This window comes from Lacerta agilis, chromosome 17 (assembly GCF_009819535.1).
Source record: "Lacerta agilis isolate rLacAgi1 chromosome 17, rLacAgi1.pri, whole genome shotgun sequence".
NCBI classification, from domain to species: Eukaryota; Metazoa; Chordata; class Lepidosauria; order Squamata; family Lacertidae; genus Lacerta; species Lacerta agilis.
Window position 1 is genome coordinate 37549838 of NC_046328.1, and position 104062 is coordinate 37653899.

General features: G+C 49.5%; 5 protein-coding genes across 5 annotated transcripts; 1 reads left to right on the top strand and 4 right to left on the bottom strand.

Annotated features, from left to right (window-relative positions):
- Positions 1-3333: 3333 nt before the first annotated feature.
- On the bottom strand, positions 3334-13615 carry MRPL9 (mitochondrial ribosomal protein L9). The gene is made up of 7 exons (XM_033136105.1): positions 13506-13615; positions 11028-11187; positions 8741-8865; positions 8071-8121; positions 5620-5721; positions 5041-5124; positions 3334-3772 (listed from the first exon to the last, which is right to left on the bottom strand). Exons 1-7 carry the CDS (start codon positions 13596-13598, stop codon positions 3659-3661), a joined length of 729 nt encoding a protein of 242 aa, XP_032991996.1. The 5' UTR covers positions 13599-13615; the 3' UTR covers positions 3334-3658.
- A 763-nt stretch (positions 13616-14378) lies between these two features.
- On the top strand, positions 14379-20575 carry OAZ3 (ornithine decarboxylase antizyme 3). The gene is given in 6 exon segments (XM_033174288.1): positions 14379-14399; positions 16513-16635; positions 16637-16711; positions 18195-18370; positions 19337-19422; positions 20309-20575. Coding segments are annotated over 6 exon segments (729 nt in total). The 3' UTR covers positions 20557-20575.
- A 3784-nt stretch (positions 20576-24359) lies between these two features.
- On the bottom strand, positions 24360-44714 carry TDRKH (tudor and KH domain containing). Its single transcript, XM_033135918.1, has 13 exons — positions 44507-44714; positions 42535-42641; positions 41208-41397; positions 33535-33668; positions 32111-32423; positions 30551-30714; positions 30238-30419; positions 29163-29227; positions 27900-28051; positions 27565-27687; positions 27046-27142; positions 25655-26203; positions 24360-24441 (listed from the first exon to the last, which is right to left on the bottom strand). The coding sequence occupies exons 1-13, from the start codon at positions 44712-44714 to the stop codon at positions 24377-24379; spliced, it is 2349 nt and encodes a 782-aa protein (XP_032991809.1). The 3' UTR covers positions 24360-24376.
- Positions 44715-50637: 5923 nt separating this feature from the next.
- LOC117038927 (semaphorin-7A-like) lies at positions 50638-74203 on the bottom strand. The gene is made up of 14 exons (XM_033135915.1): positions 74022-74203; positions 64590-64729; positions 64046-64108; positions 62839-62934; positions 62468-62576; positions 61171-61269; positions 59750-59889; positions 58764-58942; positions 56643-56751; positions 55534-55738; positions 53703-53818; positions 53251-53423; positions 52227-52282; positions 50638-51175 (listed from the first exon to the last, which is right to left on the bottom strand). Exons 1-14 carry the CDS (start codon positions 74104-74106, stop codon positions 50838-50840), a joined length of 1908 nt encoding a protein of 635 aa, XP_032991806.1. The 5' UTR covers positions 74107-74203; the 3' UTR covers positions 50638-50837.
- A 12708-nt stretch (positions 74204-86911) lies between these two features.
- On the bottom strand, positions 86912-88732 carry LINGO4 (leucine rich repeat and Ig domain containing 4). The gene has a single exon (XM_033174289.1). The coding sequence runs from the start codon at positions 88730-88732 to the stop codon at positions 86939-86941; it is 1794 nt and encodes a 597-aa protein (XP_033030180.1). The 3' UTR covers positions 86912-86938.
- Between the last annotated feature and the right edge of the window lie 15330 nt (positions 88733-104062).

Sequence of the window (104062 nt, forward strand, 5' to 3'; positions counted from 1 at the left end):
TCGTCCGCGATTGGACCTAACGGTCAGGGCTCCCTTTACCTTTACCAATAATAATAATAATAATTTTATTACTTATACCCCATTAGGCTCTTGTGTCCAGGCCCTGAGCTCTCACTAGATGGCATTTCGTTTTATTATTTATATCCTGCTTTCCTGTTGGAACAAAGCTGCTCAGAATTTAAGAAAGGGGAGAGGGCAATGATGACCGAGAACTGGCAGCCACCCCTCTGGTTCCATTGGTCTACCTTTGGAGGAGCCGGTGTGGCAGCGTAGCAATGCCAGGCCAGGACTCTGGAGGGACAAGGGTTCAAATCTGCACTTGGCCATGAAGTTCACTGGGTGCAATCCTTTGGCCCTTTCACTGCCTCTCAACCTACCTTGCAGGGTTGTTGGGGGCACTACAGAGAGGGGGAGGGAGCCCTGTATATGCTGCCTCGAGCTCCGTGGGGAATAAATTCAATAAATAAATAAATGCTAAATGGCTGTGGAGCATCTACGAGGGATGGGGAAGAGGCAGTAGGAAGATTAATACCGAAAGGCCACACAATGGCAGGAGAACACTGCAGGGATAGCTAGACTGGCTTCTTCCAGGTATTGTTGCCAATGGCCAGGGATGCTGCTAGCCACAATGGCTGTGCCCTTTCTCCACAGTCGGAGGCAGCGATGCTTCTGAAAATTGGTTGCTTTGAAACCACAGGAGGGGAAGACAGTGCTCTTGGGCTCGGGTCCCGATTGCAGGCTTCCCTCTGGGGCGACAGGTTGGCCACTGTGAGAACAGGAGGCTGGACCAGATGGGCCACTGGCCTGATCCATGAGGGCTCCTCCTGTGTTCCTACGCTGGTGGGAGTCCGCCAAGATCTGGATGGGAGTCCATGACCTCACCTGGAATACTGTGTCCAGTTCTGGGCACCACAGTTCAAGAAGGATACTGACAAGCTGGAACGTGTCCAGAGGAGGGCAACCAAAATGGTCCAAGGCCTGGAAACAATGCCTTATGAGGAACGGCTTAGGGAGCTGGGTATGTTTAGCCTGGAGAAGAGAAGGTGAAGGGGTGATATGATAGTCATGTTCAAATATATAAAAGGATGTCATATAGAGGAGGGTGAAAGGTTGTTTTCTGCTGCTCCAGAGAAGAGGACATGGGGCAATGGATTCAAACTACAAGAAAGAAGATTCCACCTAAACATTAGGAAGAACTTCCTGACAGTGAGAGCTGTCCAACAGTGGAATTTGCTGCCAAGGAGTGTGGTGGAGTCTCCTTCTTTGGAGGTCTTTAAGCGGAGGCTTGACAGCCGTCTGTCAGGAATGCTTTGATGGTGTTTCCTGCTTGGCAGGGGGTTGGACCGGATGGCCCTTGGGGTCTCTTCCAACTCCATGATTCTATGGAGGACCAAGGGTTAAGACACCCCTGAGCTAGCTGAGGGCGGGTGTCTAGACAGTGGAGCGGACTCCCTCGGAAGGCAGCAGACTCCCCTTCGCTGGAGGTTTTTCAGCAGAGGCTGGATAGCCGTCTGTCAGGGATTCTTGGGCTGCAAGGGGGTTGGACTGGGTGACCCCTGGGGGTCCCTCCCAACTCTACCGTTCTATGACCTTCCAGGTGCTGTTGGGGTTCCCAACTCCCAGCAAGAGTGACGGAGCTGGGGGTCCAACCACATCTGGATGGCACCACGCTGGCCGACTGCGCCTCGCAGCAAAACCGCTGTGTGTGTGTGTGTCTTTACGGACTCGATAGCGGGTGGCCAGATCTTTGCATCCCAGCTGGGAGACCAACTTCCCACATCCGTCCCGTTAAAGGAAGAGACGGGGGCTCTGCGCCACACCCTCTCCCTGCATCAGCCCCCGTGTCCTCTGAGCCGCCGTCCCCCCCCCTTGCTTAGCAGGATCATCCTCCGATATTATCTCAGGAGTCACCTTGACGAGTCGGAACGTCAGCCTCGCCGTAACTGATGGGCCTTCTGCGGCAAAGGGCCGAGCGCGCCCGTGAATATTCATGGCCGTGTTCCGTCTCCCGCCGGCAGAAGAGAGCCCCTCCGCCGGCCCACGTCAGGGGCTTAATGACACTTTTGGCAGCTTCGCCTGCTTTGCTTTTAAAAGCGGGGAGGGGAGAAGGAAATAAGAAGCTTTCCCGGCTGTCTTCCCCGCGGGGAGGGTGCAGCACGCCCACACTTCCTTCCTTCCCTCCCGGGCCGCTCCAAGCGCTTCGCAGATAAAGTGAACGAAAGCTCGTGCTTCCCCTCTCGGGAGGGAGGGTGGTGTTTTTTTTTTTTTAAAGGAGGAGGCAGAAGGCCCCATCAATCACCTGAAGGGCTGGCTCCGGAGGCACACCGCCCGAGGCGTGAATTATTCCAGGGCGCGCTTCAAATGCCATTGTTCATGCTGGAGGTGCGCACCGCCGTAATTAATGGCTGTGGAGGAGGAGAGACGCAGGGCCGAACGGGCGAAAGTCCACAGGCTGGGCCGCCAGGTGTCGTCCAGGATGGAGCCGCCGGCGCTGTCTCCTTTTGCGTGACCCGGGGAAGGGGTTGCCGCAGCGGTGGCGGGACACACCGCAGAGGGAAATGGGTCGCTGCGTGCTGCACATGGGAAATGGGTCGCTGTGCCCTTCCCAGACCTCTGTTCTCGAAAGGTTCGAAACTTCAGCTGGGACACAGCTCAACCCACGCCGACTGCCAGCAGCTCTCCAGGGTCCCAGACGAGGATCCCAGCCCTATCGGGAGGTATCATTACACAACGACCCTGGCACCTTCCGTATGCACTGAGCTACGGTGCTTCCTTTAAAAATAAAGCAAGATCCCAGTGCTCACAACTCTGGAAACATGATTCAGATGCTGCATGGTTTTCCCTGACCCACAAGCGGCTCTCCTTTAGCCTGTTCCTTTCCCTGGTTTTCTGCCCTCGCGACTCCTCCTCCTCCTCCTGACCGTCTCCCTGTTTTCCCTGGGACCTCTCCCTCTTCAAAGCTTCCCGTTCAAGGCTTCTTCCACCTCTTTCCCGGGATATTCTGCCAGCCCCGCCCCTCTAGAGGAAACCGGGGGCAACTCAGCCAATGGCGACTGACAACTGCCGCAGCGTCAGGGCAAGCTCGGCCAATGGCAAATCCGTAACCTTTAGGGTCAGAGCAAGACTCGGCCAGCGGCAGATCAGCGGCCCTCTTCCGTCTCCGCACCCTGTGACCAACTCCTCCATCGCCATCACAGAACCCTTTCTGTGCTTAACTATCCAGATGCCCTCGGACATTAAGAGAGGAGAGACGCAGAGTGCCTCAGCGGCCGATCTCCCTCCGACTCTCCTTCAGGGATCTTGGCCGAGCTTACTCACTGCAACCAGGAAGAGTTTCTGATTTTGAAATGTTTTTATTCGTAAGAGACTCGACATTCTGTTGTTCCTCAGGAGAGGAGAGAAATCATGGAATGCTAGTTGGCGTGATCCTCTTACTCGAGAGAAACCTGTCCGTCAGAGATGCCTTTGAACGTTTAGGACAGGAGTACCCCCCCAAAAAAACCACCAATCTGATGAAGATTTTGTCCAAACCCGATCTGAAGAAGGTCCCTGGATCTCCTGAGCTGCACAGGCAAGCTGGTTGCCCCCCAGTTTTCATCGCTTGTTTTGAGAGCACCCCCTGCTCCCTTCTCCTCCTGGGGTGGGGCGGACTTTGGTGCTAATGCTGAGGGGCGTCTTCCGGCTGAGCCAGCCAGACCCTGTAGCTTTCGGGCTTGGGTTCTGCAGAGCGCACCACGGAAAGAGGGACTCGGACGGTGTCGAGGTCGTTCACCTGCAAAAGGAGGGCAGAAGTGGGCCAGGGGGTCCAGGGGGTGGGTGTGTCCCCCGGAGCCAAGACGACAGTGGTCAACCGAAAGAGGAGATGGGGAGGACGTTTAAGCTCCCCTGCTGAGACTAGGACGGCCTTCCCCCATCCCTGGCAAGCTGGCCGGCTACGGTCCCCTTCAGGCAGGCGGCTCGGCCATGGGACTCTAACGTCCAGGCTGGATTATCGCCCCCGCAGGAGGCAGTGATGGCCTGATCCAGCAGGCTCTTAAGCTTTCACTGCCATGCGCTCTACGTGGGGCTGCCCCTGGAGATAATTCAGAAACTTCAACAGGTCCCAAACACAATGCCCGCATTACTGGCTGGGGTTCCATTTAGATCTTATATGACGCCACCGTTTTAAAACATCTGCCTGGGCTGCCAGTTTGTTTCCAGGCCCAAATCAAGGTGCTCACTTTAGAGTTTTAAAGCCCTAAATAACTTGGGCCCCAAATATTTGAAATATCATTTCCCTGTACCCCGCAGACACTCTCGGGTGCTAGGATCAGTCGAGGGGTCCCTCTTGGCAGTTACAACACCCTCAGAAATTTTGGGGCGTGTGCCTCGGCCTGGGGAGGGGGGTCTCCTCTGTGGCAACCCCCTAACCTGTGAAATTTTCTCTCCTGGCACCTTCATTATAGAGCTTCAATTGTATGCAGAAGACATGTCTCTCTCCTCTGAAACTCGAAAAATTAGAATATCGTGGAAAGGTTCATTTCTTTCAGTAATTCAATTAAAAGATGAAACTAATATATTAGATAGACTCATGACATGCAAAGCGAGACATGTCAAGCCTTTATTTGTTATAATTGTGATGATTATGGCGTACAGCTGATGAGAACCCCAAATTAACAATTTCAACTTTGGGGTTTTCATCAGCTGTACGCCATAATCATCACAATTATAACAAGCCAAGGCTTGACGTATCTCGCTTTGCATGTCATGAGTCTATCTCATATATTAAACTCCAGTAGCTAATGAAAACGATTGCTTACATAAATGGACTTTTCCACAATATTCTAATTTTTCGAGTTGCACCTGTATATATATATATTTTAAGACCCGCCCTAATCTTGCTCCTATAACTTGTTTTGAACTGGCTATAACTTGTTTTGAAACAAACGTATCTTATACAATACACCTTGGCATTTTGGTTTGGAGAAAAAGAGGGCACAATTTTCCTATTATAAATCTCCCACACGTTGACCTGCGTCAACGTACAGGGGGCGAACTTACCGTAACTTCGCACCAATATTCCCCCAATTCCGTGATGGGCTCGTCCGGAAGCTTCAAGGTATGCGGCAGAACCATGACCCCGAGCTGGAAGGACCAGGGCACAGCGTTATCCGAGCAACCCACTTCAAGCGGGGCAGGGGGACGTTGTCTTGAGACCCCCACATCCCCTATGAAAACACCTCCTCTCCCCTCAACCCTCCTCCCAAGGACATATCCCGCCGAGAGCCCACCCTAATCAGGAAGAGATCAACTCAACGAAATGCTCTTAAAACCCTCCGTTGCCATACCCCACCACCCCGTAACTCATTAGGGCTCTCACCCAAACATCCTAGCCTTTTCTTTCTTTTTTTTGCAAATGGAAAAACGCTGTCACAAATCTAATGGGCAGCATGGCCATTTTGGACTACGATTCCCATCAGCCCCTGCCAGGAGGAGAGCCATATTTTTTTTCTTTACTACGGCTCCCATTAGCCAGCCCAGGACTGTGTAGGCTGGGACTGAGAGGAGCCGGCCAGGTCCCCTCCCCTCCCCTTCCTGCCAGGAAGGCAGGACACCAACGGCCACGCAGGCAGGTCTCACGTTTCGCAGGAAGTGCCGTGCCACGATCTGGTGGGTCAGCTCAAACTGCTCGCAGTCGTTCACTCCGACTTCCAGGGTGCACTTGCGCAGAAACCGGACAGTCTGAAAAACGGGGTGGGGGCGGAGGAACAGTAACGGAAAGCCTTAAGAAAAGAAGCCCTCCAAAAAACTACACTTAGACCCACCCGGGAGATCTTCGTTCGCCCATTGCAGAACATCTGCTTTGCATGCAGAAGTTTCCCAGGTTCAATCTCAGCATCTGGGGCTGGGGGAAACCCTCCCCCCCTAAAATAAAACCCCTGGAGAGCTTCTGCCCATCAGTGTAAATGCCAGTGGTCTGGCTGGTGTAAGGCAACTTCCTCTGTTCCTATTTATCAGCCCTTCATTCAGAACAATGAGGACTAGACTCTTGCTTTTCTTTCAGGCAAAAGGCTTAGCTCGGCAGACGGAGCAGAAGGTGCCAGGTTCAATCCCCAGCAACTCCAGGAAGGCTAGAGGAGACTCCCCACTGTCTGAACCCCTGGGAGAGCAGTCTGACTCTGTAATAAGCCGCTCCCCCTGTTCCTCATAGCGCTGGGTCCTCCTGCTTGTAGCTGAAGGTGCCATTTGACGGGGCTTTTGCATATTTAAATGCGGGGTGGGGTTTCCTGGCCAGGGAGGGGAGAGGGAGAGACAGCCTGCCGCCTCCCCCTGCACCCCACCCCCAGCCAAAGAGAGAACTGCAAGGGAGAATATACAACGCTACCTAAATACTGATAAAAAAATAAAATAATTTCTTCCAGTAGCATCTTAGAAACCAACTACAGTACCAGTAAGTTTGTTCTTGGTATGAGCTTTCGTGTGCATGCACACTTCTTCCCCCAGATGCTTTTGGGTTGTTGTTGTTCAGTCGTGTCCGACTCTTCGTGACCCCATGGACCAGAGCATGCCAGGCACGCCTATCCTTCACTGCCTCTCACAGTTTGGCCAAACTCATGTTAGTAGCTTCGAGAACACTGTCCAACCATCTCGTCCTCTGTCGTCCTCTTCTCCTTGTGCCCTCCATCTTTCCCAACATCAGGGTCTTTTCTAGGGAGTCTTCTCTTCTCATGAGGTGGCCAAAGTACTGGAGCCTCAACTTCAGGATCTGTCCTTCTAGTGAGCACTCAGGGCCGATTTCCTTGAGAATGGATAGGTTTGATCTTCTTGCAGTCCATGGGACTCTCAAGAGTCTCCTCCAGCACCAGAATTCAAAAGCATCAATTCTTCGGCGATCAGCCTTCTTGATGGTCCAGCTCTCACTTCCGTACATTACTACTGGGAAAACCATAGCTTTAACTATACGGACCTTTGTCGGCAAGGTGATGTCTTTGCTTTTTAAGATGCTGTCTAGGTTTGTCATTGCTTTCCTCCCGAGAAGCAGGCGTCTTCTAATTTCGTGACTGCTGTCACCATCTGCAGTGATCATGGAGCCCAAGAAACTGAAATCTCTAACTGCCTCTATTTCTTCGCCTTCTATTTGCCAGGAGGTGATGGGACCAGTGGCCATGATCTTAGTTTTTTTGATGTTGAGCTTCAGACCATATTTTGCGCTTTCCTCTTTCACCCTCATTAAAAGGTTCTTCAATCCCCATTCTGAGTAATACCCCTCTCCACTCCCTCACTATATTTAAGGGTCTGGTGACTTCTGTTTCAGTGTGACTTCTGAAGAAGTGTGCATGCACACAAAAGCTCACACCAAGAACAAACTTAGTTGGTCTCTAAGGTGCTACTGGAAGGAATTTTTTTTAAAAAAATTATTTTGTTTCGACTATGGCAGACCAACACGGCTACCTACCTGTAACTAGATCTAAATACTGAGTTATGAGAGTTCCTAAATCACCTCTGCACAGCGCCCCATGCCCCTCCTTCCCTGACCTCCCATCTGGGCATGTTCAGAGTCCAAGGACACAATCCACCCTGGCTGAAAAACACCCAGGGAGCTCCTGATTGTTCCTCTGCAGGCTCCGCAGGCATTGACCACACTAACAAGCGGTCGCTGTTTTTATTTCCTATGAGATGCATTGCTCACCCTACGCCACAAGGCCTCGGGGTGGGTCACAACAATGTACAAACGCAGTACAAATTCACTGTTGTGTTCAACGTACAAGGGGAGGTTAAGGATCCAGCCTGCTGGCTATCTCCAGCTTCCCCACTCCCGCCCGGGAATCCATGATTTAGGAACTCTCACAAGATTTGCAACGGTCACGAAAGCGGAAAGCGCTCGGCCACACGTGTCGCCGTTGACCCGGTACGTGGCCCGCCAGGTTCTCCCTGTTGTGTCAGGCAGGGAACTTAAAAGGGTTTTAGTAAACTTCACTTCCCAGCATTAGATTTTTGTGCTCTCAAGCCCTGCTTTCAGGTTTCCCATTAGGGCATTGTCGTACCGGAAAACTGTATTTACACACACGCCGTAGACCTGCATCCGTTTACCTTTTCGCCTGTGTGGGTCTGGAGCCTCGGCAGTTTCCCTTCCTGGCGTAACTAAGGGGCGAGAAAACAGAAGAGAGGTCAAGGGCGAGCGAGACAGCTCCCATAGTGTCCCACTCAGCCCAGCAGCACAGGTGGACCGAGGCTACACAGGTATACACATATCAATATTGAGGAGGGGCCATGCAATGAAGCAAGATATCAGAAGATTCAGGACTGAACAAAGCACTTTTTCATACAGCAAATAATTAAACGATTCTGCCACAGAAAATATGTTGATGTCCACTGATTTTGGTATCTTTGCAGGCATGCATCATCCGCAAATCCACCTTTTTGTACACAATTCTGGCCAATATGCATTTTTGTTTTTGTTTTTGCAAGCTGTAGAGACATAGAGGTTTCTCTCGCTGTCTCATTATACCAGAAGTCGGGGACATCTGGTTGGCTGCTTTGAGAACAGGAGGCTGGACTAAATGAGCCCCCTTTGGCCTGATCCAGCAACCAGGCTCTTCTGAGGTTCTTATGGAACCTCCAAGTCCAGAGGCAGTCTATCTAGATTTGTAGGTTATATGGGGCATTTGGCTGCTGTGAGAACAGGATAATGGAATACGATGAGCCCCCCTTTGGCCTGATCCAGCAGCCAAGGTCTTCCGGCTGTTCTTACGGCACTCACCCGGTTTTCCTCCTCAAATATCTTCTTGTTTTCTGGAGAGGCGTAGACGGCTTTGTTCTGGTTGAGGAGACGGCTGCGGCCAAAAGATTTGGGCACCAGGACTGTGTCGCCTCGGCTTCCCACATCTGCGGACGAGAAAAAATCCCAGCTCAATTTTAAAATAAAAATTAAGGCAGGAGAGAAATTTCCAGCCTGTATCACAACTGTTCCCAACCTTGTGCTCTCCAGATGGTTTCAGACTGCCCCCTACGAAAGATACTTGCATACATATTTAACTGAGCTATCCTAGTATCTATGTTTGGATGAAGATGTGATTTAGAAAACATGCACAAATAAATATATGGGAGCTATTTTTGTTTTAATATAAAGCACAAAGTCCACACAGAAAGCCCTGGACCCTAATGAAAGAAAGCCAAATTAGAAACGTATTTATTTACACTGGGTGCTTAGCAAGGAATGAGAGGGCAAGTCCTTGCCTCTTGGGAGGAGAGCGACAATCTAGAAATCGGCACAAGGAAGTCAGCAGGGAGGAGAGGGAGGCAGGAGGAGAACACACTGTGGTTTTATGTATACGGTCAAAACTGCAACGTAGCCCGGTGGCCGAGTGCGAACCGCAAAGCGCCCACCCCCAAATCCCCGTGTTCCCTCAGGTGTGGACACCTGAGTCCCCATGTGCCTGCCCCATACCACTCAGGGACATCCAAGGAAGTTGAGTGCTGGAAGATTCAGACCAAAAAAAGAGGGACAGGCTACTTTTATGCAGTGCATAAAAAATAAATTATGAAACCTGCTGCTACAGGAGGTAGCGATGGCCACCAATTTGGGTGGCTTTTAAAGAAGACGGGGCAAATTCGTGGAATATAAGGCTATCCATTGCTACTAGCCAGCATGGCTCTGCCTCCAGTCTGAGGCAGCACCGCTTCTGAATACAGTGGTACCTCGGGTTATGGACCCAATCTGTTCCAGGGTGCTGTTTGCACCCCGAAAAGACCGTAACCCGAGTGGGGATGTCGCGCATGCGCAAAATCGTGCTTCTGCGCATGCGCGAACTGCACAGAACGCTTCTGCGCATGCTCACCGGGCGAAACCCGGAAGTAAACACTTCCGGGTTTGCCGGGTTTGGAACCCTAAAAAACGCAACCTGAAGCACACGTAACCCGAGGTATGACTGTACCAGTTCCTGGAAACTGCAGCAGGGCAGGCGGCACTGTTGTGCTTGGGTCAACCCATCATTTTATCTGTACGCTTTCTAAAGTTAAAACCGTGCTCAAGGCGGTTTGCAACGTGTAAAAAATTACAGATTCACAAACATAACAAAAGCAGTAATAAATACTATTTAAAAAAAATCAAAAAGTACACATAGAACAACTGCCACAGAAATCGTAAGATCTAAAACAAAGGTAAAATAAAAATAAAATTTAATATCCATAAAAAGCCACACACCCCCTACCTCTCTTAAACAACACCCCAGCCCAAGGGTCAGTTCAGCAGTCTCAGGTTTTGTAGCTGGAGTCAGTCCAGGCCTCACCATCCGAGGCCAGGTGGGGAAAGGCCAGCAAGGCAGGGAGCAGGACTCCCAGCCAAGATGGGCCCTGCTTGCAGATTTCCCAGAGGCATCTGTTTGGCCACTGCCAGGACAGGACGCGGAGCTAGATGGGCCACTGGCCTGATCCAGCAGGCTTTTCTTTTCTTCTTTAAAGGGAAAAAAAGCATGCAGCCTAGCCCTCCTAAAAAGAAAGTTTCGGGGCCACATGGGAAAGTAGCTTCTAAGTGATTTCTGTGAAATGACCGCAAGTGCGATGAGGCCTCCGTGTCTATTTTCCCTGGCGCTGAGGAATGCTATTGGACAGACAGCAACAAGGTCTGCTCTTGTGTGTGTGCGCGCGCATGCAAAATCATTATTGTGCGATTGCCATGATCAGGAGTAGCAGGACAACAGCTGACTTCCCATCGTGAGCGCAAGGTTTTCGGGAGCGGCCGTCTAAGTGGAAGCCATTGTGTGTTATGCCACGTTCCCCCAAACAGCCATTCTGTGACTGGCGCCTCCAGCACCCTCTCTCCAACTTCAGCATGTTCCCACTGGTGCAAAAAAAAAAAAAAAGGCCGGCCACCCCTGCGCTAATTCCTTACTCCTTAAAAATGAACCAGGAGCTAAGGCACACGATAATTCGACTTAAGCGTTCACACAGGAGGAGGCCTGGCCCGAGCTTAATTCGGATTTAGCACGTGCCTTCGCATCTTCCGCAGAACGGCACCGGATGCGGCAGAAAGATGGGGAGCAACGTACCGTCTACGGTTTGGGTGAGGATGAGCTCCAGGGGTTCTTTGGGCTTGTGTTTGGTGTCCTCCAACAAGCGGTAGACCTTATACCGGCGGTGCTTGATCCGAGGCTCCCTGCCCACCTTGCTCAAAGGTATCTTCCACCAACGCTCCACGATGCACGTTTCCTGAGCAGCGGAGACAGAGAACTTGGGAGAAGCCACCAACACCTCCGCTCTGACACAGCCTCTCGGCCTGGCCCCTCGCCACTCCCTGTTAGGAGGCCCCGTCTCTAAAAACAAAGGTTCTAGTCCTCATGGTTCAAAGACAAGCACAGGAAGCTGCCTTGGGCCGAAAGCCAGTTCCTTTTTTGTTTTGTTTTTTTGCTATATACTTATTACATACATACAAAAAGGAATACAATTATATACAAGAAAAAAGGAAAGGAAAGAAAAAAGGTTGACTTCCTTCGACCACTATTGTATACCGGTTCCCTAATCTCATATTTTGGTTGTCTGTAATCATTTTTTACTTTGCGAAGAGGCGATTTGTTCACCTGTGAAATTTTTAGTCTAGGCTAAGCCAATCATAATTTTTTTAAAAAAATCATTTTTATTAAATTTTTCACTTTTAACAAACCAATCAAATCACATTAAATGTTCCAAATTATACATAAACATATCAAATAATCCGAATATTCTGCCAAGCCAATCATAATTTTGGGAACCAACTTTCTTCATATAGTTTGTAAAGACCTCCAATTCTCTCCTGATTTTTTTTTGAAAGCCAGATCCTTTGGACCATCTAGCTCAGGATTGCCTACACTGACTGGCAGCAGCTCTCCAGGGTTTCAGGCAAGGGACTCTCCCAGGAGTACCTGGAGATGTCAGCGATTGAACCCGGAACTTCCCGCATGGCATGCAAAGCACATGCTCTGTCATTGAGCAAATTTTTTTTGGGGGGGGGGGAGGTAGAGAAGGGGCCCATCTCAATGGGACAGGATCTGAATTGCTTGTGGAAGATTCCAGCTTCAATCGTCGGCATCTCCAGGTACATCTGGGAATGTCCCCCTGCCTGGAACCCTGGACAGCCGCTGCCAGCCAGTGTAGACGCCACTGAGATTACACTGACCAAAGGCTCAGAGGAAGTATATGGCAGCTTCCCATGTTCCTCTTTGAACCAGCCCTTTACCCAGAACAATGAGGACTGGAAAACTTGCTTTATTTTCAAAGGGCCGCAGCTCTATTCTTAAAGGTAGCATGGACATACAGGTGAAACTCAAAAAATTAGAATATCGTGGAAAAGTCCATTTATGTAAGCAATTGTTTTCATTAGCTACTGGAGTTTAATATTGAAATACTGAAATTGTTAATTTGGGGTTCTGATCAGCTGTACACCATAATCATCACAATTATAACAAATAAAGGCTTGACATATCTCGCTTTGCATGTCATGAGTCTATCTCATATACTAGTTTCACCTTTGAATTATTGAAAGAAATGAACCTTTCCACGATATTCTAATTTTTCGAGTTTCACCTGTATACTGTATTTAAATACATACAGTGCTTTTTTCGGGGGGGCGGTAGGCATACCCCTAAACATTTTGTGAACCTTTGTACTTTTGTCCATTTACTGTATTCATTTCCCCCGATTCGAACTATAAAAGGGTGATTTTCTTGAGTCAAAATGAGAGGTCACCCCACTCCAGAGCAACCCCAGAGGGCCCCCCTCCAATCTGCATTCTCCTTTCTGCATTTTGTCTGAATCGCATCTCCTTACCGGAAAAGAGTCTACTCTTAGAGGCAGGATGCACCTAGATTTAAATACAATGCAAAACACAGCCATGTGCTTGCCCCCCTTGCAGTCTCTCTGAGCTTCTTGTACTCCAGCCCCCCACTCCACCCCCCAAAAAATATCCGCTCTCCTCAATCTCCTTTGTCTAAAAACTTACACCCCCCCCCCCGGGGAATCAGAAAGCATCAGTGACATACCTGCGCTGTAAGGACATAAATGCACAGAGTCCACTGGATACCTCCTTTCACAGTCTCTCTGAGCTCCCACCCCCCAAAAGAAGAAATCCCAGGGCCCCCCATCTGCACTGCCCCCCCAAAAGAAGCCAATTGATATAGGCAGCAAAGGCATAGATTTAAATGCAGATTAATGCACCCACCCACACGTGCCCGTGGATGTGCTCCGGGACACCCCTCCCCAAAAAGCAACCCCCAGAGACACCCATTGCCCTGCAATTTCTATGAAATGACCCCCCACCTCCCTCCCACCCCCCCAAAAAAGAGCCTCCATTTAGATAGGCATCAAACGCACTCCTGCCCCCTTAGCAGTCTCCTCAAAGCGACCCCACCTGCACCCCCCAAATTAGATATTCCTCCCCAAATCTGATATTTTAAAATATTCCTCTCTCTCTCGGATGGGCCCCCAAAGCAACCCCCGGGGCCACCCCCTCCGTCTCTCCCCATGCATTTTACGTCCCCCTCCCGCTTCCTCACCAGGGGGGCCGAGAGGCGGAGCCCCCTGCGCACGAGAGGGACCCCCAGGGAGGCCCCTGCCAGGATCAGGCCCCTCGCCGCCGCCGCCAGCATGGCCGTAACTTCCCCGCGCAGGCCCCGGAGAAGCCTCGGCCTCGCCTGGCTCCGCCCGCCGGGGTGGGTCGACCGCGGGGCGGGCAGCGCGGGAGGGAGGAGCCGGCGGGGACACCCAGCACGCTTTCTCCCCCGGGATTTATTTGCTCCTTTCTCTCTTTCTCTTGCCTACCGTGACACTATAGCAAAAACCCGCCCCCCCCCCACACCACCAAAAAATAAACGCATGTCAAGAGTGCCACTGAGCATATGCAGAGTGCAAAAATTCTTTCCGCAGTCCTTTGCTGTAACCCGCCTAGGGTGGCGGCTGAGTAATCCATTTATATGATATCCACTGGTTATTATTCATATTACTATTGCCACCATGATCATCATTCAATTTATTTACTGACGCCCCTGCGGTTGGGCTACGTGGTGCGGTGCCCGCAGGGTGGGTAAAGGGGGCAGCAACCGGGGCCCAGCACAGAAGCCTGGTGTGTAATGGGGTCAGTTCATCTGCCCTCCCTCGCTTCGAATAGGTTGGACCAGTGGCTGTGCGCTGTAGGCCGGCTCCAAATGCTGGCAAACAAGATCCTAGTCCTCATGATTGCAGCCGAAAGCTTTGCTGTTGGGCTCTGGGCTCCAGGCAGGCTACCAAGTGATAAGACCACAAGATTCTAGTCCTTAGGATAGCAGCTGAAACTCTTGCTTGAAACGGGGAGTGCGGGGTGGGGGGCAGGATGTTAGGGGGGGGGTGAGTGCCTTTGCTGCTTCCCAAAGTCTTGGCTGCATCCATCCACGATGGCTATGCTCTGCCTCTACGTTGGTGGAGCAGGAAGAGTCACAAAAGTCACAAATTAACAGGATGCTCTCAAGTGACTCTGAGCATGCACTGAGCGTGTTTCTCCTTTCCTTTCTGCAAGTACAGCATAAAGGGGGTTTAAAAAATTATTTTAAAAGTCGTAAGGACAAAGTGCCTCAGAAGAAGCACCCCAACAGAACTGAGGCTCTTCGAAAAGGAAGGAAGGGCAGTGTGCCTCTGAGCATGTGCAGAGTGCACCCCCGAATATAATTCAGTGGGTTTTTTTTTTTTTTAAAGACATGCAGATGGTCCCAGGCTCGGTCTCCAGCATCTCTTAGACCCCTGCCTGAAACCCTGGAGAGCAGCTGCCAGTCAGTGTGGACAATACTGAGGGCAGAACCGAACCAGAGATTGAAAGCACACTCATGCACATTTCAAACACACGACTTCCCCCAAGGAATGCTGGGAACGGTAGTTTGTTAAGGATTCTGCGAGGGAGGGAAACCACAGCTCCCATGATCCTCCTGGGGAAGCTGTGTGCTGGATGTGTGTGTGTTGGATGTGCTTCAAATGCATCCCATCCGGTGCGGACCTAGAGCCAGGTGTCCTTATGAGGGAGAGGATGCCGTGGTACCCAGGAGTGGGAGGAGCTTCACCTGGGTGTGGCCAGGAGGGGGCGTGGCCTCTCACAATGATGCTTGTGACACAGCCAAGTTGCCATGGGGCAGAAACTCACACAGGTCACAATTGGGGTCCCTCGGGTACTTAAGGCTGGGGCCATGCCACCTAGCACCCACTTTGCCTGGGGCCGGGAGGCACTGCCCAGCAAAACGCGGCGGAACCGGGCACCCACAAACACCCTTTCTTGGACCAAGAAGGGGGGGCATACGGAACAGCCTTCATCCGCTATCATTCTCCAGCCCCTCTTTCTGCCCCATCAGCAAGCGCCGCCTTAGATATCGGCGGAAAATGACTCCCAGCGGCAAGAGGTAAGAGGGGGGCTACTTTGGGCGCATGGGTGTCACCTTGGAGGATGTGCCCCCCCCCCGCCATCCATATATTACTAGGCACATATAGCGAGCACAGCCAAGGGTCAGTGACTATGGGAGTGGGTGCATGTCCCCCATCCCTGTATCAGGACTGGGAATTTTTGGCCTTCCAGATTTTGTTGGGATAGCTGCCTGGAGATGAATAAGCACCATAGTTCAGGGGTGGCGCATCTGCTTGTCATGCAGAAGGCCCCGGGTTCAAGGCCCGGCATCTCCAGGCAGAGCTGTGTCAGAGACATGTTTTCAGAACAATGAGGACTGGGATCTTGCTTCGTTTTTTAAAAGGACAAATCTCAGTGGTAGAGCATCTGCCTTGCAAGCAGAAGGTCCCAGGTTCAGTGCCTCCAGGCAGGACTGGAGGAGACCCCTCTCTGAAATCCTGTTATGCTTCCGCCGGCCTGTGTAGACAATATTGAGCAAGATGGACCAATGGTCTGACTCCGCTGAAATCCGCTTGCTTCTTATTTCCCTATTTTAAGTCAGCCTATTATATAGCAGATATTAATATTGCACAGCTTGAAGCAACTGGAAGCATACAAACTGACTCCTTTGTTGCCCAGACCCATAGGTTTGATTTGAGCTTTACTTGCAGAACTTTCTTCAAAACAGAACAAAATCATCAGAGATACATCCAGATAATTCCATGCACTTATTTTGTGTGTGTGTCTAGCACAGGCTCGGTATCTTAAAAATAACTTTGAACAGGACTGAGATCAAAACTCTTCTCTGTCCCCCATTCCAGCCTGAGACTGCATGCTCCTGGAGAGCTTCCTTATCGCGTCTTGCTCCCACTCCGGCTGGGAACAAAAGACATCTCCCTTTCAAAATGAGGGTTTGCAACCCAATACCTCCCATGTGATCTAAAGTTAAACACATTGTCAGAACCAGCAGATAACAGTAACAGTTACCGGTAGTTCCTAACCCATGGAGGAGCTCAGAGGAAAATCTCCCATGTTAAAGCCTTCAGGCATTCTCCATTTCGGTGCGAATTGAGCCATTATACTCTACACATTATTATTCAGAACTATGGGGGCCTGATGCCAAGTTTCCAGCCCCTTGTGTTCAAGGCACCTGCTGACTTCAGAAGCACCTGCTTCCTGGGTTTATCCACGCTGTCTCTTTTCTCGCTTCCGTTCTGCGGCACAGCTCAACCCTTACCCAACGTGAGAGCTTGAGTATCCGGCCCCGTTACTGCCCGCAGTGCTCCTGAGTTCGTGGGCGGCTGCCCAGACAGGAGAAGGAGCCTCGAAGGAGACCAGGCAAACCTTAAAGAGGTATATAAGGTAGGCTCCTTCTGCCTTGGGCCTTTCCGGCCTTGCAACTGACCAGTATTCCATTATTATTGTTAGAATAGACCACCATTCTGCTTGCACGATGCTGTACAGAAGGGGTCCCAGCCCCAATGAGCTTACAATCTGAAAATTGACAACAGGGCTCTCCCCGCCCCCCATTATATATCTACCCCACCTTTTTTCTCCAAGGAGCTGAAGGTAGCATACACAGCTCACCCCTACCCCCACCCCCCCAACCTCAGGGAAATATCCTGTGCCTGGAGTCCTGAAGAGCTGCTGCCAGCTCGTGCAGACAACACTAGGTTTGATGGACTCAGGGTCCGACTCAGTACAAGGCAGACTTCTCCAGGGAGAATATTCATCCAGCCTTTATTGACACAATTTAGACAAGAAAAATCACAGAGAGAGGTGTGGGTGGGAACATAAAATATTTCCAGTACAGACCTATTGAACACATATAAAAAACCCAGTAGCCACCATTAAGTAGTTTTAAATTAGACTTTGGAAAAAATCTCAGCTAAATAGTCTGAAACCATCTCAGTAGTTAGGGGGGAATATCATCCTTCAGTGGATATTGGATTGCAGATTCTTTGCAAATAGATACTTTAAGTTTCAAAGGAGTCGCCAGCAGGTCTCTCCGAAGAGTGTCGATTTCCCAAACTGAGTTATGGGTAAAAATCATTGTGGATTCTCACTCACTGTTTTGCTAGTTTCCTTCCTTTTGCTGTATTTCCTGCATCAACTAAGGAAATTTAAATTGTCCCAGGAAGTGTTGATCCAATTCTACAGAGGCATCATTGAAACTGTTCTCTGTAATTCTATAACAGCATGGTACGGTACAGCCTCCAAGAGAGACAAGAAAAGGCTCCAACGAGCTGTAAGAATTGCAGAAAGGGTAATTGGTGTTAGCTTGCCTTCAATAGAGACAATTTATGCTACCCGAGTTAGGAAGAGAGCAGAGAGAATTGTAGCAGATCCTTTGCATCCCGGTCATCATCTGCTTGATTTACTTCCATCTGGACGTCGCTACAGGACTTCATATACAAAATTGGCCAGGCACAAGAATAGTTTTTTTTCCCTTGTGCCATTAAATTGTTAAATTCGTAGTTGTATAGCTTAAGGGGAGGTAAAATATGGGTGGGGTTTCTTTGCTTCTTTGTATTGTGAGAGGAACAGTGTCTGTATGTTTACATTGCAATGTAGCCGAAACAAATTCCAAGTATGTTGGAAAATGTACTTGGCCAATAATAAATTATTCCTATTCCTATAACTGGTTTAAATATATTGCATGGGAGTGCGCTATATATGACCCTGTGGGGTCCCCTTACAAACTCTACAATTTTCTAACGAAATGTTGCAATCAATCAATCAATCAATCACCGGCACTCACCACCTGAAGGTTGGAAAGAAGGGGGATTTTGCTAAGGTGTTTTCTAACCAGTAGTTGCAAACGTTTCCCCCAATAACGCCACAGGCTGGGAATCTCGCTGTTTTCGCCGGCGAGCGCCAACGTCCCGACCAGCCGGTTCAGTTGGACTTCCATTTTGCCCACGGCAGCCAAGGGGTCAGCCACTGGCACGGCCTCCTCCAGGCACGCACGGTTTTCCTCGACACGCCTCGTCTTGCCCTGGACTGCAACAGCCGCGAGAGGTGAGAGCAATTCTGTGCTGCAACTGGGTGTCAGAAGTGGGTGGGCTCTGTCATCCAGCTAAATTGCACGCTGAGTAGACCCACTGAACGTCCCTACATCGGCTGTGCCTGTTCTTTTCAAGACGTCTGCTCCGAGCAGGACTAATGTTGGAAACAGCCCAGCGTTTTTTCAGCAATTTAATTGAGAGACCACCACCCACCCCAAAGCTCTCGTGGTGGGAAATATTAGAAACACTAGTTCAAAACCAATGGAACCCAAACCCAAAGCGCTGAGGATTTATTTATGGGCAGAGATGCTGCTTGGTGCTGTCGCCTGCACCTGACCGTGGGAACCTAAGATTTATAGAAGCAGAAAAAAAAGTTGACCCCCCCCCCCATGCACAAGGTTGGGGTTGAACTTCTGAAACAGCCCAGAGTGTTCTGAGCATGCTCAGTGATAACGGGGTGCTACGTTTTGCATGTGTAATGGAAGAGCCAGAGGGAGGGAGGAAATGGAATAGAGTATCTTCAACAAGAGCTCCTTGCACTGCAATCTTTTTGCTGCAGCTAACATCAATAGATTTCCACCTCCCAAAATGGTCAATTTGAACCGCTAGCAAACTTGGCACTATGCTTTGGCTCCGTATATAATTGTGGGGTGCGTTCAAAGGGAGTGGGGTCAGACAGGGGCACTTATGACTGGACCTCCGATTTAAAATGGAAAAACAACCACCTTTCTCTGTACGTAGAAATCTAGCATGTCAGGGAGAAGTGTAGCCTTTTCTGTGACAAGTCTGGTTTTCTAGGTCCAGGGAATTCTTTGGATGGATTCACTCATGGGAGCTCTCACCCACAATTCAGTGGTACAGGTCAGGTTGAACACCTTACTGAGGACTAGTCCCTTTGCAAGCCCTGCTTGCAAGAGAAGAGCACCCTTAAATAATATTAAACGCATAATACGGACCCTGTGGCTGTTTCTGCTCCTAGCCTGACTGCAACGCTGGAATATGTGGAAGAAAACACAGAGGCGGACCAGGTGCTTGTTAACTTCCACAAGTCTCGGCGGGACAGGGGTAAGGGAAAAAAGAGATGCCCCTTGCTAACAGAATCTGGGTTTTGGGTCCTGAATTCCACATGGAAATGATATAGAAAAGGGCAAAAGGGGGGAGGGATCCCAATTCCAAATTTGGGCTTTTATTAGGCCAGAAAAACCATCATAAAAAGCATGCAAGGGCCAGAGCATTTTGGTCGTGTGTCATTCCAAGTTCAGTCACCAGGTAGGCCCAGGAGAGAACCTGCCTGAAACCGCAAAGCTGCTGCCGGTCAGTGCAGACAGTCCTGACCTAGCTGGACTAATGGTCTGACTTGCTCTAAGGCAGCTTCGTATGTTCCGATTTAAAGCCCCGCTTTTTTCAGAACCACGAGGACTGGAATCTTACATTTATTCCAAGGGGGTCCCAGGTTCAATGCCCAACGGCATCTCCAGGTAGGGCCAGAATCTACCTGTGTGAGGTGGAAGGCAGAGTGAAAACCAGTTTGCTACTGGGCCAATCTCAAGACTCTCATGTTCATTCACAAAGCCCTGCAACAGCTTGGTGTCCAAATACTGCCTATCCTTAGGCTCCACCACAATCCTCTGGCGGGATCAGCTCTGTGGCCCTGCGGAACTCCTTGCCACTAGAGGTTGGCCAGGAATAATCCCTGCCTTGCTTTAGATGTCTCCCGGGAACTGTTAATCTGACAGCCCTCTGCCATGCGGTTTTCTTTTTACCAGCCAGCACTGATTGATGTTTCTACTGCTCTTAATGGAAGCGTGTATTATACACTGCATTTTTATGAAAGAGTGGCTTGACAAACATGTGAATAAATGGGATAAAGCAGAGGAAAGGCTCTGGGGGTGTGGGGAAAGATCTTGCCCTTGGTTTCCTAATCCTCTTCTCTTTCTCCCCTTTCTTGAAGGAGACCTGCTACGAGCCTTTGGCTTCTTGGGTTTCAAGCTCATGCGGCCGGATCACCCTTCCCTTCCTCCCTGGGAGGACGTCATCTTCATGGCTTACCCCATGGAACGAGACCTTTGCCAAGCGGAGGAGAATGAGAAGTGGAGGACCCTGAAACCAGACATGTTGGGGAGGCAGGATGGGGGCTGTTCTTGGCAAACAGGCTCCCTGAATGAGCAGGTCACCGATTCCCCCAGGGAGTGGCATTAAACTGGCACCACAGCTCACAGCATCATGTTTGTCTGTCTGTCTACAGGGCAATAAAAGGCAGTTTTCGGGATGTAGGCATCCTCCTGAGTCCCTGGGTCCCTGAGCCTTTCCATAATGACCTTTTGCGAAAATCCTGAGCTGCCTAGAATACTCTGAACATTATAATTACATACAGTGGTGCCTCGCAAGACGAAATTAATTCATTCTGCAAGACTCTTCGTCTTGCGGAAATTTCGTCTTGCGAGGCACCTTTTCCCATAGGAACGCATTAAAATTTAATTAATGCGTTCCTATGGGGGGGAAAGTCCGGGGGCCCCTCCCGACCGGCACCGGAGCCAAGCCAAGCCGCGTTTTAAGACTGCAGTGAGCGAACAGCTGCGCTGCTGTTTGCTCGCTTCAGTCTTAAAACACGGCGCCGCGGCTCCGGGAGGGAGGGAGGGGGCCGTGGGATTATGCCCCTCCCGACCGGCAACGCGGCGCCGCGCGGCTCCAGGAGGGCTTACCTTTTCGCTGCGGTCGGGAGGGATGTTGTCCACGTCTGCCATTTTGGATCGACTGCGCATGTCTGGACATGCGCAGACATGCACAGTCGATCCAAAATGGCGGACGCGGACAACACCCCTCCCGGCCGCAGCGAAAAGGTAAGCCGGCTTACAGTGGTACCTCGCCAGACGAATTCGTCTTGCGAAAAACAGGCATAGACGAATTCGTCTCGCGAGTCAACTAAAAATTCGCAAAACCCTTTCATTTTGCGAGTTTTTCGTTGTGAGAGGCATTTGTCTTGCGGGGTACCACTGTATTCCCACCTGACCAAGGTCACAGGGTGGGTTACATTAAAACACAACTGTTTTTGGGCCATGTAGAGTCCTAAAAAAATACAGGGGTTTTAAAGCAGAGGTTGGATTGCCCACCTGCCTTGCACAAGAGTACCCTTCTCACCCCCGGGGCTCACCTGACCCTCCTCATACAGATGTGATGCCGTGAACAGAGGAACACAGGACACCCGTTCCATCTTAACTGCCCTCCGTCACGTAGCGGGGATTTACAAGTGATGGGGAGGTGGAAGAGGGAGACCCAAACCACGCTTGCCACCAGCTGACTTAGGAACTAGTCGCTGGTTGGGGGCCCAGCATTTTCGGGAGCGAGCAGAAAGATGGAGAGGCCCAGCAGTGACTGGGCCTGGGTCGATGACGGCTTTTTAGCCAGCAATCCAAAAAGGACGGGGCGGATCAGACAAGTGAGCTGCTGTAGCCATTGCAGTGGAGCCCCCTCAAAGAACACAACTCCATGACCCTAGCCCCCCCCAGCCAAGGATCGTAAGAGCTGTGCTGGATGAGGGCAAAGGGTCCAGCATCCTGACAGGGGCAACATGCCCCTAAGAGCCCAGATAGACTGCCTCTGGACCTGGAGGCTCCACACGGACATCAGAATTGCCCTGTGGCTGGATCGGGCCAAAGGGGGCCCATGTAGCATCCTTGTTCTCAACTAGATGCCCCAATGGGGAGCCCCCCAAGCAGGATCTGAGCAGCAGAGCAACTCTCCCTGCTTGCCATTCCCAGTAACTGGCATTCAGAAACCTCCGACCGCGGAGGCAGGATGTTGTCCTATCCTCCACTCGTTTGTCTAAACCTCTTTTCAAGACATCCATACGCCCTGCTCGTGAGGCAACCCCATGGTTTACCCGTGTGCTGTGCTCAGCACTGGTTTCCTCCTGACAAGAACTCGAGAACAATCCAAAAAACCGAGCCTTTATTTAAAGAGGAAAACAAGAATCAATGTAATAATGCAACGCACATTTGAGTTCAAACACCGCATCTCGTTTGTGGAGGGACGAGGCGGACACAGCGCCAAAGGGGCTTCCAACTTTTACATACGACGCCCAGTCTTGTCTGTCCCCCACCTCCCCAGACACAGACATGAGAACTCCAAAACTAGGATGCTTTTTAAAAATAATTATGGGCAAACCACCTTCACCTATTGGGAGCAGGAGGCAATGTGGTCTCTCTTGGACAACATAATGGGCTCGCTTCTGAGAAACAGCCAACCTTTTTTTAAGAACAAAAGAATGAATGGGGCTCAACGTAAGGTTTTTAAGACTTGGGTCACAGTAGGGCTAGGCACTGCTGGCTCCCCTGCTCTCACGAGTCCTCGCCAAAATGGCCAGAGGCAGGTTGCCACTCCTAACAACCCCCTTGATCAGGCATGGGGGACCTCTTGCGCCTCTAGATGTTGTCGGACTACAACTCGCATCATCCACGCCAGTGGCCGTGGATGATGGGTGCTGTAGTCCAGCAACACCTGGAGGCACAAAGGTTTTCCCCGCCCTGCTCTAAACTGGACTCAGCCTCCCTCCCTGACCCCTTTCCATATCTGAAACGTCAACTTGCCCATCGCCACTGCCTTTTACAACCACCCCGGCGGCTCACCCTTGTGCGAGGGCGGCTGTCGTTCAGCCTGTAATCTTAACGATGTTTTGCCTCCTTTGAGCTTGGCCTAACCGATGGTCTCGCAGCCCATCAACACACGCAACAAAAGTCACCCGATGCAATCCTGCCGGACTGTACTATTTAAGGATACGGCTAGAGGACAGGAGTGCCCTTTGGGGACAATCCCCTCCGTTTCAAATGCACCAACGACGCTAGGATAGATAACTCCGATACGCCCTCCCCACAGCTCCGCAATTTGATGAGGCATTGAATTTTGACTGGGTGTGGTGGAAGCATTCGCACCGTTCCCCCCATCCCCGGCAAGCCAAAACGTCGTACGGCCCTGGAAACACGGGACCCACAGAGACCGGATTAACGAAAGTCGCTGCAGTTGGTTCCCTGCCCACCCTGTGACAGAGGAAAGAGGCGCAGCTGGCGAAGCCAACAGAACTTAGAATAAGGTTTGCAACGTCTCTCCGCCGAGGCCAGCTGAACTGCACCTTCGGCAGCAGAAAAAAAAAGACGATGACTCTAGTAGCTGTGCGCGTCTGCCAGTTGCTAGTACCAGCAGAGGATCAAAAGGACAGTCTCAACCCACAGCTGGGCATCTGTGCGCCGGCAACATCCCCAACGAAACGCTTGACCCTTCACCGCAACGGCGCTAACAAAACTTTGCAAATAAACAACAGCAGCACATGCGCATCCTTCTCGGAAATCCCTTTGGGAAAGCCGTGACAACGCGGAACAGAACACAGCTCTGGGCCTGCTGAAGTCTTACAATTTTGCAAGCTTTGAGGAGCAGCAAAAGCCTTTTTTAAAAAATAAAAAATAAAAATAAGGCTCTTCGCGGCTACAGCCAACAGGTGTCCCCTCCCCTCGGACGTGGCGACGCGCCGAAAGCGTCAATTTCCCCCAGTCGGTCAAGAAGTCGGGTTGTTCCCGAGTCACTGAGCAAAGCTGGAGGAACAGGTGAATTCCCTGTGCTGCTGCTCGCTCAATTCCAGGCAGAAAATCTGGAAGCAAAAATGGGGAGAAGAGAAGGTGGTCAAATTCCCAGTGATTTACAAACAGCTGCCACCCATTCCTTCTAATACCCAAATCGGCTGCCTCGTGCCAAACGTTTCCCCAGCACAGCAACTGCCCATTTCTCCCCGAATGGTTTTTGCACGTTTGGGAGACTTGCCAGGTATGTAGAAATGTTAAATGTGCAAATTTAAAGCCTCTCAAAAGTGAGCAGGCAAGAACTTGAGGAGAACCTGCTGGATCAGGCCAATTGACTCAGCACCGAGGTTCCTGCTCACTCACGATCCTTCCTCTCTCGGGTAGGGCCCCCCAGAGACTCAGCACCCCGAGGAACTCACCAGCTTCACAGCGGGGCTCCCCACCTGCGCAACTCAAGGGGTCAAGGAGCCACTGTCCAATGGGAGGAGGTCACCGCCCTCCGAGATGGAGGCAACTTCTGCAGAGGGGTTGGGGAAAAGGGAGTGTTAGGACAAGGTTTGCAGGGGGATTTCCAGCTTCCGTTAACAGCGACAGTGTGCCACAGGGAGTGTAGATATGCTCAGAAAGCACCCCAGGAGTGCAAGCCCCTTCGAGCGAGTGTGTTAAATCCCACTGGAAGCACAGGATGAAACCCAGAATTTGAGCCTGACAACCACTGACTTGGAGACCCATGCTGTTAAGTCTTATTGCACCCGGTGCTATCAGAGGGTGGGAGATCTTTCAGTGAAGCAGCCCCCAAAGGACTGAGTAGGTGCTGATGCAATGGGCAAGAAATAGGGCAGGCAGCCACGGTTGTCATTTTCAGCTGATCATAGATAAAACGGTCGGCTTTTCCAAGATGCTGAGGACAAGGCAACAGCTTAGCAAGTCATGAACGAAAGCTACAGCCTGCGGAAAGGTTCCTTTCACGGAGTACAGCAGATCCAGGAAAATCTGAAGGAGGTCGTGTGTCAACTTTGTCTTGCTGGCTACAATTAGTCTCCATGCATTAATCAACTTAAATGAAAGTTGATTAATCTACCCATAAAAAGTAGCGGCTTTCCAACATTTAGGAAAGCTGTTCCACACCGATTCATCCGCAAAGGGAAATCTTGACCTCGGAACTGGAAGGGGCCTGCCCTGGGACATAATTCAGGCTCCCCGTGGTTCTGCTGCTGTGTGTGTGGTAGCTACTCTCTGCTTGCACCCAACTCTCTCGCAGCAACGCAGGAAGCTGCCTTAAACCGAGTCAGCCCCCTGGGTCCATCTAGCTCAGTACTGTCTACACTGACCGGCAGAGAAAGACCAGGAGGCCTTCCCAGCGGGACCTGGAGATGCCGCCGGGGATTGAACCCAGGGCCCTCTTAGTACAAAGCTATACAGGCGTTTCTCTGAAAACAAAGCAAAACGCCCCACCAAAAACCTAAGGTCCCTGTCCTCATGGTTCTGAATAAAAGGGCTGATGCTTAAAGTCTGGTGGGGCCAACGCGGTCTCCTAGCTAGGGATGATTCCTCCTCCACCCCCAGAGCTCTGCAGAGCACAACCGCTGCCCCAAAGCGGAGGTGATGAAGGCAACCGAAGCTGGCGTCCCGTGTGTGGCAGGCAGCGTGCCCAGTGGCACCCGGCTCAAGCGCAGTGCTCCCCCTTCGACACCTCCACGGAGTGCGGCTTCAGGCGGAGAGGACCATACCTTCCCTCCCGCTGCCTTCAGAAACGGGGCTGGAGGGGCTGCAGGACGTGCCACTAGACCCGTCGTCGAGAGAGGGGGACCCTTTGCAGAAGAAGACGGAGGAATCGGAAGTGTCCCCGGACGAGGAGAGGTAGTAGAAGTAGCCCCGGGGAGAGTAGGTGCTGCTGTCCGGCTGGCTGAGGGACAGGTCCTCCTCGCCGGGGGAACCTTCGCTCGAGAGCCAGGGGGACGAGGCCCTCTCTCCGGGTCGGCCAAGACCGCTGGGGGTGGACGCCTGTTCCGCTTTGGCCGCCCACAGCTCAATGTCCTGCAGAGGGGCCAACTCCGTCGCCGCCTCTGCCTGAGTGGGTGTTTCTGGAGGCGGGTTCGAATCGGAGCGCCCACTACCGCCCCCCGTTTCACAGCGAGGTGTGGAGGGGAAACCCTCTGAGGGGGTGGCAAAGGGGAGGGAGAGCTGCAGGGACTCCAGCGAGGGCGGGAGACCTTCCACGGTCGATGCCAAGCAGTGGGGGGGCTCCTTCTCACTCCGTGGTCGTTCGACAGGCTCACCTGATGCAAGTCAAAGGGCTGAGTTCATTTCACACACAAAAAAGACATACACTGCCTGGTTGCAAAAAAGCTCAATGCGATTTACAAAAAAAAAAAGATTACTAGTATGAAACAATAATTTTAAAATTCCGAAAAGCTTTTTTAAAAATAGACTTAAAGACAGAGATTAAAACTCGCATAAACTTCCCAGTAGGCTTATTATTTTTAATATTCATAAAATTGCGGACTTTTCAGGGTGCAAACAGCACCCTGGAACGGATCGTGGCCGCAACCCGAGGTCCCACTGTACATAATGGAAGTGTGGCTTAACGGTTAGTGGGTTAGGCCGGGGCTCAAATCCCCACTAAGGATAGGAAGCTGGCTGGGTGCCACTGTCTCTCGGACAAACCTACCCCAAAGGCTTGTTGTGGGGATAAAAAGGATGGGGTGGTGGTAGAGGAAGAACGCTGAATGTCATTTGAGAAACTTGGATATAAATGTCAGTAGCGAATACACCGGTTGCCGATTTGCTACCTGGCCAGGTTCAAGGTGCTATTTTTAGTCAATAAAATGAACCCACCGCTCTACGTTTGTAAGAATCCATCGTGGGAACTCCCTGCCTACTGAGGCGCCTTCGCTGTGCTCTTTTACGCACCTGCTGAAAACGTTTTTGTTTGGAAACTGAGGAGGCTCACGTGCGAAAGCAGGGACTGGCAGAGCTGTGAAAAGCCCCTCTCCATTTGGAGAGCCTCTATGGGGCTCACAGACCAAGCGCCCAGAAGTCAGCTTTGGGCGGCTTCCGGTGTTCCCGTTTTTGGAAGTGACCAGGGCACACTGGCGCACAAACCCAGTAAGGAGCTTACCGGAAAGGCTGAGGCAAGACAAAGTGAGGGGCATCTCGTCGGGGGTCTTCTGTGTGTCTGAGAGAAGGCTCTCCAGTGACACCCCCGTAGTGTCTCCCTAGGGGCAGAAACAAGGGCTGTCAAGGCACATGCAGAATGAGAGAACGTTTGGCCCTGGCAGCTTCTTCCTCCCTCCCTCCCCTCCCCCCCCGGTCAGGAAATATGGCTTACAGAGTTTGGTGCTTTTTCCAGATTCATAAAGCCATATAGAACTGTAGAGTTGGAAGGGACCCAGATGGTCATTTAGAATCATAGAATCCTAGAGTTGGAAGAGACCCCAAGGGCCATCCAGTCCAACCCCCTGCCAAGCAGGAAACACCATCAAAGCGTTCCTGACAGATGGCTGTCAAGCCTCCGCTTAAAGACCTCCAAAGGAGGAGACTCCACCACACTCCTTGGTAGCAAATCCCACTGTCGAACAGCCACTGGTCCAAACTATTCAAAGCGAGGGAGGGCAGATGAACCGACCTCATTACTCACCAGGCTTCTATGCTGGGCACCTTTGTCCAATGGATCGGGCCCATCTCCAGCCCCGCCGTCTTCATCCTGCAGGCACTGCACCGCGTAGCCCAACCGCACCAGCTCTGCACCGACGTCGATGTCCTGAAATCGGAAGGGGAAAGGGGGGCTCATGGTTGGTGTGAAGGACCCAGTCCCCCCCCCAAAAAAAACAAATTCGATCCTCCTTGCCCGTTAAAATAGGGTGCTAGCGAACCTGGGCTGTACATCCATATTGGGCCGAGATTTTTAGTTGTTGTTGTTGTAAGATCTTAACGCTCAAACCACAGAACGGCGCCACACAAACCGTGCCCTACCTGCCCGCTGGTGGTATTGTACAATCTGACGTGAGGCCAGGTGCTGCTCCCAGCAGGCAGGTAGCTGGAGATCTCCGCCAGCACCGGTTTCCACTTGGCGCAGTGTGTGAGGCGGTCAAACTCGTCCAACGCGGCTTCCGACCAGGACTCTCCTGTTCCAAGAAAACGGAAGCAAAAAGACATTAAGGTCAAGCAGCCCGATCCTGAGTGCGTCTCCCCCGGAAGGTGGATCCCTGCCAGATTAAAACTGGGTGCCCCCAAACCAAGCGGTGCGTGGAGGTTGGCAACACGAGAACGGGACATTATCGGTGGTGGACCCTCACGCCCTGGGAATGCCCTCCTCGGAGAGATGTGCCTGGCACCATCCTTGCCAGTCTGCGGCCTTTTAACTCAGACCTTTGGCAATCAAATTTCCTTCTCCCGTGCTGCTCAGCTCTTAGTGTTTTTTTATCGATTTTAAAAAGTGTATAGCCGGAGGCCTTTACAATGAACGGCAGAAAGCAAGAGCAAAGCTTTCCTCTGAAATCACACAGCGTAGCCTATGAAATTTTGCCGCATTAAAAATTCGCAGCATCAAGTTTTAAAATTAGAAAGCACCAACAGAATGGTTGAAAGCATCAACATAGCCGGAACGGAGCTTCTTAGCTGCCAGAGCAAATTTGACTACCAGGCATGTAATTTGTAGATCTTTATCAGCTAAAAGTCTGACTGTCACTTCCTAGGGGGAGCGACACCTTTTAGTAGGGTGGGGTGGACTTGTCTTTATCAACAGCATGTCGCTACACGAGCGCTTCATTCATTTTTACTATTTCAAAGCGCTTTCATGTGGTTGTATTTCATCTTGCCAAATGGCATTGAGGAGGTCTCTTATTGCATGAAGAGGCCCATAAATGCCGCAATAATTAATAGTAACGAACAGGGCTTGCTCCAAAGCGACCACCCCCAGAACTATATCCACGTCCTGCTCCGCGGGGCTACTTGGTTAAGAACTTAAGAGCATCTGAGCTGGATCAGGCCCACCCGATCCAGCGCCCTGTTCTTACAGCAGCCAAACCGATGCCGCTTCTGGGGAGCCCGCGAGCAGGACCCAAGCTTGGCAGCGACGCTCCCCACTTGCGGTTCCCGGCACCTGGTCTTCAGAAGCGATTCGCCTCCGAGAGTGGAGGGAGGGCACTGCGGTTGTGGCTAGCAGGCTCTGGTGGCCTTTATCCTCCGTGGATGTGTCTAAGAATCAAGCTGGGGGTTCCTGAGCATGCAACTCACCCGCTGGAGCGATGCCGGCAAGGCCACACTCTATCGCTTGGAAGGGGAGGCTGAGGAAATCACTCCTAGGAGAAAAGAAGGAGGAGGAATTGGCCTTAACCACCATGGCCTTAAACATGGGGGCTATGCTTACTTCCAGGGAACAACCACCCTCCCAGACGCCTCGGTGCACGATTTCAAAAGACAGCCAACAGCAGCGGGAAAAGAACTTAACCTTCAGAAGGGGACCGGTTTCTCTTGCTTTGGGGGTGCCGAGAGAGGGGGGGGAAGCTAAACGCACAGGCTGCCGAAAGACTGGCCGCCGCCACAAAAGGCAGCGGTCGAAACTCCCATTGCTCTAGGCGCATTTTGCGACAGGGGATTCCATTTCTGAGCTCCGGGTGCAGTACTGCGGCTAAGATTTCAAATTAAAATGGCCACGGCTGGCACTAGGGGAGGAGAAATTCCTCCCCGCTCAACTCCCAAGAGATGCCAATCTGGCTTTCGACACAGACAGACCGGTCGCCTCGCAGCAGCCATTCCATCAGGCTACCTGGAATTGTTTCCCCTTAAGAACCGGGGTCTGAGCTCGCCTCCTTCCTCTTCCCTCCCCTTCCGTTTCTCCTCCTTTTCAGACTACAGATGTCTGACCGCAGATGCATCCACACCAGATGTTTAAAGCTCTCTGCGGACTGTCCTGGTTCCTCCCGCGAAGGATCCCGGGGACTGCGGTTTGCAAAGGGTGCCCAGTGTTGTTAGGGGGACCCCAACACAGAACAACACCTTTAACAAGCTACCGTCCCCGGGGTCCTTTGGGAGAAAGGCAAAATTCTTAAAAGTGGTGCTAGGGTGCGATAAATGCACGAGGCGGGTGACTCTTGCTGTCGGGTTTTTGCAACTCGCTCTGGGGAGCCTAACAGCAGGATAGTAACACTTTACACAGAAATGAATGCACTTCTTTTAAAAAAAACCAAAACAGATAATATCCAACAGGTCAGTTGATGAAATCCTCTCTTTTTTAAGGAGCATCCGAACACCCAGGAATCGGGACACAGGCTAGAGATGGCAGCCTTTTCCCTCCGCGTGGGGCCCTCACCGTAACGGCTGCAGCTTCTCCAAAGGAGCCTCTCCATTGTCTCCAAAGTCCACATAGTAGAGGTCCATGTTTCCATTGCCCAACGTGCCGAGGACTCTGGCTCTGTACCAGGCGCGGTCTTCGGGGTACGGGGCGGCCACGATGTCCCCCACGTTCACCTTCAGGGGTTCCGGCTGGGGAGCCTGGGGAACAGAGGAACTAGAAGGGGACCCTCGCACACCCACATACGAGCACCGCGGAAGTACCCGGAGTTCAGAGCGGGTGCACCAGGGAACGAAGGGGGTGCCCTCCAACAAACCACACAAAGCCTCACCGAAAGGCCGCTGCCGTAGTACTGCGTCATTTCGCGGGTGAGCTTGTCCAGCTGGAAGGTGCGCGAGCCGATGATCTGGATCCAGAAGTGGTTGGGGGTCTCAGAGGCCGAGACGTAGACCTCCAGGTGCTCATTGGCATGGAAGCTGAAGTCCGGGCTGGGGACTGAAGACCCGGGAGGCGGAAAGTGAGGGGCAGAGGCCGGCCCTCTCCCTAAACCCTCCCGGGCGGATGGCCGGGACGGTCAGGGTCTGACCCGCAGCTTCCACCCCCCCCCCAATCTCTTCCTCCCTAGACAACACCCCAACAATGGCACCTCCTCAGGAGCCCCAGCACCAGATAGATTTCCAACAGCTGCAATCCTATTTCAAGCTACCAAAAAAAAAAAGAGGCACCAGTCCTCATGATTACCCCCATGGAATAGTGAGCACACGGCAGAGAGTCAACTATTTATTGCCAAAGGTAACAGTCGCTTCTACAGCTCTAGCTATCCACGCGCACCAATCTAATGACGAGGCCAGGCATAGGCAAACGCGGCCCTCCAGCTGTTTTGAGACTACAATTCCCATCATCCCTGACCACTGGTCCTGTTAGCTAGGGATGATGGGAGTTTTAGTCCCAAAACAGCTGGAGGGCCAAGCTTGCCTATAGTTATATAAATAAAATCATTATTGTCATTATCATCATCATCATTATTCCCAGGTGGGAAGTCAATACATGAAAAAATGCAGCTGTTTGATTTGTTTTTTAAAAAGTAAATTTATTTGGTTTTTCAGATTAAAATTTTAGTCAAACGTCCAGCATGCAACATAAAAACAAGATTCCAAGGAATCTCCTGGACTGTTCATCATTTCCTCCGCATCTTTTATAATAATACAGTTGTACCTCAGAAGTCGTTCAAATGCCTTGCGACTCAAATGTTTTGGCTCCCGAACGCCGCAGATCCAGTAGTGAGTGTTCCGGTTTGCGAACGTCCTTTGGAACCAGAACTTCCGGCGCAGCTTCTGATTGGCTGCAGGACTCCCAGAACGGATTCCGTTCAACTTCTGAGGTATGACTGTAATCCAAATCTTTTGTCTCTCCATTGTATCCAAAATTCAGCATTAAACTACAAGCGATATTCCAATCCTGCTAACGATTTCAACTGTTTACAATGGACTCTGAGATCAAGTTATAAATTCCCCCCGTTCCTTATTAAAGTTTAGGTCTTCCTGATTTCTGATTCTTTAATTTGAAGCTAATTTGTAAAAAAAATTGCAAATGCAATAAAAAATATATATTGTGTGCAGTAGGGGTGTGGGGAAAGTTTCCAGTCCTCACAACTGAATTTAACTCAGCGCCACCGTCTTAAGACAGCTTCTAAAGCGCCGAGGAAGAGATCAGACAAGCTGACAGAGAAGCCGACCAACAGTTGATGGAACCTCCAGCTCCAGAGGCAGCCTACCTCTGAATGGGCTTGCTGAACAACAGTGCAGGAGGGGAAGGAGATTTATATTTATTATTATTATTATTATTATTATTATTATTATGACAGATATAAAGGCTGCCTCGTTCCGCTTACCTTCGAAAGCATAGCTCAGGCTAGGGGTTTCCGATGAGGACTCCTCGGGGGAGCCGCCTTCGCTCCTCAGCTCCTTCGGTTCCTCGGGGGGATATTCTGGGATCTTCCCAGCGGCTCCTTCCAGGCGTGGGGTCTCCAGTGGCAGTCGGGAAGCTTCTCCGGTGCAAGGAGGACCCCCCCTCTGGTCGCCGCTGCCGCCGGCGTCCTCCTTCCTCGTGCCCAGAGGCTGCTTCCGCTGGGAACGGGCCGAAGCCACGTGCGAGAGCTTCCTGTAAAAGGCCTCGTCCTCCAAAACCTTCTCCGCGATCAGTTTCTGCGGGAGATTTGGAGGAATAAGCAAAGGGTGCTGAAGGGCCGGGTGGGAGTTCCCTTTGTCTAAGGAGGCTGCGGTCGGAACTGGCTCCCGATTTATTTCAGGGGTCCCGATTCAGCTTGCGGCCTGGCTGGCCAAGGAATTGCACCCCTGCGCTTGGACCGCAGTATCTCCTTCAGAGCTCCTTCCCCAGGTCTCACCCACTAGAATGATGGCTACCAGGGAGGGGTACTTCTTAACAGGGTATATTAAATCAAATCGATTTAAATCACTAGTCAGTAAGGCTTGATTTAAATAATCTTTTTTTACAGAAAGTCTCATTCTTGCTGGTATCATCTTAATATTTACAACTAGAGGAAGGTTTCATTTTTTGAATAATAAATTTTCAAAGTGGTTTTTTACAGTTATATCAAAAATCACTGATTTGGTTATACTGTTAGAAATTCATAGACAGATAATTATGAAATTATTGTGAGGTTTAACAAGTTAACTGTTTATATTTGGACACCTCTCCCGCTGCACTTTATTGGAAGGAGAAAAAATAATTTCCTTAAAAATTTATTTAACTAAAACAATAACATTATAGCATATGTATCTATGTTTGTTAACTGATGTGGTTAAACAATTGAAAAACTAATAAAATTGAAAACTAATAGAAATAATTATAAAAAAGGAAATGAGTTTCACCGTTTAATTTCACTGCACACAGGTGGTGTAGTGACAATGAAGGTTTATTATGAATTTATTATTATTATTATTACAGAGGAGCTTCTTGCCCCCACCCCCAATAAAAAATAAAAATCCAACAGCGCCACTTTCTGAAACAGAACTGGCATAGACACCACATATTTACCTCCTCTAGAATCCCGAAACTGTAGTTGAACCCTCAAGGAACTACAACTCCCAGCACCCTTAAACTGCATTTATCAGGATTCTTTGGACAGGGGTTGGGCGCCCTGCTTAGAAAGGAGGTTATGCCTGCAGCTTCAGAGGATGTAAGGCAGGCCTCCTTGGGGACAGGTTCCCAGCGCATGGCGAGATTTAACCGGGGTCGCCCACCACGACCTCACAGAACAACGCCAGCGGCTGGGGAGCAGGGCAGGGGTCTCACCTTAGCTGCTAGCACCTCCTTGCGAGTCCCAGAGAGCGTGATCTGGCGGGTGAGCGAAAAACTCCCTTCGCGGTCGCAATCGATCTTGGCCCCCGTGCTCTGGTGCATGGCTCGCACCGTCTCCCCGCCCCTGCCTAGGGGACGAGAAAAGGCTAGCAGAAACCGCAAGGAACGTGCCCTGTCCCTCCACTGTCCCCTGAGGGCACCTCCATTGCAGCACTGGGAGAGATTGGAAGAGGAAGCCTCCCTCCATCAGCTTCGCCGGAGGCCCATTTGGTCATTTAAGTAGCTGTTTAGAAATCAGTGCCTGAGTGTCGGCTTTCGTTTTCCTCTACCCTCCCAGTTCCTCTTCCCTTGTGTGCTGTTCTTTGTTTGTTTTGTTTTGTTTTTTTTTAAAAAAGTTTGCAAGCTCGGAGGTAGGGATCGTCTTCTTTTGACCAAATGTAAACCACTTCTGGAGCCTTTATGCCTGAAGAAGAGGGCACCAAATGCTCCAAATAAATAATATATAGGCCCAAAGGCAGGTTCCAAAATATATGCCCTGTTAACTTTCTGCTCATTTCCTCCTAGAGTGATGAGTCTGCAAACCCTGATATGAGGGGGACAAAGGCAGAGTCCAGCAAACTGCCAAGCAGACTTCCGGTTAGGTGCCGAGTCAATGGCGGACGGGAGTCCGACGGCTCCGTCCTCCGTTAGGCGATAGGGAACTCCGTGCCTGCGCCACGGGTCCCTTAAAGCCACGGGAAGAGCGTCCCGTGGACCGACGGCTTCGTGGGTCCCAGACGTGCTGTCTCCGCTCCTGATTTACCCTCGTAAGGGGGAGAATCGGGCGAGCGGAGCCCCAGCACAGGACTGAAGAAGCGGCTGCCTGCGGAGGATCAAAGCAGCGATCCCGCCAGACCTGAGCACCCGGCACTTCCTACATAGAAACTTCCAAAGAAACTCTGTAAGTCAAAAATTTGGATTATTTTACAAGTTTAAAGAGCACTGCTTGCAGAGGAAACTCCAAAAGGAAGCCTGTTCCCTTTGAACTGTTTGCGCGAGCTTGGTAGCGTTAAAGGATCAAAGCCGCGGCTAACGGGAAAGTTTTGCGAACTCTGCCAAACTTTTTAAAAGTGATTTAAAAGTTGTTTAAAGTTTGTTTAAAGATCCAAAAACAGTTGATATGGCAAAAGAAGAAGCCCCTCACCCTCTGGATTAGGATTCCGGGTCAGTAGCGGGCTGGGATATATTGTTGCCATTTTTTCTTTGTTGGTGTTCCAGTGTTACAGTGACTGTTTACCAGTGGAGATACTTTGACTCTTTTACAGCCAGATACAAGCTACTTTAAAGACTTGGTGGTTACACTGCAAGTGAGAAAACAGTTACTGGCTTGGGCTATTTAAAATAGACTCTTCTTGGCTTTAAGGAATTTACAATTCTGAAAAATCTGAACTCTTTGCCTAAAAGTTGGATTAATGGACTATTGTGGACTCCTGGCTCAGCAGCCTCTTTGTTCTCAGAAAGTTAGCTGCAGGCCACCTGGTGTTTACTTTTGGGACTGTTGGTCTTCTGCTGTGAATGTCTGAGATTGTTACTATAGCAACTGGAGTGACCTTGAGATTACAGTTACAGAGCCCACAAGGAATGGAACTTAGATCTAAAGGAACTGGCTCTGAAAAAAGGAAAGGCTCTGTTTCCTTAACTCTTCAGGAACAAATGGAGAAATTGGCTGCAAGTGTGGCAGAAATTGCAGAAGGCTTGAAAAGTGTCACCGAAGGGTTGAAGCAAACACAAGAATCGGTGAATGCTATTGGTGCATCAGTGAATACAACAGTTAACTCTGCAATAGAAAAGCTCCAAGTGGATATCAAGGCCGATATTAAAGCCTCCACCCAAACGTTAGAAAAATCGATTGGCCAAATTGAGGAAAACGTAAGAAAGAACAGAGACGAAATTAATAAAATTGGGCAGGAGGTGACCACGTTAAAAAAGGACTCGGAGGAAATTAAAGTGGTCAGAGAAAAAATAAAAAAGGTGGAGGAAAAATTGGACAATTTGGATTTGGAGCAGATCGAAAATATTGGAACACGACAGAGGACTGTGGAAGAGTCTCTTGCTTTTCTGCAACTACATCAGAGAGAAGGAAACCTAAGAATAAGGGGTCTTCCAGAATTGGAGGGGGAAGACCTGAAAGCCTATATTGTGGAACTATTCTCGACTTTTTGGGAGTTAGAAGAGGTAAACGTCTCAGCACGCATAGTGAAGGCCTTCAGATTTGGACCAAGAGGTTCCAGAGGAAAGAAAAGCACTAAAACAGTCAGGGACTGTTTGATTGTGCTACACGATAGACACGACAGAGACTATTTTCTGGATTTACATTACAGAAACAACCTGGTGGTACAGCAGAATAAAGTAATTTTTTACAAGGATATCCCCAGATTCTTTTTAGATAAAAGAGCTCCCTATAACGACCTGGTGACGGAGCTAAGAAGAAGAAAAATCTCCTTCAGTTGGGAATTTCCAGAAGGCCTGGCATTCACGTTTGAAGGGAAAAAGATAAGAATAAGGTCCTTGGCGGATAAACAAAAGTTTTTGGACAAGCATCTGGAACATTTCAAAGGAACTCCATTGGATCCAGCACAGCTTTACAAGTTTCCAGAAGTATTTCCACCACCGCCGGGACCACCAGGACCAAGCCAAGATCCAGAACAAGATAAGAAAGGACAGGCAACTGGAGGAGAGGAATAAACAAAGAAATGGCGCTCAAGTTAATGACTTGGAACGTTCGGGGATTAAATCAGAGACCAAAGAGACGCAGAGTGTTTTACAGCATAGAAAAGAAGAATTTGGATATAATATGTTTACAGGAAACCCACATAGTTCGGCGTCACAGAAGATTGCTACAGAACAAAAAATTAGGCCAAGAGTTCATATCATCGGATAAGGTCAAGAAGAGAGGAGTGGTGATTTATGCAAAGGAGAAATATAGCCCAAGACAGCTATTTAAAGATGAAGAAGGGAGATACATCGCAATTGAAATTAATGTACAAGGCGAAAAATTTTTGATTCTGGGACTTTATGCACCAAATGATGGAAAGTCGATTTTTTACAAAAAAATCCATGATTTGCTGTTGGATTATTTGGACTATAAGGTAGTTTGCCTTGGAGACTTTAATGGGGCAGTTTCCACATTAATGGACAGATCTCAAAGAACAAAATTAACAAATGATGGGAAACTCCCAAAGACTTTTTTTGAAATGGTGGACAATTTGAATTTGGTAGATTCTTGGAGATTAAAAAATCCCACAGAAACAGAGGCAACGTACTTCAGCGAATCTCAGCAGTCATGGTCGAGGATAGATTATATCTGGATCTCGAATGAATTGGCTCCAAAAATACAAAAAGCAGAAATCGGTCCTAAAACGCTTTCAGACCATAATCCGGTACAGGTAAACCTAAAAATGATTTCCAAGGATTCTTTCAGGTGGAGAATGGATGATGCATTGATGAGAGATACCAAGCTAGTAGAAAGAGCGGCGAAAAAGATGAAAGAATATTTTCAAATTAATTGGAATTCAGATGTGGAGAAAAGGATTGCCTGGGATGCAAGTAAGGCGGTAATGAGAGGATTCCTCATTAGTGAAAAGGCAAAAAAGAAGAAACAACAAAGTGCAGAGATGGAGAGACTGTTGAAATTAATCAAAGAAAAGGAAAAAGAACTAAGAGGACATCCCAGATGTGTTAAAATCCAAAAAGAAATCAAATACTTGCAATCCCAATACGCGAATATCATGAATCAAGACATCGAATGGAAAGTGAAAATGATGAAACAAAGAACATTTGAATCTGCAAATAAATGTGGAAAACTACTAGCTTGGCAATTAAAGACAAAAGGCAAATGTCATCAGTAAATTGGTAGTAAACGGAAAAAATGTAGAGAAACCGGAGGAAATCAGATGGTGCTTTCAGAGATTCTATAAACAATTGTACAAGGAGGAGAAGATAGATGAAGTAGAGATAGACCGATTTCTGGAGAAGAACGGATTGCAAAAGGTCCCAGAGGAAAAACTAACAATTCTCAACCACCCAATAACGACACAAGAAATAGAAGATGCAATAAACAACATGCAACTGGGGAAGGCCCCAGGACCGGATGGATTAACAGCAAAATATTACAAGATATTGAAAGATTGGCTATCACAGCCGTTAAGAGAAATCTGCAATAGAATACTAGAAGGAGATAGGGCACCAGAGACGTGGAAAGAAGCCTTTATCACACTGATCTTAAAACCAGATACTGATAAGACTCTAATGAAAAACTATCGTCCAATATCCCTTTTGAATGTGGATTATAAAATCTTTGCAAATGTTTTGGCTACAAGGTTGAAAAGAGTGTTGAAAGATCATATACATAGAGACCAAGCAGGTTTCTTACCAGGAAGACAAATAAGCAATAACACGAGAATTATTGTGGACATTTTAGAAAAACTGGAGAGAGACATAAACACAGATGCAGCATTATTGTTTGTGGACGCAGAGAAAGCTTTTGACAAAGTATCCTGGACATTTATGAAAAAGAATTTGGAAAAGATGGGAGTTGGAGAAAAATTCTTAAATGGCATTAAGGCCATTTACACAGAACAAAGAGCAAAAGTTATTGTAAACAGTGTGATATCGGAGGAGATTGAAGTAGAGAAAGGAACAAGACAAGGGTGCCCTATCTCCCCTTTACTTTTTATTACGGTCCTGGAAGTCCTTCTGAATATGATTCGGAAAGATAAACAGACAAAAGGAATTAAAGTGGGAGAGAAGGAATACAAATTACGTGCCTTCGCGGACGATTTGATGCTATCCCTGCAAGAACCAGAAGGCAGTGTCCCCAGAGCCTTGGAATTAATTGAACAATTCGGACTTGTAGCTGGCTTTAAATTAAATAAGCAGAAAACCAAAGTTTTAGGTAAAAATCTGAGTGCAGAACAGATCCAAAGAATCCAAGAAGCCACAGGCCTCAATTTTGTCAAATCTGTAAAATACCTAGGTATCAATCTCACAAACAAGAACTTGAACCTGTATAAGGATAATTATGAAAAATTGTGGATGGAGATAAAAAAAGATATGGAGATCTGGATAAGACTTAAACTGTCGTTAATGGGAAGAATAGCAGTGGTTAAAATGAATGTCCTACCAAGGATGCTGTTCTTATTCCAAGCCATACCAATTTTGGACAAACTAGACTGTTTTAAAAAATGGCAAAAGGACCTATCGAAATTTATATGGCAGGGCAAAAAGCCAAGAATAAAATTCAAGATTTTAACAGACTCTAAAGACAGAGGAGGCTTTGCCCTGCCGGACTTAAGGCTTTATTTTGAAGCTGCGGCCTTTTGCTGGTTAAAGGATTGGTTTAAACTAGAGAACGTTGATGTGTTGGACTTGGAGGGACATGATAATATGTTTGGTTGGCATGCATACCTTTGGTATGACAAGGTTAAAATCCACAGAACTTTTAAGTCTCATATTGTGAGAAAATCCCTATATCAGGTTTGGACTAGATACAAAGACTTGTTAGAGAGAAAGACTCCTAGATGGATCTCTCCAGTGGAGGCCAAGGCATATAAGAGACCGAATATGTCTGCAAACTGGTTAAGATATATGGACATATTGCAGCAGGAAGGGGACTCCTTTAAGCTAAAAAGTTATGATCAAGTAAAAAGTCAGGTCCCCGACTGGCTGCACTACTATCAGGTCTATGAAACATTTAAAATGGACAAAAAAGTTGGTTTTCAAGTAGAAAAATCAAAACTGGAAACAGAACTGATAGAATCGAACTTCAAAAACCTTTCCAAAATGTATAACCTTCTGCTAGAGTGGCATGCAAAAGATGAACTGGTTAAATCCTCAATGATAGATTGGGCAAAAGATGTAGGACATAATATTATGATGGATGACTGGGAGAGATTGTGGCAAAAAGGTATCAAATTTACTGCTTGTCATGGTTTAAGAGAAAACATAATGAAAATGGTTTATAGATGGTACTTGACACCAGTTAAGATTGCTAAGATGAATACCAAAATGTCAGATGTATGTTGGAAATGTAAACATGCGAAAGGTACCTTTTTTCATATGTGGTGGTTGTGCCCAGCGGTAAGCGCTTTCTGGGATAAGATTTACAATGAGCTTAAGAAGGTAATGAAAGTTACCTTTTGTAAGAAACCAGAGGCATTTCTCCTGAGCATAACCAATGAAGAGATACCCAGTCAGGATAGAGTGTTTTTCATGTATGCCACAACAGCAGCTAGAATTTTATTGGCGAGAACATGGAAAGGTGAAGAGATACCAACGGTGGAGGAATGGCAGATGAAGATGATGGAATACATGGAACTCGCAGAACTGACCGTCAGAGTCCGGGACCAGAGGGAGGGGAAGGCGTCGCAGGAGTGGAAAAAATTTAAAGACTATTTAGTTAAATCAGTTAAACTGAATATTTGAGCAGAATTAAACAGAACATCGGCTTTGATAGATATGTGTTAGATATGAATGGTAAGAGGAACTGTTGTTAGGTGAAAGATGTATGTGTCAAAATATGTCAAGATAGGTTGTTAAGATAAGATACATAGTTATTGAGATATTTGACTAAGTAAAAGCTAAGTATATTAAAATTTGGGTAAAAGTGAATTGAACAATATATAAAGCTACCTTGAAGAAGTATATGTTTTTTGAAGACAGTGGAGGGAACGGGGGAAGTCCCCAAACAGAGAAGTTAGAAACAAGAAATATTCAAAGAAAGATACTGGTTAAGGTTTGTATATGTTATCTTTATGTTTTTATTGTTGTTATTGTTTTGAATGTTGATTATGTTTATTGTTGATTATGTTTAATGTTTAATGTTTATTGTGTTTTTATTGATGCTTATGTTATGTGTTGATGTTGTATTTTGTTCTCTTTTTCTTTTATTGGAAAATAATAAAATCTTATAAAAAAAAAAAAAAAAAAAACAAACTGCCAAGCAGCTGGTCAGAGTTTGCAGAGCCAGGGGCTTTGCAGACACTGCTGACCTGTGCAGGTGATAAAATTTAAAAGCAAAATTTAAATATCGAAAGGGCTGTCAGGTGGAGCAAGCTTGTTTCCTGCTGCCCCAGAGGGCAGGACCCGAAGCAATGGATTCAAGTGACAAGGAAGGAGATTCCGGCTAAAGATCAGGAAGAACTTTCTGGTGGCAAGAGCCATTCAATAGTGGAAGAGATGGCTTTGGAACGTAGAGGATTCTCCTCTAGGGGAGGTTGCTAAACAGTGAGGTGGCCACCTGTCGGGGATACTTCAGCCCGTGCTTCCTGCTTTGCAGGGGGCTGGAATAGATGGCCCCTGGGGTCCCTTTCCAACTCTACAATTCTACGTTTCTATGAAATGATCATATAGATGCAAGGCACATTAGGATGAGGGGCTGTGACTGGCTCAGCGTCACCCCAGTGAGCTTCATGGCTAAGTGGGGACTTGAACCCTTGTCCCCCAGCTCCAAGTCCAAGACTCTAACCACTAGGCCACACCGACTCCCAACAGTAATGGCACCTGAAGTTCCCCTGCTGTTGGTTTATAAGCCCAGGACAGGCGCCAAGCGTACAGGCTTCCCGCCACACAATGAAAACAAAGCGCATTAAAGTTTTGAGGAGTTTTAGAGGGCGCAGAACAGGGATTACCAATGATGCGCCCCACGGCACGCTGGGGCACGAGGATCTTTTCCGTCACGGCAAAGTTCTCCTCCAGGATCTGGTGGATGGCGGCTTTGGCCTTGCACACCTGGACGGCGGAGCCGCAGATGCGGATCAGACGCTCCTCGCCAGACTCCTCCACGTCGACATCAATACGGGCCTGGGTGTCCTTCCGCAGCTGCCGAGAGGGAGGACAGGGGGCTCTTCAGCCTCAGGAATCTCAAGAATAGTGATGGCTAGGCCGGGTCGGAATGCGCCTGGTTCCCAGCAGCCTCTACGGTGGGAGGGTCTCATCCAGTTTAATAGAGGCCCCATTCACACCAGCGTGATGATTAAACAGCCATTGCTTCCCTCAAAGGATTCTGGGAGCTGTTGGTTGTTCAGAGTGATATGGGTTGTTAGGGGACACTCCCCCATTTCCCTCCCAGAGCTACGATTCCCAGAAGACGGACGGGTTGTTAAAGCACTCTGGGAACTGCGGCTCTGTGAAGGTGTCAGAAGGCGCCTCCTGACTACCCTCAGCACCCTGAAACTACAGCTCCCAGAATTCTTTGGGTAACAAATTCTAGCCTTAATAAATAATTATAGCCTGATCCCTACAACCTCTTCCCTGCTGATTTCTGCAAGGTGATGCAGACATGAAGGCTGCATTCACACCAAACATTTAAAGCACCTATGATACCAATTTAAGAAGTCGTGCCTGCCCTCAAAAGAATCCTGGGGGGCAGTTAGTTAAGCGAGCCGTTAGGAGACCCCCGCTGCTCCCCTCATATAGCTACCCATTCCTGCCACTACAGATTTCCCCTTTGTGGGGAACTCTGAGGAATCGTAACCCTGCGAGGGCCGTAACCAGGGGTCGGCAAGGCTTCCCGGGCATGGGCTGGATCACTCCCGCGGAGATCCTCTGTGGGCCAAGCCGGCGCAGTGCGACACCGGAAATCGCGTCTACACATGTTCACGGCGCCAGAAACGGCTTCTGCACATGCCCAGACGCTGAAATCGCGCCTGCGCAGAAGCGATTTTTGGCATGCGCAGAAGCGATTTCCGAAGCTGCGGAAGGGAGTCCCTGTGCCGCGCTAAGCCGGTTTAGGACAGCGCATGGAGACTCGCCGAGCAGGCGGCTCAATTTGGTTCGGGGGCCAGTTAAACAGCCTCCATGGGCCGCTTCCGGCCCATGTACCGCAGGCTGGGGACCCCTGGCCTTAACCCAGAGGTGTGGGGGCCAGGCCCGAGGCGCCTTTTTCTCCCTCCCCATTCAAGCGTTGGGCTGAGGGCAGCGCTGAATTCACACGGCTCCAGGAACCGGCAAACCTACCTGCTTGACGTTGGCTCCGTGGCGCCCGATGAGCAGCTTCACGGCATCCTTTGGGATCTTCATCTCCACCTGGAGCTCCTCCTCGCCCACAAACGTCAGCCGCTCCTCTGGAAGCCCCAGCCAGAGAGAAAGACACACGCAGACACACACACACACAGAGAGAGAGCGATTAGGACCCAATACTCCCCCCCCACACTTTTCAGGCAGCTGTCTCTCCTCAGTAGCCATGAGCCCATCACCCCAGGGAAGAGATGGGGGCCAGCCTCCCTGCCCGCTCCCGAGCTCAGGGATCTGCCCATCTACTAGCCACAAAGCCTCTGTGCCACCTCCGCTGCGGGAGGCAGAATGCCACTGAATGCCCGTTGCCAGGAACAGCAAGCGGGGAGATGTGCTGCTGTGCTGGGGGGTCCCGCTTGTGGGTTATCCTTGGGGGCATCTGGCTGGCCAGTGCAAGAACACCTGATCTTCTTGAGATCTTATAGAATTACAGCAGGCATCCCCAAACTCGGCCCTTCAGCTGTTTTGGGACTACATTTCCCATCATCCCTGACCGCTGGTCCTGTTAGCTAGGGATGATGGGAGTTGTAGTCCCAAAAACAGCTGGAGGGCTGAGTTTGGGGGTGCCTGAATTAGAGGAATTCTCCATCAGTGGCTGCTGGCCATGACTGTTCTCCACAGTTGGAGGCAGCAATGCTCCTGAATACCGACTGACATACAGGTGAAACTGGAAAAATTAGAATATTGTGGAAAGGTTCATTTCTTTCAGTAATTCAACTTAAAAGGTGAGACTCACGACATGCAAGGTGAGACTCACGACTCATGACATACGTCAAGGCTTTATTTGTTATAATTTTGGCGATTATGGCGTATAGCTGATGAGAACCCAAAATTAACAATCTCAACTTTGGGGTTTTCATCAGCTGTGTGCCATAATCATCACAATGATAACAAGCAAAGGCTTGACATATCTCGCTTTGCATGTTGTGAGTCTATCTCATATATTAAACTCCAGTAGCTAATGAAAACAATTGCTTACATAAATGGACTTTTCCTCGATATTCTAATTTTTCGAGTTTCACCTGTAAACCACGGCAGGGTGTGTGTGTGTGGGGGGGTGCTCTTGCTTTTGAGAGCCTGCTTATGAGTTGGACCCTATGATGTGGGCTAGATGGGCCTGATCCAGCTCCAGGGTTCCTGTAATGTTCTTGACCAACAGTGCTACCCCCGCGAAGCAGGCTAGGAAATAAGGACGGGGAACAGTGAACCCAGCCTATTTTTATTAGCACTGTTAATAATTCACACGGCGGCTGCAGTTTCCCTCCAGACTCCTTCATGATGGCGTCTCCTTGAAACAGCAGAGTGCTTTTCGCGAGGGGAAAACAAACTTCCGCATTGCAAGGGGTTGGACTAGATGACTCTTTGGGTTCCTTCCAGCTCCCCAATTCTGTATGAACCTGTCTACAGAGACCCAGCACTATCCTTGCTGGGGTGAGGGAGGAGGAGATCAGCAAGCTGGAAGAGCAGAGAGGAAGCACCAAAGCGGTCCGCGCTCTCGCCGCGATTTCAAAAGGGGGCCCTCGAATTCCTGGTTCTGACCCCAACACGTGCCATGTGGGGAGTCGGGAGGCTCCACCGAACATAGCTGGACTCAACTTCCACGCAAGAACAGGCCGAAAGCACTTAAAAGCTCCGTTTGCCACCCACCGGGTTTCACCAACGACCTCGCCCTCCGCCTGAGCCCGAGGACGCAAAGATGTCGATATGGGATGCGCGTACGAAACGGGACAGCAAGTGTCGGGCGAATGCTGGAGGGCAGGAGCGGATCTGGAAGCTTTCCCAGAACGAGCAGCACACACAGACAGGAGAGGAGTACAGCAGGCAGGCGCGATCGATTGTTCGCAGCCCAGTTCCACCCACGCAGCAGACGCCAGCCGCGCCTCCCGCCTCCCTCCGACCCAGGGCGCACACCCACCTTGGCTCTCCCGGTAACGGCGGTACAGGATGTACAGTATCGCCCCGCTGGCGGGGACACCGAGCGCCAGGGCCACCTTCTGCAGCGTTGTCAGACTGCTCCAGGAGCCTTTCTCCGCTGCCATGGCCCCTGCCGGAGGCACCCTAAACGGGAAGGGGAAAAATTTCCTCAGCTGCATCTCCCCGCGGGAGAGGCCGACCAAGTACATCGCCCCGCAAGGAAGAAGCAGCAGCAGCAGCAGATGGGATCTGCCGGACAGGGACCGCAGCTGCACGGTGGAAGCAACCCGGCGGACGCCTGAGAAATGACTTTGCTTCTCAAGGGTTTGGACGGCTGCCTGGAGCTGCCTCCAGCCAACCTTGCTGTCCCAGGCGGAGGTTTCCCCTCCCCACCTCGGGAGAAGGGAAGAAACAGAGAAGGTGCCAGGTTTTGTGTTTCAAAGAGGACAGGCGAGCCAAGCCAGGGTGTCTGTGAATCAATGTGGTTTCAGAAATGCACTTTCGGGGCTGAGTCCCACCACCCACTCCTGGCAGAACAGGCCAAGAGTCCATTTAAACCAGGCGTGGGGAACTCAATGCGGCCCTCTAGACCCTTGCATCCGGCCCTCATATTTCCCCAAGCCACACCCTTCTGTGGCCCTGTTTTGCACCCGGGGTTTTCTGTTTTTTGGCTGGCTGGAAAGTTCCCTTGAACTCTTGAGCACACCTCTGGATGAAGGATAGGGGGCATCTTGAGTGGGTGCAGAAACCAGTTACAGCAGCTCCTGTACCCAGTTTTGCCCACCACTGGCATGCGGCCCTTGGAAGGTTTCTGAAGGAATAATGTGGCCCTCATGGTGAAACACAAGTTTTCCCCGCCCACATCTGCAGCAGCATGTTCCCATGAAGCTTCACACACACACATGGGTTCAGGATTGCCTTCCTTCTTATGTCCCCAGCATCTAACACTCAAGAGGTATACTGCCTCAGTATCTGGAGGTTCCACCCCTAGCTAGCATGAAGACCAAAAGAGCCCTGCAGGGTTGGAATGAAGGTCTACCTCGGACTGCATTCCGCCTCCCACAATGGCCAGGCCACATAACCCTGGGAACTGCAAAAGCAATGCTTGAAGTACAGCCCTGTTTCTGCCCTTCATTCCAGCAAATGGAATTCACATATCGAGCACTCTGAACGTGGACATTCTGCCTAGCCTTCATGACCAATGTCCTGATTATTACCGGTGTATTTCCCCTCCTTGGTGAATTGGTCTGATGGCCTTTGAAAGCCATTCAAGTCTGTGGCACTCGCCACACCTGGTGGCAGCGAGTTCCACAGCTCAGGGCACACCCTGCACAGCAGCCCGTTTTCTTCTGTACGTTCCGAACCTTCTGCCCACCAGTGTCCCTGAGTCACTACCAACACCCTGAAATGTTTTAGCAAGGTAAGGAAGATTATTATTATTATTATTATTATTATTATTATTATTATTATTATTTTGCGATGCATGGCCCTGCATCACAGATGGGGGCCTTTGGGAGTTCCAGATGCTGCTGACACAATAGCAGCCATTAACCCAGTGTTTTTCAACCTTTTTTGGGCAAAGGCACACTTGTTTCATGAAAAAAATCACGAGGCACACCACCATTAGAAAATGTTAAAAAATTTAACTCTGTGCCTATATTGACTATATATAAAGTAATTTTTCAATTTTCCCCACGGCACACCAGGCAACATCTCGTGGCACACTAGTGTGCCGCGGAACAGTGGTTGAAAAACACTGCATTAACCCAAATGCCTGTTGTTGCTTTTTTATTTAAATGACCCCAGAGCTGAGGGACTGAAAACAACGCAAAAGCCGTGGTCCAACAACTTGGAAAGTTTGTTGAAATCACAAGATATATAACACGCATCTCTATCCTTCTGAAATTTGCTCTTTGCTCAGCAACACACAACTTTCTCTCCAACCCCACACACAGCCCATCTCAGCCACACCCTGTGAGGGCTTTGGCATCCCCCCCTCAATGTAGCTATTTGGGGGGCTTCCTGGAAATGAGTGTTCTGTTGGAGCATAAAACTGTAGGTTCAAGTAATCATTAAAATGTAGGGCTTTCAAGAAGAAAAATGGTGCAATCTTTTTCATAAATTAGAAAATATTTGCGTCCCACTTTATTCAAAATGTCCGATATGTTGCTTGCATCCAGTAACACTTATAAAAAATTATAGCACCTATTAATTACACTCAGCCTAGAGACAGCCATCTCCCAGCAATGAACAGCGAGACTTTCTGTAAAGCATATGGAATAGGCTCTCTTCAGAGAACCAATAGGTATCTGCTGTAATACATATTAACTTGGCAATAAAATTAATTAAAATTATAGACAACATGCATGCACACAGAATATTAGCCTCCCCACATGCAGGGATATCGACACTATACAAAGCACCTGAGTTTCCGCTAGGACTGCTGGGAACCTTAGCTTGTTAAGAGCAGTTTACTATCTCAAGAGAAAACTACGGTTCCCAGGATTCTTAGGAAGAAGTCATGTGCTTTAAATATATGGTGTGTTCCTCTGCTATTCTTAGTGTGATCGGCAATGAAGGAAATACTCAGAGTAGACACACTGAAAATACATGTAAACAAGGCCTTGGTTCTCTCCAGTTCTCTCAGTTTAAAATTTATCAACCTAGTAATAAAATGAATTAAAAATACAAGTAACACCCACACAGAATCCTGGCCTACTTGTTTTTATCTGAGGAAAGCCTATAAACCTGATAAAAAATGAATGAAAAAGTAAATAAAAGCCCACAAAGAGAACCCGGTCATCCTTATTTCTCTCAGTTAAGACACATAAACCTGACAATAAAATAAAATGACTATAAATACTCCCATACAGAATCCCGCTCTCCGGTTTTAATCTGAGATAATAGTCTAAACCTGGTAATAAAACGGATAACGTAAATGAAATTCGAGCGGAATCTTGGTTTGTTCCCATTTCTCCCAGTTGACCTAGTAAGCAAGTAAATAAATAATAAGATATACAGTATATGGAGAACCTTGCCCTTTCAAATTTCTCCAAGCAAAACCTATAAACTTGCTATTAAAAAAAAATCTCATCTACACAGAATCCTAATCTCCCGTTGCTATCTCAGTGGGGTTTTTTTAAGGTAATGAAATACATAAAGCCCACGCAGAATCCTGTGCTCTGAGGCCATCATATAAGCCTGGTAAGAAAAATGAATGAAAATGTAAATTAAAAGCTATACATGCAAAGAATACAATGCAAGTCTTGCCCTCCCCGTTGTCTTTAGTTAAAATACATTAAAGCTGGCAGTGAAATGAGCATAAACAGAAGCCCTGGCCTCCCCCTTCCTCCCAAAGACGACACCCCCCCCCCCAAGAGACCTTCCAGAGCGCCTCCCGGGAGCTCTCCGCTCTCCTCCGCGCCGGAATACAAATGAGAATGACGACGCCCAGCGCAGGCTGCTCCTCCCTCCCGCTTACGTAGCAGCTGCTTAGCCGCGCCCCTTGTCCCTCATTGGCCAAGGGGAGCGGCCACAGCAGAAGGGAGGAGGAACAGTTGTCATGCATGAGGAAGAGAGGAGATTTTCATTGGGCGCCAGGGGCCGGAGGGCGTGTCGACTCGTCAGAATGCCCTCTTCTCCCGCCGCTGCGAGGAGAAGCCCCGCCCACAAGCTTACCAACGAGTCCTCGACCAATAGGCAGAGCGGTGCTAAGTTTCTGAGGCAACTGGAGGCGGGGTCGTAGTTACTATGAGGGCGGAGGGCGAAAAATTGCAGCAGCCAATTAGGAAGAAGCAAAGAGCCCGAGGGGAAGGGGTGTGAGCGAGGGTGGGGATAGGTGCCTGAGGAGGGGGGGGGATATAAAAAAAACGACCAATAGCCGAGGAAGAAGTCCAGACGGCAACCAATCCCGCGGGTGGGGGGGGGGAGAGGGGCGGGAAGAGAGCATGAACCGTCGTCTTCTCGCGCAGGTGTAACTGTTTAGCATCACAGGGGGCTCAGAAGTGGTCCCATGATGCGCTGCGCCCATAGGAGGCTGCCATTGCTGTCTTCCCATAATGCACTGCGGGGTGGGGAATTGGGCCTTCGGGGTTGCTATGGTTACACACGAAGCTAATGAAATTAAAAAATAAAAATTGTCCAGTAGCACCTTAGGGACCAACTCAGGTGCTACTGGACAATTTTTTATTTTATTTTTTATTTCGACTACGTCAAACCAACACGGCCACCTACCTGAATCTACAAACCAAATGGTTTTGCAATTAGGGCGTGTGGGAGAGTGAGCAGGAAATGAGCTCATCAGTATTATTAGGATTGTGCCAGTCGCCCAACACATAAAATCCCCCTTGCAATTAAAGGTCCCATTCATTTCAATAGGTCTATCCTGAGTATATAGTGTGGCTGGATGCCCAGTGCAGAATAGAAAGAGTTAAAACCACAGCAAGCATTCATTGAATTTATTTACTCATCCCATCTGTAGCTCCCTTTTTTCCCTCCCAAGGTGGCGTTTGTGGTTCTCTCACCCTTGCAACGACCCTGTGAGGTGGGCAGCCCATGTGAACTTCATTGGCTGAAGGGGGATTCGAACCTCGGGTCTTTCCTGGCGCTCTAACCACTGCACCACCCTGGGAACATAGGGTGTTCTGTTCAAAAAATTGTTTTCAAACTTTGCACTTTATTGACAATTTTAAACGTTTTATTTTTTTCTGCAAACCGCTTAAGAGCTTCTATTTACAATCAAGCGGCAGATACATTTTGCTAAATAAAACAAATAGCATCGCTGGAGTCTGTCCTAACACCATCGTCCATGCCGTTTTCCCACAGTGAACCGACCAGAAACCTCTGGGGAGCCCAAAAACAGGCCTCTCCTTGCCCATCTTGCCCAGCAACAGGCATTCAGAGGCATGGCGCCTCTCAACCTAAAATATGAACCCCACCATAGGAATTGTCCAGAAATTGCTTAATCACTTGTTAAAAGCCAATTTCCCCAGTAACTTGTGAGCAGAGCAGAGGCGTAGCATGGAGGGTCTGTGGGGTCTGTCGCCGTGGTTGCAATTTTGTGAGGGGGCGCACCCCATGCACCCGCCCCGGGCATCGCGAGCCGAGCATACGCTCCGCCACTGGGGCAGAGGCGCAGTTATTTTAGGAGCTTCCTAGCTCCTCTCTTTCAATTCCCAATTTTTTGGGGAAAGAGCATGCCGTGATCAACACCACCCAAATGTAGACTTCGTCCCTCTTGTCTTGTGTTTGGTTCACAGTTCATTATGCATTATGAAACCCCAAAACCCTTCTCCACTTTCAGCTGCTCATCAACCTACAGTTGTGTTCCTTCATAACTGGATCCTTCCTCTCACTCTTTTACAGAACCCTCCCGCTGATTTATATATAAATATATATATATAATGCACTAACTGCATGCACTGTTAGGATTGTAAACATTATATAGGCTGGGCCTTGCACACTGACAAACTGGAAAAAGAAGCTAGGAATCATAGGCGTGAGAGTACGATGGCAAAAAGCGTCCAACTTTGACCTTTTTGAGATAATCCGCTTCCGGGTGAATTCAAACACACAGGCAGCTGAGTTCTGGCAGATGTTGACAGCTGTTTTGGCATCCAGCTTATGAAGTAAGGCAGAGGTTTGGCCAACATTTGCTCCAAAATGGCAGTCCAGGCCCAGAAGCTGTTTCGCTACATGTAAATCCCAATTCTTAAGAGTTGGGGCAGGCACCAAAATCAATCCCATGCCTTCTAGCAGTAAAGATTTCACAGACTGTGTAGCTCATGCAACAAGACAAAGCCTTGGGTTATTATGTCCAGAATCTAGAATAGAAATGTAACAATAAAGTGTGGAGTGCATTTCTTTTCATTACTGGAAAATGGCTTGCTTAAAAAAGGAAATAAACTCTGGGTAAACTCTACCCAAGTTGGGAAGGGCCACTGGGGGGGGTTGCGGGGTTGGATTGAGCCAGAGTTTAGTCCAGGATGGCTCAAGAAACATTCTTTCGTTGGTAATCGTACTGGAATGGACAAATCAAACAATCAATGACAAGTTTTGCCTTCCTTGATTCTCCTGCAACTCGCAGCATTTCCTAGTGAAAGGCTATTCTGGAATTGGGAGCCGGGGAATTAATTCTTTTTTTGTGTGTGGGATGAAATGGTGGGCTTGGAGAAAGTTGATGGATGATGGATCCATGTTTGCTGAATTGGGTGATATTTGCCCAATGCTCAAGCATGGGAAGGTGGGTCAGGATAATTTGGCGCCCTTTGTTTCGTTTTCAAAGACAAACGGACAATTAGTTGGCAGTGTGTGAAAGAGATCTGCAACCTGGTCTATAGCAAGAGAATAGTTATGGTGAGGAACAAGATGCCCATAGCCATGACAGCCACGGAGACCTCTGGGATCCGGCCGCTGTTGAGGGTGACTTTGAAGGCCGTGATTTCCTCTTGGTAACCTTCTTCTCTGGAGGTGCACTTAAAGACCCCCTGGTCCATCGGGGTGCTCTCCCCGAAGCGGAGGGTGCAGGACTGCTCGTCCATGGAGCATGGGTACGTCTTGTCATCTTTGACCCACGTGTAGATGGCATGGTGAGACCGCAGAGGGCACGGCAGGTAGATGTAGCCAGTGGGATCTACACTCACTTTCTTGAGAGCCTCCTGAGCTAACTTTTCTTCAAAGGTCAACATTGAAAGAGAGAGAAAGAGAGAAAAGAAGAGGAGAAACAATTTTTAAGTTTGTTTGCAGGTTCAACTAAGACTCCTCCTCCAGAAGGGCCTCAGAAAGTTGCTCTGAAAGGAAGGCAGCCTTCAGTTGGATAAAGGTTCCCATCCTCTGTTCTACAGAATTGGCACCCATGGTGAACTTCACTTACCATCAAGACATTTAACAGAAACCAAGCCTCGCATCACTTAAGGCCAGTGGTACTGCATTGAAACAGCAGTTTATTCCATTTCCCCATTACATTTGAGCTTTCATGTGATGTAAAAGCCACTTAGTGGAAACCTAATGGAATATAGCACGTGCTCAGCATTCATCTCCTTGTTTTCTAATTCCAGAAAAAGCTCATTTTGCAGCCCACTGAACCCAGAAGATTGCAGGAGTAAAGTGACCAAATGTGGGGCAGTATGCTAGCACTCAGTTCTTTCCTGAGGTTTCCATGGAGGAACAGAAGCACACATGTGCAGAAAGGGTGCAAGAGTAGTGGTGTTGTTCAGTGTATCACATCACGCCCACTGGTGTGAATGCAATTTAGCATAAAATGCTGGTATATTGGTCAATAAGCCACGGTTCCATAACACAACAGGTACTGTGTAGAATCACGGAACTGCCAAGTTGAAAGAGACCCCAAAGGTCATTTAGTCCAACACCTTGCCTTGAATGCACCATGAAAGGAACATTAGAAAGCCGGACACAAGCACTAGCATTATAATCAGGAAAACTAATGCAATATTTCCCCCCTCTGAATACAGCCTAGGTCTAGTCCTGCCCTTTGGAATCAGCGGCAGACAGAAGTCTTTGGTAGTTAATTGTTTCAGTCCTTGGGCCAGTTAAACCTGTGTTGGAATTATCTGAGGGTTCAGGGAGAAGAGGATTGGAAGAAACCTCAAGTAAAAAGAAACCCAGGCCTTTTCATTTTCCCATCATCTGTGACCCTTAAAGACAACCCAACCCAGCCGTTCGCATCCACAGGCCTAAAAGGTTTCTATGCTGCGTCGTCTTACCTTCAGCGTTTTCACACATGGAAGCGGTGCTCGATGAATCTAGGTTCTGAAGCAAGCTGTTGAAGGAAACATGAAGGTGTTGGACTAGGTCCCAAGGACTCAGCTACGTTAGTCAAAAAACAACGCTTTGAATGCATGATAAACATGCAGCACCAGGGACTCAGCTACATTGGCACAGAAAAAACGCTTTATATGTTTTGTTTATGCATTCTAACACTGCGACGCCAGATGGCGCTGTGGAGTACTGCTTTTGCCAACATGATTTCTCATACAAAGTTTGCAATGTGTTTAACCAAAACCGTTCTTTGATGTGTTTAGATCTAGCCCTGATAGTGCTGGAGAGCAAAAAAGAATTCTATGCAATTTTTACATAGCGTTCCCCCCCTTTTTTTGTTATAATGATTTAATTTCTGACGTGTTTATAGCGGGTTTTTTCCCTGTGTGTAGATCCACCCAACTCTACAATTCTATGATTTCTATTACCTATCCTGTTCCCCACAGTGGCCAAAGAGAGGTTTCTAAGAAGTGTAAAAGCATCGCATGAAGGCGACAGCTCCACCCCTTGTGTTTGGGGGTTTATTTAGTTCCAAGCATCAGGTACTCAGAGCTACAAATGAACCAGCAGTTAGAATGGATAAATATGTCAATTTTGTTTTCATATCTCCCTTTCCCACGCTGAAGTTCAGCTCTCCACATTTCCATATCAGCTTGTGTTTTTCTTAAAACAAGTCCTCATGAAAATTTAGCAGGGTTTCGGTGCAAATTCTTCCTAATGTACACGTTTTTGGATGCAGTTTTGCCAAACACCCTTGCAAACACCTTCCCCGCCTTCCGCTAGTCTGGAGGGGCCATCCGTTTCAATAGATCAACTTTGAGTATCGTTTAATTGGATACAACGTCACAGGAAAATGCAGCAATTAGACTGAAGCAACATGTGGACTATGGGGAGGAGGTGCTTTGGAAAGTCGATTTAACAGGGTCAGCCACCCCAAAATCCCTTTCCCCTTTTGATTCTGGGCCAGACCTGCCAGTGGCGTTACTGTCTTGGGAGACGGCGGAGCAGGTCTTCTGTTCCCCGTCCCACCCACAATATGGGTCACGGGCCAGGATACACTTCCAGCAGTTTTCCTTGTACTGGTCGCAGTCCGCCAGCAGCAGGCGCACCACCTCGAACTCGGTGCTGGCGTACAGGTGGCCCTGCCAGAGAGAAGATGGATTAGAGCCAAGGGCCGGAGAAAGAAAGGGAAAAAAGAGCTGCCTGCAGGGGATCCCACCCATTGCAAGGAAGAGAGGACCGTTAGATGCTCCCCTAGTTTGGGAAGCTTAAGATGGATCACCGAGAAAGGGATTTTTATTTTATTTTTTATTTTTTTGAAAAAAGCAACCCTGCCAGGCTGTTCTTTTAGTTTTGGGGAGTAAGGCGGGGAGAAAACATTCTTGCACTTGCCCAGCTGTGCCGTTTGTCTGCACTCTTACCGAATCGTCGTCCAGGATCATAGAAGAGACAGGGGCTTCCTTCTTGAAGGGACTCAGCTCAGCAACAATCACCGTCTGGTCTTTGCTTCTCAGCACCTTGTGGATCTTCCCTTTTGCTGCGGCACCGAGAGAAGGAGAGGCGGAAGTTGTGTCAGACCAGTGTTCCATCTACCTCAGTCCTGTCTGCATTGACCAGCAGTGGCCCTCTGGGGTTTCCAGGCAGGAATTTCTCCCAGCCTTACCTGGAAATGCCAGGGATTGAATTTGGGACCTTAGTTGTCGGTTTCCTCCTCCTCAGCATCCGACCACATTCACTCTGTGCATTTAAAGCACCACAATACCACCTTAACCAGTTGTGGCTTGCTGCCCCAAAGAAACCTGGGAGCTGTAGTTTGTTAAGGATGCTGAGAGTTGTTAAGAGACCCCTATTCTCCTTGTACTATTGGCAGAGTCATTCACCAATCAATACCTCTTCCCAGGGAACTCTGGGAATTGTTGCTTCATGAGGGGAACATTTGGGGGAGGGGTCTCCTAACAACTCTCAGCACCATTAAGAAACTACAGCTCCCACAATTCTTTGGGGGAAAGCCACAACTGTTTAAAGGTACAGCATAGCGCTTTTAAAGTATGGTGTGAACATGGCCTCAGTTTTACCTTTCTGGAAGTTGGCAGGGAGGAAGATGGAGACAAGATTAGAGTTAGCTGACGCCGCCCGGTCGTTGGCTCTGGCTGCACCCACTGTTTGGGCTCCCTGCAGTACCAATGACCATCAGCCACCGCTGCTACCGTAAGCAAGTTCAAATTCAAATTTGCCTTTCCGCTGAGGTGGAGCTTTGGTGCTGACAATTGTTATAAGAATTCTAAGGTCTCAAATATAAAATAAATGTCCACAAATGTACAAGGCAAACACATACATAAGTATAAAAACCACGTGTCTGAAATAGTACCGGAGAGCAATCCTGAAGCCATTTTGACTCTCCCAGATCGACCTCAAATATTTCTCTGCAAGGAGGAAGGGAACTGGAAAAGCTTTCAAATTGTCTTTTGACTACAAGGGCTTACACCTCCCTTTTCAAATGCAGTCTGGCAAGTATCTGTTAAGCTGAGCACACTATCAATATGCTTAAGAGATTCAGGAACCAAGTATTTTCCATCTCAAAGGAATGGCCAGGCTACCCAGAAAATGGCATTATCAGGTATCCTGGCAGACAAGAGAGAAGCAATGCTCTCAAATTTCTGCTGGAGACTGCCTCCTTTTGTATGATGTGTATGTATGATGTTTTGGGGGGTGTTCTTGGGCTACAGGGTGGGCTATTTCAAAAGTCTATTTAGGGGCTTGCACACCATTCTTCAGGGTTCTCCTCCCTCTTGTGGGGACCCTGCTGCAACAGTTTATTTCCTTTAAAATAGATCAGGCTTACTAGCCGCTTTGCCTCTCTATATACTGTATATTCTGGCGTATAAGACGACTTTTTAATCCGGGAAAATCTTCTCAAAAGTCGGGGGTCGTCTTATACGCCGGGTGGAGAATCTGTGGTCGAGTATATCTCAAACTCTATATTTTAACTGGAAAAGTTGGGGGTCGTCTTATACGCCCAGTCGTCTTATACGTCGGAAAATACGGTACTCTGGTTGGCCTCTGTTCTTTTTCTCCTACCAATAGGGAACCCACTTAAGGACTCTATAGGCGCTTTGGAATACCCCATAAGGGAACAGGAGCAGTTTTTTCTTACAGCACAATGATCTGCACGGACAAGCAGTTTCACAAAGCAAGAGTGCGATGCCAGAAGGGTGGCCTCCCCTCCGTGGCCCCCAGCCACGCCAAGCTCACCTGTTCCCAGGAAGAGGACATCGTGGGAGATGCCGGCAGCATCCTGCACACTATCCACCACCACCTGAGTGTACGTGTCATTGTTCTGGAGGATGTAGAGGGGGTGCTCTTCATCCGGGTAGATGACCGAGTCTATTTCGGGGTGGTCCTTAATGAAGGTTAGGGTAGCTTTGGGCAACGGAGGGTGACCATCTGGTGGCACACACTGAGCAGGAGGAGAGAAAGGTAGACGGGGATAAGTCGGTGCATGTGCAGGAGAAATGAACAGGTAAAGGGACCCCTGACCATTAGGTCCAGTTGCGGACAACTCTGGGGTTGCGGCGTTCATCTCGCTTTACTGGCTGAGGGAGCCGGCGTACAGCTTCCGAGTCATGTGGCCAGCATGACTAAGCCGCTTCTGGCGAACCAGAGCAGCGCACGGAAATGCCGTTTAGCTTCCCGCCGGAGTGGTACCTATTTATCTACTTCCACTGTGTGTGTCAGGGATTGCTCTTCCCTTGGATGTTGCTCATGAGTAATGACAAGCCTTCTGGTAAGCTAAAACTATTTATTGTCCATAATGAAATTACAGAGTCCCTGGAGCACGACTGCTCAGTTAGTTTCAGGTTCTCGGAGTGGCGAGCTTTCGTGCCCGCGCCAACAAAGCCAACGGCTCGGCACTCCAAAATGACGTCTGCGTCTCCTCCTTCCCCCCCTTTTCTCCTCTTCCTGTCTGAGACTGACCGCTCTTGGTCTTTGCCCTGCCACCCCGGAGCCTGACATCTCCGCCTCTTCCGGAGACGTTTCCTGATGGGGGCTTGAGCTGAGAGATGAATCTGTGGAGATTATGGGTGGCTGTTCTCTATAACCCAGTGACTCCCCTTCCCTGGAGGAATCGCTATCTTTTCTCCCAGCTCTAGCTTGCTCCTCTGTCTCTCCCTGCTCCTCCCGAGTAGTCCCTCTATCCCTGACAGTGTGCTTTCGAACTGCTAGGTTGGCAGGAGCAGGGACTGAGCAATGGGAGCTCACCCTGTTGCAGGGATTCGAACCGCCGACCTTCTGATCGGCAAGCCCTAGGCTCTGTGTTCCTGCTTTTTTTAAAAAAACCAGAGGCCCAGGAGTGACCTTACCATGCCGGGTCTGGGCACAGGGATGGGTCCCGTGACCCCTTTGAACTTCGAAGTCTTGAAAATGGAGCTGATCCGGTTCATCGAGTACGAACAGACAGCAGACGAACCCCTAAGGAGGGAAAAAACAAAAAACACTGGTGTGATGTCAGTATTACAGCCGACTGACCGTTCCAGAAAGCACAAAATAACAAATGCAAAATCACAGCCTCAGTTTCTCTCCTCAGTGAATACTCCTGCCATGAAGACATTTTGTCAAAAGCAACTTCTGCCGGCTGTCAGGGTCTGTGAAGCGCAACAGTGGAAATGGCATTAAAAAAATCTGACTAAATTATTGTGGAATTAAAAGAAATCTGGAATTTATTTATTTCAGGAATAAGTAGCACACAAATTATGGGCCTCTAAAGGACAGGAAGATTCAGGCCATTTTTACTCAGTTGTGGTGGTATTTTATTCCATATAGTTTCATTTCAGATTTACAGGTGCATCACCCATGCTGTCTAGAGAAATATGGGTGTCATGATTTTAGATTGGGTGTTATCATTCAATATGTTTAGGCTTTGCATGCCCTTGCCTTTAGTTAGATGTATTATTGATTTTTTATTACCTGTCCTCCTGGCTCTATAATAATTTGAAAATTTTTGTTTTTTTAAAAAAAGAAGAAGAAAGGGTGGCAAGTTAGGAACAATCGTAGCAGGTCTAAGAGTTATTACGACAACGTGTAAATATTGCCACCTCTTCACTCCTCAAGATACTTGGAAGGGCTTCTAAGAATTGATCAGGAAGTTGTCTCACAATAAGGGGATAAATCATGTGTTCTTTAGCCCCCTGATAAAATCTGCCTTTTTAGGAGCCTTTTTCAAGCTCTGTATCATTGGCTCCCAAACATTTTGGGGGCCCCTTGGTTGGATAGACTAGTCCCCAGTGCTCTTTACTCTATAAAAAGCATTACATGTATTCAGAACAGCAGTTTTGCACGACCTACTAAGGAAGATAACACCGTAGCATTTGAAACAGTAACAGTTAAATGCACATTTATTCAAAGCCAAGTCAAAACAATTTAGTTTAATCAATTCAACAAAATCGAGGAACTTGATCTGACGCTCTCAGGTTTTCAAAGCCTGATTGTCACTTGCACCCCCAGCAACCCCCAGCTGCTGCCCCTTGCCCTCCCCCATGGTAAATCCACCCCCCACAGGGGGCGCTACCACCCATTTTGGGAACCACTGCTCTAAATGATGGAAAGGAGACCACCTCTCTGTTGGGATTTTTATTTATCCTCTGCTGCTGCAGCAGGACTGTTCTGATTAGTATAAATCACATGAGTGTCTGAGAGAGTGTGGGAATGGAAGTCTATCTTATCTCTTCCGTCTAAGTATTGTTATTGTGCTTTAGTTTCACTTCTGCCGTGTCGCAGTTCTGTACTCTTGTTTGGAGAACACAGACGCAGAAATGGAGTCTCTGTATATAGACTGTAAATAAAGTAGTTTAGAACTACAGGTGAGTCTTTCTTCTTGCTGCGTGATGCTAGAAGACCTGTGTGCTCTTTTCATAAAGAAAGGGTCACAGATTACTGGCGCTCTGGACTGAAGGGATGTTCCAGCCAGAGAGGGCCACCAGGAGGATGATCCGGAGTCTTGGGAGTTCGTCGTCTGCCCCAGAGCGTTTTTCCAACACTCTCCAGGGCTGTCTTAAGCATATGCGGCACGGGGTGCAAAGAACCACCTGCCCCCGGAGATTGCCCAGTCCCAGGCGTGCAGGAGGGAGGAGGCAGCTGGCCGCCTCAGTGTCTCGCTGGCTCAGTCACCCCCGAACTTGTGGCACAGAGCCACCTGCAGCAGAAGAGCCCACCACAGCGCTCCGACTGATGGGTGGGCTCTTCTCCAAACTCAACTCTTGGGCCCCAGACTCTTGGCCTGACGCCCTTGAGAACCCGGCGCCCAGGTGCCCCGCATCCCTAGCGCCTATGGGTAAGACGGCCTGTAGCTCTCCACGAAGCGAACTTTGCCAAATCTGTTGCACAGGACCTCGGAGGGTAGAAATCTTATAGCACGCTTAATGCTACTTAGGTAGGCTCGCCTTGATACTGGAGCTGGGTTGAATCCTGCCCTGCCCTTAACTCACCACGCACTGGAGAAGACGCCATACAGCACAGTCTCGCCCTGGCCGCCCTCCTTCCTGGAGACGAAGGCGTCCCGGAGGCGGTGGAAGCGCATGGGCTCCGTGGGGTGTCCACACACCAGCCTCGCCTTGAGGAAGGTGCTCCAGGAATCCGTCATGACAGGCCTGCCGCCTTGGTCCACCTGGAAGGACAGAAGACCTGATGTCATAGATGGGCGAGAGGACGAGGGAGGCACCAGCTGGAGAAGAAGACTCAGAGCTCGGGGAGGGGTGGTGGGACAACAACAGGTGGTCACTGGGAGCAGACTGGGAGGAGGTGGACGAGGTAACAGGGTTTGGTGAGCAGGAGGAGGCTGTGTCAGAGAGAAGCCCAAACTTCGAGGCAGAAGCAGAGGCTGGAGGGGAGTGGGGCCAGGAGACAGAGGCCAGCTGGTGAAGAAGCGAGGACAGACCCTCCAAGTGTCTCTATTTTCCAGGGACAGTCCGGGATTTACAGAATCCTGGTTTCTGATTTGATCCTGGAATGTCCCGTTTTTTCTTAGGACATCCCTATTTTCATCAGAGAAATGTTTGGAGGCTATGCCAAGGACTCTCCCCCCTCCTGCTGTCACCAGGTCTCCCAGAAGAGGGCTGAAGAGGGCAGAGCAGAGAGAGACAATGCAAGGGAGTCTCAGAATGCTTGGGAGGGACCCGGGGGGAGGAACAGACCTTCGCAACTGTGGGAATGCGGGGAGCTTCAGTCCCCGTAACTGCCTCATAGAGGCAAGTTCTACTGGGATGAGTTGCTCTGCTCACTAGGCCTGGCCTCCTGCGCTGTCTTGTCTCTTTGAATAAAAAGTTAGCTTCACTGGCACCGTGCGAGTTATTACTGACCTGCTCCTGGCACTTCTCTATGGGGCCTTCCAGGTGCTGGTGGGACTACACCCCCCCCCCGAGCCCCATCCCTCCAGGTGGAAACCTCTTCCCAGACGTCGCTGCCTCGCTCTAACCTTGCAGACACGCCCGAGCCCAGCTTTGTAAGGCTCCTCGTCCAGCCCGGCCGACTGGTTGACCTCATTGTAGAAGAAGAAGATTTCGTCTTTGCTCTGGTCCTTCTCCGCCAGCAGGGCGGCGCCAACAAACTCCGCTCCTGCTGGGGCGGGAAAGAATTGAAACGGTACGGCTGGTATTTAGGACCTGTGCTCGGAAAAACACACACAAGAGGAGCCCTTCTCAAGGGATAGACTGGATCTACATATGGAGGCCCCAAAATATTTTTCTGGTTTTCCTCCTCTAAAAGCCCTGTTTTTTTGAGGATCAGCTAAATGTTTTGCAGCTTTTTTTGCAAAGTGGGAAAAGCAAAGCTCCTTTTGCAAAGGGGGAAAAGCAAAGAGGAAAAGCTCTGTTTTTATGGGGTTCAACTCACATTTCTGCAGCTTCTAAAGGAAAGGGAGCCTTTTCTAAGATTTCCAGACAGATAATCTAATCAGCCAGTCACATGTCGCTGGGGAAACAAACAACCTCCCTCTGCAGCACTTTCAACAATGGAGGGCGGGGCTGAAAGGGAGGAGCAGGGGACTCTGATCTCTCTCCCGATCTCTTGCTGATCAGCTGCTGAGCGGGGACCTTTCAACACCCCCTTTTCTCTTTGTAAAATAAAAAGCATGATCCTCTTTTGGCCCCATGGCAATTCAGCTCCAGGGACCACCATTCGCTCCATAAGACGCACAGATATTTCCCCTTACTTTTTAGGAGGAAAAAAGTGCGTCTTATGGAGCGAAAAATACGGTAGGTACCTTCCCCCCATTGATGGGCGGTTGTTGGGTGCCATTTTGTGGCCCTGCCCCATTTCCTGCCCCCTTAAACAGGGCAGCCGTTTTGTGCTACACCAAGCCTCCACGGCAACCATTTGGTGATTTGCCCAAACACTCGCAGTACTTCCTCAGAATTACAAAAGGCCAGAGACCCCAATGGGGTTATCGTTATCCACTCCCAGCCTTCATTACTTGCAGGCAATGCTCTATTTATTTTAATGTATTTATTTCACAGGGTTTCCATACCGCCCAATGACCCCAAACCTCTGAGCCGTTTATCTAAAATATTCATTAAAATGCCGATAAAAGCAAATGTTCCAAAACGTGCCATTTGACGCACATGGCTTCTCCCCTGCAGAAGTGCCGTGAGAATTGTAGTTTGCCCCTCACAGAGCTATGCTTCCCAGCACCCTTAACATACTATAGCTCCCAGGATTCTTTGGGGGGTAAGTCACATGCTTTAATTGCGTGGTCTGTAAGCTGCCCCTGGTTGATCCAAAAATTAACCAAAATATAAGTAAAAACCAGGAGTTTTAAGACATATACAAAGGGATGGGAGAGAGAGAGAGAGAGAGAGAGAGAGAGAGAGAGAGAGAGAGAGAGAGAGAGAGTCTTACGGGGCAGCCAGCTGTTTTCTGTCTTCAGCCCCCTTTTCCTCCCATAGCTTCTCTGGATACTGCTCTTTTCCCCAGACAATGCAGAATAAAGGGTGTCTTCTGAAATTGGAACATGCCGGGGAAGAAAAAAATGTGAGTCGCTGTATGGGAAACAACCTGGAAGATATTGTCACGAGGAGATAGGGTGGCATGTCTTGGAGTTCTCCCCATATCCTAGCCACGCCCCAAACTTAATTTATTGATGTGTGGGTCTTCACTTTAAGGAAGGAAAGCTTGGCTGTTTGACCACACATGTTGCTAAATAAGACCAAGCTCTCTATAAAAGGCAGGCATTGGGGATGGGAGATGGGAGACAGACCCAGGGTTAGTGTTATGCACTGAGCTGAATCCTAGAACAATAGGATCCAGAATGCAGCAGCCTGATTGGTCCGAGAACAATAGGATCCAGAATGCAGCAGCCTGATTGGTCCTAGAACAATAGGATCCAGAATGAAGCAGCCTGATTGGTCCGAGAACAATAGGATGCAGAATGCAGCAGCCTGATTGGTCCTAGAACAATAGGATCCAGAATGCAGCAGTCTGATTGGTCTGCAGGAGCCACCCAATCCAGCTCCAGGTGGAAGTGAATCAGCGACCTGATTGGCCTGCAAAAGCAGCCAATCAGGCTCCTGGAGGAAGTGAATCCGCAACCTGATTGGCCTACAGGAGTACAGGCACACTTCATGCACACGAAAGTGCATAACAAGAACAAACTTAGTTGGTCTCTAAGGTGCTACTGGAAGGATTTTTTGATTTTATATTTTGTTTTGACTATGGCAGACCAACGCGGCTACCTCCTTTTATTTAAAATGCATCTCTGGGTTATTTGTGAGGCACAGGAATTCATTCATTCCCCCCTCAAAAAATATAGTCCCCCCCCGCAAGGTCTGAGGGACAGTGGACCGGCCCCCTGCCGAAAAAGTTTGCTGACCGCTGGTATATAGGGTGCCTACATTCTGCAAGTGCAAATGGCTTTAGATACCTATTAGGTCCATCAATTACCCTATGGCATACTGGTATATTCAACACAAAAAACAGTGACAATTTGTTGTTGACCAACGACAGCTGGGCATATAAAGGGCCCCATTACCTTCAGTAGCTCAGGGCCTCATCAAACCTAAATCCGGCCCTGCCTTTGTGAACCAGGGCTACCCAAGACATTTCGCCACTTGAGGCAAAGCAGAACATTTGAAACCCAAAATCTGAGCAGAACAAAACCACCCAAGGAGATCCCTCTGCGCCTTTCCTTACTCCGTACCTACAGTGATGACCACGGCGTTTTGGGATGGTGATGCCGGGGAGATGTTTTCCCCTGAGGCGGTGATATTCCGGCCTTGCTTGTCCGTTTGAAAAGTCGTGGTGTTGACCTTGGAGAAAGCGACAAAAAAGGAAAATGAATGCTTTTTGATATATCGACTGAACTCGTGGCCTCTCGATTCTCATGTGACTTCCTGCCACGTTTTAAAAAATTGTTTTAACAGATAATTTCATTGCTTTATTCTTTTGCAAACTGCTCTGAGGGTAGATTTCCCCACCCACCCCCATCAAACAATATATAATTTTTATGAAATGAAAATAGGCAAAACACCTGCAGATTCCACCCACCACTCCGATATTTATCAAGCTCACCAGAAACCAGCACTTGGGAGAAGCAGCGTTGGTTCCACAGACCATCATTTTGTTGTCCAGCTTCTCAATCACTTGGATGAAATTATCGCAGTCCTCCTACGAGGAAAGGTGATGGGGAGGGGAGAGGAAACACACAGAAGCATATTTATTTGTTTTAATATTTGTGACCCACACTTCCATGGCGTCCTCAAGGTAGTTTCAATAAATGGATCCATCAATATTTGTAAAACATAAAACATCAAGAAAGCAGCAATGCACAGTATATTGGTTAGAGCAGGCTACAGCTCTACTCTGTTAAAAAGTGAGCTGTGCTCCACTGTGAATTTAAAAATTGCCGCTGTTTCTCTTGGAGGGAAGTCATAGGGAAATACCTTTGTTCCTCAAGCCCCCCCCCCCCTTGCCATTGATAACCTCATGCTGCTGGAAAACAGGAGTTTGCACACACACACACACACACATGAAATATTTACACTTAACATTTTCAGTGCAATAAATGCAATTTTTAAAAAAAAACCAAGAGAAAAACTTTCTACTAGGAAATAGGGAAGGGGGATACAGAAACAGAGAAGAAATAAAGATATATATATATATATATATATATATATATATATATATACACACACACACACACACACACACACACACACACACACACACATATATATGGGTTAAAATAATATATTACCAATGAGCATGAGTTGATTAACCATGCCCTCCTTGCCACAAGGGGGTGCCAACTATTTAATTCCATGCAGCCTTTCTAGCCCTAAGGGCTGGGTGGGTTATACGGCAAAATGCATATGTATACAACCATCCTACCAAACAGGCGCCCAGAGTGGCTGTGGAGGTGCTGATCCCAGGAGATTTACACAATGCTCTGTGCCTGCTGTTGGCTTAACATTTGTGAAGGGTCCTCAGCAAAGCTGGAGGCCGGGAGTTCTGCCAGGGTGGCATCTAAAAGATGCATTGCGCAGACTGAGAGCTGGGTCAGTGACAGCTTGATAGGGCCAGCTGGGATCCTTTTGGCTCCTTGCATCGTCACATGACTCCTGCTGGCGCTGCAGTACCCCCTCCAGCCACTGATGGCGCTGCAGCACAAGTGGGGCAGGAAGTTGAGACACCCCACCCACCCATAGTCCTGCCCCACTTAGGAAACATTTTGTAGACCACTGATCCAGGTCCCCACAACTCCCTCCTTCCTCCTTACCCACGCTGCTTTGGGCTTGCTTTTACAGTCCTTTTCCGCCTTCTCATCAGCCTTCAGGGGGACCTGGAGCAAGGAGAGAGACCCTGGTGAGGAAACTGGAGGACACCAACCCTATGCCCCCATGAAAACTAGGAGGCTATTTTGCCCGTGCTGGTCCCGGGATGCAGCTCACGAGAAGAGGACATCAGGATAGGAACCCAGGAATTTGACTGAGTCGGAAGTTTGTTTACAATGACTGGGAGTATCTCCAGGGTTTCGGAATAGGGAGATTCCCAGCCCTGCCTGGGGAAGCCAGGGATTGAACCTGCCAAGTTCTGTAACCAAAACAAGAGCTCTACAGCTGAACTACATCCATTCCCTGGTTGTTCGTTTCAGCACCACGGACACCTCCTAGGGAGAAACTTGCTCCAGCAATGGTTGAAAGTAACCCAAGCCCTTCATGAATTTGTGTAGCCCTCTTTTAAAACCATTCAGATTCCTGGCAATCAGTTCCTCCTGTGGAAGCGAGTTCCACAGATTAACAGTGCCGCCTGAAGCTCAATACCTCTTTCGGTGTGACTTCAGAGTCCGTAAACGTCAACAGCAACAGCCTCCCCCGGCCTCCGACGAGGACCTGGTTGGAGCCGGGCTCATGGAACATGGCCGCCGGTCGCTCATGTTCACTGAAATTGAACCTCTGGGCATCTGAAAGGAGAGGGGATCATATTGGTCATTGTCAAACACCCACCATCCGTTTCACTTTTCAGATATTTGTATCCCGCTTTTCAAAACACAGCTTTCTCAAGGCAGCTCACAATGAACGTGGAACCATTTCAAAATACCAAACCTCCATATCTAAAATGTTCAAAATTAACAGAATAGCATGAACTAGACCAGCAAATCAACATAGCATTCATTCATCATGCTATTCTCAGCTACAGCAACAGTAGACTAGCATTCGGATCAAGGGATATCATAGTAATGCTCTGTTCTGCCTTGGTTAGACCCTACCTGGAACACTGTGCTTAGTTCTGGTCGCCCCAATTTAAGAAGGATGTCGACAAGGTGGAACCTGTACAGAGGAGGGTTTGAAAACCAAGCCTTATGAGGAACGGTTGAAGGAGCTGGGTATGTTTAGCCTAGCACAGGTAGGATGGCCACTGTCAGGGATGCTTTAGTTGAGGATTCCTACATTGCAGGGGGTTGGACTAGATGACCCTCGCGGTCCCTTCCAGTTCTACAATTCTATGATCACCATCGACTTTAAAATCGCCTTCTAAACCACCGCCCCAAGGTGATTTGCGCAAATGGTAACTAAAAAACAGTTTAAAACAACCAATACATTTGGAACAGGGCTAAAACCCTAACAAGACACATTTGTCCAGCTAGGAAAGTCTGTTGGAACCAAATTGCCTTCAGATGTTTCTGGAAAGTGCAGATCTAGTGGGCTGCTGTCCTGTCTCGGCAGGAATGCTATTCTGCAGAAACAGGGGCAGCTCCAATGAAGGCCCTGCTCAGAGTTTCTACGGAGCAGGCTTCGGAGATCTTTGCAACTTGCAGGAAAGACTCTTCCATGAACCTCAGCGATCTTCTGGGCATGCAAGGGATAAAGCAGTCTTTCGAAATGTTAACGTCCTGTCCTCACCAGCATGGGGGTTTGGAGCCTGAATGGAACTGGGCTCCTTGGAGGAAGGGGGCGTGCGTGTAGAGGAGCTGTCTGGTTGCATAGAGTGAAGATTTGCATTTGTTGCTCCGCCCCCCTCTGTTCTGCCACCTGGCACGTGGCCCCCAGACAGGCTGCCCGGAAGGGAATGCGGCCCTCAGACAGGAAAAAAGATTCTGCTTTCTCTCTTCAGGGAGAGTAAACGGGAACTGGCTTCCACTTAAGCGCACGTATAATGGAACAAGCTCCATTCTGCTGCCTCATCTGTCCAGGCGAGCTCCTCTTCCAGGGCGGCGATATTAATGGAGTGAATGCATAATACATCAGCTTAAAAAGTAAAACAAAAGGCAGAGGAGATCACTGAAACCAAGAGCGGCAGTGAGCTCTTTACAAAAATATAAAATTAAAAATAAACCCGTCCTGTTTCAATTACACCCCATGAGCAGGGCTGGAGAAGGGGACCTGGGGGGGCACCCTTGGCCCTGAGCCTGAGATTCCCCATCACGGATTGATCTTATATCCTATCCATCCGTCTATGGAGACTGGTGCCCATTGGGGCAGGTTGGGCGGAAGGCAAGGAGCCCGGCAGTAGGTGGCGCCAGAGAGCCAATGGCAGGCAGGAACCCACCAATTCTAAACAAAATAAAAAATAAAAAAATTCCTTCCAGTAGCACCTTTTGTTGTTGTTCAGTCGTTCAGTCGTGTCCGACTCTTCGTGACCCCGTGGACCAGAGCACGCCAAGCACCCCTATCCTTCACTGCCTCCCGCAGTTTGGCCAAACTCATGCCAGTCGCTTCAAGAACACTGTCCAACCATCTCAACCTCTGCCGTCCCCTTCTCCTTGTGCCCTCCATCTTTCCAACATCAGGGAGTTTTCTCTTCTCATGAGGTGGCCAAGTACTGGAGACTCAACTCAGGATCTGCCCTTCCAGTGAGCACTCACGGCTGATTTCTTTAAGGATGGAGAAGTTTGATCTTTTTTGCAGTCCATGGGACTCTCAAGAGTCTCCTCCAGCACCACAATTCAAAACCATCAATTCTTCAGCGATCAGTCTTCTTTATGGTCCAGTTCTCACTTCCATACATCACTACTGGGAAAACCATAGCTTTAACTATACGGACCTTGTCGGCAAGGTGAGTCTCTGCTTTTTAAGATGTAGCACCTTAGAGACCAACTAAGTTTGTTCTTGGTATGAGCTTTCGTGTGCATGCACACTTACCAAGAACAAACTTAGTTGGTCTTTAGGTGCTACTGGAAGGATTTTTTTTTTTAAAAAATTAATTATTATTTTGTTTGACTATGGCAGACCAACACGGCTACTACCTGTAACCACCAATTCTAGTTTTGCATCTTTCTTCCTCCTCCTGAAAAGTGCAAAGCTGGGGGGGGGGGAGGAGGAGGAAGCCCAACCCCCCGGTTGTGAGCAGGCAGGCCATTGGGGAGCTGCCTGGGGGCAGAGTGAGGCCGCTGGGGCCCTGCGCTATTCACCCTGATGGACCAGCCTCTCCACCGGCATACCCAGAACATCCTTTTCAAGTCCCTAGCAAATATGGTCTGAAGCTCAACATCAAAAAAACTAAGATCATGGCCACTGGTCCCATCACCTCCTGGCAAATAGAAGGGGAGAAATGGAGGCAGTGAGAGATTTCACTTTCTTGGGTTCCATGATCACTGCAGATGGTGACAGCAGTCACGAAATTAGAAGACAGCCTGCTTCTTGGGAGAAAAGCAATGACAAACCTAGACAGCATCTTAAAAAGCAGAGACATCACCCTGCCGACAAAAGTCCGTATAGTTAAAGTGATCATTTTCCCAGTAGTGATGTATGGAAGTGAGAGCTGGACCATAAAGAAGGCTGATTGCCGAAGAATTGATGCTTTTGAATTATGGTGCTAGAGGAGACTCTTGAGAGTCCCATGGACTGCAAAAAGATCAAACCAATCCATCCTTAAAGAAATCAGCCGTGAGTGCTCACTGGAAGGACAGATCCAGAAGTTGAGGCTCCAGTACTTTGGCCACCTCATGAGAAGAGAAGACTTCCTGGAAAAGACCCTGATGATGGGAAAGATGGAGGGCAGAAGGAGAAGGGGACGACAGAGGACGAGATGGTTGGACAGTGTTCTCGGAGCGACCAACCTGAGTCTGACCAAACTGTGCAAGGCAGTGGAAGATAGGAGTGACTGGTGTGCTCTGGTCCATGGGGTCACAAAGAGTCGGACATGACTAAATGACTAAACAGTGTGAGAGCCAGTGTGGTGTAGTGGTTAAGAGCGGTAGACTCGTAATCTGGGGAACCGGGTTCGTGTCTCCGCTCCTCCACATGCAGCTGCTGGGTGACCTTGGGCTTGTCACACTTCTCTGAAGTCTCTCAGCCCCACTCACCTCACAGAGTGTTTTTTTTGTGGGGGAGGAAGGGAAAGGAGAATGTTAGCCGCTTTGAGACTCCTTCGGGTAGTGAAAAGTGGGATATCAATCCAAATCCAAACAACAACAACAAAAACAACAACAAGCAAACTGCCCTGCTCAACGTTTAAACCCGGGGTTCCCAAAGTGAGTGGTATTGCCCCTTGGAGGGTGGGTGAAATTACCTAGGGGGCGCTAAGAGGCAAGGGGGAGGTACTGGGGGTGTAAATGACCACCAGATTCCGAAAGTTGGCATCACCGAGGACATTCATTGAATCAATTAATCTGAACAGTATGATTACATTGCAATTGATCGTTACTGTTTCAAATGTGATCGTGTTATTATCGTGCAAACTGCTATTATGAATAGTGCTTTTTTTACAGGGGAAGGGACATTAGGGGTGGGTTTATGGAGCAAAGGTTTGGGGGCCACTGATTCTTGCAATGCCGTGGGTTGGACTAGATCCCTCCTGATCCCTCCCAGCTCTGCGGTTCTATAATCCATGCTTCAGACCTCCCTAGCTCCTTTGCCCTGTGCTAACATTGCAGCGGGGTTGAGGAGCGGGGGAGAGCATTTATGGGGAATTCCCCCAAGGTCACTCTTGGCTGGAAACTGTCCGTCATCCACAAATGGAGGCATTGAACTGGGGAAGCCGGAATGGGCATTCAAAGGGCAGGAAAGCAGAGCATCCCACCTGGTCCCTGAGACTCTCTCTCTCTCTCTCTCTCTCTCTCTCTCTCTCTCTCTCTTGTTGCAGAATGCTGGTCCAACCCACAGCCTGTCCTCTCTGGGGCTTTCCTAACAAATGTGTCGTGATAAGAAGGAGCCTGCAATTTGGGTCTGCGAGGGCGAGCCCTGCGGGTGGTAAGCGCATATCGGAGAATGAATCTGGGGCGTTGTTTTGTGTTCCCTGCTCCTCCTCTCGCAGCTCACATCTCTGTTTTTATCCGCACTGCAGAGAGTGCCAAGTCTAGCCTGACCCAGTCTATAAAATCTCCTCCTCCGCCGTTTCTCTGCAAAAGAAGCCTCCTCCTGTTTTTGGAAGAGAGCGGCTGTCTTGCTGGCACGGGGCCAGGCCCTGCAATCTCAGGTGTGGCACTGCCTCTGGTGCCAAGGAGGGGAGGAGATGCCCAGGTCTCAGGTATGCCTGAAAGCAGCACTATCTGGCCTGGGAAACCTCGGAGTGTGCAGGGATCCCCTGAGGAGGTACAGAGTGCCTCTCCTACCTTCTTCAAAGCGTTGATCTAGAAAAACCTGGCCTGCAGAGAATCTCTGAGGACGTGCAGAGTGCATCCTTCTGCTGTCAAGGGGACAGACACCTGCTTGCCCTCCTCAAAGGCCATTTATTCCTACTTACTAGACATTGCTTAGATTCCAGGAGGCAGGACAGGGGTGGGGGGTGGGTCTAGACCCCCAATTGTGCCAGTTCCTAGATAGCTATGGAATTTGGAGGCATGATTTGGCAAAAGCCAGAAAGCCAGGAAAGCTGGGGGAGAGGGGGCAGCATCGGGGGTTTTAATGGCTGTTAGCCATGAAGACCTCCACGGAGCCTCCAGATGCAGAGGCAGTCTACCTGTAGCAATGCGGCAGGGGAAGGCTGTTGCCATTTTGGCCTACCGGAGGGCTTCACAGGAGCGTCTGAAAGGCCTTCGTGGGGAACTGGTCTAGGCCAGGCCCCCTTAGATGGACCCCCCCACAGGGTTATTCCTGCTAGCCGTGGTCGTTGAGAACGGAACCCCCATTTACAAAGGCAGTCTACCCCTCTTCATTAGGGGACAGGGAGAGCCTCACCATGCATCGGAAAGGAAGAGAGCTGGTGGTTTCAGACCTCATGGGTGGGCTTCCCTTAGTCTGACACATCGGGGCTGTCCTTATGTGTGTCCCCCCCCCCAAATAAAGACCCTGTGTGGTGTAGTCGCTAGAGTGTCAGACTAGGACCTGGGAGAGTCCAGGGTTCAAATCCCCGCTCATCCATGAAGCCCACTGGGAGTGACCTTAGGGGCCAGTCGCTGCCTCTCAGCCTAACCTACCAGATGGGTGGGGTATAAATAATAAATTATTGTTATTATTATTATTACTACCTCGCAGGGCTGCTGTGGGGATTGAATGAGGAGGAGAACCACGTGTGCCGCTTTGAGCTCCGAAAAAGGCGGAACATAAATGCAACAACAAGAAATAAATAAAAGCCAAAGCGTTCGACCACTGTTTGTGCATTCGAGGCCTTAGCCCCAGAGTAAAACAAACAAAGAAACAAAAACATCCCAGCCTGAGTGAAAACGAGAAAGAGCCCTGCTGGGCAGGCCCGACGTCCAGGCTCCTGTTCTCACAGCAGCCAAATGCCACCCCCCGGTTACCTAGAAGTCCAGATAGACTGCCTCTGGACCTGGAGGTTCCACAAGAACCTCAGAAGAGCCTGGGTGCTGGATCAGGCCCAGAGGGGCCCATCTAGTCCAGCATCCTGTTCTCCCAGCAGCCAACCAGGTGCCCCAATGGGAAGGCCCCCGAGCATGACCCGGGCACAAGAACCCCTCTGTCCGTTTGTGGTTCTCAGAGTCCAACAGAGGAGGGCGAACATAGCCATTGTGGCTGGTAGCAAACGACAGGCTTCTCCTCCGTGGATTTGCCTCGTCCCTCTATTAAAGGCCCCCAGGGTTGGGTGGCTGCCACTGCCCCTTGTGCTAAGCCGATTCATTCGCTGCCAAAATGGCCTGTTTAGCTTGCCTTATGCCCTTGGTCTATCTAGCTCAGTATTGTCCACACTGACTTGCAGTGCCTCTCTGGGGTTTCAAACGGAGGGTTTCTCCCGGGCATTGAACCCGGGACCGTCTGCAAGCGAAGCGGATTGCTCTAGCAGCTGAGCTGGGCCACTTCCTTCCCCTAAAACAACAACCACCCAAGGTCCCAGTCCTCATGCTTGTTTAAAGAGGAATGCAGAAAGCCATCTTATTCAAGCCAGGCTCCATCCTGCTCAGTATTGCCTGCACTGACTGGCAGCAGCTCTTTGGGTTTTTAGAGGGAGAGGGGCGGAGATTGAAAGTGGGGCCAAGCAGATGTTCTGCCCCAGAGCCGCTGCTCCGCCCAAACAACATCAAGATGAAACTTCTGGATCTACAGCTGGAAGAGGTTTGTGCTTCTCCAAACCACGCATCTGTGAATCACAAGGGTGAGATAAGCCAAGAGGCCGTTTGCCATCCGCCCCAGATGTCTATGGGTCCAGGGAAAATTGTGGGGGTCTTGGATTAGGGATGTAGGAAACCCAGCTCCTACCAGATCAGACTATTTGTCTGTCTGGAGAAGGTTTGTCGGCTCTGAGTGACGGCATCTTTCCAGGATCTGAGGCAGGGGGAAAACAAAATCCACTTTCATCTGCTAACCTGATTTTATTTTATTTTTTAACTGGAGATGCCGGGGAGTGAACCTGGGGTCTTCTGCAGATGCTCTACCCCTGAACTACGGTTCCCCCAGCAAGTTCTGCTGAAATCATTCAACAGAAGTGGAAGTCAGTCTCACGATGACACAGCCCTCTCTCCCTTCTCTGAAACGAGACTCCTGCCTCTGAAGTTTAAATGATTTTAATTGCAAATATGGATGTTTCAATAATTATAAAATGCACAGTCCATTAGGAAGGTATATATGTATCTTGAAAGGCAACAATGGCACTTCGTAAACAAACAATTAGGCTTCGGACACACCCTATATTTTGAGCCCAATGCTGGGAACTGTAGTTTAAGGGTGCAGGGAACTGCAGCTTGGTGAGCGGTCAGCTACAGTTCCCAGGATTCTCGAGTGGCGGGAAGTCATGTGATTTAAATTCAGGGGGTGGAGGTAGACTTCGTCCCTGCTGTACGCAATGGTGATGCTTAATCCTAGGATCACCCGGAGAAGCTCGCAAACAAGTTTGGTCCCTAATCGTTTGTACTGCAGCATCCCTGATTGTCTATCACCGGCATAGGCAACCTCGGCCCTCCAGATGTTTTGGGACTGCAACTCCCATGATCCCTAGCTAACAAGACCAGTGGTCAGGGATGATGGGAATTGTAGTCTCAAAACATCTGGAGGGCCAAGGTTGCCTATGCCCGGTCTATCACCACCGATTTACAGAGTTCAAAGCACTCGTCACTATGATGTCTCATGTTTAGACTCCTTTAGGCTTTTGCCACTGAGCTCATGGCTCAGTAGAGGGTCAGAGGAAGCATTACTTCACCTAGCTCAGTATTGCCTACACTGACTGGCAGCAGCTCTCCAGGGTTTCAGGTGGGGGTGGGGGTGGGATCTTTCCAAGCCCTACCTAGAGATGCCAGGGCTTGAACCTGGGACCTTCTGCAAGCCAGGCAGATGCCCTACCACTGAGGGATGTGCCTTCCCTGCTCCAGACTAGTAAGGACCACACCTGAAAGCTGGAAAAGTGATTTAAGGAAGGTGTTCATTCCAAATCTTCCAACCAACCCTAGATACGTTTCTAAAAAAACCCAAAAACCTGTCATCATCTTATGTAATATTCGAAGCCTGTCGGGCCTCCCTCTCCGTGCTGCTTTGGAAACCCAGGGTTCTAGCTGCTCAGATAGACTGCGCCTGCTCAGGAAGCTCCGGTGCAAATCGATAAAAGAAACCCCACCCCTCACTGCTGTCTAGTGACACACGCACATCGCCCGCCTTTCATCTCTGCTATGGCAGCAAGATTATCTGCCTGGATGTCAGATCTGTCCCCCTCCCCAGACAGCTGCATCACACGGCAAGCAAGAAAGATGTGCTCCACTCGGTCTGGAAAAAACAAAATGTATTGACCCAAGGAACGGGCAGATGGCATTATAATTGCCTTGGGAGGGGTGCACTTGGAATGCACTTTGCTGTGTCATGCTGTAGCCACCAAAGGGAGGTTAATTAATAATAATAATAATAATAATAATAATAATAATAATAATAATAATAATTGCCTTTGCTGCCCCATCCTGTGACCTGGCTGCTTTCCTTGGAAGTTGCTGACTGGCTTCATCCAAAACAGACTTTTGTCTGGAGTGATCTGGCAACGGGGGTATCGAAGTTCTGAGTTGGCTCATTGGCAGAACACCTGCCTTGCATGCAGAAGGCCCCGGGTTCAATCCCCAGAGAGGCATCACCCCCTGGAAGGGCTGGGAAAGACTTCTGGTCTGGAACCCGGGAGAGCAGCTGCCAGTCAGTGTTGGCAATGCTGAGCTCAAGAGACCAGCTTCTCATGTGTTGCCTCCGGCGCTAAGCGTCCTCAGAGTGGACCCAATGGGTCTACTCTGAGTAGATGGAGCTGCCCACCCTGCCCACAAGTGAAATCCCTCACTGTCAGACTTTGAGATCAAGAGATGAAAACAAGCAGGTTGATCGGCCTCAGAGGGACTGAGCCAGACCCGGTCCTCCCTGACCCTCTCCAAAATGTGCTTAATGATAAACAGGTTTCCTTGGCAACCGCCTCCTCCTCCTCCTCCAACATGCCTCTGTGCAAAAGGAATGCATAACATCTTAGGTTATATATCTGTTTTTCTACCGAGTATCTCAAAGCTGGTTTGGGGGACACACACACCCAGAAATGGACCCTGACCATGAAAGGATCAGCAGACCCCCAATTTTCAGGCTGGTGGGGTGAGCCCCTCCAGCCTCCCCAACAAACGCAGAGCGACCACTTAGGATGTCCTGAACTCCTCTCTGCAAATCTGCAAATAGTTTCTCATGCAGAACAGAAGCAATTCTAACCTGTTCTTGTTTCCAATCTCCCGCAACTACCATGCATTAAATAAATTTAAAATCTATCGTATATGCGCCCCTCCCCCCTTTTTTTGAGGGGAGGGAGTGTTTCTGGCTAGATCATCTAAGATGAATGCAAGATTGGCTTTTAAAAAGAAAGAAAGAAATTACAAGCACTATTATAATAAAAAATTAGTCCTCTCCCAACCAGCTCACCTTGCAGATTCAGCTTGAGCCTGGGCACCTTTTGGGAGGAGGCGAGGCAGAGGATGGAGAGCAGGTAAAAACGGAGGCCTCTCATCTTTTTTGGGGGGGTGGGTGTCTGTGTGGGGAGGAAGAGAGAATGCCTGCTCCCCAAGGATGGATGTCTGCAGCAAGGAAAAACTCCACAGGCGCTGTTTTTCTTTTTCCTCCTGCTTCTGTCAAGAGCCGAGTGCTCTCCTCCGAGCTCTCGCTATCCTGATTTATAGCCCCTTCAAAATAAATAAATAACTAAATCCCCACCAACCCGGCAGAGGAGAAACAAACGTCAGCATGGAGAGGGGGGAAAAAAACATGACCAACCATCTGCCCCCCCCCCTGTTTTAAGTCGCAGGCGAAAGGGAACTGCACAGCAAAGGGATCTGCAAGGTGGCGCGGGGGGGGGGGGGGAAGGAAAATGGGGAGGAGAAATCCAATTTGGTCGCTCAGTGAATGATGGTCCCTGCGGGGGAAGTGGCCAGCCTAGAAAGGGGTGGGGTGCTTTCAGAGCCGGCTCTGTTGTTGAGTGGTGGGCAGAGGTGGCCCCAGAGGCATAGCAAGGGGGGGGCGCGTAGGGGGCGGACCACCCCAGTTTCCATAATGGAGGGGGTGACAAATTATCAAGGAACAATTACTGCCCTACTAGGGCAGTTCATAATTTTTTTTTAATTGCCTGCTCCGAAGGTCTTATCTTACTATACTAGGCATTATATACCTATATATGAAATTTCATGCATATCAGTTAATATCTTGACCCTCCTGCACCAAAATAGCTGTTCACTTGGCTGTTTTCCTATGTCATGAAGGCTGAAATTTCAGTTCAGTGGAGCACTTACTGTTCCCAACCCTAACCCTGTGGAAAGCCATCTAATTAGACTTTAATTTGATTTTGAGATGTTTTTGGAGGTTACTGAATTGGCCAAGCTCACCCCATTGCGGGGATTCGAACCGCCAACCTTCTGATTGGCAAGACCAAGAGGCTCAGTGGTTTAGACCACAACACCACCTATTGGGGAAGACACTCTTTTGGGCACGTCAGTCCCACATCGTTTAGGGCTTTATATGCTAGTAATAGGGACACGGGTGGCACTGTGGTCTAAACCACAGAGCCTAGGGCTTGCCGATCAGAAGGTCTGCGGTTCGAATCCCAGCGATGGGGTGAGCTCCCGTTGCCCAGTCCCAGCTCCTGCCCACCTAGCAGTTCGAAAGCACATCAATGTGCAAGTAGATAAATAGGTCCTGCTCCAGCGGGAAGGTAAACGGCATTTACGTGCGCTGCTCTGGTTCGCCAGAAGCGGCTTAGTTATGCTGGCCACATGACCCGGAAGCTGTACGCCAGCTCCCTCTGCCATTAATGCGAGATGAGCACCGCAACCCCAAAGTCGTCTGCGACTGGACCGAATGGTCAGGGGTCCCTTTACCTTTATGCTAGTAATAGCACCTTGAATTGGACCCATTTGCTCACTGGCAGCCAGTTCAGCACTTTCACGACCGATATCACAGCGCCTGCCCACTTAACAGCCTAGCAGCTGAGTCCCATACTAGCTTCAGCCTCCGGACAGTCTTCAAGGGCAGCCCCACGTATAGCACATTACAGTAGTCTAAGTGGGAGGTCATTGGAGCATGGGCAACTGAAGCCAGGGAGATGTGCCTACCCAGACATTTAGAAAGCTGATGCAGGTCTCCATCTGCTTTTAAATCTATTGTTATTTCCTAAGCAGCTTCAACTGCTGCTGTTAATTTTCCCTAGCGGCAATCTTATTGCTTTGTCTTCTTTTGCAAACTGCATTGAGGTTTATATATATATATATATGTATATATAAACAACCCAGTGGCGTATAAACTTTATGAAATAAATAAATAAAACATGGACACTCTGTTCCGTGAGCACAGGTATAAGTGCTCCCAGGGGACCAATGATCGGCATGTACTGGCTCAGAACAAGACAATGAAAATTTCCCACGCAGGGAAAGTAGGGAGTTTTTTTTTTACAGTAATTGCGTAAGTGAACACAGTGCTTTTTTTTTAATGTTTAGGGGTGCTCTCACTTTCCTACTCATATTGAAATACTGCCCCTCAATGAAGCTAAACTTAGATTTACAAAATGTTTAGGGATATGCATACCCCTGCGCCCACCCAGGAAAAAAAGCACTGAGTGAACATAAGATCAAAGGGTCAGATCAAAGACAGGCTCCTAGACTGCATTGTCCTCTTCTCAAAACAGATTCCTCAACGGGGAGCCTGCAAGCAGCACCAGAGCACAAGAGCTCTCTCTCCCGTCCTGTGGTTTCAGCGACTAAGGTTCAGAAGCATTGCTGTCTGCAGATGCGGAGGCTGAACAGCCACCCAAAGCCCTCTTCTCCAATAATCCTCTTTTAAAGCTACCTGAGCTGGCGGCCATCACCGCCTCATGTGGCAGGGAGTTCCATAGTTCAACCGTGAAGGACTGTGCTGGATCTTCGCTTCGCTGAATGCCCATATTCTCTAGTCTTACAAGAGAGGAGGAAGAGCTTTCCTCCGCCCGCTTCCTCCAGGTCAAGCATAATTTTGTAAACTCCTATGATGCTTTAAAAAAAAAAAAAAAAAAAAAACAATCGCCTTTCCTCTCCAAACTAAAAAAAAATATATCCCAGAGGCTTTTCCTCACAGGGGAGACGCTCCACCCCCTTCATCCTGTGGGTCGAATTCCCAGCCAGAGGCGAAATCAAGCCTTTGGTGAGCTCTCCTTCCAAAGGAATCGCAGGGCTGGAAGGGACCCCCCGGGGTCATCTAGCCCAACCCCGCCTTTGCGAAGCGGGAAGCCGGGCCTGATCTCTCTCTCTCTCTCTCTGCCCGCTGGAATCTCGCCAGAGGAGAGGGAGCATTATCGCAACCAGTTGGGGAACGAAGATGCTCTTTTGGCACAGCTAAAAGGGAAAGCACTTTAAGATCAATTGGGGGGCGGGGGTGGGAAACAGGAGGAGGCAGCGCTGGAGAGGAGGGATCAGGTGGAGCCGGCAGGACATCCATTTATTATTGCCCATCTCAAGCAGAAAGCCTCCGACCTCGGCCTCCTCCTCCCAAATCTTCTCTATTGCTAGTGCCTGAAACCTTAATCGGTTCTGGGAACAGCAGGGCGCGTCCCATTAGCACCACCGTCTCTGATGGGGCGCCCTCTTCTGGTCACGCCTGGGCGCTGCACCCGCCTGGCTCACCCAAAAGGGAGAAATGAAATCCCCACGTTGCTGTGTCACGCATCTTTAAAGGGAGCCGGAGGGGCGGACGCGCTTCTTTTAGTTATTTTCTTAACGTGTGCGTAATACAGGGTTTTGTATCCGAAATCAAACTTCCCATCTTCACCCCCCTCCCCAGCAATTAGGTGGGCAGCGTCCAGGTAAGCGCTACTACTCAGAGTAGACCCATTGAAATGAATGGATCACTGTGTGATTGTGCAAAAATATGCACGTTGTATTCAGAATGAAGCTGCTCCTCTCTCCTCCCTAAACATAGTAGGCTGTGCTCAGGGCAAAAGCTACTCAGAGGAGACCCATTGAAATGGATGGACCAGAGTTAGTTTGCTCCGAGTGGAATTAATGTCGGATAACACAACCCCATAATTTTGCAAAGCGTTTGCTGGAGTGATTTACAGAGATGTCTGAAAATTATTAGCAATGTTACCATCAGCACCGCTTTTCAGTCAACAGGGATCTGCCATTTTTGGCACCCAAAGTTTGATTTCTTCGTTGCTATGGGTACTCGGAATAAATTTCCCCACAAAATGGCAGAGAGAGCAAGGCAGATCTGTTGCTGAGCTTTGTTGCTTCAGCCCAGATGGGTGTTCTTTCTTTGGGAGAACAGCCTAATCACTCTGGGCTTAAGGTGTCCCAAATAGGTGTTCCCTATGACCCATTGCAGTATGTCCCCGAGGAAGTCCTAAAAAGGGACAAATCTACATATACTAATTTATTGCAGCTAGGAACCTTGTGCTTGAGTTTGCTTTCTTTCTCTTCCCTCCAAATCCATTTTCCTTTTGTGCTGTGCCTTTAAAAATAAAAATAAATCAGGGGTGGGGAACTTCTTTTAACCCGAGGGCCAGAGAATGTCATGAAGATGATGTATAGGTGGTATTTAACTCCGGTAAAATTGGCAAAAATGTATCATGGTCAATGTAACAAATGCTGGAAATGTAAACAAATAGAAGGGACATTTTTTCATATGTGGTGGATGTGCCCAAAAGTAAAAGACTTCTGGGAGAAGATATATAATGAATTGAAAAAAGTGTTGAAAAACACATTTAGTAAAAAAACAGAGGCCTTTTTACTGGGTATTGTAAACCACGAAATCCCAAGAGAAGACAGAACAGTCTTTATGTATGCCACAACAGCAGCAAGAATTCTACTCGCAAAGAATTGGAAGACAGAAGAAATACCAACGATTGAAGAATGGCAGATGAAAATGATAGACTATATGGAACTCGCTGAACTGACTGGGAAACTCCGTGACCAGAGGGACGATGCGGTGGAGAAAGAGTGGATTGAATTTAAAGCATATTTGAAGAAAGCTGCTAAAATTACTATTTAAATGCAGACAGGCGGAAATAGTGAGGCTACAGAGATAGAAGTTAGATAATAGAGGAAGCAATGGTAAGGCTATTAAAATAAAGTGAAGATGATTAGAGTTTTAATTTAGTATAGAAAAATGTTATATAAAAGAATGGATAGGTTTAAATAAGTATTTTTGTTTGGTTATATTGTTTTTATTGTATGTAGTTTTTGTGTGCAGTGTTTTGTTTGTGTTATATTAAAATTAATAAAAAACATTTGGTGGAAAAAATAACCCAAGGGCCAGATCCAAAACCAGTCCACCCACTGTGAGTCTTTTTTTAAAAAACAGATGGGCAGTGCCCTTAGGACACCTGGTGACTCAAAGTTCACGCTGGGGGACTGGCAAAGGTATACCTGATCTTAGTGCCTGAGCAGCCTGCCGGCTCTCTCCAAAGGAAGCTTGTGGAAATCCCCTTTATTCCATCACTGTGGGGGTCCCAGCACTCTCTGCATTTCACCATCCTTCACGCAAGGTCTCTGGAACAGCTGGGGAATCCTGGTTCGAGTTCAACCTGCCCCAAAAGGAACTGATCCCAGTTCATGTCTGACCCTTTCTTTACGAAACAGACGAGTTAAGTTCCTAGTTCAATTTGAGCTCATCTCAAAAATGCCTCTCGGCTAAATTTCTTTCCAGCGTTCAGAGCATTGCAAGCTGCTCTGCTGAACTATGAAACAGACTTAAGAAGGCTAAGAAAACATCAAAACACACACAACAGTGGAATGCAAATGACTCAATTTATTTCCTTCCCTACACTTATGATCTTAAAGGCCTAGAGACCAGAAAATACAGAAGAACTCAACGGTGACTGTTATAAGTTTGTGGGGTGGGTGGGCAGACCCCCCTAAATTCATTAATTAGTAAATGTTTTAATTTAGCTAATATTTGGAGTATTAGGGGGAGATGCCAGGCACAGGCAGGTTGTACTAACTAAGGCTTCACAGTTGGGACGTTCAGGGGATGGCAACTGTGAGATATATGTTGCCTTTCCATGTTTTTTTTTATAATTTTAAGGATGCTTTTCCATAAAAGCAGACCTAAAGACCCCAATCCATAGTTCTGCCATTTTAAAGGATGTTTTTAAGCAACAAGGATGTTCTTAAGCAATTGTCTGTAGGACAATAGTGAGTGTGTAGAACTTGACAGGAGTTGCAAAATCCGCTCCCCTTTCTCTCTCTCTGTGTGTGTGTGTGTGTATGTGTTGCAGACCGGCATCTGGGACCCCCAGTGACTCGGATTGGAGGCGGAGGACTGCTGCCCACAGTGGGGGGGGGGAGGCCTCCATTCGCCTCCTCACCAGATCTCCCAGCCCACCCACCCTCTTTTTAAGCTTTGGTATGACTTGACCTATGGGACGCAGGTGGCGCTGTGGGTTAAACCACAGAGCCTAGGGCTTGCCGATCAGAAGGTCGGTGGTTCGAATCCCAGCGACCAGGTGAGCTCCCGTTGCTCAGTCCCAGCTCCTGCCAACCTAGCAGTTCGAAAGCACAAAGTGCAAGTAGATAAATAGGTACCACTCTGGCAGGAAGGTAAGCGGCGAGATGAGCGCCGCAACCCCAGAGTCGTCCGCGACTGACCTAACGGTCAGGGGTTCCTTTACCTTTATGACTTGACCTTGCTATGGACATATGTCGGCCACCACATTGATGGGTCCAGGTAGGAATTTTTCCTAATTGGCAAATTGGCACCAGCCATTTGGTTTTTGCCTACCTTGTAGCAATCGTCACAACTTGGTGTGGTTAGGTAAGCCTTTGTGATGGGAGGGGGGTGGTAGCCTCCACCTGCCTGCCCCTCCTCAATAAGGGCATCCCGTTAAAGGGATCTGGGGTGTGTGGATCCTGTCTGAAGCCTGGTCATGGGCTAGGACCATGTCATGATTCATTGGGGACCCTGGGGGCGCCCCGATTTTATGTATATCATAGGGCTCTCCCTACCAGTGGTTTGCCTTTAGGAGACTCCCTGCAGACAGGCAGGAGTCAGGATATACAGTGGTACCTTGGTTCCCAAACGCCGAAAACCTGGAAGTAAGAGTTCCAGTTTTTGAACGTGTTTCGGAAGCCGAATGTCCGATCCAGCTGTCGGCTATTGTTTCCGGGGCGCCTGCACCAATCAGAAGCTGCGTCTTGGTTTCTGAACATTTCGGAAGTCAAACGCACTTACGGAACAGATTAAGTTTGGCGCTTTTGTTTTTGCTATTTATTTTGCGTTTTTGTTTTTAAGGCTTTTTCGGTTAATTTGTTTTTGTGACTGTGTGGAACCCAGTTCAGCTGCTGATTGATTGATAGTGTGACTGCGGAAATGGATAAAAGCCCCCCATCCGAACAATGACTATCATCAGTGCAGGTAGGAAAAAATAATAATTTAAATTTTTATCATCTACAATACCATCTTATTTACAGTGGACGCTCGGGTTGCAAATGCGATCCCTGCAGGAGGTGCATCCACAACCCACAGCGCTGCATCTGTGCACGTGTGGGTCGCAATTCGGGGCTTGTGCGCATGTGTGAGCACCAAAACCCGGAAGTAACCCGCTCCGGTATTCCCGGGTTCAGCGCGGAGCGCAACCCAAAAACACGTAACCCGCAGTGTTCGCAACATGAGGTATGACTGTATTATATAGTATAGTACATTGATTATTGCTTTCATTTTATGGATCAATGTTAGTAAAATTCATGTTAAATTGCTGTTTTGGGGGTTGTTTTTAAAGGTCGGGAATGGATTAATCCATTTTGCATTACTTTCTATGGGAAAGCGTGCCTTGGTTTTGGAACGCTTTGGTTTTGGAACGGACTTGCGGAACGGATTAAGTTTGAGAACCAAGGTAGAATCTGATAAGAGTTGCAAATGCTGAGAATATATAACTGATAGTTAACCACAAACAGTTTCAAGGGGACAGATATACACATTTAGCAGAACTCATGGTCACAATGCTCGTAAGACACGCAGCTTGCGGTCGGAGACCCAGACATGGAGGCCTCTTGCACCCGGGACTGCATCATTTGGTAGGCAAATTGCGGTTTGCCTTTTAGCTTTATCAGATGCGAAACTAGCTTGTGCCTGCATATGTGGTTAACGCATGTAACTAGGACAAATGGCGGTATATTGCTGACGTCAGATAGAAGCGGACTCGGGGGCTTTGAGCATATTTGCACAATGATTAGCAGGGGAAGTGGGATGGTCATATGTTAATAAGGCGGACGCGATACGCTGTAAACTTTGCACACCCCTTCCTGGTGGGCGTGTAGAGGAGGGACTTTTGCGCTCGGGGAAAGGATATAATGTTTGTGACTTCCTGAACCAGGTGTGCCTGCAACTGTCACCCATCTTGCAATGATGTTTTTTCTTTCAATAAACTTTTGCCAATTTTGCCCAGAACTTATTTAAAGAATCCCGGGACTTTTAAGTCTTAGGAACCGGTGGTTTTTTTTTCTTTTTTGTTTATCTCTTACAACAACCAAGCAGGGATCATTTCTGTCCGGAGATAAAAGGCACCAGAGACGGAGAGTTCCATGTGCAAAAAAATTTAATCATATTTATTTATAAATGTACAGGCTGATTTGAAATCATTGAGCACCAAGCGTAGGCAGAGGGGATCTCAAGGCAGGGTTCAGATCCAAGCAACAACATTATGATGATGATGATGCCTCTTCTTCCTTTGCACCTGTCACGGCAGGGAGTTCAGCTTTCAGAATTCGAACCCAGCGCCGTTGAGATCTTTGCAGCTGATGTTAGTCTGTGAGAAGCGCCCTAAGAAACTTGCTTATGGAATTGAAGTCAACACCGTTGCCATGTACTGTACTGAAGTCGTTTCCCTCGTGGAGCCTGTTCCTCGGCACAGCTCCCAAATCTGACGTCGTCCCTCGCGGTGCCCTTTACGGCATCCCGTCTCACTCCCAGGGAGCTGAAGGCGCCGTGTGTGGCAACAACCAAAGATGACCCCTCAACAAGAAACCGACAAACAGGACCTGAGAGCAACAGCAACTGGGATTCAGAGACATCTCGCCTCCGACAGCTGATAACCTATCCGTTGTGGCTAGAAGCCACTGATGGTCTTCTCATCTGCGAATTTTGTCCATTCCTCTTTTCAGGACACCCAGGCTGGTGGCAGTAACTGCATCCTGTGGGAGGGGGTTCCACAGTTTAACGCTTCACTCTGGGAAGAAGTCCTTCCTTCCTTTTCACCGTCCTGAGTCTTCCAACGTTCAGATCCCAGTATTACGAGAGAAGAACAGAAAGCTCTCTCCGGTTGCCTCCGGACGACTCTTCTACAGAGCATTCGCCCTGAATTGTTTGCAGTGAGGTTAGAGGCTGCCATCGAGCACTTATTCTGAATTTTTGGGTGGGGAGGGCCGAAGCCATTCTGTCAAGCAAGCATCACCTCAGGGCATTTCAGCGTCACTTTCCTCCTTAAAGCGAAAAATGGTGCTGTTCGTGGCGAAACCAGCATTAATCGTGCAACCCTGTTTAGGGAAGCTTTTAATGTTTGATGAATTATTGTATTTTAATATTTTGTTGGAAGCCGCCCAGAGTGACTGGGGAAACCAGATGGGCGGGATATAAATAATAAACTATTATTATTATTATTAACCCTGAATTTGCTGGCACGGAATCGAATCCCACCAGAAAACAGCTTCCTCCAAATTTTCCTGACATACCCAGAATACTGTGGTCGAAGCAGTGTCCGAGCGGAAATTGGCAAGATGTCCGCATTTTCACTTTTTAAAAATATGGCAACCCTCCACCCGCTGTGCCCACAGTCATTGGGGCCCTTCTCCATTTGCCCCTAATAAGCCGGCTTCCAATGGATGTGACTAAAGAGTCCATCTAGTCCGCCATCTTGCTTCTCCCAGCAGCCAACCAGATGCTTGCGACGTGGGAGATGAAGGCGGCAGTCCCTCAGCCGCTAGCATTCACCTCGGAAACAGCCTCTGGGAACAGGGACTTACTCCCAAGGAAACATGCATAGCAGTGCAGAATTTCATCCCACCCAGGCACTCAGGTCCTGGAAGCGACAGAGGACGAGCCCTTTTCTTGTTGTCCATTTGCAGCCTAAGTACTGTATCACTCTACATCCCTGGGGAGGCACCTGGAGAAAACATGGCCTTGTTTGGGGTGGCTCCGTTTCACTTAGAAAAATGAAAGGCACTTGGCCACCCGCATTTGGCATTAGAAGTGAGCAGTGGCTGATTAAGGTACGAGAAGAAGAAGAAGAAGAAGAAGAAGAAGAAGAAGAAGAAGAGGAGGAGGAGGAGGAGGAGGAGGAGGAGTTTGGATTTGATATCCCACTTTATCACTACCCGAAGGAGGCTCACATTCTCCTTTCCCTTCCTTCCCCACAACAAACACTCTGTGAGGTGAGCGAGGCTGAGAGACTTCAGAGAAGTGTGACTAGCCCAAGGTCACCCAGCAGCTGCATGTGGAAGAGCAGAGACGCAAACCCAGTTCACCAGATTACAAGTCCATGCTCTTAACCGCTACACCACACTGGCTCCACACGAGAGGAGAATGAGAGTGGATTTGCTTTCGTGGAACCAGTTGCAGTGTTGATCGGGGTCCTTGGCAATGCCCTCTGAGGGACCCCCCTCTTACACCGGCAGCTCAACTTTCACGGGAGGTAGCAGCAGATAAAAAGCCCTGGGACCCGCAAACGCCCCCACTCCCAGGAGGGACCTTCTGCATGCAAAGCGGATGCTCCACCACTGAGCTATCGGGTTTGGTGACAGATATAGTTTCTGTATACTTTTTATTGGAATATGCAACGTGTAAGGGAAGGGGGGGACCGCTTTTGGCCAGAGGCTTGGGTCAAAAAGGGAGCAACCCCTCCACAACTGGGGCCACTTTGACAGGTGAACGCCCACCTGTCAATCACTGGTCACCCTGTGACGTCAGGCACATCATGCGACCTCAGGTGTTTCCTCTCAGGTGAGGGGAAGTTCAAGGTGCAGGAGGTAGGGGAGAATCGGAAGCCCGCTCTGAGCCTGAGGGTGGGATCCCAATTCTTCATTTTCGCCTGCTGCTTAAACTTCCCTCTTTGAGGTGTCCTATTCTCATTGCTTTCCGGTTCACTCCCAGGCCTAATCCACGACCCTTTAGTTTTTAAAAGCCCTAAACCAGGCATGTCCAACAGGTAGATCCCCTCCCCCTCTTTCCTTTTTCCTTCTGTGATGGAACTCATATTTGGGGACTTCCCTGGCTTTTTTCTGGCCCACGTAGGACCAGTCTGGATAGTTGGCCTTGGTGAAGATTTGACGCTTTCTTCCCCAAACAATTTTTTTATTTGAGTTTCTACTGAAATGAGGCTGCACTTTAATGTTGTATTTTTTAATCTTGTTTTTAAGTTGTATTTTAATCAATTGTTTTGACACCTGGTGTTAGCCGCCCTGAGCCTGGTCTTGGCTGGGGAGGGTGGGGTATAAATAAAATTTATTATTATTATTATTATTATTATTATTATTATTATTATTAACCACTGGACATCTGCGGTAGATCACTGGTAGATCATTGGCTCCCCCCAAAGAAGCTGAACAACTGTGGCTCCCCTAAAAAAGTTCAACATCTCACCTCCTCCCTGAAAAAACTCAGCAACTTTGACCCCCCCCCAAAAATGGGGATAGATGACTGCCAGTTTTTTAACTGTGAGTAGATCAGCCCTGAGTGCTCACTGGAAGGACAGATCCTGAAGTTGAGGCTCCAGTACTTTGGCCACCTCATGAGAAGAGAAGACTCCCTGGAAAAGACCCTGATGTTGGGAAAGATGGAGGGTACAAGGAGAAGGGGACGACAGAGGATGAGATGGTTGGACAGTGTTCTCGAAGCTACTAACATGAGTTTGGCCAAACTGCGGGAGGCAGTGGAGGATAGGCGTGCCTGGCGTGCTCTGGTCCATGGGGTCACGAAGAGTCGGACACGACTGAACAACAACAACAACAACAGATCGCGGTCTCTTGGGAGTTGGCCACCCCTGCCCTAAACGACTTTGGCCCCCAATGCCTGGAAGACCACTGCCTTCCCTCCAAAGCCTCTTGGGTGCCAGCCAGGACCGGTGCTAGGGCTTCTTGCGAGCTAGGCAAACCACCTTCTGGTGCCCCCCCCGCTCCCCGCTAAAGCAGGTGGTGGAGAGGCAAGCAGCAGTTTCTCTGCTGTAGCAGAGAAGCTGCTGCTCGCCCGTCCTGCCGCCAGCCCGCCCCCCGCCAAAGCCTGCTTTAGCGGGAGCCGGGTGGTGGTGTAGGGGGCAAGCAGCACCTCTCCGCTACAGCAGAGAAGCTGCTGCTAGCCCGTCCCGCCCCCCGCCCAAGCCTGGCCAGCGCCCCCTCCATTTTGGCGCCCTAGGCAATTGCCTAGTTCGCCTAAATGGACGCGCCGGCCCTGGTGCCAGCCTGCCAGAGGAGGCCCCTCAGAGGTTTGGGGGGTGGCAGCCTGGGAGAGGGTCTTCTCTGTGGTGGCCCCTCAGCTATGAAACTCCGTCCCCACAGAGATGCGCCCGGCACCTTCACTAGACAGTTTCCGCCGTATGCGGAAAGCGCACCCTCCTTACCTTTGACACCTGATACACCTGTAGATAATATTACGACTCACGCTAGCCTTGTCATTTGTTTTAATTCGTTTCTAATATCGTAGCTCAAATTGCCGTGACCCGCCCTGGGTTCTTATGGACATAGGTGGTTAAGAAAAGTACGGTAATAATAATTCTCATACCGATAATACGGTGTCAGGGGCGTGGTTTTCCCAGATCAGACTCGCTGGCCAAATTGCATAGATGTCAACTTTCCCTTTTTTTGCGGGAAATTCCCTTATTCCCGTGCCGTTTCCGATTGCAAAAAAGGGAAAGCTGACAGCTCTGGTATGTGCACGGGTCAGAGGTTTCCCATCAGAAAGAGTGGTTGTTTTTTGCTTAATAAAAAAGGGACAATTATCTTTAATTTTAGTGTTTTCTAAGGGTAGATAATAACATAATGAGAACCTGCTGGATCAGGCCAATGGCCCATCTAGTCCAGCATCCTATTCTTCCAGGGGCCAACCAGATACCCGGATTCAAACACAAGACCAACTCTCCCCTTCTGTGGTTTCCAGCAGCTGGGATTCAGAATTAGCACTTCCTCTGACTAAAAAGCATCCACCTTGGTTCTAGGATTATCTGGGAGCAGGGGCAGGGAATCTACACCTTTCTTTGGCAGACTTTACACTGCCTGGGCTCAAAGAAGAAAGAGAAATTCCGTGTAAACTGCGAAAATCAAAATGGCTTCCTTTGGTTCGTAAAGCGCTGGCATCCCAAGAGAACGAACATGGCGCCCTTCAGAAGTTGAGTTGGTACCTCATCTGGGTTTCTTGGCCACCCTTTTGTGCCTGTTCGTTACGGCCTTGTAGCCCCGGGAATATCGGGGTACGGCGTTGATGATGTGGTGCTGGGCGTTCCCCCTGCCCTTGTTCCAGAGAGAGATGAAGACGAAGCAGATGGCGACCGAGCACAGGAAGGGCACAATCCCAATGGCCAGGATCCCCGCCAAGGTGCCGACGTCAAGGAGGAACGGGAGGGCAGCAGCGCTCGAGGCGTTGAGGGAGCTGGCGTTCACCCTGACAGAGAAGTTGCTGAAGACGCGGAGGTGGGCCCACATGGTGTCGTTTCCGGCGGCGTTGCGGGCCACGCAGAGGTAGGCCCCGCCATCTTGAGGGAAGGCGTGGTGGATCCTCAGCGTGCCGTCGGGAAGGACGGTGAGACGGCCTTTGCGGCTGGCGTCCAGGGAGACGTTGTGAGGAGACACCCAGGAGATGGCGGGGGGCGGGTCGCCGTCGCCTCTGCAGGTCAGCATTGCCCGGCCGCCCTCTTCCACGCTTAGTCTCTGAGGAGGAGTCTCCTTTTCGATCGTGGGCTTCCTGCAGGTGAAGTGCCCTGGAAGGATGTCGGAGAATTTGCGGAACACCTTCCCCTCGCTCGTCGAGTTGGTGGCGCAGACGGGTTGCCGGGCCTCGAAGTTCAGCCTCCGCTGCCTGCGAATGATCCATAGGAGGCGGCAGTCGCAAGCCAGAGGGTTCCCGTCCAGCCGTAGGACCTCTAGGTTCCCCACCGAGTGGAAGGCACCCTCCTCGAGCGTCCGCAAGCCGTTGCCCGAGAGGTTGAGGACGCGGAAGTGGACGAGGCCGTGGAAGGCGTGGGCCTGCACGGTGGCCAGCCGCCCGCCCGTGAGGTGGAACTCCTGAAGGCGGGAGAGCTCGGCCAGCTTCCTCCCGCGGAGGACCGAGATCGGGTTGTGGGAGAGGTCGAGGAATCGGAGGTGGGCCAAGTGGTGGATGGCTTTGTAAGGCACCTCGCGGAGGCTGCACCTGGTGACGGACAAGGCGGTGAGGTTCAGGCCCGAGAGGCTGTGGGGCCTCAGAGCCGTCAGGGAAGGCCACCGGTGGATCTCGAGGACCTTCAGGTGATGCAGCTTTTGGAAGGAGTGTTCGGGGACGGAGCTGATGCTCAGGACCTTGAGCCGGAGCTCCACAAGATGGCGGAGATGCGAGAGGGCTTCCGTCGGGATCCCGGTCAAGTTGCACTTCTCCAGAGTGAGCTGCCGCAAGCTCTGGAGGCCGCTGAAGGCTTGGGACGAGACGAAGATCACGTGGTTGTCTCCGGCCTCCAGCTTCCGGAGGCTAGAGAGGTCCTTGAAGCTGTGGTCTTGGAAGAGGACGATCTCGTTCTCGCTGATGTCGAGGACGGCGAGGCTGGGAAGCCCCGTGAAGACGCCGGAGGGGACCATCTTCAGCTTGTTGCCCGTCAGCCGGAGGGTCATCAGCCTCTTCAGGCTGTTGAAAGCGCCCGGCTCGATGTTGGAGAGGGCGTTGTAGCTCAGGTCCAGCTCTTTCAGAGCCTGCAGGCGGGAGAACATGCCTTGCTGGAGGGTGCGGAGGACGTTCTGGCTCAGGTCCAGGAGCTCAGAATCCGGAGGGATCCGGCCCGGCACTGCTGTCAGGTTGCGGCCGTTGCAGAAGACAACCTTGTCCTGGGACAAGCACTTGCACCGAGAAGGGCAGGTGTGCCTGGATGCCGTCAAGAAGGTGGCTGGGATGACGGCGAGCAGCAGCAGCAACAACGGGGGCCGCCATTTTGTCCCAGGGGAAGCCACCATCTTTCTTGTTTTCCTGAAGATAATAATGACAGCAAGAGAGCCTTGTGGTTAGAGGGAGGGGGTTGGAAAGAGGGAAAGCACAGCTCCCTGATCGTGTGGAGACATGTCCTCCTTCGAGGGTCGTCTGGCGGTTCCCTCACTGAAAGAAGCAAAGTTAACAGGGAACCAGGCAGAGGGCCTTCTCGGTGGTGGCGCCCTCCCATCAGATGTCATGGAAATAAAGAACTACACAATTTTTAGAAGACATCTAAAGGCAGCCCTGTATTGGGAAGATTTTTTTTAAAAAGAGTTTAATGTAATATTATGTACTTATATATGTTGGAAGCCGCCCAGAGTGGCTCGGGCAACCCAGCCAGATGGGTGAGGCATTATTATTATTATTATTATTATTATTATTATTATTAATTATTATCATTATTAGTGTCTGTGTGAAACAGGGAGAGAAAGAGAGCACATGAGAGATAAAATGTATGTTTATGTGAATGAGGGAGGAGCTCTCTGTTATGTGTGACAGAGAGAAAAAAGAGGGGGGGAAGTTTGTGTGTGTGTGTGAGTGTGTGTGTGTGTGTGTGTGTGATTTTCCTGCATTGGAGGGGGTTGGACTAGATGACTTGGGGTCCCTTGGAGAATTCTATGATTCTCTGAGACAGAGACAGACAGACAGACAGACAGACAGACAGAGAGAATAAAAAGGTAAAGGGAGCCCTGAGCGTTAGGTCCAGTCGCGGACGACTCTGGGGTTGCGGCGCTCATCTTGCTTTACTGGCTGAGGGAACCGGCGTACAGCTTCCGGGTCATGTGGCCAGCATGACTGAGCCACTTCTGGCGAACCAGAGCAGCGCACGGAAACGCCGTTTACCTTCCCGCCGGAGCGGTACCTATTTATCTATTTGCACTTTCGAACTGCTAGGTTGGCAGGAGCAGGGACCGAGCAACGGGAGCTCAACCCGTGGCAGGGATTTGAACCGCCAACCTTCTGATCAGCAAGCCCTAGGCTCTGTGGTGTAACCCACCCGCACCCCTGAGAGAGAATAAACACTGACCACAAAAATCCAAAAACTCCCTCTTGGAGAGCACCGGTGGTGGTGCCATGATTGCAAAGTCAGACTTAAGATTTGTTGTTCAGTCGTTCAGTCGTGTCCGACTCTTCGTGACCCCATGGACCAGAGCACGCCAGGCACCCCGATCTTAAGATTAGGGAAATTTGATTTCAGATCTCCTCTTGGCCTCAAAACTCTCCCTGGCTGACTTTGGTCTCTCAGCCTAACTTTCCTCGCACGGTTGCTGTGAAAACCAGACCAGGACAGGGGAGAGAAAGAGCCGTGCCCTGTGCCACTCCTGGAGCTTTGCACAAAGAGCAGCTTGCAAATGTTGAGTACTTTCAAGTACATCTTGGGTCTCGCGACCAAAGAAAGATATTACATGAATGCGGGGAAATAAATGAAATTGTTTGGTGCCTGGAGCCCTTGGAGGAAAACAGGGGCAAGGACCTCCGCCCTCTCGGCTGGGGGGCAGAGGGAGGGTTTGCCTCCCCTTCTCCTCCACCCTTCAGACCAGGGTTGGACGTCTCATTTTCCCCTGTCTTAACCTCCATTCACCACATTTCCACGTCAGTTTGTGTGCTTAAAATGAACAGCTTAAAACTTAAACAGCGGGCCATATAGTCCACCATCCTGTTCTCACAGTGGCCAACTAGGGAAACCCGCAAACAGGAGAGCCCACCACCCATTTATTCCTGGGGCAACAGAGCGACTTCTTTGGCCATGCTGAATCGTGGCGCTTAACTAGCCAGAGAAAGCCGCTAGGTTGTCAAAGGAACTATTTTGGTTAGCTTCTTCTTACAGATCCTACCTGACACACATAGGATCACAGGTTTGGAAGGGGAACCAGGGGTTCATCCAAACGGACCCCCAAACGCTTAACTATATATATATACAAACATGCATTTTAATGCACACTAACCCTTGAAAAGTGCATTGTTTCACATCTATTTTCACTGAAGAACTGCCCTGGTGTGAGTTTCAAAGGATATCGGTGTGTGGATTATCTCAGGAACGGAGGACGATGGAAGGTTTGCGTTAAAATGCAAACTGCATAGAATTTCCTTCTTTCTTTCTCTCTCTCTCCCCCAACCCTAAACCAGACTCACGACCACTTTGCAATTTCTTTCTATAAAGAATCTATGCTGGGATCGACATGAGGGGGGACGGATGGATGTGATTTTACTTACGTATAGTTGTGCGAAGAAGAACCGTCCTCAAAAATCAACCCGACTCTTTTCTCAAGTTCCTCCAAACGCACCCGATTTCCGTTTATACAGTTTTTATCTGCGCCCGCCCCTTTTGGAAACAAAAAAACAAAAACAAGAAAAAAGTACTGTACTGCAGGCGGAACCTAATTTGAGGTGAATCATCATTTCATATAGTTAGATCCTCATTAAACGTGGCATTTAGCTCAAAGGACTCGCATCAACCCGCCGAGGGAGGCCGAGGCCGAAATTAGCCACGGCCCGCAGTTGCAAATTCCCCTTTGCCTTTAGAAAAAAAGACAACAGATCTTTGAAGCTGGCTATGAGGAACATGTGCCGCCACAGATGTGGAGAAAATGGATAGGGATAAGATCCCTGCCCCCATCTCTCGCTGTAACACTTCAACTCGCTGCTTCTGGAGACGGTTCGGAAACTTCAGCTGGTGCAGAATTCGGGCAGCTGGGTTGCTCAGTGGGGCCAGATGGTTTGAGCATATTACACCGATCCTGGTCCAGCTACATTAGCTGCGAATTAGTTTCCGGGCCCAATTCAAAGTGCTGGTTTTGAAGCCTTAAACGGCCCAGGACCGCAACACCTCAAGGGCAACCTCTCTAACCTTACCCGCACCCTAAGATCATCATCCAAGTCCCTTTTTCATGTGCTTCCTCCAAGAGAGGTTCAGAGGGTGGCAACACGAGAACAGGGCCTATTCTGCACTGGCTCCACGTTTGTGCGATGCTCTCCCCAGGGAGGCTCACCTGGCAACTTCCTTGCATATCTTCAGGCGCCAGGCAAAAACATTCCTCTCTAATAACTATCTGTGGGCTTTTAGACGTGGGTAGGGACGGGGTGGCGCTGTGGGTTAAACCACAGAGCCTAGGGCTTGCCGATCAGAAGGTCAGCAGTTCGAATCCCTGCAACGGGGTGAGCTCCTGTAGCTCGGTCCCAGCTCCTGCCCACCTAGCAGTTCGAAAGCACGTCAAAGTGCAAGTAGATAAATAGGTACCGCTCTGGCGGGAAGGTAAACGGCATTTCCGTGCGCTGCTCTGGTTCGCCAGAAGCGGCTTAGTCATGCTGGCCACATGACCCGGAAGCTGTACGCCGGCTCCCTCGGCCAGTAAAGCGAGATGAGTGCCACAACCCCAGAGTTGGACACGACTGGACCTAATGGTCAGGGATCCCTTTACCTTTACCTAGGAAGTTTTTAACACATTCCCCCCTGGTTTCAATGTATCTATGTGTGGGGTGTTTGTGTTTCTTTGTTTCTTTGGGTTGCCTTGGGAAAGATAAAGCAACTAACAAATTTAATAAATATTATTAATAATAATACTATTAATAATAATAATAATAATAGTAACCACAGCATCTTGGGACCCTAGTGAGCTTCATGGCTGAGTGAAGATTCGAACTCTGCTCTCCCAGTTCATACCCTGACACACTAATTACAATGCACATACTGCCTGTCCCCGCCCATTTTATTTCAACCGCAATTCATGCCTTTGCCTTTATGTAGCCTGACCTGAAACAGCTGCAGCGGAGAGTCACCAAATCCTTGCTTTTTCTCGGACCCGAAGGGTGGTGACACAGTTTCCTTTGTCCAGACCTGGTCCGCAAGAGGGGGGAAAACACTTGTCACATTCACTCTATTGAGGAAGCTGAAAGGTGAACGCGAGCATCTCGGCAGGGAGGTTATTCCTTTAATAGGGAGCCGCCACCAACAAGGCCCTGTCATGGGTAAGTGCCAATCTAGTGCCACCAAGCCCTCCCAGTTCATTTGTAGGGTCCAAGATGGTTGATATTGGGGGAAGGCTCTCTTTTGCAAAGGTATGGGGGGGCCTGTAAGACCCCCGGCGAAGGACTACTCAGAGCCATGGGAGGAATTGACGTCTTATTGAGAGGGCCTTCTTGGTGACTGCTCCCAGACATTGGAACTCTTTCCCTAGAGAGGCCAGATTGACTCCTTCCTTCTTGTCTTTCCGCCAGCAGGGGAGGCCGTTTCATTCTGGCAGGTTTTCGGGAACTGACTGCTTTTAAGGAAAGCTGTTCGGAAGTGGAACGGACGCCCTTGGAAGGTGGTGGCCTTCCTTGCAGGTGCTTAAACAGAGTTTGGACAGCCACCTGTCAGGGATTGTTCAGCTGAGAATCCTGCCTTGCAGGGGGCTGGATTGGATGACCCTCAGGGGTACCATCTCTACGATTCTCCAAAAGGGCTTTTAACAGTGCCTGCGCTGCTTTTGCCACCTGCAATTTAATAGATTGGTTTTTATACTGTTTTTATTTCCGTTACGATTTAATTACTTTTAAAATATTATCTTCTATATGTTTTGAACTATCTTTGTTGGCTCTGTGTTTCAGCTTTTCAAATGCCTGAGGAAAACCTTTCTAGTCCTCCTGGCCTATGCAGTCAATTAAGAATACATGCTTCCACAATGCTTAATGGATGCCCATTTTAAACTTTTTAAAGAAAATGGATTTTATTGTATGGTTTTGTGTTTTTATAGCTGCAAGCTGCTTTGATTTTTAATAGATAAATATACGATTGAGTCCCCCACCTCCCCACCCAATGCCAAGAGCTGTTCACAAGCGTAGGAAGGGGAAACCCCCCCTTTCTTCCTCGAAAGGTGTCGTGCTGACCTCTGGCCACGACAGATGCCATTGCAGAGAATCGGGGTGGAAAAGCTCTCCTCACAGCTCCCAGGCCTCAGCCCTCCGCTCTTCAAAAGGTCTCCTTCCTCAGCTTCTCCTCCAGAAGCATTGTGTCTTGTTTGCTGCAGAAAGTGAAAGAGAGGTGGGAAACAGAATCACAACAGCAAGGAAGGAGCCAGTCGGGCTTCTCTAGGGAGGGAGTTCCAGAGTTGGGGGGGACCTGTCTGTGAGGGTGGCAGGACCGAGAGAAGCCCCCCCTGGTGTCAGGGGCTGGTCTGGATCAGAAGACCAGGGGAATGCAATCACAGGGAGATCAGCTCCTAACAGAAGAGGAAGGGGAATATTCATGCCCCCCCCAGTCCAGCATTTCCAAAAGCAGAGAGACAGGCAGACACAGAAGCTGCGCAGTTGAGGGAGGAGCTGCCCAGCTATGAGATAGTAGCTAAGCAACCAGGAGGGAGGGAGCAGCTGGGCGATACATCAGTCGAGAGTGGGGGGGACCCCCTCCCTCCCCCCAAACTCAGAGGTCTGAGCGTGTCAGAGAACAAAGGAGACATGGGGGAGGGGCGCTTCCCATTGGCACACTTCTTGCTGCGGAAGTGAGGAGGAGTCAGAGTAGGCAACTGATATCCTTGCGGAGGGTTGCTTGTTTGTGCTTGTAACAGAATGCTGAGATAAAAGGACTACAGCGGACCCTCTGGATATGAATTTAATTCGTTCCGGGGGTCCGTGCGCACCCCGAAAAATCCGTATTCAGAGGTGCCGCTTCTGCACACGTGCGCGGTGCGATAGAGCGCTTCTGCGCATGCGCGAGCGGCGAAACCCGGAAAAATACTTCCAGGTTTGCCGCTTTCGCAACCCGAAGTTTACGTTACTCGAGAGCAACGTAACCCGAGGGTCTAATGTATAAATCTACCAAATGCTTGTTATTTCTTATCGGTGAGCCACCAGAAGGGAGAGGGGAACTCCTGTGCTTGACACCTGGGCAGGTTTGTAGGACAGAATGCGGTCTTTCATACAGCTTGCATGAAATCTGGGAATGCTGCTTCCAGTCAGTGTAGATGATGCTGAGTTAGATGGACCAATGGTCTGGCTCGATCCATGGCAGCTTCCCACGAAGATCAAAACCCCTTTGCCTGTTGGATACGGATGCAAAGCTTGGTAATCAGAAGTGGGGAGTGTGGCTGCTGAACTTGGGCTTCCCCATTGAGCACAGAGGATGAGCCAGTGGCCTGATCCAGCAAGGTCGCCTTATGTTCTTAGGACAGGGCCGCTGCTCCCAGAATGCCCTGGGGCACGGGCAAATCAGATCTAAATCTCTAGTGTTGATGGGATCCATAGAGTGCCCTTCCTCGCTCTGGAAGGCCTTCCACGTCTCCGACCAGCCGCAGCACAACACAGCCTCGCCGTCTCTGCCAGGCAACCAGAACTCAATTTATTCTAAGTGTCCCCTTGGCACGACTCCAGCAGATGCATTAAAAGGGAGGGGGTCAAAGATGTTTTACAGTATAAGCGAAAAAAGCAGAGAGAGAGAGAGAGGCATAGGGTGCTGGCCGAGGTGGGTTTGGAAAAGGACGCAGACATTTTGGGACGCGACCGCGCCTCCTGCAAAGGAATATTAAGGCTGTTCATAAGACTGTCCTTCCCCTCTGAGACCAGAGGATGGCGGAACGGAAGGTGAAATCATCTCCCGTTTTCTTCAGCCTGTGGCTATAAAGTTTGAGTCACTTCAGGGAGATTGGCTAAAAGGCAAGACCTCGCGGGCATCTCAGGAAGCTGAATGTTGGAAGAGTCAGGACAGGTGGGGGGGGAATGGGTTTCGGCATGCAGCGCAGAGTTAAAAACTGTGGAACTCCTTCCCACAGGAGGCAGTGATGGCCAACAAGCCGGATGGCTTTAAAGGACAACTTCACGGAGAAGGAGAGGACTATTCATGGCTACCATTCATCATGGCTGTGTGCCCTGCCTCCACAGCTTCTGCATCCTGGTTGCTGGAAACTGCAGGAGAGGAGAGTTGCTCTTGAGTTTGAATCCTGTTTGCGGGTTTCCCGACAGTGCTGTCAAGTATCCCGTTTCCCCCGGGATTCTCCCTTATTTCAAGCAGTTTCCCGCTGCTCTCCCTTATTTTTTATTTCCCTTAAATTCCCCGTTTTTAATGGAAGCAGCTCCTCCCCTGCTGGCCAGGGACTGGGTGGGAAGACCTCGCCTACTTGGAGAGAAAAGCCTCAGCCCTCAAAGCAAGTGGGAGCCGTTTCCCGCGTTTACAGGGGGGTGTATTCCTCCCCCTGCATCAGCCCCTATCCGTTGCCGACGAGCCCCTCAGCCGGCCAATAGGGTTAGCTGGTGGGCGGAGCCTGGCTGCCTTTGAGCAGCTGCTGCTTCCTGTCCTGTTTTGATGGGATCAGACAAGAAGACGATGGGGCTCCATCGCGCGGAGCACATGGCTGCCCTCCTCTTTGCTGGCTGCCCTCCTCTTTGCTCCGCTCCGAGCCCGAACCCGCTTGGAGTTTACATTGCTGCTCTGCCCACTTTTGCTTCTGGCTCCGCCCACCACTGACATGTGACTTTCCCCGGGATAGGGGAGACTGCTGATCCCTTATTTTCAAATCCGAAACTTGACAGCTATGTTTCCCGAGGGCATCTGCTTGGCCCCTGGGAGAACAGCAGGTTATTCTCATGTTTTTAGGAAAGAATGAGAAACCTCTGGGGCAGATCCTGAACCCCAAAGGCACACGTCAGCCTCAGATAAGCCGCATCCAGCCCCTCTCCTTGCCTCCTATGAAAATGTAGGAAAAGCTCTGCCGGATCAGGCCAAAGGGGGCCCATCTAGGACAGCTTTTTAACATCTACATGAAGCCGCTGGGAGAGATCATCAGGGGGTTTGGGCTGGGTGTCCACCAGTATGCGGATGATACCCAGCTCTACCTTTCTTTCAAATTGGAACCAGTGAAGGCCATGAAGGTCCTGTGTGAGTGCCTGGAGGCTGTTGGAGGATGGATGGCGGCTAACAGATTGAGGTTGAATCCTGACAAGACAGAAGTACTGTTTTTGGGGGACAGGAGGAGGGCAGGTGTGGAGGATTCCCTGGTCCTGAATGGGGTAACTGTGCCCCTGAAGGACCAGGTGCGCAGCCTGGGAGTCATTTTGGACTCTCAGCTGTCCATGGAGGCGCAGGTCAATTCTGTGTCCAAGGCAGCTGTCTACCAGCTGAATCTGGTATGCAGGCTGAGACCCTCCCTGCCCGCAGACTGTCTGGCCAGAATGGTGCATGCTCTGGTTATCTCCCGCTTGGACTACTGCAATGCGCTCTACGTGGGGCTACCTTTGAAGGTGACTCGGAAACTGCAACTAATCCAGAATGCGGCTGCCAGACTTGGTGACTGGGAGTGGCTGCCGAGACCACATAACACCAGTCTTGAAAGACCTACATTGGCTCCCAGTACGTTTCCGAGCACAATTCAAAGTGTTGGTGCTGACCTTTAAAGCCCTAAACGGCCTCAGCACATTATACCTGAAGGAGCGTCTCCACCCCCATCGTTCAGCCCGGACACTGAGGTCCAGCGCCAAGGGCCTTCTGGCGGCTCCCTCACTGCGAGAAGCCAAGTTACAGGGAACCAGGCAGAGGGCCTTCTCAGTAGTGGCACCCACCCTGTGGAACGCCCACCCACCAGATGTCAAAGAGAAAAACAACTACCATACTTTTAGAAGACATCTGAAGGCAGCCCTGTTGAGGGAAGCTTTTAATGTTTGATTGGTTATTGTATTTTAATATTTTGTTGGAAGCTGCCCAGAGTGACAGGGGAAGCCCAGCCAGATGGGTGGAGTATAAATAAATTATTATTATTATTATTATTATTAACCCTTTCTAAGGTCATTCAGGCTGCTGACCATCAGTTTTGGTAGTGAATCCCATGGTTTAACTCAGGCATAGGCAAACTCGGCCCTCCAGAAGTTTTGGGACTACAACTCCCATCATCCCTAGCTAACAGGACTGGTGGTCAGGGATGATGGGAGTTGTAGTCCCAAAACATCTGGAGGGCCGAGTTTGCCTATGCCTGGTTTAACTGTTCCCCCGGTACTTCATTTTGCCTGTCCCAAATCTCCCAAACATTTCAATTCATTAGATTTGCAAAAAGGATACTTTGCAGCAGTGGTTGTCAAACTTTTTTTCCTCTTTCAGAACAAAAGTTTGCTGGTGCCAAACTGATTATTACCGGGTATTATTATTATTAATAAGAAACACGTTGGAAAACAAAAAGAAACAACTCCCAACATGGCTTGATTTATAACGCAGAACACGGCAACTTAATAATATGATCATAGGGCATGCAGAAAGTATAAAACAGCACAGCTACATAAAACCATGAATCATTTGCAAAACATAATTATAAACGAGCCTCTTAAGCATGTATTGCAAGCTCAATGAGAGGTGTGAGCTTGCTTTGGCCGGGTAATCTCATTTGCATGAGGTCTAATTTGAGACAGAGAAACTCTCATCTCTTCATCAACACAAAGAAAGCTTTGTCATTTCTGACCTTTCGTATTTGTCAGAGTTGAAAATCCCTGTTCACAACAATATGCCGGGGAGAACGCTAGGAGAATAGCCAATGCTTTTGAATACCCTGTGCTTTTCCCCCCCAGGGGACGCAGAAGTACACATACCCCTAAACATTTTGAGAATCTTTGTACTTTTGTTCATTTAAAAGGTAAAGGGACCCTGGCCGTTAGGTCCAGTCGTGTCCGACTCTGGGGTTGCGGTGCTCATCTCGCTTTACTGGCCGAGGGAGCCGGCGTCCAGCTTCCAGGTCACTAAGCCGCTTCTGGTGAACCAGAGCAGCGCACGGAAACGCCGTTTACCTTCCCGCTGGAGCGGTACCTAAACACTGGGAGGGACTCCTAGCCTGAAATCCTGGAGAGCTGCTGCCGGTCAGTGTAGACAATACTGAGCTAGATGGAGCAGTGGCCTGACTCAGTCTAAGACAGCTTCCGGTGTCCTGTGACAATGACAACACATTCTTTTCTCCTTTTTTGCAGGGGGAAAGGGGAAACCAGGCCTGCGGGGGGGGATGGAGGAACATCTCGAAAAGAAGCACTTTGTGCTGCAACATTTTGTTGCAGCTCCCACGTTCATATATTTATCAGTGCCATGCTTTGAATGGAGGCAAGAGAGGCAAAGCGGTTGTGGAAAGGGCCCAGATCCATGAATGGCCGGGGGGGGGGGGAATAACCTCGCTCTGACGCTGGAGAATAGCGAGAGAGATGCTGTCGCCAGCATGTGTCCCCAGCCTAGCGGAGAAACTTAATCAGGCTAATGCGATCACATACAGGCCAGAGACTGAAGGAACAAGGTGTCTGGAGCATCGCGGGGGAAATATGAGATGCTTTCTGCCAAAACCAATCTCCTGATGGCCCCGCTTTGGCTGCAGCCCTGCCCTCTACCAGCAAAGCAGAGAGAGCCTGCAAAAGGTGCGAGACTTAAATGGGACTGAGGAGAGATGCAAGGAAACAGGATGGCTTCTGAAATTCTCCTCATCTGAAGCTCTCTCCAGATTTGGGGCTTCCAAATTACCCGGTCTCCTTTCCGAAACAGAATCTGAAATGCACTTCAGCGAGGGGATGGTTTGGGTTCTAGGCTTCCAGGCCTCATGGAGGAAAGGCGATTTTAAAGCTGCCTCGAGTTGGGCAAGACCTTGCAGGGTTCTAGACCTCATGGAGGAAAAAGTTTTCAACTGTGCTGAGCTGAGACCCAGCTTCTCAGAGCTAACTCTTCACCGGCCTTGCATCAAGCATGGGAATTTCCCCCATGTTTCCAGGTACCAAGGTTTCCTTTGGCTGTGAGTGTTTGCCATCGCTCCGTTTCGTTTAAGAAACCCCCCCTCATTCGGTGGTGCCCACTGCCCATAGCAGGGGTTTGTCATGCCTGGAGTCTTCCTGGACTACAACTCCCATCACCTGCGACTCTTGGGCCATACCTGGCCGCTGCGACTGCTGGGAGTCAACATAATCTGGAGGTCTGGAAATGCTGGAGTATACCAGTGTAGAGAGGCAGCGGTGGTGTAGTGGTTAGAGTGTTGCTCTAAGACCTGGGAGACCAGGCTTCGAATCCTCACTCAGCTATGATGCTCACTGGGTGACCTTGGGCCAGTCCCTTGGCCTAACCTACCTCCCAAGGTTGTTGTGGGGATTACCTGAGGAGGTGCAGAACCACACGCGCCACTTTGAGCGCCTTGGAGCAATAAATAAACAGCAAATAACCCAAAAGCACTTGGGGACTGAGGCTGAACAACATTGCCGTAGAGTTGGGCAGGCAAACTACGGCCCAGGGGCCAGATCCGGCCCAATCACCTTCTAAATCCGGCCCACAAACGGTCCGGGAATCAGTGTGTTTTTACATGAGTAGAATGTGTCCTTTTATTTAAAATGCACCTCTGGGTGATTTGTGGGGCATAGAAATTCGTTCATACCCCCCCATATAGTCCGCCCCCCCAACAAGGTCTGAGGGACAGTGGACCGGCCCCCTGCTGAAAAAGTTTGCCCACCCCTAGACGGAGATATGTATTTACATGGGTCTTCCTTATTTTATCCTCAACTTTGTGAGGTAGATTAGGCTGGGAGACGGCAGCCGGCCCAAAGTCCGTCCGTCCCCCCACCAGTGTGCTTCCTGTGGCCAAGTGGGGATTTGAACCCGAGACACCCAGGGCCTAGTCCAACGCTCTAACCACTACACCACACTGCCTCTCAAGAAGGATGGAGTGTCTCTTGCACGAGTATCCATTGCTTCTTGAGTAAGGGCCCGGGAGACAGCCGCTCCTGCCCAGGGGGCCCCAATGGCTGGCCTGCCAACGCTCAGCGATGGGAGACTGAGAAGCGGTGGGCGGCGAAGGGTCAAGCGTCCTCCCTCCCCGCAGAGCTTTCCCATTCCAGATCCTCCTCCTCCCCAAATCTGCTTTTGCTACTCATTACGCATGTAACACCTCATCCCACCCGCTAAACTCAGCCTATTCCAAGGGGGGCGGAAGTATTTCCCAAATGTGTGCAAGCCTCCGTTTCTAAGTCATCAGATCTGGCAGTGGCAGGAAACTTCCATTTAAGTATGCGGGTATGCGGGAGTTTGTGCGGGGGTTTTGTGTGTGTGTGTCTGCGGGGAGGGTGGGTTGAAGTCAGAGAGTTAACTTACCATTGTCTGCTCTGGATCTCTCCGTGCTTTAAGAAAAGAAAAAAGCCCGTTAGCATTTGCAACCGAAGCGCAAACTCACCCCCTTCTCCCAAATGTCGCGAAAACCTTCCCACGAAGACTGGAAGCCACCTGGATCTTGGCAGAAGGAGCTGCTGGCAGCATCATATTTGCCGTCCGCCTTTTAAAAATAAAAACGAATGAATGAACCAACTGGAGAAACGGAACAGAACTGTGTTGCTTTCAGGGTGGGAAACCCCTGAAGACGTGCAGGTCAGTGGGGATCCGTACTGGTGGCAATGGAGGCTGGTGGTCCATGGGGGCAAACGGGGCACCGACTCACTAGCCCCCCATGGCCAGCCCCCTTACTTACAACCAGTCCAAGGGGTGCCCCTGCCTGCCTGCCTGCCAGTTAACCTCCTCTTTCTCCTTAGTCTCAGTGTTGCCCCTTGCAGAACTCAGCAGGGAGGAGGAGAAGGATGGGGACAAAGCTAAAATCATTTGGCTCCGCCTCTCTTTGGCTCTGGCTCCGCCTACCGTTTTGGGGCCCCCTGTCTTCCCCGTTGCCAGCCCCATTGGGCAACAGCCACAGTAGCACCGAAAGAGATTTAGTGGCTCTCTGCTCTAAGCCAACAGCTGCAGGGATCAGGAGCCACTTTTTTGATTATAACGAAAATAAATATCGCTTCTAAATTCTGCTCAGAGCAGACCCAGCGAAATTCAGACATCTAGGTGAGCCGTGCCCATTAACTTCAACAAGTCTACTCTGAGTAGGACCGGCACTGGGTACAACCCAAAGTATCCAGCCTCCTATTTTTTTATAAAAAAAATTAAATTAAATTAAATTAAAAGCTATCAATCCAGCTAATCTTTATATCTGCAACACATATTCTTTCAAAGCTGTAAATGCCGAGATATGTTTAAAAGAAAGGCAGGGAAAAAAGCAAAAGTGAGTTGTAACTGAAATACTGAGTGTGTGTGAGTGTGTAAATAAATGCAGGTGTTCTCCCCCCCCCCCGCTCAAATTTATCTCTTTCCTCTGGAGTCCCCCTGCTGTGTTGACTTTCTGATTGGAAGCTCTTTGGGGGCAGGGACCATTAAAGTTTGGGACACGATGTTTCAAAACACCCCCACTCCCAAAGCGGCACATAGAAACGTACAGCTGGAAGAGACCCCCCAGGGTCGTCTAGTCCAACCCACCTTGCCTTTATACTGGAACAGACCATTGGTCCATCCAGCTAAGATGCATTGCTCTACTCGGACTGGCAGCAGCAGCAGCAGCAGCAGCTAGCCACGATGCCTTCCTTCCCCCGCCACTGACGGAGGCGGCAAGTTGCAGGGACTCGCCAGTGGAAACAAGAGTCCTGCTGTTGCGGTCCTCCCACGGGGCATTTGAGAAACCATGACTCTGGACCAGATGGATCCAGCAGCAGGGCTCTTACGCCCAGGTCACCTCCTGCCCCAAATCCTCCCCCCTCCCACTCCACCCGTTTCCAAACCGGGAATCCTGGGACAGGGTCGTGAGAGCGCTCTTGGCGCAAAGGAGATGCGCAAACCAGGTTAATGGTTTTGTAAACCTCTCTCATCCTCTTCCTTCCTCCTTGAGCTTTCCGAAAGGTCCGAAAAACACACAACCCCCTTTCTCCCGTGGTAAAAAGCCGGATCAAGCCACTTGCCGATATCTCCCCCCCCCCCCTTTAATCTGATCTGGTCTCTCCAAGAGAGCGAGCCGCGCGGCTTACCTGGAGCGAGGAGCGTGCTTCGGGGAGACACAAGGAGGTTTCTCTCTGCCCAATGATGTCTCATGCGTGTCTCTTTCCAATTCCCAGCCTGTCTCTCTCTCTCTCCCCCCCCCTTCGCCACCTCCCCCCTCCCTCCCTCTGTGCCAGACACGTGGATGTCATTTTGCCAAGGGAATGTTCCATCCCAGAGTTTCTCTGTGCTGAACAACTCGGCGCAGACGGCGTCGTCGAAACAGCAAAAGCCACCATCGTTCCAAGACAAGGTGGCCTGACAAAGAGGAGAAGCGAGAGAGAGTTAATTGCTGGCACCCATCTGTCTCGGGAGACAATGGAGAACGGCGCCTTTAGGGGTGAAGTCAAGCTGTTGGGAGTGCTGTGGCTGCAGAGAACAATACAGGAGAGACGTGTTTTGTTGCAGCTGGGGCAGATGAAGGCACCGTTTCGCTGCTACAGGTGCTTTGTTGTTCAGTCGTTCAGTCGTGTCCGACTCTTCGTGACCCCATGGACCAGAGCACACCAGGCACGCCTATCCTTCACTGCCTCTCGCAGTTTGACCAAACTCATGCTAGTAGCTTCAAGAACACTGTCCATCCATCTCATCCTCTGTCCTCCCCTTCTCCTTGTGCCCTCCATCTTTCCCAACATCAGGGTCTTTTCTAGGGAGTCTTCTCGTCTCATGAGGTGGCCAAAGTACTGGAGCCTCAACTTCAGGATCTGTCCTTCTAGTGAGCACTCAGGGCTGATTTCTTTGAGAATGGATAGGTTTGATCTTCTTGCAGTCCGTGGGACTCTCAAGAGTCTCCTCCAGCACCATAATTCAAAAGCATCAATTCTACGGCGATCAGCCTTCTTTATGGTCCAGCTTTATGGTCCAGCTACAGGTGCACCATGGCGTTAATTCTCTCTGCGCTCTTCCCAGCGGTCATTCCTCCTCTGGTCACTCCTATGGATGTACAACCTGACTGTCTGTCTCCAGGCACTGCGGTCGGTCACCTACAAGGGATTCCCACACGGTGGGGTTGATGTCGCCAGCCTTTGTGTCACATCCGCAGACATCTTTGTAGCGGAGATTTGGTCCGACAACCAGTCTGGTGCCTGAAGCCAGCTCCCTGTAGAACACATCTATGGGGGTCCTGCCGTCTTCCATTCTGTGCACATGGCCAAGCCAGCGCAGTGCGATCGTGCTGGGGATGTGGGCTTGGCAGAGCGCATCTTTCTTTGAGACTCTGTCCTGCTGTATGATGCCCAAAACCTTCCTGACACAGTGAATGTGGAAGCCGCTGAAGCGTTGCTCCAGGAGGGCGCACGTTCCCCATGTCTCACGACCACAAAGCAGCATGCTCAACATGCAAGCCTGCTAGACCCTTTTGGAGCCATTGCTGTCCTTGCCTTGCCAATACACTTGTCCAGCTCAGCATCGATGGAGAGGTTGGTGGTTATGGTGAAACCCAGGTAGACAAAACCGTCTACGTGTGTGGTCACCAATTCTGAGGCGTGGAGTGCATTGTCATTCAAATGAT

Coding starts and splice junctions, on each gene's coding strand:
- MRPL9 (XM_033136105.1), bottom strand. CDS start 13,598: ATGCTGGCGGCGGCGGCGAGGGGCCTGATCCTGGCAGGGGCCTCCCTG. Junction 11,188..13,505: donor TCCGCCTCTCGGCCCCCCTG/GTGAGGAAGCGG, acceptor TCCGCTGCTCAG/GAAACGTGCATCGTGGAGCG. Junction 8,866..11,027: donor CCTCACCCAAACCGTAGACG/GTACGTTGCTCC, acceptor TCTCGTCCGCAG/ATGTGGGAAGCCGAGGCGAC.
- TDRKH (XM_033135918.1), bottom strand. CDS start 44,714: ATGTACTTGGTCGGCCTCTCCCGCGGGGAGATGCAGCTGAGGAAATTT. Junction 29,228..30,237: donor GAGAAGCTGCAGCCGTTACG/GTGAGGGCCCCA, acceptor CTTTTCTCCTAG/GAGTGATTTCCTCAGCCTCC. Junction 26,204..27,045: donor GTCTTGCCTCAGCCTTTCCG/GTAAGCTCCTTA, acceptor GACTTGCATCAG/GTGAGCCTGTCGAACGACCA.
- LOC117038927 (XM_033135915.1), bottom strand. CDS start 74,106: ATGAGAGGCCTCCGTTTTTACCTGCTCTCCATCCTCTGCCTCGCCTCC. Junction 64,730..74,021: donor GCTCAAGCTGAATCTGCAAG/GTGAGCTGGTTG, acceptor CTCTCCTTTCAG/ATGCCCAGAGGTTCAATTTC. Junction 56,752..58,763: donor GGCGTCTTCTCCAGTGCGTG/GTGAGTTAAGGG, acceptor TTCCCTCCTTAG/GGGTTCGTCTGCTGTCTGTT.
- LINGO4 (XM_033174289.1), bottom strand. CDS start 88,732: ATGGTGGCTTCCCCTGGGACAAAATGGCGGCCCCCGTTGTTGCTGCTG.